General features: G+C 44.0%; 1 protein-coding gene across 7 annotated transcripts; it reads right to left on the bottom strand.

Moving 5' to 3' along the window:
• Positions 1-13,825: 13,825 nt before the first annotated feature.
• On the bottom strand, positions 13,826-110,119 carry pcdh19 (protocadherin 19). 7 transcript variants are annotated; one of them, XM_014199081.2, is made up of 5 exons: positions 106,703-110,119; positions 101,409-101,538; positions 59,690-59,745; positions 56,750-56,934; positions 13,826-14,505 (listed from the first exon to the last, which is right to left on the bottom strand). In XM_014199081.2, the coding sequence occupies exons 1-5, from the start codon at positions 108,847-108,849 to the stop codon at positions 13,916-13,918; spliced, it is 3,108 nt and encodes a 1,035-aa protein (XP_014054556.1). In that variant the 5' UTR covers positions 108,850-110,119; the 3' UTR covers positions 13,826-13,915. The 7 variants fall into 7 exon arrangements, with proteins under 7 accessions (XP_014054556.1, XP_045573945.1, XP_014054552.1 ...); XM_045717989.1 differs by having other exon boundaries at positions 101,409-101,520; positions 106,703-110,118; XM_014199077.2 differs by having other exon boundaries at positions 101,187-101,538; positions 106,703-110,116.
• Between the last annotated feature and the right edge of the window lie 34,060 nt (positions 110,120-144,179).

Here is a 144,179-nt window from a genome sequence, read left to right on the forward strand (position 1 = left end):
AATTGCTCCAAAGGATGAACCAGACAATTTTTTTTCTGAGGTCTTGGCTGATTTCTTTTGATTTTCCCATGATGTCAAGCAAAGAGGCACTGAGTTTGAAGGTAGGCCTTGAAATACATCCACAGGTACACCTCCAATTGACTCAAATTATGTCAATCAGAAGCTTCTAAAGCCATGACATCATTTTCTGGAATTTTCCAAGCTGTTTAATAAAGGCACAGTCAACTTCCGGCAGCAGGAAGAATTAAGTCCTCCACAATAGTATGGGGCTTGCCTATCCTAGCCACTCGGTAGCTCACCATATAAGACGCTTCTAGACCCTTCTTATTAATGGTATCTGTTGCTTTTATACATGTCTTACTACTCGAAAGTCGTCTTATTTCTCACTCCAAAAACTCCAGTGGCTTATTTTTTAAATTGGCATGTTTTGTTTCTAAATCTCTGCACAAGAGTGAAGGTTTCATTGAGTTGTGAGATAGTACTTTTGCACATATAACACACTGTGGCTGAGGAAAGGCACTACTCCCAATATAAGTGAACCCCCGGTTCTCATCATATTTGTGCCTCTTCGATGGTCCAACGTTCCTGTCTGTTGTTCGGTGCTTTCCCGGGTAAGGGGGCAGTAGCTCTTCGGCTGCATCAGATTCACAACTGTCAGTGTCCATGCTAGCTGGGCTAACAACAAATGTAGAATAACTGATGCTAGCATTGGATGTGCTCGTGGAAGCAGAACAACTTGTGTCGTCAACAGGTGCAGGTGTAGTACTGCTGATAGTAGCAGTACTACCACTAGAGCTGGTATGTGTCTCTATGGATGCGGGCCTTACTTTTTTTAACCATTTATCAATTTTCGAGCAAACAGTTTCGGCAGCAGCTACGTTTGGCTACATACGGACCGTTAGTGGAATTCCCGCGAGAGACTAACGGTTAATGTGATTGGATGTTAATTATTTGACTAGGCTACCTGTATTTGACATTGTGTTGTTATTTCGCTGAACACTAGATGGTTTAATTTTATTTTTGGCAGTAAAACGAGGCTACTCAGGTGAGAAAAAAACCCAAATGTATAGCCCAGTTGGAAAATATAAATGGACTGTTTGAATAATAATTAAATGTTTTTTTTGTTTTTTTAAATGTGAATCATATTTTTATTTGGAGTACCCCCGACGGCATTGCATACCCCAGTTTGGGAATACCTGCCCCAAACTGAATGCATTTGGCAATTAAGTCGAGAAGAAAGCACATTAGGGCTTGGATATTTATGGCCCAGGCACCAGACAGACCTCCCTAAAACAATTAATGGTGCCATTGTTGACTGGCCGCAGCTTCGGCCTTCAAGCCAGCTTGAATAGCTGATGCATTTCAATGGACTAAATGCCCCCATTGTCCAGAGTTTAAGACAAACATGAGGTCTACATCCATTCTTTCCTAACAAAAGTCTATATACTGTATTCATGATCCCTAATTCTGTAGGACCTCCAAATTATAGTTGTTATTTTTCCTCTGACTTCTCTGAAGGTGTTCGATGTGTCTGAACTGAGATCTGATGTTGCTTTAGTGGCAACTCAAGCCTTTGCTATTTGATGGTGCTGGACTCTGTAGGCAGACAGTTTGTTAGCTGACAAAATAATCCCCCTGTGAAAGTGTCGTGGGGCTCCCGAACTGGTCCCATGGTCCCAGAGGTTACAGTGAATAGGAATAGTGGGCCACAATGAGGCCTATCCCTCTGCAGGAGAAGCAGCTGCAGTGCCTTTTGAAAGAATGAGGTTGGTGTAGGAATGGAGATCGGTGGCTGTGATTGCAGGAGGAGGGGAAGAGGAGGAACAGGCAACAAACTGTTTTGTATTGGAGGAATGTTCGGTCGTTGATGGTGGTGGACCCCCTCTTCAATGGATGTCTGTGTCAGAAATATATCATTTTAATTGTTCTCTGATTCCCCCTCTCACCATTTCGGCAAATGCTAATTGAAACATTAATAAGACGTTAATAGGACGTGTGTTCCGGTAACCTTTTAAATAAATCTCTGCGCTGTAGTGGGGGAGATTTCACCCTGACTAATGGGAATCAGAAAGAATTAAATATGAGGAGAGTGCCATTTGGGGATGGCTTGAATTATAAATATGGGTAACGATTTGCAAATACAGCTAATAAACTCAGGGGACTCTGTTGATAGTGAAGGCCACAGTATTCACACAAGGCTGTGAGAATTACTGGATCGGAAGCTTTTGACGCTAGTTTTCATTTTATTTTGAAATGTTTTCATTTTATTTTGAAATGCCTTCTTGAACATGTGAACTTTCATGTACCTTAATTACAAACTTGTTTGGAATCTGGAAATATAAATAAAATGTAAAATGATGAGCCTAGTTTAGCCAAGGAGAAAGCACTGAGCAATACAGGGAGAAGACCGGATCCTTCCTGGCTAGCCATGATTGGCTGAGATAATGGTGTGGTTGGACATGCCAATAGATGAGTCCTGATTGGTCTGTCATGTCATAGGCATCTGTCTATAACGGAATGGAGCTTCCCTGGTCAGTATATAGATAATATTTTCTACCGCAGACATTTTGAAAGATACAGAATATTGTAGCTATGGACAACTGCAAAACTGTTGCTACAGCTCTCAAAAACATTGCTGCCCTGAATGTTGCTGTTGATATCGACAAAGCTCACTGGGAGAAAGTTTAAGTAGAGAGAGTACTTTCTGGAGGACAATTCCATGCTGACTCACATACGTTTACATGTGTGGGTGTGGCGAGGCTAAGACTTAAGAGTGTGTGAACGATGATGAATGGGAGTAAACAAAGACCTTGAAGACAGTAGCTGCTAGCGCCAGGTTAAATGAACACAAGGTTTTGAGTGTATACAGTATGTGTTTGCTACTGTATTGCAGTATTTAGCTGGTTTGTAATGGTAATGGTAATGATATAGGCCTCTTTGAAGTGCAGGTTTTGACCTTAAAGAGTAAAGCTGGCTAGCTCCAGGTTATATATATGGGAAGAACCCAGGGTTCTAAACTATAATAGAATGGCATGAGTCCTCCATGTGAATGGGGACAGAGCTAGCATGCTACTGCCTGGGAGGAAGATGAGGTAGCGTTAGCTGGAGGAGTCCAGATCCTCCTAATAGATTAATGGGACTGTTAGCGAGTAGGTTTTACAGCAACTTTCATGTTGGCTCGACCAGAGGGTAGAGAGGCAATGGCAAATTAATTAGCAAATACAGAAAGGACACCGCCTCTGTGTGGCAGCTACTGTGGGGTGTTCTTCTTCATCTTAAGTAGCTCTAGTTCTGCAATGTCTCCTAGTCAATTAGCATTTTCTTATTTGGAGCATAAATCCATTGTAACTCACTCAAGGCAGTAAACTGCACCTATGGGGGCAACCTGGACTCAAGGGTAGATATCATATAGTAATGTAAATCCAGGATACTCCAGTTAATATGATATGTTACGTTTCATATGGTATGGATTAATTTGTGGATGTCCATCATCCATTTCGTATGATATGTTGCGAATTACAATTCATATTATATGTGACGAATTGCAATTCTTACAATATGTTATGAATTTGCAAAACGTATGATATGTTGCAAATTCCAATTTGTTGTTGCTAACATTAGCTAGGTGACTAATGTTAGCTAGGCTAGGGGTTAGGAGTTAGGTTAAAGGGTTAATGTTAGTGTTAAGGGAAGGGTTAGCTAACATGCTAAGTAGTTGCAAAGTAGCTCAAATGTAGTAAGTAGTTGCAAAGTTGCTAATTCGCTAAAATAGTAGTCCATGATGAGAAACACAAATTGTTGTAGATTGATAACGTTTTTGTGGGTTACTTTTTCCACATCTGGGCAAGACGATTGGTCCAGTGTATCTTAAATTGTTGTTCCAGTTATGCTTCGACAAGAGATACTGAGGTTGGGTCACGATGGTGGTATGGTAGGCCATCTTGGGTCAAGAAGACTTATGCGTAACTTCTTCTCGACTTTTCTGACACAGGATGTTGTGGCTTACTGTAATTCCTCTGCCGTTTGCCAGCAGACGGATAAACTGAACCAAGCTGTACCGGTTGCACCTTTTCAGCCTATACCCGCTTTTGATTAACCTTGCAGCAGGGTTCTGGTGGACAGTGTTGGTCCTTTGCCCAAAGCCAAGAGTGGTAACCAGTTTATCTTAACCATCATGTGTGGTGCCACTTGTTTCCCTGAGGCCATTCCAGGAAAATCACAGCTCCCAGTATTGTTAAGGCCCAAATTGCATGTCAAAGGTCTTCTTACAAGTGCTACAACAGTTGGGTTTAACCCATTTCCCCTCTAGTGCCAACCACCCAGAGTTTCAAGGTGCTCTTGAGAGATTTCCTCAGACTTTGAAGTCTATGTTGAGAGCTTACTGCTTTGAGTTGACTAGGATGAAGGGGTCCCTCTTGTGCTGTTTGCTGTGCAGGAGGTTGTTCAGGAATCTCGTTTTAAGTACAAATTAACTTGTGTTTGGGCATCATGTCAGAGGTCCTTTGAGTTTGCTGAGAGAGAGGTTGTTGCAGGGCGACACCTTAAAAACCTCAACAAATCTGTTGGAGCACGTTAACGCTTTTCGATACAGATTGCACCGCATCTTTGACTTTGCCAGTGAGAATCTGGAGAGGGCGCAAACGAAAATGAAAGTTTGGTATAATCGGAAGGCGCGAACCCGGACTTTCAATGTGGGTGACCAAGTCCTGCCCATTCAGGGGTCACTGTTTCCAGCTCGCTTTTCAGGCCCTTACCCCATAGTGAAAAAAAATTGTAATCTGGATTACATCATCGCCACACAGGAGCTCAGGAGAAAACCCTGTCAACATGTTGAAACCATACTTCACCCGCTACGATCGGCCACGAAGTCAGTGGAAACCGGTAGTGATGTTCTGCCTGTGTCCACTGCTGTCACCGTTGACTATAGTCTTCCTCAAGAGTACGAGGAAAGCTCAATACACCCTGTGCTGGTTGTCATTTTGTCAATTTTATTAGGATCCCCATTAGCTAATACCGTAATGCTAGCTAATCTTCCTGGGATCCAACACCAATTAAGAAGACATTACCAACAACAAGCAGGGTATCCAGATGGATGGCCATAGCGATGAGGTCGTCCAAGGATAGGTTGTCGTCTCGGCACGTCAACTCTGTCTGGACCTCTTCGCGCAATCCTCCTCTGAATAGTGTGCAGAGTGCCGGCTCATTCCATCCACTGGATGCTGCCACTGCCGCGGTTTGGCCATCCTGCCGTATTTGGAGTAGGTGCTCAATCCCTTCTCTGCCCTCCGGTGGATGGTCGAAGTCCGCCCTGAACAGAGCCATGAACCCCTCCTAGGAACCCAGCTCTTCCTCTCGTCTCTCCCAGACAGTCGTGGCCCACTCCAACGCCCGTCCGGTCAGGAAATAAATAACCGTGGCAACCTTGGACCTCTCGGTGGTGGGGGCTCCCTCCTGATGAGCGAAATAGAGGGAGCACTGGAGTAGGAAGCCACGTCATTTCAATGGAGTCCCGTCATATTTGGCCAGGAGGGACAATCGGGCATCACTGACCAGGATGGACTGCTGAATGGGCTGGGGTACTGGCTCGCTGGGTCAACTTGTGGTAGAGAATCCTCTGATGTTTGTTGATGACTCCCCTTGAGTGATGTTGACTCATTGAAGAACTCGGAGGACTTTATTTATAGCAATTCCCAAATGAGCCAGCTGGTTCTGGTGTTGACGAAGTAGGTGTCCCTGTTTGTCGACCATCTGGGAAATGTCTTGATTAACCTTTGTGTGGTGTTCGGGTCTGTGGGACCCATTTTCAATGTTTACTAAAACAAAAATGATACAATTAATGATTTTTTTCTACGTGAGATTCAGTGGCCTAAGCTCATATTCAGTGAAGAACATGTAAAATAACACATTTTCATTGAGTCCACACTGTGTACCCCCCTACACATTTATATTACATATGTGGTGTTCGGTTCCACTGGACCAAAGGGTAATAAACGTGTGGAAAAGTGTGTGTGTAGGTGAAAACAAGTAACAATTAAAGTAAAAGGTTTGCTGTGCCTTCACTCTGTCTTCCTCCTCCCTGGGCCTGCTGTTTCAAAATAGCACCAAGAACCTGTCGGTCTCCCTGCCTGTCTCCCGCTTTTCTTGCACTCTTTACCCTTTGTAGTGTGTGAAACTACACAATGTCTTGCCGGAACCTGCAGAATGGTATTTCAAAATATTATTTAGACACGTAAAAAATCCAGTATTTTCCCACACTCTATCCCAGCCTGGTGCAAATTGGGGGAGGGACACAACAAATAAATAGCTTTGCATGTGTGGCTCTTTACCACAATCAATCAGTATGGCAAAAATAATCTCTGCTCAGAGGACCTTGGAAATAATTTTTGCAGAGAGAACCTAGTGTGGAAGGAGTGACTTCCGCTTTGGAAGATGAAGAATTTTCCGAATATGAGGATCATTGTGTATATTGTGTACATTGTGATAAATTGCAGGCCACACTACTTGCCTAGAGAGTTTTCAGCTATACTTTTAGTGGCTGTTTATTTACCACCACAGACAGATGCTGGCACTAAGACTGCACTCAGTCAGCTGTATAAGGAAATAAGCAAATAGGAAACCACTCACCCAGAGGCGGCACTCCTAGTGGCCGGAGACTTTAATGCAGGGAAACTTAAATCAGTTCTACCAAATTTCCATCAACATGTTAAATGTGCAAACAGAGGGAAAACAATTCTAGATCACCTGTACTCCACACACAGAGACATGCCCCAACCAGAAGCAATGGATTACTGGCAACATTCGCACTGAGCTAAAGGGTAGAGCTGCCGCTTTCAAGGTGTCGGACTCTAACCCGGAAGCTTACAAGAAATCCTGCTACGCCCTGCGACGAACCATCAAACAGGCAAAGCGTAAATACAGGGCTAAGATTGAATCGACCTACACCGGCTCCGACGCTCGTCTTATGTGGCAGGGCTTGCAAACTATTACAGACTACAAAGGGAAGCACAGCCGCGAGCTGCCCAGTGACACGAGCCTACCAGATGAGCTAAATCACTTCTATGCTCGCTTCAGGGCAAGCAACACTGAGGCAGGCATGAGAGCATCAGCTGTTCCGGACGACTGTGTGATCATGCTCTCCGTAGCCAACATGAGTAAGACCTTTAAACAGGTCAACATACACAATTCTGCGGGGCCAGACGGATTACCTGGACGTATGCTCCGGGCATGTGCTGACCAACATTTTCAACATGTCTCTGATTGAGTCTGTAATACCAACATGTTTCAAGCAAACCACCATAGTCCTTGTGCCCAAGAACACAAAGGCAACCTGCCTAAATGACTACAGACCCATAGCACTCACGTCCGTAGCCATGAAGTGCTTTGAAAGGTTGGTAATGGCTCACATCAACACCATTATCCCAGAAACCCTAGACCCACTCCAATTTGCATACCGCAGATCCACAGATGATGCAATCTCTATTGCACTCCACACTGCCCTTTCCCACCTGGACAAAAGGAACACTTATGTGAGAATGCTATTCATTGACTACAGTAACTACAGCTCAGCGTTCAACACAATAGTACTCTCAAAGCTCATCACTAAGCTAAGGATCCTGGGACTAAACACCTCCCCCTGCAACTGGATCCTGGACTTCCTGACAGGCTGCCCTCAGGTGGTGAGGGTAGATAGCAACACATCTGCCATGCTGACCCTCAACACTGGAGCTCCCCAGGGGTGCATGCTCAGTCCCCTCCTGTACTCCCTGTTCACCCACGACTGCATGGCCAGGCATGACTCCAACACTATCATTAAGTTTGCAGACGACACAACAGTGGTAGGCCTGATCACCGACAACGACGAGACAGCCTATAGGGAGGAGATCAGAGACCTGGCCGGGTGGTGCCAGAATAACAACCTATCCCTCAACGTAACCAAGTCTAAGGTTCTACAGCTGCAACATTGAGAGCATCCTGACTGGTTGCATCACTGCCTGGGACGGCAATTGCTCGGCCTCTGACCTCAAGGCACTACAGAGGGTTGTGCGTACGGCCCAGTACATCACTGGAGCTAAGCTGCCTGCCATCCAGGACCTCTACACCAGACGGTGTCAGAGGAAGGCCCTAAAAATTGTTAAAGACCCCAGCCACCCCAGTCATAGACTGTTCTCTCTACTACCGCATGTCAAGCGGTACCGGAGTGCCAAGTCTAGGACAAAAAGGCTTCTCAACAGTTTTTACCCCCAAGCCATAAGACTCCTGAACAGGTAATCAAATGGCTACCCGGACTATTTGCATTGTGTGCCCCCTCAAACCCCTCTTTTTACGCTGCTGCTACTCTCTGTTTATCATATATGCATAGTCACTTTAACTATACATTCATGTACATACTACCTCAATTGGGCCGACTAACCAGTGCTACCGCACATTGGCTAACCGGGCTATCTGCATTGTGTCCCACCCACCACCCGCCAACCCCTCTTTTACGTTACTGCAACTCTCTGTTCATCATATATGCATAGTCACTTTAACCATATCTACATGTACATACTACCTCAATCAGCCTGACTAACCGGTGTCTGTATGTAGCCTCGCTACTTTTATAGCCTCGCTACTGTATATAGCCTGTCTTTTTACTGTTGTTTTATTTCTTTACATACCTATTGTTCACCTAATGACTTTCTTGCACTATTGGTTAGAGTCTGTAAGTAAGCATTTCACTGTTGTATTCGGAGCACGTGACAAATAAACTTTGATTTGATTTGTCAATTCTGATTCTGACAGTGAGTTGTAAGAAGAGGATGAGCTTAACCCTCAGCCAGCCCAAGGACCACCCACGACCAGCCCGTCAGCAGCCTGCAGAAGGATAAATATGGATGTTAAAATGTTTTGCCATTGAACGGTCTTCTTGCCCAAGGAATGAGCCCCCCCGCATGGCTGCAATGTGAAAAAGATGCAACCAGGGCTGACGCGGATGGTGGTTACTCATGTGCAGGACATAACGTCATCTTTTGAACTGTTCATCCCAGACACCATCCAGAAAATCATTCTGGACTGCACTATTTGGAGGAAAGGTGTGTTTTTGGAGAGAGATGGAAGGAGATGGACCAAACTCATTTAAATGCATACTTTGGGGTTCTTATCCTTGCTGGGTTTTGGACCTACATGGGTTTTGGACCTAGATTCAATGGGGTATCCACAGAATCCCTGTGGGATGCAGAAACTGGCAGATAACCTTTCCGTAAAACAATGTCTCTGGAAAACTTCCACATTATTTCCAGGATTATCCGCTTCGATAACTGAGACACCAGACCAGCTTGGCAGCAGAGAGACAAGCTAGCTGCAATCAGGTCAGTGCAGAGAGACAAGCTAGCTGCAATCAGGTCAGGTCAGCCTTCCCTGTTTTACAACCCTGGGCCCAACGTTACTGTTGATGAGCAGCTTATGCCATTTAGAGGCAGCTGCCCCCTCAGGCAGTATATACCGTCTAAACCTGCAAAATATGGAATCATGATCTGGGCTGCCTGTGATGCTGCTTCATTATATGCTTAGAACTTGCAAGTGTATACACGGAAGCCAGATGGAGGAACCCCTGAGAAGAACCAAGGGATACGGGTTGTCCTGGACGTGACACAGGGACTCTGTAGCCACAACATCACATGCGATAACGCAGGGAGTCAGGAAGCAGGTGCAGTTAGTGAGTTTAATGACAAAGAACATGGAATGATATGGACTGATACAAAACAAGCGCAACGTCTGACATGGAAACACAAACAATACTACCTGATGACTGACAAAACCGAGTGCTAGATAAATGGTAAGTAAGTAAGTCCAGGTGTGACTGATGATAAGGCGCAGGTGTGCGATGGGTTGCCAGGACTGGTGGTTAGTAGACCAGTGACATCGAGCACCGGAGCAGAAAAGTGGGAGTAGACATAAGAGCACACTTGTCTCCGGAGGAAAAATGCAACACTGTTTTTACAATATCATGGTTTATTCTCGGATGTGCCAAGCCAGACAAATGTACTAAAGCATGACATTGACGATGGGGACTCGGCCCCGATCCTACAACATGCCTATCAGCTGAACCCTGAAAAGAGAGAGTAGCTCCGCACGAGAGGAAAGTTACTGTGGATTCCAAAAAACAAAAAGATTGTAAAAAATATATATATTTACAAAATAAGTGTGTGTTTTGTCTTATATTTAATTGTTGAAAGCCAGTAGACACCATGTTTTTATATTGGAGGTAACACATTTTTAAGTAGCAAAGCATTTTAATTGATCATGTTGTGAAATGGAAGTTGCTTCTGTTAGCGGTGAGCGAACTTGTTTTAACAAAAATATAGGATATATTTGATGTCTTAAAGTAGAAGGTGTTACAAGTTTTGGTTATTCCATTTGTGTTTCGAGGTTGCACGTGGGGCGTGCCATTTGGTGTCACCTCGGTAGTCAGTATGTGTTACACCTGTGCTGGTTTGTCATCTCGTTAGTGGAAAGTTGTTTCTCCTGTGCTGGCCCAGGTGATATTTAAGAGTGGCTGGCCCAGTGCTCCAGTTGTCTTGAGAGATGTGGAGGATAAACACCTTTAGTTGTCGTGCCATATTTGAGTTCTATAAAAACATTATTTTGTCAGATTTCCTTGATTTAATTTTGCGGCACCTTTTTGGTTTGATTCCTGTCTTTAAGTTTGGTGTAGGTTTTAATTGTGTTTGCCTCTTCTTGGGGAAATTGAGTGGACACTCATGGTGGGTGTATTTAGATCCCAGTTCTTGATGCTAGTCAATTTTCAGTGGACACCCCCATGAGTGTCTTTCAGAACCCCTCCTAAAACACCACCTGTTTCATTTTGGTTGTTTTCAGTGAATCTTTGTTAGTTCCCCTTTCTGTTTGAGAGACACATTTTGGTTTTCTTACTGGGGAACGTAACAATGTAAAAGGAGTGGCAACGCAAGGCTTCACAGGTATCAAAATCTGTTTCATGATATCGAAAGAAGAGCTAGGGAATGTTCAATGCCTCTAAAATGGTATGTATCACCCACTCCTGCAAATGAAAAGATCTCAGACATTAGAAATAGACACTTTGGCTGGAGCAGTCCCTAAAGACTTCCTTGCTTGGCCAGCTTGAGGTGTAGTTACCGTCCATCACCTGATACTGGAGGCCCTTCCTCATTTATTTGCTCAAATTAGTCAATCGGGAGATCTAAAAATGATGTCACAGAGCACTTATAATGAGAGAGCAGCATCAGCACCTGCCTGGAATCCTAATTGCGACTTGTGAGCGAGCCTGAACAGAAACTGTTCATTTCCATTTTATCATGATAGATTTAATAGTCATCACTCTATGCACCGTCATGCCATTTTCAAGGAAGCCTTTCAGATGATATTCAGATCACATTATAGATTTTAATGAATTATGGCAAGACAAAAGATAATTTAAAAATGGATAATTGCAATATGCTGGGTCGTGGTCATGCTCATTAATTTACAACAATGCACACACTCTCCTCTCTCTTTCTCTCTTTCTCTCTCATCGTTTCAACACACATTTATTTCATTATGAGGTATTTGATGGTCATATCGAGGAGTATGTTATCGAAGATGACTTCCTCTCTCATACACTCAGGAAAAACGAGGAAACAAAGTGGAGAACATTTAATAGTTTAATAATAAGCTGCTGTATACATTCAGTGATTATTTCCGATGTTCATGTTGCCAAAAGCCATGGGTGAGACAAGCAAAAACATTCAGCTACAAGATCTATTTCATTGTATGTAATTTTGTCCTTTTTTTCATTTACAATTTTCCATGTTGTACATAGTTTAACTGTAAAGCAACTGAAAACCGCATTGCTGATTTGCAAGATGGTTCTTCGAAGACCTTCATTTCCTTTAAACATACGATTCCACCAAATCTGTTTGGTCATGACTGAAAGGTTTGTCTTGCTGTTCTTAAATATATTTTCAGACTCAATTCAAAGGAGATGATACATGATGACACAGCAGTTGAGCAAAGCTAGTCTGTATACCTTCATCCTTAGTCTCTTACTTGAAGTGTTGACAGGGCCGATTCTCTGGTTCATATCACTAAGGCCAGTTCTGAGGTGAGGAACTAGCAGGGAACCTTAGTCCAAAAACAGACACAGAAATAGGTGGAATTATCTCACTAGCTTAAAAAACTAGCTTAACCATCTTCTTCTTACTTAAATATTAAGATTAAGCAATCTTTACGGTTTTGTTTGCTTCTTTTTTGGTTTATTTTTCTATCTCACTCTAAGCTCATTGAACTGACACACTACTATTGGTGCTGAAATTGCAATATTTTTTGTATTTTTACATTTTCTATTTGTCCACACAGAAACTTGATGGCACAAGAACTGACCAATAAGAAACTCTTTACAACAAGGTAGACTGCAAGTCAACAGTTGCCAGGGGTAACACAGTAAACAAAAACAAAAAACCAAGTTCATTTTGAAAAATAATCATAATCATTAAAAAAATGCCAAATAAACAAAAGCCAGTTAATTTCAAGTATAACTTACTGATAAAATAACTACACAGAATTAAATATTCTCATTATACATTTTTAAATTATTTATAAAATATATTTTGGCATATGTTTTTTTGTTTTTGTTTGTGTAACAACGCTACTGTAGCTTCAGTTGAACACCAATGTTTATTTTGAATTTTTTTACTCTTGAAACAAAACATTAAAGGGATTGTCACATAACAACAGGTTATTAAAAATGATAATAGTAAACCCTATACAGAGTTTCACATAGCAAGACGTGAGTGACGATCCCTTCTATCCTAGCCCCATAGTCAAAAGTCAGAAAAAGTACAAGACCAGAGCACAAAGTTCTAATTGTGCTCCACTGGCTACAATCAAGAATGGGCACAGGAGATTTCAAAAGCAATAAGTATTTTTTTATCTTCCTCATAGCTCAGTCGAAAGTCTGTCCCACTTCCCAGTGTTGGGAGTGCCTGGGCAGATAGCAAGAGTTCATTAAGCTCCATCAGTGATAAACCATAAATACTGTGCAGACCTCACAGTCTGGTGACACTGGGATGTCCTCCAGGTGGGGGTGGGGGGGTGGGGGGGGGGTGTATACAGAGAATACGGATTCTCTTATCAGACCGAGAAGAAAATGAGACTGGGAATGTGTTCTTCCCTTCTCTGTCTTCACTACTGAGCACTGTTCAAGATGCACATAGAGGCAATGGTTCACAGAAGAAGAATCATGTGCATGTCTGTCTGTCGCCGTCTGTTGCACTGTGGGGAGCTTTACAAAGGAAACGAGGAGTCCATTTGGCAGCCGAGACAAAACCAAAGAAGGCAATCTCAGTTAGTGATGCAAAAACAGTCAAAAGGCATAAAGTTCTGTACTTTTTTTATCCGCCACCGTAGGTGTCAGGTCCTCATAAATCTGAACAGGGGAGAGGCAGAATCCGGCCGAAGGGGCAAGTCACACAGTCAACAGCAACCTGCCTGTCCACTGGCTGCAGAAAACGAACGGAAAAGCAAACAAGAAAAGTACTGCGACTACAACAAAGCCACATCCACGGCCTTCACTTTTCTGGAGGAACACAACATGAAGCTCAGCATTTTCCAGTAATATTCCACATCTGGGCTTTGTCCTTGGTACTGTATACTACGCTCAAGTTGTGTCTTTCTCTCTCTTTCTTTCTTTCTCTCTTTCTTTCTTTCATCGGCTTGACTTTCTCCTGCGTACACACAGCTATGGCGGAGTATGTATGTATATATATATATATATATATATATATATATATATATATATATATATATATATATACATACACACACGTGTTTGTTTACACTGTGTGTGTGTGTGTGTGTGTGTGTGTGTGTGTCTGTAAGTGTGTGTGAGTGTATGTGTGTGAGTAGGCTCCCCTGAGGCCCGTTAGAGCACAATGTCCTTCAGGCGCTTGCTGCTGGGAGACTCCTTCTCAAGATGGCTGCCGTCGTGGAGGAGAGTGTTGATCTCCCGGACGGCCGGCTCGCTGTCCTTCCCCTCGGGCTGCCGCAGCATGCTGTGGTTGGCAATGCGCTCGGCGCCACGGCACCTGAGCGTGTTGTAGCCGGATGGCACCTTGGCCAGCGGGCTCTTCAGGTGCACAGGGGAGGTGATGGGACTGGCTGCTTCGCGCCCGTTGCCCGCCTCGCGCACAGCGCCGCCGTTAGCCTTGGGGCTGCACACCTGAGACTCCATCATTGTCCGCTTGTTGCCCTTTAGCTCGCCCCGCTCGGGGTCTTCTGGGCCATCCTTGCCGAAGGTGGCAAAAGTCCTTTTGATGGTGCCGGTGCCACAGTCCTCGTAGTGGGGCACATCCACGGTGGTGGCCTCAATAGACAGGGCGATGACGTTGTTACGTGGGTGGCCGTGCTCAGGCGACTTGCCGCGGGCCGGACCAGGCACACGGGGCATCCAGCAGCGGTCCGAATGGCCCAGGATACGACACTCTTCCTGGCAGTGGAAGCCTTCGCTGGGATCTGCAGAGAGAGGGAAGAAGGGGGAGGGTGAAATAATAGGGAATAGTTAGATTTGTCTGTTGAATTGGCCTATTTGCCAGGACATTAACTCATTTTGCTTTCATGGATTTCACCATGCATTCTTTCTGGTCCTTTTATTTTATTTAGCTACATGTCAGAGACTTTTAAAAAATGAAGCAAAGTTTGTTGGAACCCAAACAGCCCCAGTTATATTTTCTGTGGGTAATTTCTCTCTCATGTCTGGTGTTTCTGCCGTTTACACAAGATTACAAGACTTGCCGTTACTTCCAGACGAATAGAGATCTGCAAGTTTGAGGCACTTCTAATGCGTCAATTAAAGGACGTATTGTTAAATCAAAGTCCATTTCCAGCTCATGCATAATTGGGTTTTCTGTAGCAACACTTGATGAAAGCCAGGGTTTAAATATTACCACTAAGAGACACCAGCTGCGTTGCCATATCGCTGCCTAGTTCATCTAGCTCAGTCTGTCATCTGGCGCTGAGTTATAAATATCTAATGATGTTTTAATGCTGACAAAAAGTCTGTATTACTACATATCCTTTGTGTCGGAGGGAAGGGCTTTCAGGACGATGTTTGTATCATTAGAATAACAACGAAAAGAGCCAAGCACTCTTGTCTGGAACTGAAGAGCTGTCATCCTCTTCTCTGCCTTTGTTATCTAAGTAAGAACTGTATTTAGGATTTTTATCCATAGGCCAGTCGAGTGAGTACTTGATGCTGAGGCCTTTGAATCCATACATATTTGATTATTGGCCATCTGGACTGATAACCTAACAAGGGCACATTCAAGATGCCCTCGTGTTTACGAATATCATCAAAGAGTGTTAGCCTCTCACCAAATCACACCCACTCACAAAGCAGGCAAATAATGGCTTTATACAGACATATTGAACACATGTCAAGGGCAAGTGTTGTCATGAGAATCAAAGGATGTCGCATTTGTGAAAAAGACTGAACATAACATGAATAATATCTACAGTATACTGTAGCTACCATGTTACAAGCCAAATAGACAGTCATTTACCTTAACCATTCATCCTCCCGATTGGTCCTCGCCTCCTAGGGGCAAGGGGCCCTCCTCCCACAAGAGAGGCCCAAGGTGACAGGAAGGGATTGTGGGAAGGAATTGCCATCGACCCTCAGCACGCCACACGTTTAGATTTGGCACTCGCAGCTTGACAGATCACCTAATTAAAATCACTAATTATCTGTTTTCTTCCCCTCTTTTCTGCACTCTGAGGGGCACCTCTGCTTTGGGCGTGCCAATCTATATTTAAAGATTGCCTTCCAGGGACAAGGCTGCCGAAGCTGTCTCCCTCATAAACTGTGATCTGATGAGACTGACACGACTGAATGACTGGCTGGGTTAGTGGGCCATTTAAACCATGCTATGGCTGATCTCAGTATAGGATTATGGGGGTCGTTCATGGCCAGGGACACTAGAGCTCAAGAGGCCAAGCGGGTAGCCAGGACCATGGGTGACCAACGTCAATTCCATCATGAATGTTTCATGGGAGAGCTGTGCTAAAGGATTACCTTGAGCTTTGCTGTGTGTGTGTGTAGGTTTGTGTACCCTGACACATATTGACTGTGTCTGCGTACTCTGGCCACACCCTCCCTCACTCCCTTCCTCTCTTCACACGCACATCCATACCCGCTCCCGCCCACACACTCCGATGTGCACAGGGGAAAATTGTGAAATTAAAAAGGAATAGAAAATAAAGCTCGGGATCGACTGGTGGCTCAAGTGGCCAAAGTTTTGTCTGTAATTACCAGGGCCTGTGAACACACTCAAGTCCACATCTTGAAAGGGGCTTTTCATCACCAATAGTCAATGTTATCACCATGGCAACAAGGGGTTGAGCTTTACCATTATCCATACTGCTCGCGGCAGAGACTGGTTATAGAACACCTGGCATCAAGAGACTGGTTATAGAGCACCTGATATCAATAGATTGGTTATACGACACCTGGCATCAAGAGACTGGTTATCGAACACCTGGCATCAAGAGACTAGTTATAGAACACCTGGCATATTGCACAATCCCAATCTCCCCTTCAAAACTTCTGCTCTCTTATGAGACTCTTCCTTCTTTTCCAAGGGACTTGGATTGATAGATTTGAAACGTGTTTTCCTGCAGCCTGACTGAATGGTCTCAGGACACAAAGAAGACATATTCAAACACTACGCTTTCTACTGAGCCGTCCATGCAACAGCAGTGAATAAACCCCTTTTCTCACCCTCTTCCTTTAGGGGGATCTCCGGAGAGAGAGCGGTTCTGTTGTAACTCACATCGTTCTGAAAGCCTGAGCGCCATCAACAGAACATTCACATCCTGCCTCTGCTTAGAGGCTCACCACACAAGCAGATGTCGTTGTCAAAGGTCCCCTAGAAGACGACAGAACAACATTGAAAAGAAAGAAAAAGAAAGGAGAGCGACGGGCCATCGGTCGACCCCTGACAAAGCCCAATCTCTTAATGGGAAAAATCGAAAGAAGCTAAATCTAGCAATTAAAAGCTCTTTATAGCTCTGCCGAGGTCTGAAACACCACAAGCCAAGAGGAAGACCAAGAAGGAGGCACCCTCCTGCTGTGAATGCCTATTGAAAGTCATCAGGAAAATAAGCTTGCTAATCAGTTACGGGAAAAAGACTTAAAGTACAGTGCGGTTCTATATCAGTAGGAACATTTCCTAACTAGGATTTAATACCTATTAATTAGTGAGGGCACTCCATCGGGAGCCAGAAGCTCGCCTGTGTTTTTCAGTCATTCCAGATTTGAAATAGAAATTGAGTTAAATGGAGAGAAGGGGAAAATAACAAAATCACAAGGATCCAAGTCCCTCAGCACTGCTGACAAATCGGAAATGTTGTGCTTTTAATTCCGAATTGGGAGTTCCAAAAAGTATCAAAGGCTTTGGGGAGCACTTTAAATATGTATGTCCTTATGCACACGTCGCACGGTGTTGGTGATTAATAAATATTACCACTTCAAATTCAAAAGCCGTAATTTCCTGATAGATATCGTCTGTGTTTTACCTGGAATAACATCAGTTTACATCAGCATGAAGAAGAGAGCCCACCTGTTCCCCCTCACTCCAGCATCCTCGGCTGTATTCATGCACTAGTAGCCTCGCTCATTCAACCGCCTCACTTCCTGTCCCCATCCTCATTCACGGGAAGGAGTTACAACCTTAGGTCTCGACAGATAGGAAGTCAGCAGGTGGCTCTATGAGCCTTGCACAGCCATCCCTCAGTTTACCGTTGCTAGTGGGCTTTAACGATCCTCCCTAGTCGCACACCAGGAGGGGCTATTTGTTTGTGGCTAATGTAGCAAAAGTGAGAGAATCATCTGAATCGGTGAATGGCTAAGGATGAAATATCCTAACAATGAACACATAAGGGAAGTATTTTTATCACATGGAGAAAAGACTCTACCCCCTAAACTCGTCCTGTTTGGCAGGGTAATGTGGTCTCACTTGAAAAACAAACACTGTTTTCCCTCCAAAAAGTTCAACAAGAGATCCTCCAGGTTCAAAACAGTGATGTAATCCTACAACATGAGGGGGAGGAAGGCAGAGTAATGTCCTAACTAGAAAGCCAGTGGTGACTTGATGCAAACCCAGATTCTGGAGACTATGCACACTCTGTTTCTATTGGAGGGCTTAATTGCGGCCATAGGGCTGTGAGATCCTCTGTATGACACCATTCAGTCAGTTTGGGTTTGCTGAACGATGAGCCCTAAAAAGAATTTAGAGCAGTAAGAGTCTATAAAAAGTAGTATTAGAAAAAGGTGGATGAGGATATATGCTTCAAGATAATTGGATATACTAATAGTCTCCCTATGGGTAAGACCACTTTATTTAGCAATGATTAGAGCAATTTTTAATGATTACAATAACCCAATAATATCGTAGCAACACTTTATGCTGACCCAAAATAAAGGAAATCGTCAGACAATATCATGTCCAAATCATTCATCAGACGCTACTCTGGCAAACTCATAATTTGGGGATATTTTCAACTTTTAATTTATTTTGCCCTCAAAAAGCTTTACTTTCTACTGTCAGTCTGTGGTTGTTGTTTCACCCCCATGCCATCTTTGATATTGCTGTCTGTGTCCAATTTCTGAAACAATGCATTTGAAGATTATCTTTGCGAGAGGACAAAATAATAGTCTCTGAGAGAGCGAATGAGCAAACCGCCAAGGTTGCCATTTTATTTTGTCTCTTTCACTTCGCTGCATGAGTGGTGCTGGTTGTGGCTGACTGGTATGAAATGAGAATGAAATCAACAGAGCAGTTATCCACCCGCTGACCCCTTTAAGGACAAGGCTGGTGGCGGTCCAGCTCTCCTCCTCCATGTCTGTCTGTCTGTCTGTCTGTCTGTCTGTCTGTCTGTCTGTCTGTCTGTCTGTCTGTCTGTCTGTCTGTCTGTCTGTCTGTCTGTCTGTCTGTCTGTCTGTCTGTCTGTCTGTCTGTCTGTGTGACATTACTCCTCATGCACCACAAACCAAGCCCCTGCGTTCCTGCACTCGAAGTGCCAGTCCCTATCTGTGACAGTGGAATTGCTGTTTTCTAATTGCTCTCCATATTAATTTTCCATTCTACCAGCCACACACTAAATTATCAAGATTACATCTAAATTGTTGCCGCAGCCTCTCAATGCTCAACCGCTAAAGCAGAAGCTCCCTCAGCAGACAAATTAGAGAGAGGAATTTCAGAAACAGGGAACTAGTGGAATTGAGTGTCTGTGTGGTTGGTTGGTGCTGGAGCTGAATTTGAATTCTCAGGCAACCCTGGACTGTGCTGAAAACCTGGGTTGTGTTCATTAGGCACCAAACGGAAGAAAACGGTACTCCAATGAGCACAACCCTGATTAACTTGGTCGTGGCTTACCTAGACACAGTAGGTCAGGGCCTTTACAGGTTTGTCTGCTTTAGCTAGTGCTAGGGCTATTGCTATCTGGTCTGCTTTAGCTAGTCCTAGGGCTAACACTATCTGGGCTGCTTTAGCTAGTCCTAGGGCTATCGCTATCTGGTCTGCTTTAGCTAGTGCTAGGGCTATCGCTATCTGGTCTGCTTTAGCTAGTGCTAGGGCTAACTCTATTTTCCATCCTATCACTGGGCTTGAGCGGGGCCTGCCAGTGAGGCAGCCTCCCCCACTACTACCCACCAGGGAGTCCAAGCGCTGCTGTCAACCCAGCCAGCCAATTCAGTCGGCCGGTGCCATTAATCAGCCGCGAGCCCTGGCTCTTGCAGGAGCGCAAGATGGAGTGTGATGGTCTTGTTTTTACAAACAGTGGAGGGGCACCCTTACCGCGCCGCACAAGCCCATCATTCTCCCAGCATCGTCACAGAAGCCGAGGCCTATCCCTCCACTCATTCCTCTCCCTGCACTGCCTCCAACTCCCAACAGCATCTGGTTCACTCTACTCCGTCCTCCTCCTCCTCCCATCCATGAGTCTCTCCTCCCCATGCTCTGTTTTCCCTCCTTCCTCTCTCCTCCTTTCTCTCTCCTCCTTCCTCTCCTCATCTCTTGTTTTCTCTCTTGTCTCACATACAGCACATCGCTTTTATTAAATCTGCCCTTCTTCCCAAAAATCGCTCCTTTTTTGTTATCTGTATCTGACCCCTCCAGACTTCCTCTTCCTCTCAACCTCTTTTCCATCAGTCAGATTATTAATTATGGAGGAAATTAGAGTCGCTGGGAAGCCATGTTAAGACTGTCGTACGGATTGGGAACCATGAGAGCGGGGTTTCATGCAGCCCTAGCTGGTTCCATTTTGGAGCATTAGTACCAGTCAATTTATCAAGGAAGTGATTTGCTACCTAGTCTGCCGAGCAGACGGGTAAGTGTGTCTGACAGGCCAGTCTCTTCCGTGAAGGCCCCGGGTGCGGCTTGTCGGCGGCTAACGCAAGCTGACAGGTTAACTTATATCTCCGGTCAACACCAACAACCACCACCACGACCGTTGCCTATTTCTTTTACAAGTAGTGTTTTCATTAATTATTTTGAAAGCCAAATTCATGCCAAATTCCAGAAGAGCATTTTTCCTCCAACCATCCCCTGCCTCCTCTCCCCTCTTTCCTCCATTTTCCCCCTCCCTTTTCATTCTGCTGCTCCATCAACCCGCGGCGCGTGTGCATTCCATCACAGGTTCCCCCTGTTTTAAAGAATGAATCTCCAAACCGGTGTTGACAAACAATGCAGTGGCTTCTAAATTGGTACAAACAGCATCTGTTTAACAGCTGTGTAACTGCGGTGGGGAGAAGAGAAGAGAGAGGGAGAAAAAAAAGCAAAAGCATTTGCTGTTTTTATAAATCACTTTGTCATCACTGCCTACTGCACTGTTTTGTTTAAAGGCAGAAGCGGCGAGCCAATGGACTGCTTGATATAGTGGTAACGAGCACGAGCTCGTTGTCATGATGACATACGCGTGGTGGGCTGGTGGGACGGTTTTTCCACGCGCCCTGTCTGGCGACTAATTCGATTTTGCTGGGAGGCACATTTCCACACCCTATCATACAGTGTTTTATATATACCCCGGAGCCAGCAATGGCATTTTTTGTACAGGCTTCTGTGACCTCTAGTTGCCATTGATGGTTATATCTCCTACACTCTTAGAATTATTTTTTTCTAAAAGGGTTCTTCAGCTGTCCCCATAGGAGAACCCTTTGAAGAAACCTTTTGGTTCCAGGTAGAATCCTATTGGGTTCCATGTAGAACCCTTTCCACAGAGGGTTTTACATGGAACACAAAAGAGTTCAACCTGGAACCAAAAAGGGTTCTCCTATGGGGACAGCCAAAGAACCATTTTAGAACCCTTTTTTCTAAGAGTGTAGGAGACGTAACCATCAATGGCAACTAGAGGTCACAGAAGCCTGTACAAAAAAATGCTATCGCTGGCTCCGGGGGCTTAGCCTTTACTGGGAACGTGGAGATAGAGGGAGATAGAGGACACTCAGAGGGGCAGGTTTCAAAGTGATCATGACTGATCTGGTGTGATGTAGGCGACTTGGATCAGTACGTTGTAATAATTAATGCGATGGGTGGGTGGGGGGGGGGGGGGGCTGCCCGGGGTGCTGATTTCGACGACAGCCCATCTCGACTGGATCTTAAACAGGCGTACATGCAAGATGAGTTGAGCTGGGCTGAACCAGGACAAACCGGGCTAAGAGGGTAGTGGAGGACTCCACACACACACATAGCCAGGTCAGGCCAACCTATCAGAGCCTTAACTGCATAGCATCATGGGCGACCGGCTCATCAGATGCAGAAAAAGCCATTGTAGTGGTGCTCACCCACTAAAGTTGGCCTCCTAATGGCAGACCCTCAGATTAACCTGGCTCACTGCAGGCCCACAACAACAGTGGCACACACCCCCAGAACACAAATTTCCTCTCCATAATGGCATCGGCAGCGGAAGGAAGGACATCTTTAAATACACTGTATCAAATGGCGTATATCTGCTGTGTTTAAGCTTGACCGAGCTAGCGAGCTAATTTGCTTTGGCAAAAACCCTTGAGTCTGAGAGAGGGAGCGAGGGGGGACAAACGCAGACAGTAAATTACATCTGTGGTGGGGAGACAAGGAAGAGCTGGGCTTTTGGGGTTGAGGGATGGAGAGGGAAGAGTAGGGTGAGGCAGGAGGATGTTAACCGATTGGCAGTGTAGGCAGGATAAAATGATCTGTGAGAAAAGAACAGGAAAAGCTGAGGTCCTGAGGTTTTCTACTCATCTCCAGGGAAACAGTCTTAGCTAAGGAGACACTTATTGGACAGTTCTCAAATGAGTCTATTTGTGGAGTTTGTAGAACCAGAGTTGGAATATATTAGAATAGTATTTTCAGGAATGCTATTGTCACAAAGGACAACGTCGATGTGTAACATGCTGCACATGCTACTTAACACTACTATATTATTGAGATGATTTCAGTATTGCAATACACGTTCATGCCCTAGCACAATCTAACACATGACCAAATAATGTTGAGGGGAATGGATGTGCGATTGGGCATTGACAGACAACATATTCCAATATACCTCAGGTCAATGCACTTCACACATAGCAACTCCACTCTCACCCTAGTGCTACCATAAACCAACCCTTACATTTTGTATTTTATTGTGTGGTGTTTTATTCGCTCAGGAAACCCAACACAATAGCTCAGTACCCATCAGACCATGAACCCACCTGGACATCCGGCAGCCTGAGCTCAACAAATCAATGTGTCTTTCTCTAAACAGCTGGGCCCAGCACACCGAGGCATAGAATACACTAACATCTCCAGACTCCTTGGCTTCATCCCAAATGGCACCCTTTTCCATATAAAGTGCACTACTTTTGACCAGAGCTCTATGGCTCTGCTTATGGGCCCTGGTCAAACGTCGTGCACTAAATAGGGAGTAGGGCGCAATTTAGGATGCATCCCATCTCCGTCTCTTCCCAGCGAGACTCGGCACTGCTTGAACAGAGGCCCCTTACATAATTAATGTAATGTGCCATCTCATTCAGTCATGTTCACTCTGTGTCAGCCGGGACTATGTGTTTTATATTCCGTTTTATCTCTCAGCAGAAAGACACATGAGCATTCTCTCTCTCTCTCTCTCTCTCTCTCTCTCTCTCTCTCTCTCTCTCTCTCTCACACACACACACTCTTCCTGTATCTCTCTCTCTCTTTCTCCTGTTATTATTTCTTACATTGTCTCCATATCTTTCCACATCCCTTTTTTCCTGCTCACTTGAACAATCTATGGAAGTAGGACAACGTGGGGGGCTGCCGAGTGTGCTGGGCTGATTTGGCTGTGCATGCAGAAAACACTGCTAAGCAGGAATGGCCCCCTGGGGAGAGGCTAGTGGTCCAGTAGAGAGGCATGATAAGAGAGAGACATAGTCAGCCAGCTCTGCCTGGCGCGGGTCAACCTAACTTTCACAGCACCGGTTCAATGGACCAACCCCTAGCCAAGGTAAAGTCCTGGGGAATTTTTATGAGAGGAAAACAGAAGGAAAAAGAAACAATTACCATAGTCGCCGCGGCAACAGCAGTAGTCCCTGCCACCCCCCACACCTTAGTATTACATACAGACACATTGAGGCTAATGTTGCACAGGGGCTTGTTGAGATTTTCTCCAGCCACAAAAGGCCATTTTTGTTTGGTGTCTGCAGAACTGCTGTTTCTATCCAAGGGTCTCCATTATTCATAGCTGAGAAGGGCCTCGCTGTGATGGCACATAATAGCACTGAGCCAATGGCAACACCACTCAGTATTTTCTACCATTTCTCTAGTCACTGCCACTACAGCGGAGAGGGAGTCTACCATTTCTCTAGCCACTGCCACTACAGCGGAGAGGGAGTCTACCATTTCTCTAGCCACTGCCACTACAGCATAGAGGGGGTCTCTAACATTTCTCTAGTCACTACAGCGGAGAGGGGGTCTCTAACATTTCTCTAGTCACTACAGTGGAGAGGGGGTCTCTAACATTTCTCTAGTCACTGCAGCGGAGAGGGGGTCTCTAACATTTCTCTAGTCACTACAGTGGAGAGGGGGTCTCTAACATTTCTCTAGTCACTACAGTGGAGAGGGGGTCTCTACCATTTCTCTAGCCACTGCCACTACAGCGGAGAGGGGGTCTCTAACATTTCTCTAGTCACTACAGCGGAGAGGGAGTCTCTAACATTTCTCTAGCCACTACAGCGGAGAGGGGGTCTCTAACATTTCTCTAGTCACTACAGTGGAGAGGGGTCTCTACCATTTCTCTAGTCACTGCCACTACAGCATAGAGGGGATTCTACCATTTCTCTAGCCACTGCCACTACAGCGGAGAGTGAGTCTCTAACATTTCTCTAGTCACTACAGTGGAGAGGGGGTCTCTAACATTTCTCTAGCCACTACAGTGGAGAGGGGGTCTCTAACATTTCTCTAGTCACTACAGCGGAGAGGGGGTCTCTAACATTTCTCTAGTCACTACAATGGAGAGGGGTCTCTAACATTTCTCTAGCCACTACAGTGGAGAGGGGGTCTCTAACATTTCTCTAGTCACTACAGCGGAAAGGGGGTCTCTAACATTTCTCTAGTCACTACAGTGGAGAGGGGGTCTCTAACATTTCTCTAGCCACTAGAGCGGAGAGGAAGTCTCTAACAATTCTCTAGTCACTACAGCGGAGAGGGGGTCTCTAAAATGTCTCTAGCCACTACAGTGGAGAGGGGGTCTCTAACATTTCTCTAGCCACTACAGCGGAGAGGGGGTCTCTAACATTTCTCTAGTCACTACAGCGGAGAGGGGTCTCTAACATTTCTCTAGTCACTACAGCGGAGAGGGGGTCTCTAACATTTCTCTAGCCACTACAGCGGAGAGGAAGTCTCTACCATTTCTTTAGTCACTGCCACTACAGCGGAGAGGGAGTCTCTAACATTTCTCTAGTCACTACACTGGAGAGGGGGTCTCTAACATTTCTCTAGTCACTACAGTGGAGAGGGGGTCTCTAACATTTCTCTAGCCACTACAGCAGAGAGTGGGTCTCTAACATTTCTCTAGTCACTACAGCGGAGAGGGGGTCTCTAACATTTCTCTAGTCACTACAGCGGAGAGGGGGTCTCTAACATTTCTCTAGCCACTACAGCGGAGAGGAAGTCTCTAACATTTCTCTAGTCACTACAGCGGAGAGGGGGTCTCTAACATTTCTCTAGTCACAACAGAGGAGATGGGGTCTCTAACATTTCTGTAGCCACTACAGTGGAGAGGGAGTCTCTAACATTTCTCTAGCCACTACAGTGGAGAGGGGGTCTCTAAAATTTCTCTAGCCACTACAGTGGAGAGGGGGTCTCTAACATTTCTCTAGCCACTACAATGGAGAGGGGGTCTCTAACAGTTCTCTATCCACTACAGCGGAGAGGGGGTCTCTAACATTTCTCTAGCCACTACAGCGGAGAGGGGGTCTCTAACATGTCTCTAGCCACTACAGTGGAGAGGGGGTCTCTAACATTTCTCTAGCCACTACAGTGGAGAGGGGGTCTCAAACATTTCTCTAGCCACTACAGCGGAGAGGGGTCTCGAACATTTCGCTAGCCACTACAGTGGAGAGGGGGTCTCTAACATTTCTCTAGTCACTACAGTGGAGAGGGGGTCTCTAACATTTCTCTAGTCACTACAGTGGTGAGGGGGTCTCTAACATTTCTCTAGTCACTACAGTGGAGAGGGGGTCTCTAACATTTCTCTAGTCACTACAGTGGAGAGGGGGTCTCTAACATTTATCTAGCCACTAGAGTGGAGAGGGGGTCTCTAACATTTCTCTATCCACTACAGTGGAGAGGGGGTCTCTAACATTTCTCTAGTCACTGCCACTACAGCATAGAGGGAGTCTCTAACATTTCTCTAGTCACTACAGTGGAGAAGGGGTCTCTAACATTTCTCTAGTCACTACAGCGGAGAGGGGGTCTCTAACATTTCTCTATCCACTACAGTGGAGAGGGGGTCTCTAACATTTCTCTAGTCACTGCCACTACAGCATAGAGGGGGTCTCTAACATTTCTCTATCCACTACAGCGGAGAGGGGGTCTCTAACATTTCTCTAGTCACTACAGTGGAGAGGGGGTCTCTAACATTTCTCTAGTCACTACAGTGGCGAGGGGTCTCTAACATTTCTCTAGTCACTACAGTGGAGAGGGGGTCTCTAACATTTCTCTAGCCACTACAGTGGAGAGGGGGTCTCTAACATTTCTCTAGTCACTACAGTGGAGAGGGGGTCTCTAACATTTCTCTAGTCTCTACAGTGGAGAGGGGGTCTCTAACATTTCTCTAGTCACTACAGCGGAGAGGGGGTCTCTAACATTTCTCTAGCCACTACAGTGGAGAGGGGGTCTCTAACATTTCTCTAGTCACTACAGCGGAAAGGGGGTCTCTAACATTTCTCTAGTCACTACAGTGGAGAGGGGGTCTCTAACATTTCTCTAGCCACTAGAGCGGAGAGGAAGTCTCTAACATTTCTCTAGTCACTACAGCGGAGAGGGGGTCTCTAACATTTCTCTAGTCACTACAGCGGAGAAGGGGTCTCTAACATTTCTCTAGCCACTACAGCGGAGAGGAAGTCTCTACCATTTCTTTAGTCACTGCCACTACAGCGGAGAGGGAGTCTCTAACATTTCTCTAGTCACTACACTGGAGAGGGGGTCTCTAACATTTCTCTAGTCACTACAGTGGAGAGGGGGTCTCTAACATTTCTCTAGCCACTACAGCAGAGAGTGGGTCTCTAACATTTCTCTAGTCACTACAGCGGAGAGGGGGTCTCTAACATTTCTCTAGTCACTACAGCGGAGAGGGGGTCTCTAACATTTCTCTAGCCACTACAGCGGAGAGGAAGTCTCTAACATTTCTCTAGTCACTACAGCGGAGAGGGGGTCTCTAACATTTCTCTAGTCACAACAGTGGAGATGGGGTCTCTAACATTTCTGTAGCCACTACAGTGGAGAGGGAGTCTCTAACATTTCTCTAGCCACTACAGTGGAGAAGGGGTCTCTAAAATTTCTCTAGCCACTACAGCGGAGAGGGGGTCTCTAACATGTCTCTAGCCACTACAGTGGAGAGGGGGTCTCTAACATTTCTCTAGCCACTACAGTGGAGAGGGGGTCTCTAACATTTCTCTAGCCACTACAGCGGAGAGGGGTCTCTAACATTTCTCTAGCCACTACAGTGGAGAGGGGGTCTCTAACATTTCTCTAGTCACTACAGTGGAGAGGGGGTCTCTAACATTTCTCTAGTCACTACAGTGGTGAGGGGGTCTCTAACATTTCTCTAGTCACTACAGTGGAGAGGGGGTCTCTAACATTTATCTAGCCACTAGAGTGGAGAGGGGGTCTCTAACATTTCTCTAGCCACTACAGCAGAGAGGGGGTCTCTAACATTTCTCTATCCACTACAGCGGAGAGGGGGTCTCTAACATTTCTCTAGCCACTACAGTGGAGAGTGGGTCTCTAACATTTCTCTAGTCACTACAGTGGAGAGGGGGTCTCTAACATTTCTCTATCCACTACAGTGGAGAGGGGGTCTCTAACATTTCTCTAGTCACTGCCACTACAGCATAGAGGGAGTCTCTGACATTTCTCTAGTCACTACAGTGGAGAAGGGGTCTCTAACATTTCTCTAGTCACTACAGCGGAGAGGGGGTCTCTAACATTTCTCTATCCACTACAGTGGAGAGGGGGTCTCTACCATTTCTCTAGTCACTGCCACTACAGCATAGAGGGGGTCTCTAACATTTCTCTATCCACTACAGCGGAGAGGGGGTCTCTACCATTTCTCTAGTCACTACAGTGGAGAGGGGGTCTCTAACATTTCTCTAGTCACTACAGTGGCGAGGGGGTCTCTAACATTTCTCTAGTCACTACAGTGGAGAGGGGGTCTCTAACATTTCTCTAGCCACTACAGTGGAGAGGGGGTCTCTAACATTTCTCTAGTCACTACAGTGGAGAGGGGGTCTCTAACATTTCTCTAGTCTCTACAGTGGAGAGGGGGTCTCTAACATTTCTCTAGTCACTACAGCGGAGAGGGGGTCTCTAACATTTCTCTAGTCACTACAGTGGAGAGGGGGTCTCTAACATTTCTCTATCCACTACAGCGGAGAGGGGGTCTCTAACATTGCTCTAGTCACTACAGTGGAGAGGGGTCTCTAACATTTCTCTAGCCACTACAGCATAGAGGGGGTCTCTAACATTTCTCTAGTCATTTCAGTGGAGAGGGGGTCTCTAACATTTCTCTAGTCACTACAGTGGAGAGGGGGTCTCTAACATTTCTCTATCCACTACAGTGGAGAGGGGGTCTCTAACATTTCTCTAGTCACTGCCACTACAGCATAGAGGGAGTCTCTAACATTTCTCTAGTCACTACAGTGGAGAAGGGGTCTCTAACATTTCTCTAGTCACTACAGCGGAGAGGGGGTCTCTAACATTTCTCTATCCACTACAGTGGAGAGGGGGTCTCTAACATTTCTCTAGTCACTGCCACTACAGCATAGAGGGGGTCTCTAACATTTCTCTATCCACTACAGCGGAGAGGGGGTCTCTAACATTTTTCTAGTCACTACAGTGGAGAGGGGGTCTCTAACATTTCTCTAGTCACTACAGTGGCGAGGGGGTCTCTAACATTTCTCTAGTCACTACAGTGGAGAGGGGGTCTCTAACATTTCTCTAGTCACTACAGTGGAGAGGGGGTCTCTAACATTTCTCTAGTCTCTACAGTGGAGAGGGGGTCTCTAACATTTCTCTAGTCACTACAGCGGAGAGGGGGTCTCTAACATTTCTCTAGCCACTACAGTGGAGAGGGGGTCTCTAACATTTCTCTAGTCACTACAGCGGAAAGGGGGTCTCTAACATTTCTCTAGTCACTACAGTGGAGAGGGGGTCTCTAACATTTCTCTAGCCACTAGAGCGGAGAGGAAGTCTCTAACATTTCTCTAGTCACTACAGCGGAGAGGGGGTCTCTAAAATGTCTCTAGCCACTACAGTGGAGAGGGGGTCTCTAACATTTCTCTAGCCACTACAGCGGAGAAGGGGTCTCTAACATTTCTCTAGTCACTACAGCGGAGAGGGGGTCTCTAACATTTCTCTAGTCACTACAGCGGAGAGGGGGTCTCTAACATTTCTCTAGCCACTACAGCGGAGAGGAAGTCTCTACCATTTCTTTAGTCACTGCCACTACAGCGGAGAGGGAGTCTCTAACATTTCTCTAGTCACTACACTGGAGAGGGGGTCTCTAACATTTCTCTAGTCACTACAGTGGAGAGGGGGTCTCTAACATTTCTCTAGCCACTACAGCAGAGAGTGGGTCTCTAACATTTCTCTAGTCACTACAGCGGAGAGGGGGTCTCTAACATTTCTCTAGTCACTACAGCGGAGAGGGGGTCTCTAACATTTCTCTAGCCACTACAGCGGAGAGGAAGTCTCTAACATTTCTCTAGTCACTACAGCGGAGAGGGGGTCTCTAACATTTCTCTAGTCACAACAGTGGAGATGGGGTCTCTAACATTTCTGTAGCCACTACAGTGGAGAGGGAGTCTCTAACATTTCTCTAGCCACTACAGTGGAGAGGGGGTCTCTAAAATTTCTCTAGCCACTACAGTGGAGAGGGGGTCTCTAACATTTCTCTAGCCACTACAATGGAGAGGGGGTCTCTAACAGTTCTCTATCCACTACAGCGGAGAGGGGGTCTCTAACATTTCTCTAGCCACTACAGCGGAGAGGGGGTCTCTAACATGTCTCTAGCCACTACAGTGGAGAGGGGGTCTCTAACATTTCTCTAGCCACTACAGTGGAGAGGGGGTCTCTAACATTTCTCTAGCCACTACAGCGGAGAGGGGTCTCTAACATTTCTCTAGCCACTACAGTGGAGAGGGGGTCTCTAACATTTCTCTAGTCACTACAGTGGAGAGGGGGACTCTAACATTTCTCTAGTCACTACAGTGGTGAGGGGGTCTCTAACATTTCTCTAGTCACTACAGTGGAGAGGGGGTCTCTAACATTTCTCTAGTCACTACAGTGGAGAGGGGGTCTCTAACATTTATCTAGCCACTAGAGTGGAGAGGGGGTCTCTAACATTTCTCTAGCCACTACAGCGGAGAGGGGGTCTCTAACATTTCTCTATCCACTACAGCGGAGAGGGTGTCTCTAACATTTCTCTAGCCACTACAGTGGAGAGTGGGTCTCTAACATTTCTCTAGTCACTACAGTGGAGAGGGGGTCTCTAACATTTCTCTATCCACTACAGTGGAGAGGGGGTCTCTAACATTTCTCTAGTCACTGCCACTACAGCATAGAGGGAGTCTCTAACATTTCTCTAGTCACTACAGTGGAGAAGGGGTCTCTAACATTTCTCTAGTCACTACAGCGGAGAGGGGGTCTCTAACATTTCTCTATCCACTACAGTGGAGAGGGGGTCTCTAACATTTCTCTAGTCACTGCCACTACAGCATAGAGGGGGTCTCTAACATTTCTCTATCCACTACAGCGGAGAGGGGGTCTCTAACATTTCTCTAGTCACTACAGTGGAGAGGGGGTCTCTAACATTTCTCTAGTCACTACAGTGGCGAGGGGGTCTCTAACATTTCTCTAGTCACTACAGTGGAGAGGGGGTCTCTAACATTTCTCTAGCCACTACAGTGGAGAGGGGGTCTCTAACATTTCTCTAGTCACTACAGTGGAGAGGGGGTCTCTAACATTTCTCTAGTCTCTACAGTGGAGAGGGGGTCTCTAACATTTCTCTAGTCACTACAGCGGAGAGGGGGTCTCTAACATTTCTCTAGTCACTACAGTGGAGAGGGGGTCTCTAACATTTCTCTATCCACTACAGCGGAGAGGGGGTCTCTAACATTGCTCTAGTCACTACAGTGGAGAGGGGTCTCTAACATTTCTCTAGCCACTACAGCATAGAGTGGGTCTCTAACATTTCTCTAGTCATTTCAGTGGAGAGGGGGTCTCTAACATTTCTCTAGTCACTACAGTGGAGAGGGGGTCTCTAACATTTCTCTAGCCACTACAGCGGAGAGGGGGTCTCTAACATTTCTCTAGCCACTACAGTGGAGAGTGGGTCTCTAACATTTCTCTAGTCACTACAGTGGAGAGGGGGTCTGTAACATTTCTCTATCCACTACAGTGGAGAGGTGGTCTCTAACATTTCTCTAGTCACTGCCACTACAGCATAGAGGGAGTCTCTAACATTTCTCTAGTCACTACAGTGGAGAGGGGGTCTCTAACATTTCTCTAGTCACTACAGCGGAGATTGGGTCTCTAACATTTCTCTATCCACTACAGTGGAGAGGGGGTCTCTAACATTTCTCTAGTCACTGCCACTACAGCATAGAGGGGGTCTCTAACATTTCTCTATCCACTACAGCGGAGAGGGGGTCTCTAACATTTCTCTAGTCACTACAGTGGAGAGGGGGTCTCTAACATTTCTCTAGTCACTACAGTGGCGAGGGGGTCTCTAACATTTCTCTAGTCACTACAGTGGAGAGGGGGTCTCTAACATTTCTCTAGTCACTACAGTGGAGAGGGGGTCTCTAACATTTATCTAGCCACTAGAGTGGAGAGGGGGTCTCTAACATTTCTCTAGCCACTACAGCGGAGAGGGGGTCTCTAACATTTCTCTATCCACTACAGCGGAGAGGGGGTCTCTAACATTTCTCTAGCCACTACAGTGGAGAGTGGGTCTCTAACATTTCTCTAGTCACTACAGTGGAGAGGGGGTCTCTAACATTTATCTAGCCACTAGAGTGGAGAGGGGGTCTCTAACATTTCTCTAGCCACTACAGCGGAGAGGGGGTCTCTAACATTTCTCTATCCACTACAGCGGAGAGGGGGTCTCTAACATTTCTCTAGCCACTACAGTGGAGAGTGGGTCTCTAACATTTCTCTAGTCACTACAGTGGAGAGGGGGTCTCTAACATTTCTCTATCCACTACAGTGGAGAGGGGGTCTCTAACATTTCTCTAGTCACTGCCACTACAGCATAGAGGGAGTCTCTAACATTTCTCTAGTCACTACAGTGGAGAAGGGGTCTCTAACATTTCTCTAGTCACTACAGCGGAGAGGGGGTCTCTAACATTTCTCTATCCACTACAGTGGAGAGGGGGTCTCTAACATTTCTCTATCCACTACAGCGGAGAGGGGGTCTCTAACATTGCTCTAGTCACTACAGTGGAGAGGGGTCTCTAACATTTCTCTAGCCACTACAGCATAGAGTGGGTCTCTAACATTTCTCTAGTCATTTCAGTGGAGAGGGGGTCTCTAACATTTCTCTAGCCACTACAGCGGAGAGGGGGTCTCTAACATTTCTCTAGCCACTACAGTGGAGAGTGGGTCTCTAACATTTCTCTAGTCACTACAGTGGAGAGGGGGTCTGTAACATTTCTCTATCCACTACAGTGGAGAGGTGGTCTCTAACATTTCTCTAGTCACTGCCACTACAGCATAGAGGGAGTCTCTAACATTTCTCTAGTCACTACAGTGGAGAGGGGGTCTCTAACATTTCTCTAGTCACTACAGCGGAGATTGGGTCTCTAACATTTCTCTATCCACTACAGTGGAGAGGGGGTCTCTAACATTTCTCTAGTCACTGCCACTACAGCATAGAGGGGGTCTCTAACATTTCTCTATCCACTACAGCGGAGAGGGGGTCTCTAACATTTCTCTAGTCACTACAGTGGAGAGGGGGTCTCTAACATTTCTCTAGTCACTACAGTGGCGAGGGGGTCTCTAACATTTCTCTAGTCACTACAGTGGAGAGGGGGTCTCTAACATTTCTCTAGTCACTACAGTGGAGAGGGGGTCTCTAACATTTATCTAGCCACTAGAGTGGAGAGGGGGTCTCTAACATTTCTCTAGCCACTACAGCGGAGAGGGGGTCTCTAACATTTCTCTATCCACTACAGCGGAGAGGGGGTCTCTAACATTTCTCTAGCCACTACAGTGGAGAGTGGGTCTCTAACATTTCTCTAGTCACTACAGTGGAGAGGGGGTCTCTAACATTTATCTAGCCACTAGAGTGGAGAGGGGGTCTCTAACATTTCTCTAGCCACTACAGCGGAGAGGGGGTCTCTAACATTTCTCTATCCACTACAGCGGAGAGGGGGTCTCTAACATTTCTCTAGCCACTACAGTGGAGAGTGGGTCTCTAACATTTCTCTAGTAACTACAGTGGAGAGGGGGTCTCTAACATTTCTCTATCCACTACAGTGGAGAGGGGGTCTCTAACATTTCTCTAGTCACTGCCACTACAGCATAGAGGGAGTCTCTAACATTTCTCTAGTCACTACAGTGGAGAAGGGGTCTCTAACATTTCTCTAGTCACTACAGCGGAGAGGGGGTCTCTAACATTTCTCTATCCACTACAGTGGAGAGGGGGTCTCTAACATTTCTCTAGTCACTGCCACTACAGCATAGAGGGGGTCTCTAACATTTCTCTATCCACTACAGCGGAGAGGGGGTCTCTAACATTTCTCTAGTCACTACAGTGGAGAGGGGGTCTCTAACATTTCTCTAGTCACTACAGTGGCGAGGGGGTCTCTAACATTTCTCTAGTCACTACAGTGGAGAGGGGGTCTCTAACATTTCTCTAGCCACTACAGTGGAGAGGGGGTCTCTAACATTTCTCTAGTCACTACAGTGGAGAGGGGGTCTCTAACATTTCTCTAGTCTCTACAGTGGAGAGGGGGTCTCTAACATTTCTCTAGTCACTACAGCGGAGAGGGGGTCTCTAACATTTCTCTAGTCACTACAGTGGAGAGGGGGTCTCTAACATTTCTCTATCCACTACAGCGGAGAGGGGGTCTCTAACATTTCTCTAGTCACTACAGTGGAGAGGGGTCTCTAACATTTCTCTAGCCACTACAGCATAGAGTGGGTCTCTAACATTTCTCTAGTCATTTCAGTGGAGAGGGGGTCTCTAACATTTCTCTAGTCACTACAGTGGAGAGGGGGTCTCTAACATTTCTCTAGCCACTACAGCGGAGAGGGGGTCTCTAACATTTCTCTAGCCACTACAGTGGAGAGTGGGTCTCTAACATTTCTCTAGTCACTACAGTGGAGAGGGGGTCTGTAACATTTCTCTATCCACTACAGTGGAGAGGTGGTCTCTAACATTTCTCTAGTCACTGCCACTACAGCATAGAGGGAGTCTCTAACATTTCTCTAGTCACTACAGTGGAGAGGGGGTCTCTAACATTTCTCTAGTCACTACAGCGGAGATTGGGTCTCTAACATTTCTCTATCCACTACAGTGGAGAGGGGGTCTCTAACATTTCTCTAGTCACTGCCACTACAGCATAGAGGGGGTCTCTAACATTTCTCTATCCACTACAGCGGAGAGGGGGTCTCTAACATTTCTCTAGTCACTACAGTGGAGAGGGGGTCTCTAACATTTCCCTAGTCACTACAGTGGAGAGGGGGTCTCTAACATTTCTCTAGCCACTACAGTGGAGAGGGGGTCTCTAACATTTCTCTAGTCACTACAGTGGAGAGGGGGTCTCTAACATTTCTCTAGTCTCTACAGTGGAGAGGAGGTCTCTAACATTTCTCTAGTCACTACAGCGGAGAGGGGGTCTCTAACATTTCTCTAGTCACTACAGTGGAGAGGGGGTCTCTAACATTTCTCTATCCACTACAGCGGAGAGGGGGTCTCTAACATTTCTCTAGTCACTACAGTGGAGAGGGGTCTCTAACATTTCTCTAGCCACTACAGCATAGAGGGGGTCTCTAACATTTCTCTAGTCACTTCAGTGGAGAGGGGGTCTCTAACATTTCTCTAGTCACTACAGTGGAGAGGGGGTCTCTAACATTTCTCTAGCCACTGCCACTACAGCATAGAGGGGGTCTCTAACATTTCTCTAGTCACTACAGTGGAGAGGGGGTCTCTAACATTTCTCTAGTCACTACAGTGGAGAGGGGGTCTCTAACATTTCTCTAGTCACTACAGTGGAGAGGGGTTCTCTAACATTTCTCTAGTCACTACAGTGGAGAGGGTGGTTTCTAACATTTCTCTAGTCTCTACAGTGGAGAGGGGGTCTCTAACATTTCTCTAGTCACTACAGCGGAGAGGGGGGTCTCTAACATTTCTCTAGCCACTACAGCGGAGAGGGGGTCTCTAACATTTCTCTAGTCACTACAGCATAGAGGGGGTCTCTAACATTTCTCTAGTCACTGCAGTGGAGAGGGAGTCTCTAACATTTCTCTAGCCACTACAGCGGAGAGGGGGTCTCTAACATTTCTCTAGCCACTACAGCATAGAGGGGGTCTCTAACATTTCTCTAGTCACTGCAGCGGAGAGGGGGTCTCTAACATTTCTCTAGCCACTACAGTGGAGAGGGGGGTCTCTAACATTTCTCTAGTCACTACAGAGGAGAGGGGGTCTCTAACATTGCTCTAGTCACTACAGTGGAGAGGGGTCTCTAACATTTCTCTAGCCACTACAGCATAGAGGGGGTCTCTAACACTTCTCTAGTCACTACAGTGGAGAGGGGGTCTCTAACATTTCTCTAGCCACTACAGTGGAGAAGGGGTCTCTAACATTTCTCTAGTCACTACAGTGGAGAGGGGGTCTCTAACATTTCTCTAGCCACTACAGTGGAGAGGGGGTCTCTAACATTTCTCTATCCACTACAGTGGAGAGGGGGTCTCTAACATTTCTCTAGTCACTACAGCGGAGATTGGGTCTCTAACATTTCTCTATCCACTACAGTGGAGAGGGGGTCTCTAACATTTCTCTAGTCACTGCCACTACAGCATAGAGGGGGTCTCTAACATTTCTCTATCCACTACAGCGGAGAGGGGGTCTCTAACATTTCTCTAGTCACTACAGTGGAGAGGGGGTCTCTAACATTTCCCTAGTCACTACAGTGGAGAGGGGGTCTCTAACATTTCTCTAGCCACTACAGTGGAGAGGGGGTCTCTAACATTTCTCTAGTCACTACAGTGGAGAGGGGGTCTCTAACATTTCTCTAGTCTCTACAGTGGAGAGGAGGTCTCTAACATTTCTCTAGTCACTACAGCGGAGAGGGGGTCTCTAACATTTCTCTAGTCACTACAGTGGAGAGGGGGTCTCTAACATTTCTCTATCCACTACAGCGGAGAGGGGGTCTCTAACATTTCTCTAGTCACTACAGTGGAGAGGGGTCTCTAACATTTCTCTAGCCACTACAGCATAGAGGGGGTCTCTAACATTTCTCTAGTCACTTCAGTGGAGAGGGGGTCTCTAACATTTCTCTAGTCACTACAGTGGAGAGGGGGTCTCTAACATTTCTCTAGCCACTGCCACTACAGCATAGAGGGGGTCTCTAACATTTCTCTAGTCACTACAGTGGAGAGGGGGGTCTCTAACATTTCTCTAGTCACTACAGTGGAGAGGGGGTCTCTAACATTTCTCTAGTCACTACAGTGGAGAGGGGTTCTCTAACATTTCTCTAGTCACTACAGTGGAGAGGGTGGTTTCTAACATTTCTCTAGTCTCTACAGTGGAGAGGGGGTCTCTAACATTTCTCTAGTCACTACAGCGGAGAGGGGGTCTCTAACATTTCTCTAGCCACTACAGCGGAGAGGGGGTCTCTAACATTTCTCTAGTCACTACAGCATAGAGGGGGTCTCTAACATTTCTCTAGTCACTGCAGTGGAGAGGGAGTCTCTAACATTTCTCTAGCCACTACAGCGGAGAGGGGGTCTCTAACATTTCTCTAGCCACTACAGCATAGAGGGGGTCTCTAACATTTCTCTAGTCACTGCAGCGGAGAGGGGGTCTCTAACATTTCTCTAGCCACTACAGTGGAGAGGGGGTCTCTAACATTTCTCTAGTCACTACAGAGGAGAGGGGGTCTCTAACATTGCTCTAGTCACTACAGTGGAGAGGGGTCTCTAACATTTCTCTAGCCACTACAGCATAGAGGGGGTCTCTAACACTTCTCTAGTCACTACAGTGGAGAGGGGGTCTCTAACATTTCTCTAGCCACTACAGTGGAGAAGGGGTCTCTAACATTTCTCTAGTCACTACAGTGGAGAGGGGGTCTCTAACATTTCTCTAGCCACTACAGTGGAGAGGGGGTCTCTAACATTACTCTAGTCACTGCCACTACAGCATAGAGGGGGTCTCTAACATTTCTCTAGTCACTTCAGTGGAGAGGGGGTCTCTAACATTTCTCTAGTCACTACAGTGGAGAGGGGGTCTCTAACATTTCTCTAGCCACTGCCACTACAGCATAGAGGGGGTCTCTAACATTTCTCTAGTCACTACAGTGGAGAGGGGGTCTCTAACATTTCTCTAGTCACTACAGTGGAGAGGGGGTCTCTAACATTTCTCTAGTCACTACAGTGGAGAGGGGGTCTCTAACATTTCTCTAGTCACTACAGTGGAGAGGGTGGTTTCTAACATTTCTCTAGTCTCTACAGTGGAGAGGGGGTCTCTAACATTTCTCTAGTCACTACAGTGGAGAGGGGGTCTCTAACATTTCTCTAGCCACTACAGCGGAGAGGGGGTCTCTAACATTTCTCTAGTCACTACAGCATAGAGGGGGTCTCTAACATTTCTCTAGTCACTGCAGTGGAGAGGGAGTCTCTAACATTTCTCTAGCCACTACAGCGGAGAGGGGGTCTCTAACATTTCTCTAGCCACTACAGCATAGAGGGGGTCTCTAACATTTCTCTAGTCACTGCAGCGGAGAGGGGGTCTCTAACATTTCTCTAGCCACTACAGTGGAGAGGGGGTCTCTAACATTTCTCTAGTCACTACAGCGGAGAGGGGGTCTCTAACATTTCTCTAGTCACTACAGTGGAGAGGGGGTCTCTAACATTTCTCTAGTCACTACAGTGGAGAGGGGGTCTCTAACATTTCTCTAGCCACTACAGTGGAGAGGGGGTCTCTAACATTTCTCTAGTCACTACAGTGGAGAGGGGGTCTCTAACATTTCTCTAGCCACTACAGCGGAGAGGGGGTCTCTAACATTTCTCTAGCCACTTCAGTGGAGAGGGGGTTGTCAGCAGTACAGACAGACAGAGAGTGAGGGAAGAACATGTCTGCCTACTATAATCTGCCTACTGCCATAATCAGTTTAATATCAAATTATTGGTGTGCTTGTTAATAGGGTTGCACATTTTAGGGAATATTCAGAGGTGGAAACTTTCCATGGCAATTAACGGGAATATATGGGAATTAACCGAAATATTTGCAAATTATTATTAATACCATTTAAATGTAGATGTTTTTTGCATTGGATATATTTACCATATCATATGATTTTGATGTTAATGTTTTTTGCATTGGATATATTTACCATATATCATTTTGACCAGGTCTCTCTTGGAAAAGAGATGTTATATTAATGGAGAACAACCTGAATAAATAAAGGTCAAAAAATCAAATAATAATAATATGGAGATAGAAACATAAACATTTTACCTTATCATAAATAGACATTATTGCAAATGATTAAATCCTTCCAATAGAAATAAAAAAAAACAATTTAGTTATGAATTTAACTTTAATTAAATGAGTTGACTCTTCACATGGGATGATTTCACTGAACAACAAAAGAAAGGGAACATTGAATGATCCCCAATGATCCATTGCGTCTGTAAAATGATAGTCTAGAAACTAAAGCTTTGGTTTTCATCCTCTCAGGCTTCCATGTCTTCTCCCTGGACCTCCTCAATGTCCACCTCTTGAACATCAGACTCTGAGGCCTCATCTTCACTGTCACTTTCCAACCTTGTTGAGGATGGCTCGTTGTCAGGTTCAAAAAGCCTCAAATTTGCCCGGATGTCCACCAATTTTTCAACCCTTGTATTAGTCAGCCTGTTGCGTGCTTTGGAAATTTACCGGAAAGTTTCCGACCCTTTGCAACCCTACTTGTAAACATACTCATTGACATTAAATGCCATATCTGTGGCAAGGGAGCAAGAACTCAGCTTGGCACCGTGTCACCCCCTATGCCAGCTGGAATACCCCTTGTAGGGATGGACCACACACATAACAAGATTTGTAGCATGGGGGTTGGGGCTGGAGGTGGGGACGGGAGGGCCCAGACATGTCCTCAAGGACACCCATGTCATAAGGAACTCCTTGTATGGCGGGATATTAAATAAGACATTTACTGTGAGTGCCGAATGATATCAGTGTCTATGGTAACTAGACTTATACGGTTGTTTTTGATCTCTTTGTGATGCTAATGAGAGCCGACCTGGGAGAAGGTGTACTTCCCAAATCGCACTCTAATCCAGACATAGTGCACTACTTTTGACCAGAGCCCTATGGGTCAAAAGTAGTGCACTATATATTGAATAGGGTGCCACTTGGGACGCAGTCAAGGAAGTACAATATTCCCATTATAGTAATGTGTGTTATTAATATGGCCTGGTGAAAACTAAGGGGCTCGAGACCCCTAATGTATATATGGCGGCCCGTGTGTCTGGAGCAGTTCATTGTCTGGGGTTTGGCGGTTGCCGGTCGGTCTCTCTCTCTGCTGTTTATGTGCAGCCTGAGTTTTAATAGAGAATGCATGAGAACAAGCCAGCGCATCATTAAAAAAAAAACATTTTGAAGCTTTCCTGTCTGCCATTAAATTTAACAGCTAACCTCTCCCATTACTTTTTATCCTCCTTTTTAAAGGGGTGGAAGAGGAGGAAGGGCCGAAAAATGATAATTGGCTCACCAAGGAGAATGAAGTGATTGAATGGAATTCCTTCCTTTATGAGATAGAAAAAAATAACCCACATACCAAGGGAAAGCTATTCGATTGGCATACCCAGAATGCACTTGGGGTTGTTGTTTTCTTATTTTTCTCTTGGACCTCATGGAGGTTGCGTAAACTCAGAGTGGCTGGAGAGGAGGCATGTGCACATGATGGTCTGGGCAGTGTATGTGTGGTGGAAGTAGAGTCGTCAGCATCAGCAGGCTCCTAGCTTATCAGTAGTGGCCAGAGACCTTCTGGCATGGTTGGAGAGGTGAGGAAGGCTACAGGAGTTCACAGGCTGTTTACTGATCCCCTCCCTCCCTTTAATCTTTCATCAATAGCTGATCATCTGGACCCTGGCTGGTCAACAGGTCGGTTTTGGCTGCAGTCATTCTGTACCAAGGGGAAGTCCCTCCCTCAACATCAAATTTTACCCTGTTCAAAATGGCTGAATTTCATTTCAATACCGTGATCATCATAGGGGACAACCAAGGGGACTCAGACACTAATCAGTGAGGCCGAGACAGAGAAAAGAGGTTTGGTTTACTTCTCCTCAACCTGTGGCCCCTATGAAGGAAATCCACAAAAATACTTAATTATGTATGTTTTATAGGTGTTCTGGCACAGCTGGCGGGTTAGTGTTTCTGCTCAGATAAAAGGGGGTCTGCATTCCAAATGACTGAACGTTAAAGAATAAATCAATCGGCGCTCAATATACATGAAGCAGAGTGAGAGATATGGAAATGCCAGATGCCCAGGGCAGTAATCTTTTGTCACCACCTTAATTACCACAGACGAAAGAGGAAGTGGCGTCTTCGCCGTAACAAATTCCATATATGTAATGACGTCAAAGGGGGTGAAATACGAGGGGAGGAAAATTTAAACGCAGCATAAAAGGAAGGTGACAAAAACACTGAGAGACATCAACAACACTGAGACACATCAACAACACTGAGACACATCAACAACACTGAGAGACACAACAACACTGAGACACATCAACAACACTGAGACACATCAACAACACTGAGAGACACAACAACACTGAGACACATCAACAACACTGAGACACATCAACAACACTGAGAGACACAACAACACTGTGAGACACAACAACACTGAGACACATCAACAACACTGAGACACACATCAACAACACTGAGACACATCAACAACACTGAGACACATCAACAACACTGGGACACATCAACAACACTGGGGGACACACATCAACAACACTGACAGAACACAACAACACTGAGAGACACAACAACACTGAGACACAACACTGAGAGACACATCAACAACACTGAGAGAGACTCATCAACAACACTGAGACACATCAACAACACTGGGACACATCAACAACACTGGGGGACACACATTAACAACACTGACAGAACACAACAACACTGAGAGACACAACAACACTGAGACACACATCAACACTGAGACACACATCAACAACACTGAGAGAGACTCATCAACAACACTGAGACACACATCAACAACACTGAGAGACACAACAACACTGAGACACAACACTGAGAGACACATCAACAATACCCCTTCACTTTTTCCAAATTTTTACAGCATTATTCTAAAATGGATTCAACTTTTTTTCCCCTACACACAATAATGAGAAAGCAAAAACTGTTTTTACATTTTTTATTTTGCAAATGTATTAAAAATACAAAAATCTAATATCACATTTACACAAGTATTCAGACCCTTTACTCAGTACTTTGTTGAAGCACCTTTGGCAGCAATTACAGCCTCGAGTCTTCTTGGGTATGACGCTACAAGCTTGGCATTTGGGGAGTTCCTCCCATTCTTTTCTGCAGATCCTCTCAAGCTCTATCAGGTTGGATTGAGAGCGCTGCTGCACAGCTATTTTCAGGTCTGTCCAGACCTTAGATCGGATTCAAGTCCGGGCTCTGGCTGGGCCACTCAAGGACATTCAGACTTGTCCCGAATCTACTCCTGCGTTGTCTTCGCTGTGTGCTTAGGGTCATTGTCCTGTTGGAAGGTGAACCTTCACTCCAGTCTAAGGTCCTGAGCACTCTGGAGCAGGTTTTCATCAAGGATCTCTCTGTACTTTGCTCCGTTCATCTTTCCCTAGATCCTGATTAGTCTCCCAGTCACTGCCGCTAAAAAAATCGTGTTTCTCATCATCTGATAGTCCTTAATTTGCCTTTAGGCAAACTCCAATCGGCTATGCCTTTTACTGAGGAGTGGCTTTCATCTGGCCACTCTACCATGAATGCCTGATTGGTGGAGTGCTGCAGAGATGGTTGCCTTCTGGAAGGTTCTCCCATCTCCACAGAGGAACTCTGGAACTCTGTCAGAGTGATCATCGGGTTCTTGGTCACCTTCCTGACCAAGGCCCTTCTCCCCCGATTGCTCAGTTTGGCCAAGCGGCCAGCTCTAGGAAGAGTTTTGGTGCTTCCAAACTTCTTCCATTTAAGAATGATGGAGGCTACTGTGTTCTTGGGGACCTTCAATGATGAAAAATGTTTTGGTACACTTCCCCAGATCTGTGCCTCGACACAATCCTATCTCGGAGCTCTACAGACCATTCCTTCAACCTCATGGCTTGGTTTTTGCTCTGACATGCACTGTCAACTGTGGGACCTTATATAGACAGGTGTGTGTCTTTGAAAATTATGTCCAATAAATTGAATTTACCACAGGTGGTTTCCAATCAATTTGTAGAAACATCTCAAGGATGATCAATGGAAACAGGATGCACATGAGCTCAATTTCAAGTCTCATAGGAAAGGGTCTAAATACTCGTGTAAATACGTTTTTTAAAGTTTTTATTGTTAATACATTTGCAAACATTTCTAAAAACCTGTTTTCACTTTGTCATTATGAGGTATTGTGTGTTGATTGATGAGGACATTTCTTCCATTTTAGAATAAGGCTGTAATGTAACAAAATGTGGAAGAATTCAGAATGCACTTTAAATGAGGAGGAGAGAAGCCTTCTATCTGTCAGGAAGTGTGAAAGAGGGTTAAAAGCAGAGATGCACTCATTGTAGCAGTGGAGAGATGCGCCTCTCTCTCTCTCTCTCTCTCTGTCTCTCTCATTCTCTCTCTCTCTATTTCTCGCTCTCCTCACCTCCTCTCCCCAGCTGCAGTGATAAATGTCTCCTTGTATTCTGGACAGAAAACTGCAGGGTTACAATGTACTTGTCAGAAGACAGCTGATTTTCTCTCCCTTAAACAGAGTCCAGTATATGCTTAATCTTTCCCTTTGGTGGAGGCATGAGATAAAAGAAACACCTATTGCCAAGGACTGTAATGCCCAGAAAATCTCCCCCCATTCCTTGTGTGTGTGTGTGTGTGTGTGTGTGTGTGTGTGTGTGTGTGTGTGTGTGTGTGTGTGTGTGTGTGTGTGTGTGTGTGTGTGTGTGTGTGTGTGTGTGTGTGTGTGTGTGTGTGTGTGTGTGTGTGTGTGTGTGTGTGTGTGTGTGTGCATGCATCCATGCGTGCTTGCGTCTGGTTTGTGTATGCTTTTCTGTTTTACGATGAGTGTATGCGTGTGTAAGCATATTATGCGCTTGCCTGTAGCATGCATGTCTGTGAGTGGCATATTCATTCATTGTGCCTGCATGGCTGTTCATATACTTGTGCCTATACCCTACTGACATTCTGACTGTAGTACTGTAAAGTGTTCCTAAATAGGAGTCTGCAGTGTAGCTAATGGAGTTGATTAGAGCTGGCTCATTGCAAGGTAACTCCTAGAGGGAGCGCATACAGGCTCGTCTGATAGCCAAGGATCCCTGTAATACGAGGCCCAGCTTTGCTTTGGCAGCCCGCGCACACACACAAGCACATATACACACACGCACACACACAAAGCCTCTCCCAACGCTATCTGGCCTGCTCGGTTATTGCTACACACACAGCTCCCGCGAGTAGAGTGCCACATCGGCATCATCAATATACGTACAAAGCATGTTCCCTCAGGAAAAGTTTAAGATTAAGATTACATAGGGTGTCCAATCAAAAACTCATCTTTTGACCAATGGGTAAAATAATATGTAAATTGTGAAGATACTCCGCTATGAAAACCAATGGTCAAAACCTCATGTCTCTATCATAATCCGTTCAAAAGTTATTGGTGTTTCTACCCTTGTAAAATGGCCAGAATTATGGTGACTAAATCAATGGAGGCCAGAGAATAAAATGTGTCATAAATCAGGACCGTAGCATTGTGTCAGCTAGGCTGGATGCTGAGTGACAATTAAGGCTAACTGAGAGGCACACTGTTGAACTCAACATATTTTATTTTCAAGGTCTTTTACATTTTATTCAGTTTGTGTCATGTTAGTCTTTTTGCGACCCGCGGAAACAACTTTGCAGATGAACACCACAGCATGTGAAATCCTAAAGAAAGCTGGACCACTCTGTTAACAGAGCACTGTGATTTTATGGGATGAATTAGGTTGCGAAATCAGACTTTTTTAAAATAACGTTAATGATATATATGTTAGAGAAAGACCCCACTGAACGATTCAGAAAATGAAGAATCCTATTTTTCTTGGTAAACTGTATTTTATAACAAGTGAAATGTCATCACCAAAGTGCGTTTTCATTCACTCTGTACAGACACCGTAGATTACATGGTATTTCAATCAAGCCAATATATAATCATACCATTTCCAATGTGTTTTGATTAGTGATCCAGCACATAAGCAAAGCTTCCAGTAGTGGTTAAGACCTACATCTGAAATTTAATGAGCAGAGGGGGCCGGATCATCTCCACTGGGCTCGGCCCCTGGTTCCAGCCTATGGTCCCCTGGCCGTTATTTAGTATGTGATTAGGATACAGAGAGGGATGACTGAGAGATGGCTGGGGACCCCCTTGTGGCCCCCTAAATGTGGAGTATGAAATCATTTTTACATGACTAATTTTTGCTATCGTTCTTTTTTTACATCCGTTATTAGACAGTGGCAACGCGGAACACTAATTTAACCCACACATTTTCTAGAGGGACGGCTTTAGGCGGAACACAACAGTATCGTACCACATGCAAAACGATATGACAACAATAACGTCTAATGTAACTGGCCCCTCTAACAGTACAAATGGCCCCAGCTTGGCCCCCCCAGTTGAAATGGTCTAGAACCCCCACTGGGGTCACCCCGAGCCTCCCTACAGATCTCTGCCCACTGAGCCTTGTTACCGATGAGGGGTGTGTTGGAATGGAGATGGGGCTGTGCCAAACCCAAAGGAGGACTCTGGAGGTACTAGGAGGATGGGAGTAAGGGGGAGAGGGGGAGTGGGGACTACTTAGTGCTTCCACAAACTTCCACAGCCCATAAACACCAAATCAATCAGAACCACAATAGCCTGGCAGACTGGAGACGGCTAGCACGAGGCCCGGGCTGGGCTACTCATATTTCAGTCTGTTTTCTCTTTCCTCCACCCACAGTCCCCTCCTCTCTAGCTTTATCGCTCTGCCCCGCTCTCTCTCATTAACCTTTAAACACACACACACTCATTTGCTCGATCCAGCACAGATGCAGACACACAGATACACATGCATGCACATGGACACAATCTCCAGACACACAACCTCCAGACACAATCTCTCTCTACCTTTCTCTTTCACACACACTCGTGCATACGCAGACACACATAAACACACAGATTTGAAATTCAGGTGCTGTAATACTACTCTCTCCACTCCCTGTCAACTCCAGGCACATGACATGTCCTTAATCTCTCCCCCTCTGTTCAGTACCTGATCCCTGATCCCCCTGTATTGTTCTGCTGCCCAGCTCAGGCCTCCTCCATCGACTACTCGCTACGTGTTCGACAAACAATTGTGATTCCACTTGGTTTGTGAGGAGATTATTAACACACCTAGCCTAGCATGCCTAGTAACTACAGCGGGATCATGAATAAGCAATGGAAAGAAGTATCCAAGAGCCCTATTTTCTCTCTCTCTCTCTCTCTCTCTCTCTCTCTCTCTCTCTCTCTCTCTCTCTCTCTCTCTCTCTCTCTCTCTCTCTCTCTCTCTCTCTCTCTCTCTCTCTCTCTCTCTCTCTCTCTCTCTCTAATGAATACCAGGGATTGTGTGGAAAATGAGCTGTCAGGGAGGGAGATGCATCAGGCTCATTGGAGGAGCCCTAGGAAATAATGAAGCGCTCCTCCGTTTCTCCCTGATACCTTCAATATGCTCCTATCCATGTCAAGTGCATGTGAGTTAAGCAGTCGTCCCTCTCGAGCTGATTAAATACTTTGGGTGTATTGTGGAAGGCTGGGACGTTAAGGGAATGTTAGGCGAAGGTTCAGCGGACGTTGATACAACGTTAGAGCGACGTTGTCTTGTGAGTCACAGGATGGAGAGGAGGGAAGGCGGGAGATATATTTTGTGTGTGTGCGTGGTGCAAAGCGAGCAGCAGCCATGTTAGGGGTAGAGAGAGAGGAGAGGGCCTCAACACTGAGTCGAAGACACGCATTTCACCCTCTTCTCATGCTCTCACGGCACACCTCATATCTCACGCATTGAAAAGTACTGCGTTTATTTTTCTAGTTAGTCCACTGTATAGTCAGGGCGTTAACTTTTCAACTGTGCTCCAAATCCTTTTGAAATCAGAGGATCTGCGCCTGCAATTTAACATCACGAGCTGAACCTCTATCATTGTCCTGTCTTGCCACAGCACTGTGAACCGCAGAACACTTACTGGAAGCATATGATTGGTCTAATTCTGTAAGTATTCAAGGGGACTGGATACATGCTTTAAAGAAACACCCCTCAAGTTTAGAGTGGGGCTGAATGGAGAGAGAACTTTCTCCGCTGAGTGTATAAAACTGTAAAAAGAGCAGCATGGTAGCGCTGTTTTATGTACAATGTTGTCAACATAATTTGGTTGCTGTTACTCCCTATTGCAGAAGGCAGCCTTTTGACAGCATGTACTAAAGTCGATTTAATCCACACTTGCATGTGTACGTTATTATTCTAGAGCGGGGACAATAAATATAAACATTATTTGGTTAGGGTGTAGGGGCAGATTTCTGTAATCTTGTCTTCAGGAGATTTTATTACTTATTTACTTTACTTACTCCGATCATTGGAACAATTATCATTCTTAACAATGGGCAAAAATAAATGTAATTACTGTGCTTGTCAACAAGAACACTACTGTTATTCCCCACAATTATTATTTCACTTCTTCCCAATTTGTCCAGTGTAATTGCATATTTGAAATCTGATATGGCTAATTGTGTCTTTTAAAATGAATTATATGAGACTATGTATTATTGCAGCCATTCATGGACACTTTTGAATATGTCATACCAATAAGCATTGGATATAAAATGCTCCAGGAATCAAATATAATTTTAGACATTTTAGTATTGTGCACATGCTAGGCAGAGATGGTAGGGTGACTCACAACTCAAACACGTCATATTTTGTCTATGTAGAGTAAAATGATGGCAAGGATCTTTAACTAGTAGGCATAAACCACCGGAATATTGATATTCATTCGATTTTTCTTGAAGGTTGGGGGATTTTGAGGAGTTAGTTGTTATAACAAGAACATTTTCAAACACCCAGCACTTCAGGGGAGGCCAACCCTCTTGGAGAGCAAGCATGATTTTCTTCCAGCCTATTTTAAAGAGAAAATATTTGTGTCCTTAACTTGAAAGCAGTCTATGAACAAGGAGACTGTAATCTATGATTTGGTTATCCACTGCCATCAACCGTCAATATTACAATTGTACTTAAAATGTTATCTTCAAAAGATCTCTAAGTAACAAAGTTGGTGTATTTTGAGTGTTAATTTAATGTTCAAAGCATCCTGAATACACCTAACCTGTGGTTTTTATTACTTTTTTACCCTGGTCATACACCTAAGCCATGTCAAAATATGTAGAATTGCAGAAAAATAGCTTTAAAAAGTAAAATTTTCCATCTAGGAGATATGCCAGGGTGCAATGAAATTCACATAGGAGATCCACTCCAAGCTTTTTTCAAAAGATGGCATCCCTGGTAGAATGAGTTTTTATACTCATTTGGTTTGTCTAATATGCTGCCTACCAGTCTACTTGTTGTCAACATTTCATCTCAAGTCGTTCAAACAGTTCCATATTTGACTAGGCAATTCTACATCATTCTACACAGAAGACAACATGGACTGTTGCCGGGCAGAAACAACTAAAAGTCTTTGGAGTTTGATTCAATCAAATGTTAATATTTATTTTAGCAGCTGTCGAATCCTTTGACACACTCATGGGGGTATTTTGCCTGCCGAGAGAGAGAGAGAGAGAGAGAGAATCAGAGATAATTTTCTCTCTTCCCTTTTTATTTTCCCTCTTCAAGACTGCTTACTAGACTTTAAATTCCTCTCCCTCCCTCTCTCCCTCTCTCTCTCAGGTTGTCAGCACAAACCCTGCTCCTGTTGATGTCCTGATTCTGACACCTACAGTGGGGGAAAAAGTATTTGATCCCCTGCTGATTTTGTACGTTTGCCCACTTACAAAGAAATGATCAGTCTATAATTTTAATTGTAGGTTCATTTGAACAGTGAGAGACAGAATAACAACAAAAATATCCAGAAAAACGCATTTCAAAAATGTTATAAATGATTTGCATCCCACTCCTCTTTGCAGATCTTCTCCAAGTCATTAAGGTTTCGAGGCTGACGTTTGGCAACTCGAACCTTCAGCTCCCTCCACAGATTTTCTATGGGATTAAGGTCTGGAGACTGACTAGGCCACTCCAGGACCTTAATGTGCTTCTTCTTGAGCCACTCCTTTGTTGCCTTGGCCGTGTGTTTTGGTTCATTGTCATGCTGGAATACCCATCCACGACCCATTTTCAATGCCCTGGCTGAGGGAAGGAGGTTCTCACCCAAGATTTGATGGTACATGGCCCCGTCCATCGTCCCTTTGATGCGGTGAAGTTGTCCTGTCCCCTTAGCAGAAAAACACCCCCAAAGCATAATGTTTCCACCTCCATGTTTGACGGTGGAGATGGTGTTCTTGGGGTCATAGGCAGCATTCCTCCTCCTCCAAACACGGCAAGTTGAGTTGATGTCAAAGAGCTCCATTTTGGTCTCATCTGACCACAACACTTTCACCAGTTGTCCTCTGAGTCATTCAGATGTTCATTGGCAAACTTCAGACGGGCATGTATATGTATTCTTGAGCAGGGGGACCTTGCGGGCGCTGCAGGATTTCAGTCCTTCACGGCGTAGTGTGTTACCAATTGTTTTCTTGGTGACTATGGTCCCAGCTGCCTTGAGATCATTGACAAGATCCTCCCGTGTAGTTCTGGGCTGATTCCTCACCATTCTCATGATCATTGCAACTCCACGAGGTGAGATCTTGCATGGAGCCCCAGGCCGAGGGAGATTGACAGTTCTTTTGTGTTTCTTCCATTTGTGAATAATCACACCAAACGTTGTCACCTTCTCACCAAGCTGCTTGGCAATGGTCTTGTAGCCCATTCCAGCCTTGTGTAGGTCTACAATCTTGTCCCTGACATCCTTGGAGAGCTCTTTGGTCTTGGCCATGGTGGAGAGTTTGGAATCTGATTGATTGATTGCTTCTGTGGACAGGTGTCTTTTTTACAGGTAACAAGCTGCGGTTAGGAGCACTCCCTTTAAGAGTGTGCTCCTAATCCCAGCTTGTTACCTGCATAAAAGACACCTGGGAGCCAGAAATCTTTCTGATTAAGTGGAGGTCAAATACTTATTTCCCTCATTAAAATGCAAATCAATTTATAACATTTCTGACATGCGTTTTTCTGGATATTTTTGTTGTTATTCTGTTTCTCACTGTTCAAATAAACCTACCATTAAAATTATAGACTGATCCTTTCTTTGTCAGTGTGCAAACGTACAAAATCAGCAGGGGAACAAATACTTTTTCCCCCACTGTATCAGCATTTTCATTAGCAGATCAGAGGATTACAGACACAGACATAGTTCAGTAAAGTATCTTTGCATTGTGTATTTTTTATTTTTATACAAACCCCAGTTGTCCCACTTGTGCCTCAGTCCCTCAAGTCGATTAGTATCAAGTTATTTAGCTAGCTTGCTAATAGGATGATAGGGCCCTGTCTGAGGTGAAAGAGCGAGAGAGATGGAGAGACAAGGAGATGGGGGAAGGATGAGTGGGGCAAAGTAGAGAGGAATCTGTGCCCCATGGAGGGGCTTCATTCCTGGGCTTCTGTTTAGGGAGCACACCCATGGGGCATGGATGGGAATGATGAATGGGAAAGCCCCTCAGGGGTGAACGATATGGAATATGTGAGGAAAGAGAGAGACTAGTGTCCTGCGGCCGCTAATTTAGCTGACTTGTGCCCCTCTGGTGCTAAAGCCAGGACAAATAGCTTTTCTGACCCATACTTTGCCCCTTACAGTCATAATCCCAAAACAAAAGACCCCTGGCTAACTAAAACCCTCAAAATGGTCAACAGGAAAAATACATAAAAGGCAACAAAAAAAGACAGAGCATGTAAAAGTCAAGTTTCCACGCATTGATAACTTCCATGCTTAACTAGAGAATCAGAGAATCTCCAGTCCTTAAAAAAAAACATGGCTCATCCATGTCTGCAAGGGATTAAGTAAGCGCTTCGATAATCAAAGGATGCGCGGGGGGAGGGGGGGGAAGGGGGGGGTTTGCCTGTTCTCCTGTGAGACACTAATGGTCCTCCAGAGCAAAAGTTAGCATGTAGTACATTTTCGAAAGAAAATCCCCTTGACTTTCACTGTCAAAGCCCTCTCTACTGACTCAGACTATAGTACAGCTACTGCTGGATGCCAGACACACAACACATTATGGAGTATCACAAATCAAGACCAGGAGGATAAATAGAAATGCAGGAAATGGACAAACAAGCCGGTAATAGAGTGCAGAAAGGAAGCCTGTAACAGAGGAAGCCTGTGTATGGTGTGAGAGAAACCCAGAGCCTCACAGAGACATCTCTATATTGGGGGATTCCCGCACTGGGACTTATAAGACAAGGGGTAGGGGGTTGTGTGTGTGTGTGTGTGTGTGTGTGTGTGCGCGTCCCTCTTTGTACAGAGGTAACGGTACGTCCCACTGTGCAAACGCCACCTTTACATGGCACCTGTGAGAATAGTAAACATTTGCACTGTAAGCCTAGGGAACGCACAGGAAGGGATTTACTGCACTCCCCTTATCCTCTTTCATTATTTCCTGTGTGCGTTTTTCTTCCAAACACAAGAAAACATCACAAGAAAAACACAAAAGGCAAGCCTTTGGATGCAGAGCCTGTGTTTGTGTCCTTTGGGGCAATTGCAGTGTGTTTTGCTGTAGTATGAGAAAGGGAGGCAAACTGCAGATCTGAGGTATTTCCATCCAAACACATCTAAATGATGGGGTGTTTTACAAACCTGACTATTTGCTTTGCGCACACACATTTCCCTTCGGTAAACGGGGCTACTGCATGGTCAGTGTTTGTTTACTTACTGTCAATTAAATGGATGTGTCTGAGCGTACCGTGGTTTCACTTCACTCAGAACCATTGTGGCTCTCACATCTTATTCCCTATATAGTGCACTACTTTTGACCATTGCTTTGGCAATGTTAACATAGGTTTGGAGAGAGAGAGAGAGAGAGAGAGAGAGCTTTATTATGATAGGACCTTGTCTGAGGGGTAGAGGAAGATAATGTGGCTGTGTTGATTCTGTCGAGCTTAGCCCCGGCCCCGTCATACACTTTAACTGTGTAATTAGACCACTGAGATGGTAATGGTAGTACAATTCCATTTGGCTATGTCGTTACGTTAGTGCATGTGTAAGGGTCTTTCGGTCAATTCATTTAATAATTATGAACAGGCCCTCATTACTGACGAGCCCTTATGCAGCTTTACTGCCACAGTCTCCCTTTAAAGACATTGAGAAGACAGACATTGTCGCATCTCAAATGGCACCCTATTTCCTACATACTGCACTACTTTTGTCCAGGCCCACTATGGGCCCACCATAGGCCCACTATATAGGGGTTAGAGTGCCATTTGGGATGCAAGCTTAGAGGAGGAATTAAGCCATTTTGTTCAGTGCTTCTCACTTCTTCTTTTTCAAGTGAGGGAGAAAATGGCCAGTAGCAAGACCATATTATAACTAGATCTAGAGGAGAAGAAGAAGAGCCCAATAACAATAGAGACGAGGATCCAATTCCGAATAGATATTTTGTCCTTATCTATTCTGCTATGGTCAAAGCAAGTAGTGCCCGCCTGCCAGGCAGTGTGAAATAGCCTCCGTCATTCTGTTTACCAGTTTACTTACATTCTACATTCCAGGAGTGTGCATCCATCTCACTGAAACAGATACAATCACCACGAGCGTTAATGAAAAAAGAGCTGGATGCGAAAAAAGCTCTCTCCCTCTCTCTTTCTTTCTCTGCCTCTATCCCTCTCTCTCTATTTCTCTCTATCTATCCCTTTTAGTCTGTCGTTCTTTCTCCACATAATATTCTTCATGTACATATTTTTTAATTGTCTCCAATAATGAGTTCCCTAGACCTGTCAGTATTCAATAATGAGTTCCCTAGACCTGTCAGTATGTATCTTTTGGAGGCGCTGGCATTTTTGCGGAGAGGCTTGTGAAATAATGACGTCCAGCTAACCAATAGGTGTCGAACTCACTAATCATTGTTCATTACTGTTTGACACTGCAGAGGCAGCAGTCCAACTGCAGCTAGCCTCCCCATGCAGGTAACATGCAGATACACACACACACACACACACACACACACACACACACACACACACACACACACACACACACACACACACACACACACACACACACACACACACACACACACACACACACACACACACATACACACTTCAACACGTGCAGCCATGCCAACTCATTCACACGCAAGCACGCATGCACACACTCATACACACTCACACACACTCCCTGCCCTGGCACTGATGAGCCCCGCCCAACCAACCAGTACCATGCTGGACTTCAACACTAGCCACTAAGCCAGATCCACTTCAATCCACATGCCTTAAACAGCAGCATCCCCTACAGATGAAAACAGAAGTGGAAGAGACTAAACTAAACTTCCCTATTGCCCTCCTATCACAACATCATGCCACCTCTCTCCCCTACCCATAATGTTTTGGGGTAAAAGGCTGGCAAATTATCCCAGTAGAACAGCTGTACGTGAGGCCACGTGATCCTGAGCTAACAACTTCCTAATTGGCTCTGCAGCCCATTCCCCACTATTGAGAAGGTTCTCTGTGGGGAAAAGGAAGCAGGAAAAAAAACCTGACTCCCTCATAAATAACTTCCTTACACATTTTTTCATTCACTTATTGGGCTCTCTTTCTGGAGCGAGGCTGAGAGAAGTGATGAGGGAGCATGAAAAAGGAAGACTGAAAATGTGCAAGTGTAGCCAGAGATAGCGGTGGTTTGAGAAAATGGAGGGAAAATCAGGTAGACGGGGCGGTTGCTAAGTGCCTACATTTGGACAAAATCACACTTTGGCTAGAATTTCATTTCACCATACATGTCCTATATTCATGTTTTCCTCCATAGCAGAAGCCAATGACCAAGTATGTAGGCTAACTCTACAAATTGAAAGATAGACTGAAGTGAAGCATCCTGGGTAATATGCAGATGTAGTTTTCCCTATTGACCAATGGACTTGTTTGATTGTTTCAAGTTGCTAAGATGAAAGGCCTTGTCATCGAGACTGAACAAAGCATGGCAAATCTAGCTTCTTGTCTCCTCAGAAAATAAAATAATTGTTAACTAGAGTAGGAGGCAAGCCAGTCAAATGGCTGCTGTTCATTTAAGCAATAAGGCACGAGGGGGTGTGGTATATGGCCAATGTACCACGGCTAAGGGCTGTTCTTAAGTGCGACGCAACGTGGGGTGCCTGGATACAGCGCTTAGCCGTAGTATATTGGCCATATACCACAAACCCCAGAGGTGTCTTATTGCTATTATAAACTGGTTACCAACATAATTAGAGCAGTAAAAATAAATGTTTTGTCATACCTGTGGTATACGGTCTGATATACCATGACAGTCAACCAAGCAGCATTCAGGGCTTGAACCACCCAGTTTAAAATATCAGTTCACACACTGACGCCCCTGCTCTGTGCTCTCCCAAGTCTGAGCACCTGTGTTTCCTTAGAGCTGGGTAAACACCCCCAGGTGCATACAGTACTAGCGCACAGGTCTGTGCCAGTTTCTATCCACCTACTGCTCTCTTGCTCTCTCATTCTCCATCCTTTCGTGTTCTCTCTCTATCGCGGTCTATAGGCCTATCTTTCATTCACTCTCAATTAAATTAAATATAATTACATTTCTTCACAGGTCTGTGCCAGTTCCCACTACCTTTCTCTGACACACACACCCTCTCTTTCAATTCAATTTCAATTTAAGGGCTTTATTGGCATGGGGAACATATGTTTACATTGCCGAAGCAAGTGAAATAGATAATAAACAAAAGTAAAATAAACAATAAAAAATTAACAGTAAACATTACACTCACAAAAGTTTCAAAAGAGTAAAGAGATTTGAAATGTCATTATGTCTATATACAGTGGTGTAAGGAAGTGCAAATATAGGTTGTATTTACAATGGTGTTTGTTCTTTTCTGGTTGCCCTTTTCTTGTGGCAACAGGTTACACATCTTGCTGCTGTGATGGCACACTGTGGTATTTCACCCAATAGATATGGGAGTTTATCATAATTGGATTTGTTTTCGAATTCTTTGTGGGTCTGTGTAACCTGAGAGAAACATGTCTCTAATATGGTCATAGATTTGGCAGGACGTTAAGAAGTGCAGCTCAGATTACACCTCATTTTGTGGGCAGTGTGCACATAGCCTGTCTTCTCTTGAGAGCCAGGTCTGCATACGGCGGCCTTTCTCAATAGCAAGGCAGTATTCACTGAGTTTGTACATAGTCAAAGCTTTTCTTAAGTTTGGGCCAGTCACAGTGGTCAGGTATTCTGCCACTGTGTACTCACTGTTAAGGGCCGAATAGCATTCTAGTTTACTCTGGGTTTTTTTTGTAAATTCTTTCTAATTTGTCAAGTAATTATCTTTTTGTTTTCTCATGATTTGGTTGTGTCTAATTGTGTTGCTGTCCTGGGGCTCTGTGAGGTCTGTTTGTTTTTGTGAACAGAGCCCAAGGACCAACTTGCTTAGGGGGCTCTTCTCCAGGTTAATATATCTGTAGGTTATGACTTTGTTATGGACGTTTTGGGAATCACTTCCATTTAGGTAGTCTTTACTAGTTGATTCTAAGATTTGTATTCGATCATGTATATGTTGTTGCTGTTTGTTCTATGTTAAAGAGCCAAAAAGATTGGAGAAGTAGTTAATCCATACATCTCCATTTTGGATAGATAACTCTTCCTGTTGTTGTTTGTTTAGAGTTTTCCAATTTCCCAAGAAGTGGTTAGATTCTATGGATTCTTCAATTACATTGAGTTGATTTCGACGTGCCGTTCCTTCTTTTCCCGTAGTGTATTTCTGTATTGTTTTAGGAATTCACCATAGTGAAGGCGTAGGTTCAGGTTTTCTGGGTCTCTATGTTTTTGGTTAGATAGGTTTCTCAATTTCTTTCTTAGGTTTTTGCATTCTTCATCAAACCATTTTTCTCTCTTTTTTCCCCCCTCCATCTCCCTCCCTCTCACACTCAGTCCCTTTCTCGCTCTCCATCTCCCTCTCTCACATGCTCAGTCCCTGTCTCGCACTTCCTCTACCCCTCCACCTCCCTCTCTCTCACGCTCTGTCCCTTTCTCGCTCTCCCTCTACCCCTCCATCTCCCTCCCTCTAATCCTCAGTCCCTTTCTCGCTCTCCCTCTACCCCTCCACCTCCCTCCCTCTAATCCTCAGTCCCTTTCTCGCTCTCCCTCTACCCCTCCACCTCCCTCCCTCTAATCCTCAGTCCCTTTCTCGCTCTCCCTCTACCCCTCCATCTCCCTCCCTTTCATGCTCAGTCCCTTTCTCGCTCTCCCTCTACCCCTCGATCTCCCTTCCTCTCACACTCATTCCCTCTCACCCCCCCTTTCTCTATGACACTTCTTCACATAAGCTCCCCCTCTCCACTACACTAGAACCATGGAACCAGGAACCACTAACTGACTAGCAGTAGTGGAGAACGAACATGACCCCTTCCACTTCCCCTGCCAGGGATTCGGATGTGTCGTTAAACTGTGGAAGTCGGCAAAGAAACATCAACATTAATTCCTCCGCTAAACGATCCTGCTGAATAATGTATGAGAGAGGTTACAACAATATGTAGAGCCCCCACCCACCCACCTTCCACCTTTGTCAGCCTAATTGCTCTTGCTATCTGCCATTCAAGTGCCTCAGAAGTCTGCTGCCAACGAATACTGCCAGACAGACATGGCTAGGCCTACTATCAGGCAATAATGTTACCGGAGCCTTGTATCAAAGGCTGCCCTGGCTGGGAGGGATCCCTCTACATTAGCACCGGGACTTCAAAGGAAAGTACTGAGGTATTCACACAGATCTGAGGGCCCTTGTCTGAAAGTGGGCATAATGCTCTGCTGGGTGTAAACACACAGATGCACACTTAGAAATATAATTAATTCTACATTTCAATTTTAAACTTTGGTCATTTAATAGACACTCTTATCCAGAGGGACTTACAGTCAGTGCATTCAACTAAGGTAGATAAACAACCACATATGACAGTCAAAGCCAGCAAAAGGATTCTGGGAGAATGGCGTTGTGGTTGAAGTGTTCTGGTGGTTGTCAGACAACTTTGAACATGATCACACACACACACACACACACACACACACACACACACACACACACACACACACACACACACACACACACACACACACACACACACACACACACACACAGGTCTCTCAGGCTTAGGTAGGAGTGGGCATAATGTACCGCTTAAAGGTGCTCTGGGTGGCAGTGTAAACCGTAACACACAGTTACCAAGTAACTGATGGGAATTCTTATTCTAACACTAAGGGATGAATGATGAGTAACACACACAGCTTTCCACACCTTTTCTCCTACCTTGGTCAGGCAGCTGGCAGACGTTGGGGGGCACGGTCATATTGAGCACATCGTTGACTGCCGTGTCTATGTAGTGGCCTCTCTGGACGTCGTGCTCACTGTCCGTCTGGTCGCTCTCCTCGTGCCCGCTGTCCTTCAGACTATTGCCCTCCAGGTCCTTGAATGTCGATGTGCTACAGAGGGAAGGAGGGAGGGAGAGGAGGAGAGAATGTTGATTTCCTGTCACATCAACTTCAATCAGAAGCTCTCTCCTTTCTCCTTCAGCACCTCTCCCCCTCAATCTCTCTCTCTCTCTTTGTAGATCTATTTTTTTGCTCTTTCTTTCTTTGCTTTATTACATTTTTCTCAATCTTTTCCCTTTTTCACTCTTTCCTCCTTGACTGCTAAATGAACGTGTCTCTCTGCATCCTTCACTCTCACACAGCTCTCGAGGCACTGGAAACGTTGACACAAGGAGAGAGATGATAGGCATCTTCAGGAGGACTCCTCTTAACTCTGGCCTCAGCTGTATAAAGGACACGACTTCACAGCCTTCCACATTGTATTAGTGTAGGGAACAGAACCTTGCTACTCCTGCAGTAATCGGAAGGTGGTGATTGTGATGTTGGTGGTGGAGGCACAGATAAACTCTGTTGGGGCTTTTTGGGATTAAGAGGCCATTATTTTACTCGGCTGATAGCGGAGCAGAGAGGCTGCAGGCTGTTTCTAAAAGGGACAGCGTGGGTGCCGATGCACTGACTTCAAGGGCATCGCTAGTGTGAACCGTTGTGACTTTAAAGACCCACTCTGGACATTGACAGACGTTTTTATCATTTAAATTGACGAGATTATTATATACGCATTGATTCATTAAGAATATCACTTGTAAATGAGAGAAGAGAAGAAAAGAGAAGGAAAGAGAATGTAAGAGAAAGCCCTTCCCTCAGCTTTATAGCAAACCAAGTGTCATAGCTGCCGTTGTGTTGTTTTTCAAAAAAAAGGAGGGGGCCTTTAAAATGGGATGCAATCAATCACTCTCTACTGTTCAATCAAAGGGGTATAGAAAATGCTATGCGCACATACAGTATGTGCACAGATTGCATCTGTCTTGTTCGGGGCTTACAGCGAATAGAGGCAGGGGAGAAAGGCCATCAGCAGCTGTATAGCTCATGCATGAATTCCATTCATTTGATTGCCACCCCATTGGAACAAATTGTGCTATGCAAACAAGACTGGTATTGAGGGAGGGGGTGAATGTATACATGTACATCAACATGTAGCAGAGTGAGAGAGGAAAGAGAAGAGAAAGAAAGAGAAGGAAATAGAAGATAGGGAAAGAGAAGTAAATAGAAGAGAAGGGAAGAGAAGTAAATAGAAGAGAAGGAAAGAGAAGAGGAGGAAAGAGAAGAGAAGTAAATAGAAGAGAAGTAAAGAGAAGAGAAGAGAAGGAAATAGAAGAGAAGTAAATAGAAGAGAAGGAAAGAGAAGATAAGGAAAGAGAAGAGAAGGAAAGAGAAGAGAAGGAAAGAGAAGGAAAGAGAGGAGAGGGAAAGAGAAGAGAAGGAAATAGAAGAGAACAGAAGAGAAGGGAAGGAATGAGAAGGGAAGGAATGAGAAGGGAATGAATGAGAAGAGAAGGAAATAGAAGAGAAGGAAAGAGAAGAGAAGAGAAGACAAGAGAAGAGAAGACAAGAGAAGGAAATAGAAGAGAAGAGAAGGAAATAGAAGAGAAGAGTGGGAAATAGAAGAGAAGGAAAGAGAAGAGAAGGAAATAGAAGAGAGGGGAAAAAAGAGAAGGAAATGGAAGAGAAGGAAATAGAATGAAAGAGAAGGAAATAGATGAGAAGGATAGGGAAGAGAATGAAATAGAAGAGAAGGGAAGAGAAGGTAAGAGAAGAGAGAAGGAAAGAGAAGAGAAGGAAAGAAAAGAGAGAAGGAAAGAAAAGAGAAGTAAAGAAAAGAGAAAAGAAAAGAAAAGACAAAATAAATAGTAGCAGCAGCAGTTCCCATCTTTCCTGTGAGAAGCCTGCCTGGGAAAGGGAGAGAGAGAGGGAGTGCAGTGGTGGTAATGATGGCTCTACATCTCTGTGATGTTATCAGTGTTATGGCATCTGTCCCAGACCACAGGCCCACATGCTCCTAGGGGGGATAGCTTTGTAGTGTGCTGCAGAGGCCCCGCTCAGGCGCTTTGTTTACATAAACACAGGGAATCTCAAATGGGGATGGGCTCAAACAAAGGGAGGTTGGAATGTTTCCTAGCTGCAGGTAAAAAGGGGGAATTATAGTCCTGGCTGCAAACCCCCCCCGAATCGCTGCAGGCCGTTATTAGGGTTGTCTACACTACCCCCCTCAGAACCACTAACTCCCCTAATATCCTGCTTCAGGTGGACTCAGGAATGCACTATTACTAATACCTCACAAAGACAACACTTGTGCTCAGCTCAATGTTCTCAAAATGGCAGACAAATTAACTTCATTATTGGTACTTTCGTAACAGCATTGAGCTGATGTATTTTTATACACTGGGATCCAACTGCGCTGCGAACCTCTTGCAATATTGAAATCACTTTCCCGGCAAAAATGTTATTTGATTTCTTTTAATCTTATTTATCGTGATGTGTAAGTTGTTTTAAGAGCCGCGATTTAGCAGGAGTTTTTCATAATTGCTTAACGTGCAAGATGGATAATTGTTTTTTAATGGGAATGGGTAGAATTATTCATGATGTGAAAATAGAGAGTCATACAGGTGACCTAACAGAGCAGGGAGGGAACATTTTACAGTTGAATTCCAAATTGTATTCTTGATTCTGTCAATTTGTATCGAATACACAGAACAAACACTGATTTTCACAACATGCGCACTCATGCATTTGCAGCCAATACCATCAGACAATTATGGATCACAATGATTGATAGCGAAAAGAATGAAATTGTCTAATCGACAAGTACCTTTTGATAAGGTGTGCTCGGCTGTTTACGTAGCTGGAGTCGATATAGTTCTCCGTCTATAACAGAAGATTGGGTGAGGAGGGGGAAGAGGAGAAAGAGGGGGAAGAGGGGGGGGAGAAAAAACACAGAAGAGATGCATTTAATTACGTAGGGAACCAAATAATGTTACACCGGTAATTGCCTTTCAATATACATTTTATTTTACACAAAGGGCTGGTGAGCGAGCCTCTGCTTTCAAAGGCAGAAACCATTCTCTTTCAAAGCACACCCAGGGAGAGAGAAAGGCAGACTAGGAGCTGAGAGAGCTGAGGAAAGTGCTGCAGTGAGCAGGGCCTCTCCTCCCTCCCTCCCACCCTCCTTCCATCCTCTCCCTCCCTCCGTCAGACCACAGTCTTCAAAATGGGATCATTAGGGAGGACAGTGCATCACGCAGAGAGATAGAGCGAGAGAGAGGAGGAAGAGAAGTTTCCCTTTTTTCTCCTCTCTAGATCTCTCTCTTTCTCCTCAACCACTTTTGAGCAGATTGGAATCTATAAATATTAAATAAATAAAAGTGTGGAAAGAAGAAATTAAGAGCGTACCAGGGGGAATCTTAACTTTGAGCAATAGCAGATGAAAATCCAGCACGGAAGAATCTGCATATGATGGATCTCTGACCCACATAGTTCCAAGGCATCATGCGTTTAACTTTTTAACTTCACACATATTTATAGAAAGAGGTTGAGGGAGAGGGGAGCTCTGACAGCGGAGAGAGAGGACGTTGAGGCATCCCCTTGTGTCTGGTGAGAATCTACTCAGTAAAAGGAATCCAGCATTCAACATAAAAATAAAATCCCCCAACATGTATAGAAGACTGTTGTAGTGAGTTAGAGAGGAGAGTACTGACAGGGGAGAGAGGGGACATTGAACAGGTAGTCCTTTGTGCTTGGCCAACATCCACTCACATCCAGATAACATGTCAAGAGGGTATCAAAGGCACTCTCAAAGGACATCCCCAGGCGGCCCATAAAAAACTCCTTGATCTGACCCTTTCAACATACTTTGATAATATGCAGTTGTTTTCCTGTGGGAAGAGGGAGAAATTCCTCTCATGGACTCATTACATCCCAGATAAAGGGATAGAGAGACAGTCAATGGCTCCCATCCGGTGAGGAAGTGTTACTTCTCAAACATCCTGAAAAAAGAATCACCCCTAGATGAACGAGGTTAATGCAGGCGGTGGAGCGAACTCACTGATTATCAAATGAGGGACACTTCTTGCCGGCTCGGCCCTGCTGTTCAGGGGAGCGGGGAGCCGCGTGCAACGCTGAGGCAGCGAGGCAGCAACGCAGGGTGACCAAACAGATTTGGATTAAAAATGGCACTTGAGTTTTGCTTTCACCTTGTTAGACGGTGAAACCTAATCCCCGCCCTCTCCAGCTGAACCTGTGTAGGTTGAGGCAGGAACCACAATGCAGAAGAGAAAGAGAGGCTTTTGATGGTCTTTATTGAGACATCCTGACTGACTTAAAAACACCCCATAAAACATGCCCCCACCCTTCATTAAAAAGCAAAGAGAGTGAGAGAGAGGGGAGGGGGGTAGTGTTACCTGTGGGAAATAGCACCCTGTGACCCAAAATGTTTTTATTTAACTAGGCAAGTAAGTTAAGAACAAACTCTTATTTACAATGACGGCCTAGGAACAGTTATTCTGCCTTGTTCAGAGGTAGAACAACAGCTATTTACCTTGTCATCTCGGGGATTCGATCTAGCAACCTTTCGGTTACTGGCCCAACGCTCTAACCACTAGGCTACCTGCCACCCCGAAATAGCACCTTGTGATCCCGTTGTGGTCTTTGAAACAGTGGAACAGCTTGTTAATGCTAGGTAAATGCATGTGTCTGTGTTTGTTTTACTCTTTAGTAACACTGGAATTTTCTCCCTGAGCTTCAAATACAAACACAATGCAAGCATTATCATAAATATCATAAAGGTATCAGCGCTAGCATTGTTCTTAGAGGAACTCCCATGCTTTAACAAAGTACTGTACTTTAGTTCACAGAAGTGTAAAGTAAGTAAGTAGCCTTGTCTTGTGCGAGCTGGAACAGCTCATAGACCAGGAGCCTATCTCCTGTTTCTGTTGCGTGAGTCAGCTTGATGTACAAGTAAACCCTCTGGACAGGACACTAGTCGATCACAGGGCCTTACCCCCAATCTATCTCCCTGATGCTGAATGCCAAGCAGAGACACAACAGGTCCCATTTTTATAGTGTTTGGTATGACTCATTCATGGATTGAACTCGCAACCTTACAATCTCAGGGCAGAGGCCACTAATTGCAGACCGTAAATTAGGGGGGATTTTCCTATATAGGCATTTCTAGATATCACGTTACATCCATTGATGCTCACCATTTGTCTGAACCCAAAAGGGTTCTACCTGGAAACAAAAAGGGGTCAACCTGGAACCAAATAGGCTTATCCTACAGGGACAGCTGAAGAAGACTTTTGGAACCATTTTTTCTAAGAATGTACAACAGGTCTATTTCAACTATATTCTTATAGGGGCCAGATGTAAAAAAGTCTATTTGCAGGGGGGGGGGGGGGGGGGGGTTAATTAGAAAAGAAGTGGAGGGCACTCAACCAACGTGAGTAAAGGTGCAACCAAAACATTTGATAGGGCAAAATGCTCACTCACCATTTTTTAAAATTTTTATTATTATTATTAACTATTAAAAGCTTAGGTCATTTTAAAATGATCTGAAAACTAAGCATCTCAATAAATAACACAAATATAGTTAAAATCAGGTACTGAAAAATTCCAGTCTGAAGTTATGCTTTGAAATAATTTCCCTCAGTCATTAGGTGTTTTTTGTCACACTTCCTCTAACGAGTCCTTGTGTATCAGAGATGGAAACAGAAGGCACGTACGTGTTTCTGAGAGTCGTAGCTTTCAGGAATGGGGTCATAATGCTTAAACCATTCAAATTCTAGAGCCACATTCATGTGAAGAAAAAATGATCAACATGCCACATAGGCGCTAGAAACCTTGAGGAACCACACTATAGACATCCAAAATAGTGCTCCTCATTTTGGAACTGAAATTTGGATTTTGGCAGGGATTTTTTTGCAGACTTTTATTAATTTTCATAACTCAACCACCAGTCTAAATTAGTAAATGGGTCAGTTCTGGCCCATAGGCCGCCAGTTGAATAGCCCTGGTGTACTACAATGGTTAATTGTACACCAATGTAAGTCACAGTTGTTATGTGGGTTAAATGTCTTGTTTTTTCCACCGCCTCTGTCTAGTAGACTAGGCCTGCCAAAATACCTTCAATCACAGGCCAAATAAGGCCATTGTTTGTCGTCTCACCTCCACGCTGGCTAATTACCTCTGCAGCGAGATAATATTGTAATTAGCGAAGACGGCAGGGCAGGCGGCCTCCTGATTGAGATTTGAGAGATGACGATGCATCTGGACGCACTGAAGGTTAGCAGTTAGCTGCGGCGGGCCGCTTTTTCCCCTCCGTCTAATTAAACTTTAACTCATTGTTATCAAGGAGATAATTAGTAAAAAGCCATTTTAATTAACATTTTATTAGCTGCCCTTAATTCAGAGCGCACCATGGCGTGTTTGCTCAACAAGCAGTGGATAGAGAACAAAACTCCTTTGTTCCTGTCAGGCTTGACTCCATTAATATCAAACGTAATTGGGTGTCTGCAATTATTTTCGCTAGTCTTACCGGGGTTGGACGTGTACGCACTGTATGTAGATATATAAATATATATCGTATCATGTGTTTTTTTGGTGGAGTGCGCCACCTGTGCTCCACTTCGGTCCCAGTGAGCCCTCATTATAATGTCTTGATCTCCATCTAGCCCGGGCATTCAGTGAGAAGCTAATGTGGGAGTAACAAGGGGAAAACTTTATTAAAGACATACACATTTCCTGATAAATCTTACTCTGGATCGAGCCCTGTAATTGGTTTGGAATAGCAAGCATGGCATTGAATGTAGTCCAGAGAGGAGTGGTGGAGTGTAGTCCCGAGAGGGGTGGTGGAGGGTAGTCCCTAGAGTAGCGGTGGAGGATTGTCTTGAGAGGAGTGGTGGAAGGTAGTCCTGAGAGGAGTGGTGGAGGGAGGGATGATACTTAGGCTCTATGGTGGTTTAGTTATCTACACACTGGGCTACGTCATAAAGACTGCATTTCCCAAAATGCACTGCTCAGTGTTCACCACAAGTCATGTCATTGTAACCCCTTAAGAGTGGTATTCCATTTTTTTATTGTTATTATTTGTATGGGACAATATACAAATGTTTGTGAGAAAGATAATTGAAAAAATACAATTTTATTGAGTAAATATATTTATTGGTTTCTTTTCATTTTGATAAAAGATGAAAATGCAATGAATTTAAGGTTATTTGTTGACGTAAATATAGAAATGTCCTGATTTTAAGGTTGTCATTAGATTTGGGATGGGGTAAAATTAAAATAATAATGTGGTCCCCAGAAATTCTGGTGGAATAAATGTGGTCCCCAGAAATGAGTTATTCTAGGTCTTCTGCCCTCAAAATGATTTGATCTGTCATTCAACTGTACACTAGAACAGCTTACATGGACCCGTGCTCCCCCAAGGGACTCTATTCATCAGAAAAATCGGTGGCAATAAAGTGAGTGCATCCCCACTGGCATAGACGTCAGTTCAACCTCTATTTTTTATTTACATTTGGTTGAGTTGTCAACTAATATGAATTCAACATGAAATCAATAAAAGACTTATTGAGGTTAAAAGTTTGCTGAAAAAATTATGAAATTCCTCTTCTTTGATTCCTTTTTGCAAATGCAATCAGTTTCCCACATTGATTCAATATCACCACATGGAATTTTGTTGAAATGACGTGGAAAAAAACGTTGATTCTGTGGGTTTCCTCTATTATCACATAGGCAAACACAAAACAGAAAAGTGCACAACCTTGCCTAGTGCATTGATAAGGAGGCACTCTGGAGAGGGTCGTTCTGAGGCAGAATACGGACAGATACATTAGCAGGGTGGCTTCCTGTAAAGAAATGTACCATCCACCTCTATCTACTGTAGATGACCGGCTTTCAAAAGCCAGAGGAGGACATGTCAATATTTCTCGCTCTGAGGTTGAGTTTCAGGCCGATGGAGGATGAGGAGAGGCCCGCTTAACTACCGCGAGGCCACCGCAAATGGTACTTAATCAGGTTGGATAATGTGTTGTTGTGATCTGAGTGGCCCCAGTTTGACGACCGGAGTTACTCTATCCCCGTAATTATTGTTCTGTTTCGTCTGGAGAAGAGGAGGACAGTAGGTTTGCAGCGTTTTGGGGAGTTAAACAAAAGCGGGCCATTTTTCTGTTGCCGTGTGACTGATAGGTGGTGTCATAGTGAAAGGGGGATGGAGGGAGGGAATGAGGGAGATAGGTGACACTTTACCCCCAAGGAGTCTTCTCTATCTCCTAGCCCTCTAGCTCCAGCCCTAAGGCCTCCACATTTCCCCTCGATTCCTCCTGTGAAGGGGGCACTAGTGGGATCCTCCTCTGTGGCGCTCTTACTCCCGCAGCAGAGAGAGGAAAAGCAATCTCCCCGCTTAGTGGCTGCCGTGAGATTTGATTTGTCTTCCTTCCCAGTGTGACAATTGGTTCCGTAGTACGGATGCAAGTGTATTCATTGTATATGGGGGTGAAGGGGGCACACAGAAGAGAGAGAGAGAGAGAGAGAGAGAGAGAGAGAGAGAGAGTGTGTGTGTGTAGGAAAAGACGGGTTGGGAGCAGATACAAACACCAGGCCAGTTCAGAAGGTGTCAGGAAAATAGAAAAAATTATAACAGATGATAGAAATCTTGTCACACCACCGCCTCAGCAATTTATGTTTTTTTTATATTTTTTATCACTGTCAAGTCCCGATACATCAACCAATGCAATTAGCATTTACACAAGGGAGGGATGCAAAAAAATTGTGGACTAATTGAAGCGCCACACTTTCGCCGCAAATTATTCATTATTGTGCCGTGTCCTTGTTTTCGGCGCTGTAGATAAAATGGCCATTAGTTTGCCATTTAATTCCTTTCAGAAGAGCAAAACACTTAACTCAAATGACTAAAACCTTGCTGGGACTTGGTTGCAGTGAGGAGTTGAGTGAGTGGTGGTAAATAAAAACGTGCCATTGAGGTCTGGAAAGAGGAGCACTCCATGTCTGTCATGGATGCAGGCCTCTAATCCTGTCAAGTTGTTCTGCAGACACACTCGGCCGAGGCTGTATCACTTAAGTGAGTCACACAGCCTCTGGCTACACCATTCCTTCAACACTACATCTATAAATAAGAAAATAGTCCACAACATCATCAACGTAGAAAAAAACATGAACTTCCTCAATTAAAACGGATTGATGGCGTTCCATCAGGCTTATTTTCACGCCTGATTTGGTCCTTCACACTCTCGGTCTGCAGTCTCAGTGTTGACTCATCTTATAGCAGGGCTTACTCATAGGGTCCCTTGAGTCCCGGGAAGGACATTTTGTTTATATCCTCTTCCGCAGGAAGGGGACAGCTAGTAGGGATCAGTGAGAGAGAGGTGTGTGTGTGTGTGTCTGTGCGCGTGCATGTGCGTGTGCATGTGCGCGTGCGTGTGTGTGTGTGTGTGCGTGTGTGTGTGTGCGTGCGTGCGTGGTTATGGTTGTGCAGCCTCTCATCCTACACCCTGCTCTTGCACATTCTGATCGTGAAAAGAAATACTCACCCTTAAGCCTCTCACACTCTCTCTGTCACGCAAGTCTCTCTCTCTTCCCCTCTCCAAAAAACGCTGCTCTGACAAACTCTGATTTGCATGCCTGTTTTTCCGCCCCCGCCACCACTGCTACTGCTGACGCCACAACAGACCTGCTACTGTAGAACCCCTAACCAGCTCAGATTTGCTCTGTGTGGCACTACCCATGACAACACACCAGACCACCATAGCACCTGGTAGGAGTGGGAGTTATGCAGCGTTTACCAACAAGAGAGGGTGGAAACGCTCATCTAGACTGTATGGGTTGCTAATATCCCCCCCTTCACCACACACACACACAAACACACACAGACTTATAGAATTTCCTATTGATGCTGTACCATTTTCTAGGCTATAGATTTCCCTCTTCCGTCAGAGAAGCCCAGCCCCCTCAGGGAGGCTCAACCAGTAAACAGGGGGGAAAGAGCGCCTGAGGCACCACACCCATGGAACTAGTGGATGAGACTACACATTCTCTTTCTGAAGTCCGCCATATGATGAATACAAGGGTTAGAGTTGTTACCATTTAATGTCAACCAGCAAACTCAAATTACGGCCGATCTATGGTGACAAGAGGGCACGTCTGACGAATAACCTGCCACGTCCTCGACATCATTTCACTTCATCACCTGTCAATTCAGCCCCCAAACTCAAATTGCCACAATTGGGAATCAATCTTATTATGAAAGTGAGCGAGGAGGGAATGTAGTAATGGCTTTCTGAAAGCTGAGCTAAGAAATGGAGTTTACCACTTCTTTGTGTCAGCAGGCACTGTGGTATTGCTACTATGTTCACACAGAGAGACTGTGTCCCAAACGGTACTATATTCCCTATATAGTGCACTACTTTTGACCATGGCCCCTAGAGCTCAAGTCATAAGTAATTCACTATGTAGGGAATAGGGTGCCATTTGGGGCACACAAACAGAAAAGCATTGGCAGACTAATAGTGAATCAAACACAGGACTGACCTTGACCACATGTGTTGCGGTGTCGTCGGCATTGTTTTGACCCAACTATACAACCGGTCTACCGAGGGAGGAAACACAATGAAACAGATATGTCAACACAATACTCCTACTTCCTGGTTCAAGTCTTTCTCTATTTCAGATCTTTCTCTCTGCCTTCCTGTGTGAAACGGAACAAATATTTGCCCATTTTGTTTGAAAACAATCGCCAACTGTTCATCCTAATAAATTGAGGAAAAGGAAAGATGAAGAGGTGTGGATATTTTTTATTTTTTTCCTGCCTCGGCATCTCTGGTTACACACACACACACACACACACACACACACAGAGACAGACAGACAGACAGACAGACAGACAGACAGACAGACAGACAGACAGACAGACAGACAGACAGACAGACAGACAGACAGACAGACAGACAGACAGACAGACAGACAGACAGACAGACAGACAGAGATTTCCCTTGTGTTTTGATCCTGTAATAGTGTAAAAGCCTCAATAGCCAAGCACAGGCTATAACATCCCAGTCAGGCCTGTATAAGCTTGGTCTCCTTCGGCTCCATTTGTGTGCAAGTGAGTGGAGATGTGATTAATTATACATACATTAATAGCAAAAGTATGAATAATTCATGAGGTCGTCAAACGTCAAAGCTACTTTCCCTCCCTTTCAGCGTGATGAAAAGATTTTTAATAATAGACCCCCGTCCAGAAGTCTGTTGCTGCATTCCAGAGGACGGGGCCTGAGAGGGTTTGTTTTAGCCTGATCTTGTTGTTGTCTTACTAGAGAGAAGCATTGTTCTAGCCCACCGCACCCAGTCAGAGAGAGTCGGAGAGGAGTGGAATAGCACCTGTGTTGTGCTTTGTCCGTGTATCTGCCTTTGTGGTAAAATGCAAATGAGACGAAGACAATGTATCCACTGAGTAGCAGGTTACCTGTGTAACATCAAGTTCAGTAGAGTCACGCCATTGACATATAGAGAAGGGAGGATGGGGAACCGTGGTTACATTTGAGACTTGTGTGTGTCAAGTGTGTTAAGACAATAAGTGTGTGTGCGTGTTTGTATGCGCGTTTGGGTGTGTGTGTGTATGTTTGTGTGTCAGCGTGTGCCTTTTTTAAAGCTATCTATTATGCCCGTCTGTCTTGAGCAAAATCCTGAAGGAATGCATCGAGATTAAGATTTGGGGTTTTACATACTAAAAAGGGGAGGGAGAAAAAACTTGGCTATCACGTACTAGCTTTTTCAAAGGGATGAATCGGCTTACTTTTCTCTTAAGCCTGTGGAACCTAATCAAACTCAAATAGAGGGAACTTCCCCTGAGGCAGTCCCAGGGGATTTCCCTTCATTTGGAAGTCAGGACAGAAAAAATAAGGAAAAATCTAAATAAAATCACTCTCATCCCAAAACCTGTCATCTGAGACAGATGGACAGATACATCGGAATTCCCTGAACAGGCCCTGGAATTCCAGAAATACCTGGAATTAGATGAATGGTGGAAGTTGGAACGTTTAATCGGAATGTGTAATCCATGCAGATTTACCAAATTTCCTGTTCTTCCGGCGATAGGTATGAAACTGGTGTTGCTACCAGTCATTTTAGCTTTCCAAGTGAATTAACCTAGCGAGGATTTCGAAGGACTTCTTCTCAATTGTGGCCTCTATCTGTTCACCAATGTAACAGGGGAGAGGGGAGACTAATTTAATGTAATCATAATTCCCACCGCTTTTAGTGAATGTTCCTTCCCTTTCACTAAATCCAAATCTCAAATAGGAGCAACTCTGCAGCATCTCGCCCACATTCTTAGCGAATAATCCTACATACTAAGAGTGGCACTGGAAGTAGGCTGAACTTTAATGAGTAGGCTGTGCTGCTTTACACTCTAATACAAATATACAGTATAGTAGGATATATTGTAGGATACAGTATTACTGAGTACAGTATATAAATATGATTCACAGTACAGCTGTGTGCCGCAGGATGACGAACAAGCCAAACCTTGAATTATTGTACATAATTAAATTATTGAATAAACATTTTCCTATGACATAACGTTTGATGTCTCTGGGTTCTAGCGGGTGTACAGAAAGCTATCAATCCAGGACAGCGCACTTTGTTGTGACCACATGACACAACCTGATATGGTACCTCAGGGGGCTATGTTTTCGCCCAAAATATCTGATGTACCTCAGGGGGCTATATTTCCCCCCAACATATCTGATGTACCTCAGGGGACTATGTTTTCCCCCAACATATCTGATGTACCTCAGGGGACTATGTTTTCCCTCAACATATCTGATGTACCTCAGGGGGCTATGTTTTCCCCCAACATATCTGATGTACCTCAGGGGGCTATGTTTTCCCCCAACATATCTGATGTACCTCAAGGGGCTATGTTTTCCCTCAACATATCTGATGTACCTCAGGGGGCTATATTTCCCCCAACATATCTGATGTACCTCAAGGGGCTATGTTTTCCCTCAACATATCTGATGTACCTCAAGGGGCTATATTTTCCACCAAAATATCTAGCAGGCAGATGGCTGCCGTGTTGGGTTGTCGTTTCATATTCCATATTCTCTCTCTCTCTCTCTCTCTCTCTCTCTCTCTCTCTCTCTCTCTCTCTCTCTCTCTCTCTCTCTCGTCCCCGTCTTCAACAGAATGACAAGGCATCTTTCCAGACATTTTTGTTGGATGAAGATTTGCGGCAGCTCATTACAGACTGGGAGGCTCGGCGAGCGGATGCACTCTGAGATGGATTGAGTGGGTCGTGTTATTGACATGCTTTAATCTGACACTGGATAAGGAATGAGTCACACTGACTAAGGGACTAAGGGAGTAACAGTCTGCACACACACACACACACACACACACACACACACACACACACACACACACACACACACACACACACACACACACACACACACACACACACACACACACACACACACACACACACTCTCTGCCTCCAGACAAGGCAGAGAGAGCCGCTCTGGCAAATAGGGGAGGCAGCGGCCGATTGGGATACAGGTGGAACTTCATCAGTGCTCATTAATCCTGCTTGCCCTGAATACTCACTCAAACAAGTCATGTTTACACACTGGGCTTGGGATGGCCATTGTGGCCAAACGGGTGGTGGGGGTGGACGCTAGCCAGGGCGTGTGTGCAGGGGTTAAGAGGCTCATACACACATACATACACACACACACACACACACACACACAGACGTATAAACCTATACACACACATTCTCATTCACTCACTCACTCCCATCCCAATCCAACGAACACACACACACACACACACACACACACACACACACACACACACACACACACACACACACACACACACACACACACACACACACAGTACCTGTATACACTGGTTGTGCAGCACCACTACTGATGCACTTTCCTGTCACACAAATGAGAGCCTCTATCTAGCTATGTCCTCACATCACTGGGTGACTGGTGGATATGACAGGGTTAGTTGAACGATGGATATGATAGGTTTAGGTGACTGGTGGATATGATAGGGTTAGTTGAATGGTGGATATGATAGGGTTAGTTGAATGGTGGATATGGTAGGTTTAGATGAATGGAGGATATGATACAGTGCCTTGCAAAAGTATTCATCCCCCTTGCCGTTTTTCCTATTTTGTTGCATTACAACCTGTAATTTAAATTCATTTTTATTTGGATTTCATGTAATGGACATACACAAACATTTCCAAATTGGAAGCGAAATGAAAAAAATTACTTAAGTGAAAAATAAAAAGTGAAAAGCTGTGCGTGCATATGTATTCAACCCCTTTGCTATGAAGCCCCTAAATAAGATCTGGTGCAACCAATTACCTACATAATTAGTTAACTAAAGTCCACCTGTGTGCAAGTGTCACATGATCTGTCACATGATCTCATACACCTGTTCTGAAAGGCCCCAGAGTCTGCAACACCACTAAGCAAGGGGCATCACCAAGCCAGCGGCACCATGAATATCAAGGAGCTCTCCAAACAGGTCAGGGAAAAAGTTGGGGAGAAGTACAGATCAGGGTCGGGTTATAAAAAAATATCAGAAACTTTGAACATCCCACAGAGCACCATTAAATCCATTATTTAAAAAATTGAAAGAATATGGCACCACAACAAACCAGCCAAGAGAGGGCCGCCCACCAAAACTCATGGACCAGGCAAGGAGGGCATTAATCAGAGAGGCGACAAAGAGACCAAAGATAACCCTGAAGGAGCTGCAAAGCTCCACAGCGGAGATTGGAGTATCTGTCCATAGGACCACTTTAAGCCATACACTCCACAGAGCTGGGCTTTACAGAAGAGTGGCCAGAAAAAAGCCATTGCTTAAAAAAAAAAAATAAGCAAACTTGTTTGGTGTTTGCCAAAAGGCATGAGGGAGACTCCCCAAACATACTGCAGAAGGAACTCTGGTCAGATGAGACTAAAATTGAGCTTTTTGGCCATCAAGGAAAATGCTATGTCTGGCACAAACCCAACACCTCTCATCACCTCGAGAACACCATCCCCACAGTGAAGCATGGTGGTGGCAGCATCATGCTGTGGAGATGTTTTTCATCGGCAGGGACTGGGAAACTGGTCAGAATTGAAGGAATGATGGATGGTGCTAAATACAGGGAAATTCTTGAGGGAAACTTGTTTCAGTGTTCCAGAGATTTGAGACTGGGACAGAGGTTCACCTTCCAGCAGGACAATGACCCTAAGCATACTGCTAAAGGAACACTCGAGTGGTTTAAGGGGAAAGATTTAAATGTCTTGGAATGGCCTAGTCAAAGCCCAGACCTCAATACAATTGAGAATCTGTGGTATGACATAAAGATTGCTGTACACCAGCGGAACCCATCCAACTTGAAGAAGCTGGAGCAGTTTTTAATAGAGAAATTGGCAAAAATCCCAGTGGCTAGATTATAGAGAGATACGCTAAGAGACTTGCAGCTTCTGCAAAAGGTGTCTCTACAAAGTATTGACTTTGTGGGGGTGAATAGTTATGCACGCTCAAGTTAATTTTTTTTTGTCTTATTTCTTTTTTGTTTCACAATAAAAAATGATTTTGCATCTTCAAAGTGGTAGGCATGTTGTGTAAATCAAATGATACAACACCCCCCCCCCCAAAAAAAAAAAAAATATTTTAATTCCAGTTAAGGCAACAAAATAGGAAAAATGCCAAGGGGGTGAATACTTTCGCAAGCCACTGTAGGTTTAGGTGACTGGTGGATATGATAGGTTTAGGTGACTGGTGGATATGATAGGATTAGTTGAATGGTGGATATGATAGGATTAGTTGAATGGTGGATATGATAGGATTAGTTGAATGGTGGATATGATAGGTTTTCGGTGACTCGTGGATATGATAGGGTTAGTTGAATGGTGGATATGATAGGTTTAGGTGAACGGGGGATATGATAGGTTTAGGTGAATGGGGGATATGATAGGGTTAAGTGAATGGTGGATATGATAGGTTTAGGTGAATGGGGGATATGATAGGTTTAGGTGAATGGTGGATATGAAAAGGTTAGGTGGATGGTGGATATGATAGGGTTAGGTGAATGGTGGACATGATAGGGTTAGGTGAATGGTGGATATGATAGGGCAGCTTGCTAACTACTGAATCATAGAGAGGGGGGCATTTAATAGACAGATCTGCATTTACTATCTGTGGCATCTAACCACAACAGGGCTGTTCCAATCACGGCTCCCATCCAGTAATGGAAGGCCCTAGTTAGCTCTGAGCCCCCCTGGTGCCGGTGGTTACATGTGAGGCACATCTGACCCTCATTTTTCAGATTGGCCTTTCTAGGCAGCTGTCAGCTAGGGGTGGGATTGACGGGAGTCGCAATACCTCCTCTAGCACGTCACTCACACATCTGTACAGCCAAGTAACAGCTTGGTAAACAGGGGCCATGACAGGCTGCCACCAGGGGCCATGACAGGCTGCCACCAGGAGCCATGACTGGCTGCCACCAGGGGCCATGACAGGCTGCTACCAAGGCATCATAGTCATAACAACAGCATTCTATCTCTCACATCTCTACAGGGAATGTCATTCACACTGCCATGTTGTTCTAGTTCAACCACCTTATTTCAATAAGCAAATGTATTTCCCCAGGCTGCTACTAAATGTAGTGATAGGATAGAGCTTATCAAATGTATTTCCCCAGGCTGCTACTAAATGTAGTGATAGGATAGAGCTTATCAAATGTATTTCCCCAGGCTGCTACTAAATGTAGTGATAGGATAGAGCTTATCAAATGTATTTCCCCAGGCTGCTACTAAATGTAGTGATAGGATAGAGCTTATCAAATGTATTTCCCCAGGCTGCTACTAAATGTAGTGATAGGATAGAGCTTATCAAATGTATTTCACCAGGCTGCTACTAAATGTAGTGATAGGATAGAGCTTATCAAATGTATTTCCCCAGGCTGCTACTAAATGTAGTGATAGGATAGAGCTTATCAAATGTATTTCCCCAGGCTGCTACTAAATGTAGTGATAGGATAGAGCTTATCAAATGTATTTCCCCAGGCTGCTACTAAATGTAGTGATAGGATAGAGCTTATCAAATGTATTTCACCAGGCTGCTACTAAATGTAGTGATAGGATAGAGCTTATCAAATGTATTTCCCCAGGCTGCTACTAAATGTAGTGATAGGATAGAGCTTATCAAATGTATTTCCACCAGGCTGCTACTAAATGTAGTGATAGGATAGAGCTTATCAAATGTATTTCCCCAGGCTGCTACTAAATATAGTGATAGGATAGAGCTTATCAAATGTATTTCCCCAGGCTGCTACTAAATGTAGTGATAGGATAGAGCTTATCAAATGTATTTCCCCAGGCTGCTACTAAATGTAGTGATAGGATAGAGCTTATCAAATGTATTTCCCCAGGCTGCTACTAAATGTAGTGATAGGATAGAGCTTATCAAATGTATTTCCCCAGGCTGCTACTAAATGTAGTGATAGGATAGAGCTTATCAAATGTATTTCCCCAGGCTGCTACTAAATGTAGTGATAGGATAGAGCTTATCAAATGTATTTCCCCAGGCTGCTACTAAATGTAGTGATAGGATAGAGCTTATCAAATGTATTTCCCCAGGCTGCTACTAAATGTAGTGATAGGATAGAGCTTATCAAATGTATTTCACCAGGCTGCTACTAAATGTAGTGATAGGATAGAGCTTATCAAATGTATTTCCCCAGGCTGCTACTAAATGTAGTGATAGGATAGAGCTTATCAAATGTATTTCCCCAGGCTGCTACTAAATGTAGTGATAGGATAGAGCTTATCAAATGTATTTCCCCAGGCTGCTACTAAATGTAGTGATAGGATAGAGCTTATCAAATGTATTTCACCAGGCTGCTACTAAATGTAGTGATAGGATAGAGCTTATCAAATGTATTTCACCAGGCTGCTACTAAATGTAGTGATAGGATAGAGCTTATCAAATGTATTTCACCAGGCTGCTACTAAATGTAGTGATAGGATAGAGCTTATCAAATGTATTTCCCCAGGCTGCTACTAAATATAGTGATAGGATAGAGCTTATCAAATGTATTTCCCCAGGCTGCTACTAAATGTAGTGATAGGATAGAGCTTATCAAATGTATTTCACCAGGCTGCTACTAAATGTAGTGATAGGATAGAGCTTATCAAATGTATTTCCCCAGGCTGCTACTAAATGTAGTGGTGGGATAGAGCTTTATCAAATGTATTTCCCCAGGCTGCTACTAAATGTAGTGATAGGATAGAGCTTATCAAATGTATTTCACCAGGCTGCTACTAAATGTAGTGATAGGATAGAGCTTATCAAATGTATTTCACCAGGCTGCTACTAAATGTAGTGATAGGATAGAGCTTATCAAATGTATTTCCCCAGGCTGCTACTAATGTGTGGTGGGATAGAGCTTTATCAAATGTATTTCCCCAGGCTGCTACTAAATGTAGTGATAGGATAGAGCTTATCAAATGTATTTCACCAGGCTGCTACTAAATGTAGTGATAGGATAGAGCTTATCAAATGTATTTCCCCAGGCTGCTACTAAATGTAGTGGTGGGATAGAGCTTTATCAAATGTATTTACCCAGGCTGCTACTAAATGTAGTGATAGGATAGAGCTTTATCAAATGTATTTCCCCAGGCTGCTACTAAATGTAGTGGTGGGATAGAGCTTTATCAAATGTATTTACCCAGGCTGCTACTAAATGTAGTGATAGGATAGAGCTTTATAAAATGTATTTCCCCAGGCTGCTACTAAATGTAGTGGTGGGATAGAGCTTATCAAATGTATTTACCCAGGCTGCTACTAAATGTAGTGATAGGATAGAGCTTTATCAAATGTATTTCCCAAGGATGATTCTAAATGTATTGATAGGATAGAGCTTTATAAAATGTATTTCCCCAGGATGATTCTAAATGTAGTGATAGGATACAGCTTTATAAAATGTATTTCCCCAGGCTGCTTCTAAATGTAGTGGTGGGATAGAGCTTTATAAAATGTATTTCCCCAGGCTGCTACTAAATGTAGTGGTGGGATAGAGCTTTATAAAATGTATTTCCCCAGGATGATTCTAAATGTAGTGATAGGATAGAGCTTTACCTGACAACGGGGCTAGGGGAGTGCAAAGGTTTTAAATATACATATATGAGCATGCATACACTTGGAGAGAAACACACGTACACAACCAACCCCCCACCCACACTCACATCCCCACATACACACTCTCATTGGGGGCGGGGGGTCGAATAGCGGCCTGCAGTCATCTTCAGTCAGGGAGCGAACAGGGAATGGCTGAGCAGCTTGAGAGCGCGGCTAGGGCCGATAGGTGGCCAGATGCAGTGCGCTTGACCCACTCGCTCACGGGGGGATTCCAACCCGCTGATAAACACAGGGATTAGCATAGCCTACACGAACTTGATTTAATTTAATTTGTATTAGGCCCTGGCTTTGGGAGCAAACAGGTTTTTAAAGAGAGAGAGGGAAGCCAGGGTCACAGAAAACAACAACAGAAGGCCTGTCTCTCCGGCGCTCCCAGACCCCCTGTCTCAATACTGTGCTCCCGGACCCCCTGTCTCAATACTGTGCTCCCAGACCCCCTGTCTCAATACTGGGCTCCCAGACCCCCTGTCTCAATACTGTGCTCCCAGACCCCCTGTCTCAATACTGTGCTCCCAGACCCCCTGTCTCAATACTGTGTTCCCAGACCCCCTGTCTCAATACTGTGTTCCCAGACCCCCTGTCTCAATACTGTGCTCCCAGACCCCCTGTCTCAATACTGTGTTCCCAGACCCCCTGTCTCAATACTGTGTTCCCAGACCCCCTGTCTCAATACTGTGTTCCCAGACCCCCTGTCTCAATACTGTGCTCCCAGACCCCCTGTCTCAATACTGTGCTCCCAGACCCCCTGTCTCAATACTGTGTTCCCAGACCCCCTGTCTCAATACTGTGCTCCCAGACCCCCTGTCTCAATACTGTGTTCCCAGACCCCCTGTCTCAATACTGTGCTCCCAGACCCCCTGTCTCAATACTGTGTTCCCAGACCCCCTGTCTCAATACTGTGCTCCCAGACCCCCTGTCTCAATACTGTGTTCCCAGACCCCCTGTCTCAATACTGTGCTCCCAGACCCCCTGTCTCAATACTGTGTTCCCAGACCACCTGTCTCCATACTACAGTCCAGGACACCCTGTCTCCATAATACAGTCCCGGACCCCCTGTCTCCACACTGCAGTCCCGGACACCCTGTCTCCATAATACAGTCCCGGACCCCCTGTCTCCATACTACAGTCCCGGACCCCCTGTCTCCGTACTACCATATCGGACACCCTGTCTCCATAATACAGTCCCGGACACCCTGTCTCCATACTACAGTCCCGGACACCCTGTCTCCATACTACAGTATCGGACACCCTGTCTCCATACTACAGTATCGGACACCCTGTCTCCGTACTACAGTCCCTTACCCCGTCTCCATAATACAGTCCCGGACCCCCTGTCTCCATACTGCAGTCCCGGACCCCCTGTCTCCATACTGCAGTCCGGGACACCCTGTCTCCATACTACAGTATCGGACACCCTGTCTCCATACTACAGTATCGGACACCCTGTCTCCGTACTACAGTATCGGACACCCTGTCTCCGTACTACAGTATCGGACACCCTGTCTCCATACTGCAGTCCCGGACCCCCTGTCTCCATAATACAGTCCCGGACCCCCTGTCTCCGTACTACCATATCGGACACCCTGTCTCCATACCACAGTCCCGGACACCCTGTCTCCATACTACAACATTGGACACCCTGTCTCCATACTGCAGTCCCAGACCCCCTGTCTCCATAATACAGTCCCGGACCCCCTGTCTCCATACTGCAGTCCCGGACCCCTGTCTCCATAATACAGTCCCGGACCCCAGTCTCCATACTGCAGTCCCGGACCCCCTGTCTCCATACTACAGTCCCGGACACCCTGTCTCCATACTACAGTCCCGGACACCCTGTCTCCATACTACAGTATCGGACACCCTGTCTCCATACTACAGTATCGGACACCCTGTCTCCATACTACAGTATCGGACCCCCTGTCTCCGTACTACAGTATCGGACACCCTGTCTCCGTACTACAGTCCCGGACCCCCTGTCTCCATAATACAGTCCCGGACCCCCTGTCTCCATAATACAGTCCCGGACCCCCTGTCTTCGTACTACCATATCGGACACCCTGTCTCCGTACTACATTATCGGACACCCTGTCTCCGTACTGCAGTCCCGGACCCCCTGTCTCCATAATACAGTCCCGGACCCCCTGTCTTCGTACTACCATATCGGACACCCTGTCTCCGTACTACATTATCGGACACCCTGTCTCCGTACTACAGTCCCGGACCCCCTGTCTCCATAATACAGTCCCGGACCCCCTGTCTTCGTACTACCATATCGGACACCCTGTCTCCGTACTACATTATCGGACACCCTGTCTCCGTACTGCAGTCCCGGACCCCCTGTCTCCATAATACAGTCCCGGACCCCCTGTCTCCGTACTACCATATCGGACACCCTGTCTCCATAATACAGTCCCGGACCCCCTGTCTCCATACTGTAGTCCCGGACACCCTGTCTCCACACTACAGTGCCATACACCCTGTCTCCATACCACAGTCCCGGACACCCTGTCTCCATACTACAACATTGGACACCCTGTCTCCATACTGCAGTCCCAGACCCCATGTCTCCATAATACAGTCCCGGACCCCCTGTCTCCGTACTACCATATCGGACACCCTGTCTCCGTACTACAGTCCCGGACCCCCTGTCTCCATAATACAGTCCCGGACCCCCTGTCTTCGTACTACCATATCGGACACCCTGTCTCCATAATACAGTCCCGGACCCCCTGTCTCCATACTGTAGTCCCGGACACCCTGTCTCCACACTACAGTGCCATACACCCTGTCTCCATACCACAGTCCCGGACACCCTGTCTCCATACTACAACATTGGACACCCTGTCTCCATACTGCAGTCCCAGACCCCATGTCTCCATAATACAGTCCCGGACCCCCTGTCTCCGTACTACCATATCGGACACCCTGTCTCCGTACTACAGTCCCGGACCCCCTGTCTCCATAATACAGTCCCGGACCCCCTGTCTCCGTACTACCATATCGGACACCCTGTCTCCGTACTACATTATCGGACACCCTGTCTCCATACTACAGTCCTGGAGCTGCGTGGATCTGCTACATACTGCAGGGAGGCAGGAGTCACCAGGCCACGGTGTTCTAGCACACCTGATAGCATGTGTTTTACCTCCTCAACATAATGAAGTCAGTCGCCTGCCTTAATGCGACACCTCTCCACACCCTGACCTCTCCACACCTTGACCTCTCCACACCTTGACCTCTCCACACCTTGACCTGTCCACACCTTGACCTCTCCACACCTTGACCTCTCCACACCTTGACCTGTCCACACCTTGACCTCTCCACACCTTGAGCTCTCCACACCTTGACTCTCCACACCTTGACTTCCTTGAAATGAAGAGCTGAAATCCTTCTGTTCTGCCGCCGTAAACAAGTTGTCGTAATTGTTGTTGGCTTATCAGCAGGGCTGTGTGTGTAGGTGTGTGTGTGTGAGAAATATTGTGTGTGTGTATGTGTGGGTGTATAGTATGCTATGCTAGGCACACACACTGTCAGTGGTTATCTGCTGAGAACATATCTTGGGGGTTGATGTTTATCCATTCTGATGCAAGATTGGGTGAAGTTAGTCTTTGTCTCAACACAGCAGCCATGGCAGGATAATGACATTCATCTTCTCCTTATTCATAGCTTCCTGATTAACAGGCTATTTTATTCCTTGCAGGCTAATGTAGTTTGATATCCTATAAGGGATAGAGGAATCCTTTTATTTACCCCGTAGATATCTAATGTGCTTTACTTGTAATCTGGGGAATTAATTCAATGAAAATGGGTAGAAATCTGCACACGATTGAAGAACTTTACATACCTCTTTATACTCAACTGGCGAAGTCAACGGACGACAACATACACCGTAACACAGAAAGAGAGAGAGAGAAAGGAAACTGCAGAGCTGAGCTGCGGGCCTAGGAAAATAAAAAGTGAAAACTGAGCGGCCGGAGAATAATAACAGCGTGGGCTATTCCAGTGAATAAGTACACCTCCTAGCAACTGAACATTTACAATAGCACGCTGTGAAAAATATGGCAGTGCTGTGTAGCCATCAAGTCTGTTATAGCCCAAAGGCCGTGGTCATCTAAAACCTCCTTTATATCTTCTGGCTCAGGTGACAGGTTTCATGAGGCTCCCTGAGCAAACTAATGTACCATGCACTGGGGAAAGTTGTTTTATTACAGAGCAGATCTAAACAACATTAAAAGAAGAAAGAGAGGAAAACCTAAGGAGATCTAAAGATGATTTGGAGGCCTAGGCTAGACCTTCTGACAGAACAAGAAAACACTGTCAGAGTTCCTTCGTTGGAGATTATCAAACAGCACTCAGAGAAGCAATGCTTTTTTCTTTCTATTTATTTCTTCCTTAGAAAGTAGAATAATAGAGCCCCGCTTAGATTCATTGCAAGAGTAGCACGCCAGCCAAAAGAGTGCTCCGACTGCCCCCGTTCTGTTTATGTGGGAAGCTTTGAGAAATATCGCTTCCTGTACTAACTCGCTCGCCGTGAGATATGCAACAGATCTGACATCAGTGGGGCTCCTCTGACCCTACTGTGCATTGATGGTAATTTCTCAAATCTTTGAAAATTCCTCTTTCATACCATTGTTAAAACATCTATGGCGTTGTGGTGAGGTAGTACAGAAAAAAAGCGACAGAGATATGACTCTGTAATAAGGTAATTAGGAACGAGCATTACACAACGTTTTCACATTCTCCCTCTCTCTCCTCTGTCTCTCTCTATCTGTCTGTCTCTCTCTCTCTCTCTCTGTCTCTCTTTCTGTCTCTTTCTATCTCTGTCTGTCTGTCTCTCTCTCTCTCTCTCTCTGTCTCTCTCTCTGTCTCTCTCTCTGTCTCTCTCTCTCTCTGTCTCTCTCTCTCTTTCTGTCTCTCTCTCTCTGTCTCTCACTGTCTTTCTCTCCTCTGTCTCTCTCTCTTGATCTCTCTCGTTCTTTGGCAGTACATTTCCTCCTCATTTGGACTAATTCGGGACCTATTTCTAATAGCTAGGAGCATCATCCTTATTGTTGCTCTAACTACCCATGTTAATGATTGTAACTCTAATTACTACCGTATAACTGTATCACCCAAATTAACCTATTTCAGGGTTTAGATCACCCACATTGACAGCAGTCTGAGATTAAGTCCCAAATGGCATTCTATTCCCTTTATTGTGCACTAGTTTTGACCAGAATATGTAGGGAATAGGGTGCCATTTGGAACGTAGCCCATATGGGGCTGGTGAGGAATGGCAGGACTGTCCCTTCAATCCAATCTAATTAGCAGTGTGGTTTACAGGGACTCTGTGATGGCAATAATTAATGCTACTGTATAGTGAGGATGCACACTGCATGGGGAATGGGAAAGAGAGGGTGGTAGAGAGAATGAGGGGAGAGAAGAGTGGGGAGAAAGTGGGTGAGGAGAGGAGTGGGTATTGAAGATCTATATTATATGACCTAGCTTCCGTTTTACCTCTCAAAAATGGTCATTTGTTAACCAACCCCCCTCCCAAAAATCAATATTGAAAACCTATTATGACAGCAAATACTGTAGGGTTCCATCTAACAAGGTGAAAATGGATCTATGATTGAATTCTGAGGGTCATTACCAGGGAGCGGACTAGCTGTGAATTCACATCAACCGAAATTGATTCTCTCTACCTCTTACCTTTGGGGTGCAACCACGGCTCTAGGACCACACTGTGCTCTACGTTCAGTAGTTAAAGTCTGATGTTGTTTGTTTGTGTTTACCTTTTCTTATCGCCAATAATTAATACTGGGAAGAGAGGGAGAAACAAAGAGACAAAGAGAGAGAGAGAGAGAGAGAGAGAGAGAGAGAGAGAGGAAGCGAGACGGCTTGAGTCAGGTGCAGCCAGGTACTAGTAAACCAAGTCAGAAGGTGTCACCTCGTAAACAAGTATCCAGAAGTAACTAGATAAACTTTAAGCGAATGTGCTAACTTTAGAATGCTGCTTTGATCCGGTTTGACATTCAAGTATTTATGCATTCACATTTGGGCTTAAATCCTTATTTATCTTTTCGTAAAGGCTCGGGCAATCGTGTCAAATTGAGTTGCTAAGTGCGTGAGTTGTAAGTGATTATAAAGGCGTGAACCGTACAGCTTAAACAGAACAGCTGGACATGCCATTCTGCTGCTACATTTAGTCAGATTTTACTTACTGCCTTAATTCAGTGGTGTGTGTGTGTGTGTGTGTGTGTGTGTGTGTGTGTGTGTGTGTGTGTGTGTGTGTGTGTGTGTGTGTGTGTGTGTGCCTGCGTGTGTGTGCTTATGTTAAAATCCATATGCCTTTATAACTTCAGAGGATTAAAAAACTCTAAATTGTTGTTATCCCGATTATCATCTTAATGTCAGATGGCCTAATCACGACGACACAAATAACACACACATAAAACTAGCCCCATTCTATGACGTTGCCATCTTCCCACCATATTTGAAAAAGTTGCTATTAGAAGGGTGTGTCCCAAATGGCACCATATTCCCTGCACTACTTTTGACCAGAGCCCTATGGGCCCTAAATAGGGAATACAGTGTAATTTGGGAGGAAGCTGAAGTGTTGAGGGAGGCGGTGATAAGCAGCCCCTTATCCGTTTAAAGACGCCACCTGGTAATCCCGCTGAGGGGAAGCTGCAGCTTTAAGAGACTTAGTCTGGATTAGGCCTAGTCCTTCCAAATTAAACCAAAAGTAAGCTTTCTAGCCGTTGCTCATGAAAGCTGCTGCTTTGCCTTGTTTGGCGTTGGGCCACCAACCACCAACCAACCAGAACAAGGAGATCAGAAAAGGGTTAGGGCTATTATTAGAATATTAAGAATAATAGAATTATGTTGCTCTGTTGTCTGTTGCTGGCCCTGGGCACCCAGGTACTAGCAGGATCGGCCAAGCCTTGTCCCATCCCAACCCTACCCCTCCTCCTCCCTCCTCCTCCCTCCCCCCTCTCCCCAGCTGGCCTTCCAACAACCCATTGTCTCTTTTTCTCCTATTCTTTGCCACCCAGCTTAGCCTCTCAGCCAGCCAGACAAGTCTCTCATTCAGCCAGCCAGCCGTGGCGAGGCTTCTGCTGCCCTGACTATCCCCCAGTTGACTTTTGCTGCTTCCCAGGCAAAACAAGGCCAAATCTGGGGGGCTTAGTGGATGGAGGGGGGAAATAATCATTACTAAGGAGTACAAACAGATGAAAAGTCAGAGTGCCACTCCCCATTTCTAATTCTAACTTCCTCCCAGTACTGTATTTGGCCTGGCTTAGCTGTGGTACACACAAAGGAAAAGCAGACACACACACAAGCATACACACACAGGAGAGGCTATTGTTTATTGTAGAAGAAGAAGAAGCAGAAGAAGAAGGAGAAAAAAGAAGAAGAAGAACAACAACAAGGCATCTGAACACCACTGAAATGAGAATCTGAGTGATTTCTATACCCGAGGGAACTATGCTACAGGTGTAGGATCTTAATGTGTCCTCTTTCGTCAGATCAAAATAATCCTGCAGTAACAGGATTTGAACGTTAAGTCCATAATGTTGCTTGATCGGTGGTTAGGCTATTAACTGGCAACAAAAGTAGGCTACATGAAAAGTGCAATACTGTCAATATAACCATGTGTTAGTGAGGGTTTTCAGTGAAATTACGAAGTCCATCTGCATAAATCACGAAGCCCATCTGCATTTCCTGCGGTGCAGGAATTCTCAGCAACAAAAGAGTGATCAAATTAAGATCCCACACCTGTACATCGACCAGGGCTCTGCAGTAGGAAAACAGCTGAAAGTAATGATTTGTTACTTATCGGTTCCCCGCAATGTGCAAAACCATTACTCATGGAACTTGTAAAAAGCCTAGAGTGCACAATGTCTTGACTCATGTCATGACACACCCAAAATGAAATGGTTAGAGTGTGACATGGCTCAGATTAAGATGGTTGTGATTGAAAACCACATGCACCCAATTTTCCCGCAATTACATTGTAGCTGTGTGCGTGTGTGTGTGTGTGTGTGTGTGTGTGTGTGTGTGTGTGTGTGTGTGTGTGTGTGTGTGTGTGTGTGTGTGTGTGTGTGTGTGTGTGTGTGGATAATGATCCCTCAGCACTGGTGGGTGTGATCAGATCACCCAAGCACAACTCCATGGTGACCCTTCTACTATACTCCCCCAGAGGGAACATTAAATCCCAATCATTATTACAGCAAGCAAAATAAGTCACAATCTCCACTCCTTCCCCCGTAAGGCAGGTCTGGGAACAGCTGCCAAAGCAGAGGGGAGTAAGGGAGCTTAGGGCTCCTGCTGTAAGCACTGTACTCAGAACAGCCCAGAACAGCTCAGCACGTCAGAGCCCAGGAGCTTTCATTCATTAACTCGGCCACTTGTGCAGCGGGATGTCAAACGTTGGACGTGAGCAAAAACTCAAAGCTTTACTTCCTATTGTGTTTCCACAGACACTGGCTGCTGGACCTGTGAACATTGTTTTCTGACTGGTTAATGGTGCTATAGTTATAGTTGTTTTCTGACTGGTTAATGGTGCTATAGTTATAGTTGTTTTCTGACTGGATAATGGTGATATAGTTATAGTTGTTTTCTGACTGGATAATGGTGGTATATTTATAAATTCACAACCATAGTGTCACGTCCTGACCAGTATAGAGTATATTTGGTTATTGTAGTTTGGTCAGGACGTGGCAGAGGGTAGTTGATGTATGTTTATGGGTTTGTCACTGGTCTATGTCTGTGTTTCTATGTCGAGTTGATTGGGGTTGGACTCTCAATTGAAGGCAGGTGTGTTGAGTTGCCTTCGATTGGGAGTCCTATATAGTAGGGTGTGTTTGTCTTTGTGTTTCGTGGGTAGTTGTATTTCGCACTGCTAGGGAATGTATAGCCTGTGAAACTGTCACTAGTCGTTCTTTGTTTTCACGTGTTCACATTTATTTAATAAATTAAGATGATGAGCACGCAACCCGCTGCGTATTGGTCCACTTTCTCTGACAGTGACTTCAACATATCGTCAGAAGACGAGGATCGTGACACATAGCTATTATCACCATTACTTGTTTACTGCTTTCATGGTCAACCAAGAGTATATAGACCTATGTAATATATATACAGGAGGCAGACGTTCTTGTCTTTCCTCCGCCTCCAGGAAACGAGATTAAATAATACAATCCGAAACACCAAAGCTCTAAAGCGCAAATCCGTACACATATAACTTCAGCATTTCTCCTCCTAAACGTTGTAGTCATCTGCTCTGTGTTTGGCTTTTTAATGTAGCATTATATAGTACAATGTAGAATTATATAGTATAATTTAGTATTATATAGCATAACGTAGTATTATATAATAGAATGTAGTATTATATAGTATAATGTAGTATCTCAGACCCTCCCAGTCAATGGACTACTGCTATTCTCTCTAGTTTCTTTAGGGCCAGCAGAATAGAGGAATTCCTGATGGGGCCTTCCAGACAGAAAACGCTAGAGGCATTGTGATACATTGTGACACATTAGGGGTCCCACCATCTCTTTAGACAGGGGACAAAGGGAGGGAAGGGGACGAGAGAGAAAGGGGAAACAAAGGAGAGGGATGAGGATAGGGGTAGGGGCAAGGGGAAGATGAGAGAAATAAAGATGGAGACAGAGGCATTGGTGACATAGGGCGGAGAGAAGAGGAGGGGAGAAAAGAGAGGGATGAGGGTAGAAGGGGGAAGGGGAGGAGAGAAAAGAGAGGGTAGGGGCAGGGGAAGAAAAAGAGAAAGAGAGATGAGAACCAAAGACAGAGACAGAAAGAGGCAATGGTGACTTGAAATGCTTGGGGTAAAGAGATGCATGGGGGGGTTAGCTCTGAAAGGCCTTTGAGTCCTATGGCCGGTCATAGCCCATTAGGCCTGCGCGGGGAGAGAGTGCTACAGCTCATTACATGCTCTGACTCCTGTTTTGGGGATGAACAATGCACAATTACGCCGCCCTGCTGTTTCCACAGCCTACCACTGTCTGCCTCTGAGGCTACTGTTGCTGTGGCTATAGAATGCCAACAGGCTACTGTTGCTGTGTCTATAGCCTGCCAACAGGCTTCTATGTTCATTAAACTACTCCTATAGCTACTAGCTATGCTAATGCTACATTTATGATAATAAATGTCTATGAAGAACAAATGTAAATCAGTTTCTATGAAATGAGGGGAGGTATGGTGTACCATTAAGATAGATAATAATACACCAAGGTAATGTGCTGTTTGTTTTTTTATCATGTGGTTTTTATAATGCAATTGTGTTTTTCTGGGTCAGCTCGCTCTAATAGATATCAAAGTCAGACATTAAAGTAAGAAAACATGTGATGAGGAAATGAAGTGCCTAATTCATTTATCTTCAATTGACTTAGGGTCATTCAGGGTCAAAACCCAAAACAGGAATGTGCCGAAATGGAAATGGACATGGACAGCCAAACGCCATCTATCTTTTATTAGATTCAGATTCAATGACATTAATAGGCGACCAGTCATGCCTAAGGTGCATGACTATAATATAGTGACGCATATCTTCTATTTCCCTAGCACTGCCAAGGATAACAAGACAATGGGTCCATTTCACCCACCAGCAAATTGGTTCATCTCTCTATCCCTTTCCCCCCCCTCATTCTTTCCTTCCTGTACCATCCAACAATTACACATGCAGAAGTTGACATTTAATCGGATGGTGGAGAAATGCTAACTAACTAACATCCTCCCTACCTCCTCTTTGTTTTAAGGAGGCAAAGCAGGACACTTGGAAAGGTCATTCTCTCCTAGTTGTCTGAGTTGGATGCCTGGAAAAATAGTATTTTCCTTCACAATGAGCATTGTTGTGTTCTCACCACGGCCCTCCCCCATCACTCAATCACTCTAACTATCACACAGTATCACCACTTCAAGCTGAGGTCGTGAGAAACCTTGTCAGCCAGAGCGGTGGGAAGTCTGGTGGTGTAACTAGCAATTCAGCTGAGAGTGTGGGAGCCCAAAAGAAGAGCTAGCTATTCATACATTTTAATTAATACCTTTCCATTTGCATTTTGGACTGAATACATTTTTGTGCACTCGAATAATGGTGGTCATTATAAAGTCATAATTAATTACTTTTTCCACGATGGGAATGGTTAGGTTTTGTTGCTCCTCACACTTTGGAAGATAATTTACATAGATTTCCCCAAAGAGAACTCAAAGCCTGTAAGTCCCTTGTCAGTCTTATCGCTAACAGGGACAAACATATTGGAGGGGTGTCTACTTCCCCAAATCCGAAGGACCTAAATACCAAGGCTGCATTCCAAACAAAAACACCCATTCCTCAATGTTCCTCAGCCTGCACTATGAGTGACAGACTTAGCTATCCAGCACTTTTGCTGGCACAAAAACTCTGAGTCTAGGCCACTGTATAAAGATCAATAGCCTTTCCTCCTTAACCCACGGCAATAACAAGTTGTCTAGCTTGTGTTGAGGAATGTAGGCCGACCTTTCCCACCCCATTAATTGAACTGCGGGAGTTTAAAAAAAGCTAGGAGACAAATCTGTATTAATGAGAGATGAGGCTAGGAGAGACAAAAATATTTTTTTCCTTCGATGCCAAATGCTTCTTCCCTGAGACCAGTCATCTTTTATTGGGTATGCTTTTGCAACCTTCATTTGAATTGTTTTCCACCGAAGATGGTAGGAAATCTAACACATGAAATGTGTATGATATGAAAAGAAATTGTTATGTTTCTTGCGACCCTCAGTGCTGGTTTCCAAAAGCTTCTCTTAAAAATGAGATGGGAAGTAAAGCCAGCAGTAGACTGGATTTCTCTCACACCGACAGAGCGCCGTGGGAGATGCTTAAGACCCAAAATATATTCTACACTTAAAATCTTACCCAAGATTAAGATGAGATGAAGATACATCCTGCTGATAGGAACAGAAATATGTCTACAGTATTTAAGACATTATGAATTTGAGCGAAGCGGTCATTTTTTCTAACCATGTATCTCTAACTGCCAACATCACCAACACTGGATGCAGTAGGCCTACTTATCCTGACAAAACACGCTCCGAGATATAGTTGAAAAACATAGAATAGTAGATTTTAAAAATGCTGGAGGTATAGGCCTATCTACTAGAGTCCAGAGATTGCAGCGAATCGCAAACCGAATATGGCATATTTGTGTCACAGGCTTTAATTTGAAAAAGAAAAACAGTGACTGCAGGAAACTCATTTAAATGGGTAATTACGTCCGAGACTCGGCGTCGCTAGCAGGGCTTAACAAGGTGCGCAATGATGTTCCCCGACAATAAACATCATCCCTCTCTTTCCCTTTCCCCTCTCTCTCTCTCTCTGTCCATTTCACTCACTCCATTTATTTTTGGTGGTTTCGTTCTCACTTTCTTCCCTCATGTATGCCTCTACTACCTTCAGTCCAGGCCCAAACTCATACCTTCAGTCCAGGCCCAAAGTCATAGCTTCAGTCCAGGCCCAAAGTCATAGCTTCAGTCCAGGCCCATAGTCATAGCTTCAGTCCAGGCCCAAAGCAATACCTTCAGTCCAGGCCCAATGTCATACCTTCAGTCCTGGCCCAAAGCCATTATCTCCTTATTGCCTTTCTGGGATCTATGGAAGAGCTCGGCTAGTTTACGTGTTTAATGTATGACTTGCAATGCGCTGATGCCATTGTGAAACTCATTACGTTTGTGCACAAAATGTGTTTTGCCATCTGTAATGGATCACGGCTTGGCTCACAGTAAGTATAAGTCAAGTTATAATTGAGTAATATATGTAATATGGATTTATAATTGAGGTTGTTGTTTTTCATCTGCTAGTCATGAGTGCTGGATGATGTATTGAAAAAGTGAGAAAGTAATTCAATAGGTGAATTGCATCTTGGGATGGGTGGTAAAATGTATCATTATATTAGTGAGTTATGATTTTGTTTTAGACAGGGGTTTGGGTACAACAACATACTATTAATTTATTAACATCACATGGCAAGGACACTTGTGTAGCATGCCAGTTGTTAAATTAAGGGTATTCATGTGCTTTCCTTTCAACATTCTATTTTTAAAGTTAGACTCGGTTTTCAAAGCACAATTAGTGCTTACCTTTTCATACCGTCTACCATATAATATTTTTAATGTTCGGACCGCCATTGCTTCTAGGCGAAATGTGCACATGCAAAAAAAAATAAGCATTCTGGTGAATGACTACAGTATTTCCACATGTTCAGGTGCAATCCACCATTTGGAGCTGCAGACCTGGACTGGATGTTTCGTTTAGCACACAGAATTCCTTCTGAGCCAACATTAAGAAAGACATTTTCTTTCTCTCCTGCTGTACAGTTTCATATGGGTTATATTCTGAACAAATTATTTCTCTCCGGCTGTACAGTTTCATATGGGTTATATTCTGAACAAATTATTAATCTCCTGCTGTACAGTTTCATATGGGTTATATTCTGAACAAATGATGGGGCTTTCAGTTTAATAACGTTATCTGTACTTTACAATAGAATTACATTTCCCTCTCTCTCTCTCCTTTCCTCCTTCCTTTCCTCATTATTCCAGGCGTTACTCCCTGTCCAGTGTCCCTGGCCCCAATGCACAGATTGCTGCTCAGCCATCACACATGGTAGTAGGCAGGCTATAGTGACATACGTATGTCAGGCTCTGTCACTCATGTATGTTTTTACACCTCAGCTGATGCCTGTATGCACCGATCCTGACAAGAGGGCAGCGGCCTGGGGCTTGACTAGGCTGCCATTGGCTCTTATTGTGACATATTTACTGTACCTCCCCAACATATGAAGCAATGAATAGTGTTTAAGGGCCAAGGCTATATATACACTGAACTGGCATTGGCTTGTCAGTCACGATAACCTTTCCACACTATAGTGTTGACCTGAAGCGTACTGTGCTGTCTTGGATATTTTCTTTTCACATTGTCCTTTGCAGCAAGGTGCCAGGAACTATGGTGGGATGCATAACCAGGCCAGCCCAGTACAGCTCAGCTTGGCTAGACCGTAGTGTGAAAAGGGTCTATATCTATGAGCAAAAGCATCTCATAGGATAATGTTACTAGTGCATTGAGGCTCCAGTGCAACCCATTTCAGAGTTCATCACAGCATCATTTCAGTGAAAGGAAATGAAATGGCCCGACATGACCATTGGCTGACACATAGAAATGACTGCATGAATGTTGAAATATTTGCTTGGTTCTTTGACTAACTAACTGACTGTCAGACTGACTGATGCTTTATTTGTCTTGGCATAAAATTACACTCAAAGAGCAAGACATTCCCAAATCCTCGGCTCACTCACAAATCTAACCTTTCTTGCTATAATTCCCACGCTCATCTGCCAGTTACTCAATCAGGGGCTTCAGATAAGACGCTTCACTCTCTCGCATTGCTCTGAAGAGGAGACATTAAAGCACGCAAAGCTTTGCCCCTAAACTCCTTCAACAGATAAAACACACACACACACACTAACATTGCAACATTTCAAGTTCAAGTAGTCAAGGATCCGTCAGTTTCCAATCTGTAAAATCTTTGTTTCATTTTTCCACTAGATTAGTCTGTTTTCTCCTTCCCGCGCTTTGAGAAGTCTCTTATTGAACGTGTTTAAATGCCTCATCAGAGCTTTCTCCTGGAGCCTGACTGAATCTTCTTCTCAGCACAAAGCCCCTTGCCGAGACAGCATGCTGTGACCTTTACTTTATTGTGTACGGGATGCAGAGATGATTAATTCGATTAGGTTGATGAAATTCTGAGAAATACAAAAGCCCTAGTCGGGTGCCTCGATGGGAATCTTCGAAAATATCAAATTCTGTAATTCGCAACATATTAGCCCGTCATACTGTATGTGTTGTCACATGTATTGGTTAGTGGCTTAAAGAGGAAGGTGACCAGATTAGAAGAGACAGAAGTTTTTCTCAGAAAAAGGAAAGTGAGATGGAGGGAGGGAGGGGTTAGATAGTCAGATTACAATGGAAGATCAGAGACTAAACGTGGAGCAGCTTGAGTTTGTGTTGTGCCACTCAAACCAGACCCAACACTCTAGTAAGAGGCAAGGCAATGTGCTTGGAATTCCTCTATTGTTCTCTTCGGGAATGTAATTATATTTTATATGGCAAAGCTGCAGTCTTTGGCTGTGTCCCAAATGGCACCCTACCCTATTCCCTTTATAGTGCACTACTTCTGACTAGAACCCATAGGCCTCTGGTCAAAAGTAGTGTACTCCAGATATAGGATCCTAATTTGACCAGTTTCTCACAGCAGGAAAATAATCCTGTAGCGACAGGAAAAGTGAATTATTGTGTGCATTATAATTACTGGACATTTTGTAGGGGTTGATACATTTTTAGATTAAAAACGTAAAAAAAAAAAAAATGAGTACACTAAAAGTTAGCATTTGCTGGTGTGCAGCAAATTTCCTGCAACAACAGGGTGATCAAATTAAGATCCCACATATGTATATAGGGAATAGGGTGCCATTTAGGATACACCCTATATGTTTCAGGGACACAGGATGACAGCACATTAGAAGACAGGAAGAGGGGGGATAGAAGATGGAAGGTGATTGGCAGGCACAGCTGATGTGTACTATGTGTTGACAGCATGACATCTACTTTGCATTCTCAATATGACAAGTTTGAATGTGTTCTGTGCATATTGTCCTGATGTGAAAGAGATTGCGTGGGGGCAGGATGATGTGTAGGCATGTGGAATATGGAACCCAGTACCACTCCCTATCGCCTCTCTTGAAACAATATTAAAATGTAGACTATTTCTAGCTTTCTCACAAAACAGTTAGCGATTAGCATATTGCTGTAGCTAGCTACCTTGGTTTTGTTTACAGCATGGAGATCCTTGACTGTGAGAGGAACAAATTCAAGACACAGACACAGAAATGCCTTTTGTTGTGCCCAACAACAAAAAGCCAGAATTTGAACTGTACTGCATATGCTATACATTATGCATACAATAGCTACTTATGTGGTCCTCTAACAAGTAACAGAATGGAAGCATCTGGAAGCGGATTTACCTCAATTAGCACTCAATTAGCATCAATTTGTTCAATGTAGCTCTGAACTAATTGGACAAGATGGCGCCGACAGAGATGGTTGCCTCGCTTCGAGTCCGTTTTTATGTATTATTTCTTACATTGTTACCCCAGGACATCTTATGTCTTATTACATACAGCCAGGAAGAACAATTGGATATAAGAACGACATCAACTTACCAAAATTACGACCAGGAATACGACTTTCCCGAAGCGGATCCTCTGTTTGGACCACCACTCAGGACAATGGATCTAATCCCAGACGCCGCAGAAGGGGCAGCCTTAGCGGCCTCCTGGTCAGGCTCCGTAGACGTGCACATCGCCCACCGCTCCCGAGTATACTATTCGCCAATGTCCAGTCTCTTGACAACAAGTTAGACGAAATTTGAGCAAGAGTTGCCTTCCAGAGAGACATCAGAGATTGTAGCTCTCTCGGGATATGTTGTCCAAATTGGTTCAGCCATCGGGCTTCTCCATTCATCGCACCGACCGAGATAAACACCTCTCTGGGAAGAGGGAGGGCGGGGGTGTATGCTTCATGATTAACGACTCATGGTGTAATCATAACAACATACAGGAACTCAAGTCTTCTGCTCACATCTAGAATTCCTTACAATCAAATGCCGGCCATATTACCTACCAAGAAAATTCTCGTCAGTTATCGTCACAGCTATGTGCATTCCCCCTCAAGCAGACACCAAGACGGCCCTCAAGGAACTTTATTGGACTCTATGTAAACTGGAAACCATATATCCTGAGGCTGCATTTATTGTAGCTGGGGATTTTAACAAAGCAAATTTGAGAACAAGGCTACCTAAATTCTATCAGCATATTGATTGCACTACGAAGGGAGTAATACACTTGATCACTGCTACTCTAACTTCCGTGATGGATACAAAGCCCTCCCCTCCCTCCCTTCGGCAAATCCGACCACGATGCCTTCTTGCTCCTACCATCTTATAGGCAGAAACTCAAAAAGGATGCACCAGTGACTAGAACCATTCAATGCTGGTCTGAACAATGAGAATCCACGCTTCAAGATTGTTTTGATCACGCGGACTGGGATATGTTCTGGTCAGCCTCAGAGAACAACATCGATCTATACACTAACTTGGTGAGTGAGTTTATAAGGAAGTGCATTGGAGATGTTGTACCAACTGTGACTATTAAAACCTACCCTAACCAGAAACCGTGGATGGATGGCGGCATTCACGCAAAACTGAAAGCACGAACCACCGCATTTAACCATGAAAAAACGTCTGGGAATATGGCTGAATATAAACAGTGTAGTTATTCACTCCGAAAGGCAATCAAACAAGTGAAATGCCGGTACAGGGTCAAAGTGGAGTCGCAATTCAACGGCTCAGACACGAGACGTATGTGGCAGGGTCTACAGGAAATCACGGGCTATAAAAAGAAAACCAGGCCACGTCACGGACACCGACATCACGCTTCCAGACAAACTAAACATCTACTTTGCTCGCTTTGAGGAAAGTACAGTGCAACCGTCGCGGCCCAATAACAAGGAAGACATGGTGGTGAAGAAGGCGCAACAGCGCCCAGACAGCGTGCATTTCTACTCACCTGTCTTCTCTCTGTCTTTCTCACAAAGTCTGAGTCTGTGTAACTGCTACTGCTGGTCTTGCACGGAACCGTACAGACAGTATGCCATACGGTAGCTAGATGTTTGTGTAGAAAACAAAAAGCTGTGAGAAAGTCGAGCCAACGTCTGAACAACGTTCAACACGACACGAAGCCTTTGAGCAAGAGTTGTATTGCTCTTAAATCTTTTTAATGAATTTTAATCTTATTAACACTTTGTTCTAGCTAGCTATTTGTGTAGGTAGCTATCAAGTAAACACAACAGCGCCTCTTCAACCTCAGGAGGCTGAAGAAATTTGTCTTGTCACCCAAATCCCTGACAAACTCAATCGAGAGCATCCTGTCGGGCTGTATCACAGCCAAACTACCTGCCCTCCATGACACCTACAACACCCGTTGTCACAGGAAGGCCCAAAAAATCATCAAGGACAACAACCACCTGAGCCACTGTCTGTTCACACCGCTACTGTACCATCCAGAAGGCAAGGTCAGTACAGGTGCAGTACAGGTGCAGCAAAGCTGCGACCGAGAGATTGAAAATCAGCTTCTATCTCATGGCCATCAGACTGCTAAACAGCAATCACTAACTCAGAGAGGCTGCTGCCTACATTGAGACCCAATCACTGGTCACTTTAATAAATGGATCACTAGTCACTTTAAACAATGCCACTTTAATAATGTTTACATATCTTACATATCATATGTATATACAGTATTTTATACCATCTACTGCACCTTGCCTATGTCGCTCGGGCCATCGCTCATCCATGTATTTATATGTACATATTCTCATTCACCACTTTAGATTTGTGTGTATTAGGTAGTTGTTGGGGAATTGTTTGATTACTTGTTAGATATTATTGCACTGTCGGAACTAGAAGCACAAGCATTTCGCTACACTCGCAATAACATCTGCTAACCATGTGTATGTGACCTATAACATTTGATTTCATTTGACTAAATTTGATAAAAATGATAGAACTCAAGAATAATGGTCTTCTTACAGTTTCTCCACAGAAAGTCTAACACTAGAGTTAAAAGACTGCCTCCCTTTTTTCATTTTTTTATTACATTTTTTTTTATTTCACCTTTATTTAACCAGGTAGGCTAGTTGAGAACAAGTTCTCATTTGCAACTGCGACCTGGCCAAGATAAGCATAGCAATTTGACACATAAAACAACACAGAGTTACACATGGAATAAACAAAACATACAGTCAATAATACAGTAGAAAAAAAGAAAACAAAAAGTCTATATACAGTGAGTGCAAATGAGGAAAGATAAAGGAGTTAAGGCAATAAATAGGCCATGGTGGCGAAGTAATTACAATATAGCAATTAAACACTGGAATGGTAGATGTGCAGAAGATGAATGTGCAAGTAGAGATACTGGGGTGTAAAGGAGCAAGATAAATAAATAAATAAATACAGTAAGGGGATAAGGTAGATAGATGGGCTATGTACAGGTGCAGTGATCTGTGAGCTGCTCTGACAGCTGGTGCTTAAAGTTAGTGAGGGAGATATGAGTCTCCAGCTTCAGTGATTTTTGCAGTTTGTTCCAGTCATTGGCAGCAGAGAACTGGAAGGAAAGGAGACTAAAGGAGGAATTGGCTTTGGGGGTGACCAGTGAGATATACCTGCTGGAGCGCGTGCTACGAGTGGGTGCTGCTATGGTGACCAGTGAGCTGAGACAAGGCGGGGCTTTACCTAGCAGAGACTTGTAGATAACCTGTAGCCAGTGGGTTTGGCAACGAGTATGAAGCGAGGGCCAACCAAGGAGAGCGTACAGGTCCCAGTGGTGGGTAGTGTATGGGGCTTTGGTGACAAAACGGATGGCACTGTGATAGACTGCATCCAATTTGTTGAGTAGAGTGTTGGAGGCTATTTTATAGATGACATCGCCGAAGTCGAGGATTGGTAGGATGGTCAGTTTTACGAGGGTATGTTTGGCAGCATGAGTGAAGGATGCTTTGTTGCGATATAGGAAGCCGATTCTAGATTTTATTTTGGTCATTTCATTGAACACCATAATGAAACCCAATAACAATTTTATAAAATTCAATCTCTTTCCCGCATAAGGATAAGCATAAACTGAATCAATACCCAAGATAAGTTATTTTCTTTCTGCTGTATTCATTTTCTGGAAACACAGGTGGAGGAAAAATCAAGTCATAGTAATACACATTACCAATTCAAAAACACATTATAGCCAAAGGCCATTGCTTACTGTCTAATTGTCTCTCTCCACCAACTGATCTGATATAATTAAGCCATGGAAGAAGGCTCTATTCTCCAGTGACTTCTAGTCTTTTCATCTGCAACCACAACCACAGGCAGGTCAACCAAACATCTCTCAGCTGCTGCTGCTGCTTCTCAACAATGGACAGGGGTTCCTCTGGGATGTCTATTGGAGCTGCATGTGTCTCGGGAGAGGGAATACTGTACACACAATGCAATTGCAGGTAGAAAGCCTTTGGGGAAGCGTTGCCACTGTTTTCTTGGCCAACTACTGTATACTATGCATCAGTCTGCTGCTATGTGTAGTCTGCCTGTGTCTCCTTGCTGGAACAGCTGATGGCAGTTCATTTTATGCTACTCTTTCCACTGGTATTTATCTGGTGTTTTATTGTAAATTCTGGGGTAACAATGGGTGCAATTCATTACTGTTGGTGATTACCTGGTACCAATGGTGCCCAGTGGTTATTTTTTTGTGAATCCCTGAAAACAAACAAGTAATACTGTACATAGATGCTTCCTGCCTAACTACCATTTGACCATGTTCTTTCTCAGTAAATACCCGGTCAGTGAAGTACTACTAAAAAGCTCTCTCTATCTGAAGTAGAATACTACAACCACTGTAGCAGACCTGATACTTGTACTGGGTGTTGATGAGACCCATCTACACCAACAAGCCAAATCCAATAACAATAATGAATCTCCTAAAATCAAATCCTCATTATTATACATGAAGTCTTTTACTCTCCTCTTTTCTATTCTTCTTCTTTATTCTCCTCTTATTCAAATCCTAATAGTATAATTCCATGAGGCTCGGCCTAGGCTTCATACAGTAGGTTGGAAATTAAACCAGTAAAACAGTGGTTGACTCACAAATGATTATGACGGCGCCCTGGGGCCAAGGTGATGACAAATGTTTTTGGGGACAAAGCAAAAGCCTCACTAATCACAACAGTGCTCTAGTGTCCTAGCTAGACCTCGGGGAAATGTGGACTTGTGGAGTCAAGTGGGTTTCAAGCCCGGGCTTGCTCACCGTGACAGAGCTACAGATGTAGGATCTTAATTTTGTTACAGAGAATTTTCCTGCACCGCAGATGAGCTTTATGATTTACATACATTCAGTCAAAACCGGCACTAACACGCGTTGATATTATTGCACTTTATTATAGTCTCATTTTGGCCAGCTAATCGCCTATCTACCGATCAAGCAACATTATGAACTAAACATTCAAATCCTGTTGCTGCAGGATTCTTTTTCTGCTATAATACTAGTCAAGTTAAGATCCTACAGCTGTATTTTCATTAACTTTACAGATGCGCTGTTTGTTTACACTTTTCATAAATGGCTATGTAATTGCACTTGACAACAGTTTTTGTAATTTAACAGCAATGTGTGGTTACGGAGTTACTGTCTTTTCTAAATGTCAGAGTGGAGAAGAAATATTTGGAGATAGCTGCAGCCTGCTTGAGGGGGAGAATTCACACACGTACATGAACATTCTCTCTCTCTCTCTCTCTCTCTCTCTCTCTCTCGCTCTCTCTCTCGCTCTCTCTCTCTCTCCCTCCTTCCCTCTCTTCCATCGACTAGCTATCAGCACCTCCTCTCTCCATCAGTCCACAGGAAATATGCATGGGGCCGCAGTCAAAGGGATGTTTGTCAACGTCATGTGGAACGCGGAGCTGCGACGATGCTTGCATGTTAAGCAGCCCCTCTGCCTTAATCAAGCCAATCACAGGCGCTAGGAAAATGAGAAAATGCGGTAGGGCCCAGACACCTGGCATTAAGACACTCTCCCTCCTTCCCTCCATCCCTCTCCCTCCTTTCTTCTATTCAGCCATCCCCTAACTCAGCCCTATCAGACACCTCCAAGCTTTGCATATGAGATCATCAGATTCGATCTGCGGCCCTATTTGTTTCCCCCTCTCCCTCTCCCTCTCTCCTCTTTTCATGAACCGAAACAAAGAAAGGCCTCCCTAATCCCGCGGCTAAGGTGCTTTTTTATTGGATGCTTAAGCCGCCAAGACAGGCTACTACGCCTGGGTTTAACAACTGCTCAGGAATTCCTTTGTGCCGGCTGGACTATCCTTGTGTTTTGCTCATGGAGAGGGTTGTGACCTGAATGCTACCTGTGGGTAGATAAAGGCCTGGACACAGCATAGCGGCATGCACTCGTTCCCCTCTACTAACGCTTAACTTCACAGTTCCACGGGATGGCTCTACACCCTTTCTTTCTTTCTTTCTTTCTTTCTTTCTTTCTTTCTTTCTTTCTTTCTTTCTTTCTTTTTTTCTTTGTCTCTCTCTCCCCCTGCCCCCTCTCCCTCTCTTTCTTTCTTTCTTTCTTTCTTTCTTTCTTTCTTTCTTTCTTTCTTTCTTTCTTTCTTTCTTTCTTTCTTTCTTTCTTTCTTTCTTTGTCTCTCTCTCTCTCCGCCTGCCCCCTCTCCCTCTCTCTCTCCCTCTCCCCATCCCCCTCTCTCTCCATCTGTCCCAGACAGTCTGCAGTAAATCATTGTGGCTGTAAATGGGGCCTCTTTGACCCTCGCGAGACCCAATAAGTGTCCTTATTGGGTCTCGATCCTAACTGGATCCGCCAATCAATGAATCAATAATCGTTCTTATGTTTCTGGTTTTGTTTTTAGACTTTTCTTCTTCTTGCTGAATGTCAAACAGGATTTGGAGTCGTCAAATATGTGATGGGTGGGTTGGGGTTGCTTTACTTGGAGCTGAACAGGATTGTGAGAACCCCCTACCCAGCTGAGGGCCATAGCAGTAGGTCAAGCTAGAGAGATTGTCCAGGAATCCAGTAGACTACGTCATAGAGGCAAAAATCTATAGTCTTAAGATCAGCTGGTTGGTGGACACTTTTGTCAGCTTGAATAGCCCACTCGAGCGAGACATTTGCTTTCTTCTGCATCACTACGGCAATACAATCAACCCCTATTCATGGTGGGGTGACTATAGCTATATAATAGCAAGCTGCGCAGAGTGCAAAGCTGCAGCCTTGGCCTTCACTGCATGACGATTGGGCAGTTCGAACATCGAGCAATGATTATTCTTTCTGCTACCACCTAAAATAACATGTGGTGGTGGAGCTGATAACCTGGATCAATGCGTCTGGCACTCTGTAAAAAAAACAACAAGATACTTCAACTAAATATTATTAAGTAACTGTTTCCACAGCCTTTTTATTGTTTACTCAACTTTTCTGTCAAAGTGTTACCTGAACTTAATATTTTTTTGTTTGCCTAAACTTAGCACCAACATGAGAAAACATAGGCAAAAATTATGTGTTTGCTCCAATTGCTTCATATGTTCATTCAACTACTGTCACGTGTGCTCCCTCTCCGGCCTCTAGGTCACCAGGCTGCTCATTATGGCGCACACCTGTCACCATCGTTACGCGCACCTGCGCGTCATCACACTCACCTGGACTCCATCACCTCCTTGATTACCTGCCCTATATATGTCACTCCCTTTGGTTTCTTCCCCAGGCTTCATTGTTTCTGTTTCCTGTCTGTGTATTGTTCGTGTTTCTTGTTTTGTTCCTTTGTTTATTAAATTATGCACTCCCTGAACTTGCTTCCCGACTCCCAGCGCCCACGTTACAACTACAAATTATTATTTGGATATCTTACCTAAAAAAAGGCTGTGGAACTAGTTACAGTATTTTTAACATACAATGTTTTCAACTTGTTGAGCAAACACAGCATAATACATTTACTGAATTTTTTCGGAATGTTTTCTCAAGTTGGAACTAAGTTTGGTAACACTTGGATCGAAAAGTTAAGTAAACAAAAAGGCTATGGAACCAGTTACTTAATAATAATTAGTTGAAACAAATAAACCTCTGAAAGGCCTTGATCTATTTCTCTGAAATGTATCTGTCTGACCAGACTCCGTATAGAATATCTGTTATGTTTCTGGAACATATGAGCTTATGACTGGCCCAGAAGGTGTGGCTCAATCTGTTGACAGAACATCCACGGTAAATGTGACCATTCATTCACTTTAGACGTCTTCACAGATCTAAAAAGTTGGACCTGTTCCGAAAATAACCTGGGGCTTTCCCACCCCGAACCGATACATAAATGGTCTTCGTTAAATATAGAGTCCCGTTTCGAACAGACCTGAGGACAATTACACCTGTTCCGTACAGATCTGGTCAGATCCAGATCCGGTCCGATCCGAGCGATAGAAGCAGCAGAAAAGTCATTTTTTAAGCTACTTTATTAAACGTAGTAGAGAGAGGTGTCGCCGTAGCAGGCGGGGGAGGGGCCGTACTGTGAGAGAGTGACACAGGGAACAGGGAGGAGGGAGGGAGATACAAGAGACAGCAACCAACCAAATCGACTCGCTCTGTAGTAGACTAACAGCTGCCATAGCTAGGTTATTTATCATGCAATATGATTACGTAGTACCTGTCTTGACTGCATCAAACCGTGAGAACCTAGTTAAGATAACGTTAGCTAGTTAGGCTAATTCAGGCTGCTGTGGATGTGCTTCTCATCCTACAGTTACAAATAACAACAACTCCACCCAGAATATTAAGCAGCAGCCTACCTGTTGGCTCTTGGTTGTTGTAGCCTATCCTTGTCCTTTAACTTTTAATTCCGCCATTTTAATTCCATCTTCCACTGATTAGATATCTCCTAACTTTTGCCACCCATGGAGGATCTATGACTGTAGACTATTGCCGCTTTGGTGACTTATGATTGGCCAACAATAACAACAATCTACACACGCCATGCTCCACTCTCTTGAAAAGCAAGAGCATCAGCATACATTTTAAAATGTCTCTATCTCTCTACTGCAGAAGTCGCATTGGAATCTGTAACCCACAGTGACTATACTCCCTACAAAGACTATATTATAACCCACAGTGACTATACTCTCTACAAGACTATATTATGAACCACAGTGACTATACATCCTACAAAGACTATATTGTAACGCACAACAACTATACACCCATTGGATGCTGAAGCACTACGCAGTCATGACAATGAGTATTGAGACTGAGAGTCGACTGGGCCCGTCTTAACCATCAATTTCCCCTGTCCTGTACACCCACCCCCTGTCCCCCCTCTCCCCCAGGGCATTGGCACAGATTGGCACAACAGCAACACGCTGCAGGGACAGATCAGATCAGAGCGAACTAAGCGTGGTCTCACCTCTGGCAGCGGCATGCCGTTGATGATGAGGTCAGGCTGCTGGGGACCCTGCCCGCTGGCGAAGGGATGCTGCTGATAGCCACCGTGGTTGGGCGCGGCATTGCGTGAGTTCTGGTTCTCCACGTTGAGGAAGGTGCTCTCGGAGCGCCTGCAGCCCAGCGGCAGGCTCTGCTGGTGGTAGTCGAAGTAGTTGAGCGAGGAGGTGAGAGACGAGCAACTCACCACGTTCATCTTGTCCGTCTCCTCCACGTCGCGCGGCACGAGGCGGATGTCGTTCTTGCTCAGCTTCTTCTTGCTCGACTTCTTCTGGCTGCCATACGAGTACTCCGCCACCCTGCGCAAGTAGAAGAAACTGAACAGACTCAATAAAGCAGTGCTCTGTCGTACCCGCCCACAGGCACACGCCGTTCGGCCAGAGGCGGCCCGCTCAGCCATGCCAGAGTGCTGACCGAAGTGTGCCGTGGTGGTGGCAAGCACATTGGTAAGCATCCGGGGTAGCGAGACAGAGGAGCCACGCTCAAGTGACCCCCCCATCCACCCAAGCCTGACCGCCTTCCCCGGGCCACCAATGGAGCCGTCATCCCTCATTTGTTTTTATTTGCATGCTCGGCACAGTTGACATGTCACAAACAACAAGCACACACAACGCAAACATGCCAAACCACAAAAGCACACAAGGCAACAACAACAGACGATACTGAAGATCACCAACCAGAATCTGCATCATATTAAAGCCTCACTGCTAATTCACTTTTTTCTTTCATTATCAAGCGGGGCCCACTGGCGATATGGAGTGCAGGAGCACTGTAAATTCAAATTCATTTAGAGCCTAGTCTCTGTGGCTGTTCCCTAACTTGAGCAGAGCATTTTGATTCTAATCAGCCCAAATGAGAAAGCCGGAGATTCTTTATGGAAAGGATGCTGCTGATGCTCAGGTCCATTCTCCATCCAGGCTTGCAAATTCTTATGAGGGGAAGCTGTGTTTTAAGCAGCTTGTGCTCTGAACCCTTGAATCCCTCCTGACCCAGGCCTTTCCTCTGAGTTTTTAACGTGTCAAACATTTGCATGGACTCCCACTCTCCAAAAGTATATTTTTAGCCCTGGTTGGAAATAGTGTGTTATTTACTCTTGTTTCTAGCCTGCATCTAATAACACTTGAGGCCTTGGCTGCATATGCTGAAATGCCCTAGCAAGATTCCCGATCCTTAGTATTTACTGGATGGGTTTTCCTTTTCATGTATGATGAAGTCTGGGTCTGTCTGCTCTTCCATGCCTTCATTCTAGCAAAGAAAATGGTAATAGCAGACTTAGAATGTTTCTTTTTCAGGATATCTCGAAACTGTTATTTTTTTCTCTCTATCTCTCTCTCTCTCTCTCTCCATCTTTAGAGTCTGAGTAGGGGAGAGAAGAGACTGAGGGTAAAAAAAGAGTGCATTGTTCTGTCATTGTTCTCTCTAGTGCTTCTGGGCCCAAAATCAGAAAATGGACAGAAGAATCAAAGAGAATTAGCAATAAATTGCAGATAAGCTACTGCTCAGGTTTGAGGTGGTAGCTAACTACTCAGGAGCACTGCAAATCAATATTGATTAAAGTACCCAGCAGGAAAAGGATTTTTATGCCACAAAACAGGATTTTTAAAGAGGAAGGTTAGGTGGTTAGGTGGTGTTGGTCAGATATTATTTGATTTACCTTAGTTGTTTGTTTGAATGGTTGGTTGGTTTCTTGTGTTTTTTTCATTAGAGAAATAGTGCATTATGGGTCACATCCAAATGAGAAAGCATGTTGAGAAATGTACTAGGCTATATTTGTCAATATGACAATGACAGCCCTCAAATCATTTAAAATGCTCTAAAACCCCTATAAATTGTCTTAATAACATAACTTATGTTGAGAGTCTTTTGCATAGTTCTCTAAGAGCATTGGGTTTTCAGAAAACAGATGTTTTTATTCTTATGTCGTTAAATTAGTCTGTGGTCTGTTGTGTTGACAACAATGTCACTTTGAAACTATACTGAACAAAAATATAAATGCAACATGTAAAGTGTTGGTCCCATGTTTCATGAGCTGAAATAAAATATCAAAAAATGTCCATACGCACAAAAAGGTTATTTGTCCCAAATGTTGTGCACAAATTTGTTTACATCCATGTTAGTGAGGATTTCTCCTTTGCCAAGATAATCCATCCACCTGACAGATGTGGTATAAAAATAAGCTGATTAAACAGCATGATCATTGCACAGGTGCACCTTGTGCTGGGGACAATAAAAGGCCACTCTAAAAAGTGCAGTTTTATCACACAACACAATGCCAGACATGTCTCAAGTTTTGAGGGAGCGCGCAATTGGCATGCTGACTGCAGGAATGTCCACCAGAGCTATTGCCAGAGAATATAATGTTCATTTCTCTACCATAAGCCGCCTCCAACGTTGTTTTAGAGAATTTGGCAGTACATCCAACCGGCCTCACAACCGCAGATCACGTGTAACCACTGTAGCCCAGGACCTCCACATCCGGCTTCTTCACCTTCGGGGATTGTTTGAGACCAGCAACCCAGACAGCTGATGAAACGGAGGAGTATTTATGTCTGTAATAAAGCCCTTTTGTTGGGAAAAACTAATTCAGAAAAAACAAATTATCCCCAGTAGGTGGGCCTTTGCCCAATGCTGCGCCCATGCCCAGTCATGTGAAATCCAAAGATCCGGGCCTAATGAATTTATTTCAATTAACTGATTTCCTTATATAAAATCTAACTCAGTAAAATTGTTGCAATTGTTGCACGTTGCGTTTATATTTTTGTTCAGTAGAAGCTATGTATCTTAACAAGTGAGGCCTTCTAGGTGCTATACTACATACTTAGAATACTGAATGTAAAGATGCTCTCCTCCCTGGTGAAACCCTCATCAAATCTACATCTCTAAAGAATAAGGATTGGAGAAACCTGATGTGGATATCTCACCAACCATCACATGATATTGCAAATACACGACTGCTTTAGATTTCAAATCAATAGGTGATCAATATTAACCATTATCCATGAGTATGTGAAAAGTTTAATTTCAGAACGCAATATATACATTTTCAGAAATATTGGTACATAAATGTTTATTCTTTAAAGAACTTATGAAAGAGATTCTTTAATGAGATTCTTCAAAGAAATAGATTGGTGTGTTTGTTCACTATCTAATCATGGCATGGAGTTGTTGAATGAGAAACATATATTTGTTTGAAATCTATCACTTTAAACAAATAGTCATATTTTTTTGCAAAACACTATATATCCGCCTCACTCTCTGAGAAATAAGTGGTACTGCTAAGTTTTACACATCAAATGTAACAAATTGCATTTTTTTATATAAAGAACTGTACAAATGATACATTTGTGACAATATATGTAAATAATATATTTTGTAACAAAATAATCAATTCAGTAATATAAGATCTGTATGTAAAACATTTACATGTACATTTTTTGGGGGGAATTTAGCAGATGCTCTTATCCAGAGTGACTTACAGTTAGTGCATTAATCTTAATATAGCTACAGTAGTTGAGGCAAATATACAGGATGCAAACGTTCTATTCCAGCTAAACAATGGATATATAGCGTTTTGCACAAGTGTATTATTTTTACATTTTCATGCAGATCTAAAATCTATGATTTACAAATCTGAGATGAGTAATATTTTAAACAGATATGAAGGTACCCATAAGCAATCATTTCTGATGAAAAAACAAATGTGAAAAATTGGTGGATATAGCGTTTTGAAAATAAACTGTTCTGTGTGCCTGTGAAGGTCCACACTTTAAACAAGAGATTTGTCTGCACACCTTATGTAGTTCTTTAAGTGTATAAAGGAGAAGAAACTCAATGTTTAAAAAAACGAATAACTGCCAGACAATGGCATTCTTTGGCTACATGTATGTTTAATGGATCTCAACCCAACATTTTGGTCAATAGAGCTTCATCCACTGGGACTTACTGAGAGATGTATATTTGCTCTACTTTATGGAGGATTTATACAGGGTCAGCCAATTGCCACACGTATGAAATGACCTGACATAGCAGCACATCAACAAAAATGATGTTGAGTGTAAAATATGAAATATGATAATAGCTTCAAGTTAAATTGACAAATTCACAGTACCAGTCAAAAGTTTGGACACACCTACTCATTCCAGGGTTTTTCTTTATTTTGACTATTTTCTACATCGTAGAATATTAGTGAGGACATAAAAACTATGAAATAAACATATGGAATCATGTAGTAACCAAAAAGGTGTTAAACAAATCAAAATATATTTTATATTTGAGATTCTTCAAAGTAGCCACACTTTGCCTTGATGACAGCTTGTTTTTCAACAGGACAATGACCCAACACACCTTCAGGCTGTGTAAGGGCAATTTGACCAAGAAGGAGAGTGATGGAGTGCTGCATCAGATGACCTGGCCTCCACAATCACCCGACCTTAACCCAATTGAGATGGTTTGAGATGAGTTGGACCGCAGAGTGAAGGAAAAGCAGTCAACAAGTGTTCAGCATATGTGGGAACTCCTTCAAGACTGTTGGAAAAGCATTCCAGGTGAAACTGGTTGAGAGAATGCCAAGAGTGTGCAAAGCTGTCATCAAGGCAAAGAGTTTTGATGTCTTCACTATTATTTCTACAATGTAGAAAATAGTAAAAAATAAAGAAAAACACTTGAATGAGTAGGTGTGTCCAAACTTTTGACTGGTACTGTATATATTTTATATATTTTAAGTGGTAATACACAAGGAAAGTGAGAGCTGATGCTGTACAGATTGATGAAGAAAAAAATATTTGTATTATGATGGATCAAGATAATAATGTGCTTCCCTTCTGAGGCATAGTCATACACGGAGTAGAGGCCTAGATGGTTCAAAGCTGCATTACTTAGTAGTTTTAGTATAATAGTAGATCCCACTTGATTTGTATTACTTTTTTTTTTTATTCTGTATTATTATTAACACTATTATTACCATTATCATCACTACTATGTCATCATTCTTGCAGAATCGTAGTCCATGCTGTCTTCTTTAGAACATCCATTTAAACCTTTGGGAATAGAATTCACTAGAAATTCAATAGCCGTACAATTCAGCTAATTGTCCTCGCCTAGTCAAGATTATTAGTCCTAGTTAATTGTGCGTGTTGAAAAAAAGAAGTAAGGCAACGCCGCCTGGTCTAGGAGTCCATTGGCCATTTTTTCTTATCAGTTATGGGCACCTGCATTCCTTAGTGCCGCCTAACATCTGGGGCCCTCAACATGCACTAGAAATACAGCTAAGTGCACTCACGACTTGCCTGAACAACACACACAAGGAGGCACGCACGCAAGGACGCGCATATCGCCAGCACATACACACGCGCGCACCACTGAATGGGCAATAAAGGGCGTAAATGTAGGCCCATGAGAATAAGAAAATAGGTCATTGGCTATAACCATGACTGACTGAAACACCAAAGTAATGAGATGCGTATGAAGAGCTGTTTTCAGTACCTGCAGTTGTACGTTCGGATCTCCTTGTTATCCCTTTTGCACTTGACTGCCACAAAAATCATAGTGACAAACAGGATAGCTGCAATAGAGCCCAGGGCAATGATGAAAATCAATGACAGGTTTACTGGTCCAATAGATTCCTGGGCGTTCAGGTCCGGTGAGAGGTAGACAACAATGTATGCAGAGGCCGACAACGACGGTTTCCCGTGGTCGCGTGCCACCACTGTGATCTCATAGGTCGACTTGACCTGCTCCCCGAACATCTTGGTGGACCGCACCTCTCCATTCACCTGGTCTATCTCAAAGAAAGGCCTGTCTCCCTCCGAAATGGTATAGGTCAGCCTTCCATTCTCCCCTTCGTCATAGTCGTCGGCCTTGACTTGGGTCACCAGGTAACCCACTCCTGCGTTCCTTGGAATGGATACTTCCGCGGTGCCATTTACCAGGGGTGGAGTGGTCATAACAGGTGTATTGTCATTCACATCCAAAACGACAATGCGCACCGTCGCGTTACTGGATAAGGACGGATTCCCCTGGTCCCTGGCCAAAACTTTGAAGTCAAAAGTCCTAGTGTACTCATGGTCGAATGATCTCATGGAGTAAATACGTCCTGAAGGATTTATACTGACATATGTGTTTACGTCCATGTGTTTAATCTCACTGGGTACGATGGTGTATGAAACGGTGCCATTCATGCCCAAATCGGGATCTACAGCAGACACTGCCAGCAAACATGAGCCAGGCAGGTTATTTTCTAGGACCATCTCTTGGTAATGGGGTTTTAGGAAGTGGGGAGGGTTATCATTTTCATCTGTGACTTTCACTACAAACGACTTAGTGGCGCGTAAAGGGGGGGTGCCACTGTCCTCTGCTTGGATAGTTAGATTGTACGTGTCCCTCTGTTCTCTGTCTAGCCTGCCATCGACAAGGATGGTTGAGAAGCTCTCGTATTCCTGGAGCCTGAAAGGGACGTTGCCTTGTAGTCTACACTGCACCTTGCCATTCGCGCCCGCGTCCTTATCTGAGACCCTGACTAATGCAATAACGTATCCACGTGGCGCGTTCTCACTAACTTCAATCAGCTCTGTGTTCACCGACAATAAACTAATGACAGGTGGGTTGTCATTTGCATCCATCACATTGACCGTGACTTTACAATGAGCCGGAATAGAATTTGGACCTAAATCTTTGGCTTGGACATCAATCTCGTAAATATGGGTTGCTTCATAATCCAACGGGCCATTTACAGTGATAATACCGGTTCTAGGGTCGATTTTGAATACATCTCTAGTTTTCTCGGTGACGTAACTGTTAAACGAGTATACAACCTCACCATTAGTTCCCTCGTCAGGATCCGTTGCATTCAAGTCAATTACAAGTGTATTAATAGGAGAATTCTCCATCACGTTCACTGTATACACAGGCTGGTCAAAAACGGGATTATTATCATTCGAATCCATTACTTTAATATTGAGCTGGACTGCGCCAATCTTTGGGGGGTCTCCGCCGTCTTCTGCACTGATTTCGTATGAGTAGTGAGACTGGGTCTCCCTATCTAACGATTTTTGCACTACGAGTTCGGCAATCTTGGACCCGTCCCCCCTAGTCTTAATCTCCAACCCGAAGAGCTCATTCGGGGTGATCGAATATGATTGCACACCGAAAATCCCAGAGTCCGGATCGCTTGCCCCCTCTAGGGGAAACCTGGTTCCAGGGGAAGCATTCTCTGAGATTTCAATGTCAATGTGGTTTGTGGGGAACCTGGGCGCATTATCGTTCAAATCCACAATTTCAACTTTAATCACACAGATCTCCATGGAGTTTGACATCACCTCCAGAGAGACAGTGCACTTTGACGTCTGTCGGCAAGCCACATCCCGGTCTATTTTCTGATGTGTGAGGAGAAGTCCAGCCGGGCTGAGTTCCACCCATCGCGGCTCTGAATTCGAGATGACCCGCAAGTACGGCGCACGCGGTGCAATGGCAAATCCTTGAGTTTGTGCGTCCTTTGTCACGTTTCCAATGATATACCCAGCCTTCTGCTCCTCGTTTATCGAGTATTTCAAATTGATAACAGAATCAGCCCCAGTCCAGCATAAAAGGACTATCCAAAGAATTTGCATAAAATCCATTTCCTTGACGTACATTGTACCTGTTGATTTTTCCTTAGATTTAATTGGGACCTCGTATGATCACGCACACCTATGCATGTCAGAGATAACTGGCAAAATGTACCAGTTAGCTGATCTCGTCGAAAAGTTATCCTTGGAATAGGTTTCGATAACAGAAAAGGCTCCTATCTGATAAATATGTAACTTGATTATATCGATATGGTCTTAAGTCCATCTAGCTCATTGTACTCTTCTGAGATAAACCACATTCTCCAATCTGCTGCAACGCGTGAGATCTTGAGGATAGATATTAGAAAACATTCTGAATGGTCTCAGAACACTGATGGTCTCAGAACAACATGTACATCTGCGCTGTTTATATCAAGCTACAACTATAGGAACGTCTGACATAATAAACCGACCATTTCGATGCAGGCTGGAAAACAATGCAAATAATGAATTAAAAAATCAAAAGGGAGGAAAATTCTAATGAACTGGTTTACCCAAAAAATAATGTTCACTGAAGATTAAATGATTGGCTAAAAATAATCCAGTTCAATTCTTCCCAGCATCATGATTCCGATTCAACAACCATAAGGAGAATTTTAGACACATTGAATTTTACGCATACGTCCACAAATTCATATGAATGATTTGTTCAAGTTTTACTGACTTTTCCTCTTCAATGGGCAATTATATCACACCACATATCCGATGGAAACGTAAAAAAGGAATCCGCATTGAGAAAATCCGTGAATAGCCAAAGTCCAGTCATCGAATGTAGACCAATAATGCTGTTGACAGAAAGAATCTTACGGGCCTAATGCTGTCAGTGAAGACCACGGTTACCTTTTAATTTCCAGGCGAGCCGATAGAGGTTTCACTCTCTTTCTGTCAAAGTCTTTTATCTTTCTTTTACTAATTTCCTCCAATCTCACACATGAATACACCGAACACGTCCCGGGGAGATATGGTCAATATCAAATCCAGTGTAAAAATATAGAGGCAAAAAAAGGATGTTATGCCGTCACAATTAAAAGCAGTTCGTTTCAAGCATGCTGCAGAGCCAATTGCATGAAAAATATCCAGCACCAATCGTTGTCAATAGGATACTAGTTCACCCCAACACGCGCTCCGGCTCCGCTCGCATCAATGCTGCACACTGCCGAATGCACAGCTCAGCGCTGAGCGCTAATTCTCCGGACCAGGACCCGCAATCCCCTCAACCAATCAGAGGTTACACAGGAGGGTTGGATTTGCTGGTTGGTGGGGAAATATACAGCAATGAAAACTCGGCCAGCTACCTGCACACTTGTTCAGCTGTGGAATGGGTTAAGTAGTGTAAATACATGTATTTATTTATTACTCGATGTGTATCATGTAGTTAATGTAGTAGGACTAATTAACTACCCTACGTCTATATAGCCTAATGGTTAGAACTCTTGGTATGTTTACTCGTCATTCCACTGCAATCGGAGTGTTTACATGCTTTCTTTCTAAGTGTGATATACCGGTGGTATTCAGTGTTTGCCCCAAAGGCGACTGTGATCTGAGGACAGAGATTCCAATCCTTCAATGAATCGAAATAATACTTGATCCACACATGATTGCTGATGACATCCCGATGATTTGATATAGTATTTTTTTTACATAATGGACGTAGCCTATATCTTATTGTAGCCTATTTTGTTAAGGTGAGCCAAATTTGATTATGAAACGCTGATTATTTTTGCTGCTTCAGAATGCTGTACTGTAGATGCGTGAAATGTAACACCAAGCATTCTTGAGAAACAGGTAGGTATAGTTTGGCATGTAAAACGAGGACACGTGCGTTACCAATACAACGACGACAAGTGTTATGTTGCATATTATTTGTGTAACATCATGTCTTATTTCTGGACAATGAAACAAATGTGATTGTAGTCGCAGGCTGCAAAATCTCCCTCTCTCTCACACATACACTCAGTCACGTGCGCGCACACACACACACACACACACACACACACACACACGCAAACACACACGTTGCATTTCTTAGATGTGAAGAAAACGATATGGCCACTAAAATGTATAACAAAAAATATATATATGATTGCATTGATGCAGAAACATGTTGTAATTAAAATCATTTGAGAGAATTCTTTACGATAGGTCACTGCAGTCCTTTGGTCTGTTGAAATGAACACTTTTTGTGTCATGCGAGCTGATCCCTGATAAGGCCAGTACGGTAAATTACCTGTAGACTAGGCTACTTCGATCTGCTTTTGGGTGGATCAGCAATATAACTTCCCACGTCAATCAGTGGAAATGAAGGCAAGCCTACCTGAAAACTCATATCAACTTACATTCAGAAGTTCACGACACTGAGTGGCAATATTTAATTGTTGTATTAATGGTACAGAAAGCACACTGATTTTTACTAACATTTGTGTCATGTGTATAAAAATTGTCCAGGTCCTATTCCTAAAATTACTATTTTAAGGATGCGATAGACTGCATATGTTATCCGTCGTCAAAAAGGTTGGCTATTTGCTTGGATATGTAGTCTAATAATGTTTTTTTTTTTTTTGCAACGACTAGGCCTAGTATGTGTGTTGTAAGGCTTATTTATCATTTAGAATAGACCTCCTTATCCCTCGTGGGTTTCGCTGCCTTCTCACTCCCCAGCTCACTCCTCCCCATCTGGTAAACTTGGCTGCAGACAACCCAGACCATATCGAGGGTAACCCGGTTTAAAAGTCACAAGGGTGACACCTAGCGTCCTTTTGCTGCTTGGCTCGGTTATTGACATTGACCCAACAACATTTGTCACAAACATTCTGCCTTTTGTTAAATTGCATAACGAATACCTTTCTCATTGTGGCAGACCATCTTGCTCTGTGATATGCAGTTATTTTGCTTTTCAACGTTTTATTTCGTTTGGATGTAGTTTGCTTGATTTCCTGTTTGTATTACAGGTGATTATTGTTTTCTCATGATCAACATACAGTATTTGTCCTCAAGTTATGCTTTCACAGAAATGTTTTGTATTCTGCCTATCTTACCTGAGATGTAATGAAAAATAATAATAGCCATACATCAAACTATTATACCAAATAGCCATATTTCTGTAATACAACACCAGGGGCGCAACTTTGGTTTTAGAAGTGGGGGGGACATAATATTAATATTATATATTTTTTTTTATCCTGTCGGATAACACTCCAAACAGTCTACCCGACCGCTCGGAGGCGTCCGCACGGTCCTAAAGCACACCGTTGCCTCGTTTTGTATCACAATTTCAGAATGTTCGGGGGACATGTCCCCCTGTCCCGTCCCCGTACCCTCTGTCCCCAGTGAAAATTGCACCCCTGTACACCAAAGCCTCAAACAGCCCTCCACTTTCAGAGTGGGGGTACTGTTATATTCAAATTACTGGCTGTACACCCCAACATGGAAAAGGCCAAAACACTGATTCCTTGTGAAATATGCATCAGAGTATCTCACAGTCTTACGCCACATGAAATAAGAGGCTCTAGTAAGACAAGAATCCCTATAGAACTGTAACAGTATGTAGATATAGAATGGGCTTGGATGGATGGATGCATTATAAATGTTTTTCTGAGTTATTTTACTTCTAACTGTCAACTACAGGCTACACTACTCTGTCATTCTGCTTCTTTGAAAAGCAAAACAAGCAACATTTCTCTCTGTGTAGCCTGTAATAGGGTACATTGCGTGTGCTTTTACAAGACAATACACTGGGTGGATTGTGAGGCTAGATGCAGTATCCTCGTAATAAATTCTTAATGGACAGGGAATTAAAACAACCATAGGTGGCTGTGGGGCTTTTTACTCGAGGCTTCTTAGACGCCATATTTTAATCCCGTTGCAGAGTAAAGACCTGCACATTTGATTCTGTATTATGTTCCATTTGAAACTGTGCAAAGGTTGAAACAAAGTTGCTGTTTCATAGTAAAGGGGAATTAAGGTGAACAAATCAATAGTGCCAGTAGCCTAGCCACTAGCTATGTCTCTGTCTCCATGGAAGTGGCGATAGAGTAGACTACTGGACAAATTACACTCATTGGTTTGTCCTTTTGATTTTAATGATTTGAGTGCTTTGTGTTGAGTGGTTGTAAAGATAATTGTTTACATTTCTAAGCATGGTGTTGTTTTATCTGTATCATTTGGTCGAAGCCAGATATTGATCTCAGACACTAATATACTGTATCTCCTCTGTCATCTAAGAGGAGACGATGGTGATTGGCTAGGCTACTTCTCCCTTCATTATGATTGTGACTTTTTATTGTTTCAAAGTCTAATTAACCAGAATGTACTGCCAATTTAACTCTCATTAACAAAGTGGCCATGACAATGTGTTTCTCCTTAGACATTGGACCACATGTGGAGCACAGTCAGCACACCCCTACTGTGCATGGGGAAAGGTGTTACTTGTTTGCAATTAAAGGAACCTTAAGCATTACCCAGATGGTGTTGGGTTCTGTTTACCTATGAGTCATGACCCACACCTATATGTAATTAATTTCTACTATAAACATTGGGTGAAGGACACAGAGAGAAGTGAGACAAGGGTGGTATTAATGTTCGGTGAGGGCAGTGGTGTAAAATACTTAAGTAAAAGTACTTTAAAGTACTACTTAAGTAGTTTTTTGGGTATCTGTACTTTAATATTTATATTTTTGACTATTTTTACTTTTACTTCACTACATTCCTAAAGAAAATGATGTACTTTTTACTCCATACATTTTTCTTAACACCCAAAAGTACTCATTACATTTTGATTGCTTAGCAGGACAGGAAAATGGTCCAATTCACGCACTAATCAAGAGAATATCCCTGGTAATCCCTATTGCCTCTGATCTGGCGGACTAACGGACTCACATAACAGAAATTCTTTGTTTGTAAATTATGGCTAAGTGTTGGACTGTGCCCCTGGCTATCTGAAATTAAAAATATTTGCTTAATATAAGGAATTTGAAATGATTTATACTTTTACTTTTAATTTTGGTACTTAAGGAGCAAAAGTAAATGTAATTGCTAAAATATACTTAAGTGTATTTAAAACTTTACTCAAGTAATATTTTATTGGGTGACTCACTTTTACGTGAGTCATTTTCTATTAAGGTATCTTTACTTTTACTCAAGTATGACAATTGGGTACTTTTTCCAACACTGGGTGAGGGACACCAAGCAAGGATGAACTCCCTGTGCCCTTCACCATCAACAAGCTTCCATCCAGACAATGGCTTATTGTCAAGCTCATAATAAAGAAAACACCATCAAATTGACAAAAGACAACATTCCAGTTATATTCACATATGGATAAAAAAATACATGTTGTTGTCTAACTGGAGTCTATGGCAAAACAACATCCCTGTTATGTTGACATACAGTATATGGAGTCCAAGTGGAATCCACCTAGCCGTGCTTTAAGGACTGTGGCTAACTAACAACATGCTTGGTTATATTGGCATAAGAAAAACTTATACCAGTGCTTCTAGGACTGTGCCCTCGGATAGAGAGAGTTGAAGAGATATTAATGGACATATCATCACCATGTCCATGGCATGGAGGGCATAACATATTTGAGAGACAGGGCTCATAGACAGATTAAGCCTGTCCCTTCCTCTTCCTTCAGCCTCTGGCAAGGGCGGTGAGGGGGAATCAATTTCTTGCGATGTCGTGTGGATGAATACCAATAATAAGGTTGTCCTCCACCACAGCCAAAACAAGCACCGCCATCTTGCCCATTCCGAATCAATGCACCACTGTCTGTCTCTGTCTTCCGCTAGCTACCTGTAGCTATGTGTCTGAGTGTGGGCCAAGTTTCAGTGGGCAGAGAGGCATGGACAGGCGTGTTGGACTGCGATGGGTGAGGATAGTGCCAATGCAGTGATAGAGGGACTCAGCAACTACTCTTGAGCCGAGCAGCAGGGACAGAAAGTCAGACTACAGAAGTACAGTTCTAAAAGGGTTCTTCGGCTGCCCCCATAGGATATCCCTTTTTGGTTAAAGGTAGCACATCAACATTGCTGTAGTGGAGGGAGCCTTTGACAATTTTTAGGGCCTTCCTCTGACACCGCCTGGTAAAGAGTTCCTGGATGGCAGGGAGCTCGGTCCTAGTGATGTACTGGGTGGTACGCACTACCCTCTGTAGCGCCATAACAAGCGGTGATGAAGCCAGTCAAGATGCTCTCAATGGTGCAGCTATATAACCTTTTGAGGATCTGAGGGCCAATGCCAAATCGTTTTAGCCTCCTGAGGGGGAAGAGTTGGGTTGTTGTGCCCTCTTCAGGATTGTGTTGGTGTGTGTGGATTATGTTAATTCCTTAGTGATGTGGACACCGAGGAAATTGAAGCTCTCGACCCGCTAATCATGTCATAGATTGTTCTCTCTGCTACCGCATGGCAAGCGGTACCGATTCACCAAGTCTAGAACCAGGACCCTGAACAGCTTCTACACCCAAGCCATATGTCTGCTAAATAGTTAACCAAATAGCTACCCGGACTTTCTGCATTGACTCTTTTCACACTAACTCTTTTGACTCATCACATATGCTGCTTCTACTGTTTATTACCTATCCTGTTGACTAGTCACTTTATTCCTACCTATATGTAGAATTCTACATCAATTTCCTCATACCTCTGCACATCAACTCTGTACTGGTACCCCATGTAGTGTATATAGCCAAGTAATCATTACTCATTTTGTATTTATTCCTCGTGTTACTATTTTTCTCTCTGCATTGTTGGGAAATAAGCATTTCACTGTTAGTCTAACACTAGTTTTTCCCCAACATGTGACCAGTAACACTTGATTTGAACCCTTTTGGGTTCCATGTAGAACCCTCTGTAGAACCCAAAAAGGGTTCTACCTAGAATCAAAAAGGGTTCTTCAAAGGGTTCTCCTATGGGGACAGCCAAAGAACTCTTTTAGGTGCTAGATCACACTTTTTTTTCTAAGAGTGTGTGTGCCATGCAGACATTCCTTGCTGGAGAAAAAATTGAGAATCAATAATTCTCTGTGTACTTTGAACTGTGGCGGTTCAAGTCTTCCAGGCTAAAAAAGTCTTAAATATGCTCAAAAGCAGACTTGGAGTGTGAAACTCCCCTTCACCCTAACTAGCCTAGCTTTTGTTACCGTCTGCGCGTCATCATGCTCCTCCGCAATGCTTTACTTCACACAGGGTTAGAAAGAAGTGGCGGTCTGTGCTGTTTAACAGGTTTAGGCTAATACTTCTCTGTGTCACGGAGGCTCTCCGCACTGCTAAAGCTAACTCTCTCTCCTCTGCTCTCATCCTTCTAGACCTATCTGCTGCCTTTAATACCGTGAACCATCAGATCCTCCTCTCCACCCTCTCCGAGCTGGGCATCTCCGGCGCCGCCCACGCTTGGATTGCGTCCTACCTGACAGGTCGCTCCTACCAGGTGGCGTGGCGAGAATCTGTCTCCGCACCACGTGCTCTCACCACTGGTGTCCCCCAGGGCTCTGTTCTTGGCCCACTCCTAATCTCGCTATACACCAAGTCACTTGGCTCTGTCATATCCTCACATGGTCTCTCATATCATTGCTATGCAGATGACACACAATTAATCTTCTCCTTTCCCCCTTCTGACAACCAGGTGGCGAATCGCATCTCTGCATGTCTGGCAGACATATCAGTGTGGATGACGGATCACCACCTCAAGCTGAACCTCGGCAAGACGGAGCTGCTCTTCCTCCAGGGGAAGGACTGCCCGTTCCATGATCTCGCCATCACGGTTGACAACTCCCTTGTGTCCTCCTCCCAGAGTGCTAAGAGCCTTGGCGTGACCCTAGACAACACCCTGTCGTTCTCCACCAACATCAAGGCGGTGACCCGATCCTGTAGGTTCATGCTCTACAACATTCGCAGAGTACGACCCTGCCTCACACAGGAAGCGGCGCAGGTCCTAATCCAGGCACTTGTCATCTCCCGTCTGGATTATTGCAACTCACTGTTGGCTGGGCTCCCTGCCTGTGCCATTAAACCCCTACAACTCATCCAGAACGCCGCAGCCCGTCTGGTGTTCAACCTTCCCAAGTTCTCTCACGTCACCCCGCTCCTCCGCTCTCTCCACTGGCTTCCAGTCGAAGCTCGCATCCGCTACAAGACCATGGTGCTTGCCTACGGAGCTGTGAGGGGAACGGCACCTCCGTACCTTCAGGCTCTGATCAGGCCCTACACCCAAACAAGGGCACTCCGTTCATCCACCTCTGGCCTGCTCGCCTCCCTACCTCTGAGGAAGCACAGTTCCCGCTCAGCCCAGTCAAAACTGTTCGCTGCTCTGGCACCCCAATGGTGGAACAAGCTCCCTCACGACGCCAGGACAGCGGAGTCAATCACCACCTTCCGGAGACACCTGAAACCCCACCTCTTCAAGGAATACCTGGGATAGGATAAAGTAATCCTTCTAACCCCCCCCTTAAAAGATGTAGATGCACTATTGTAAAGTGGTTGTTCCACTGGATATTATAAGGTGAATGCACCAATTTGTAAGTCGCTCTGGATAAGAGCGTCTGCTAAATGACTTAAATGTAAATGTTAAATGTACATGATACTCAACGTAGGTGCACAGGTCGAGAGAAATTTGATTAATCAAGGTGACAGACATTGACACATTTAATACCGCCTTGCACAATCTTGCCTACATCTAGCTGATCTAGGATGTAATCATTAATCCAACAGTTGAAAATGAGAGTTTCTATTGGACAAATTCAGTTATGTTTATCCCTGTTTCGTTCTGTTTGCTTCCGTTTAAGAAACGTTTTTTTTAACAGAATTGGTGGTATGAATACACCCCTGATCACATGTAAACACAGTTCACTTTCATAGTAGCCGCATACAAACAGAATGATCCCTTTGATCGTTGGATAATTCCTTCTCGCATCTACACACATCTTCCTTCTTGTTACATTCACTTGTGGACTTCAGTGCACAACACATCAGCTGTTTGTGACCAGGCAAAAAACATTTCCAAGCCAAACCTTCATATCATAACCGCTAACCGCTACACAGCCTACATCATTGTCACCATATTAGCTAACATCAAGTCAACATAACTACTAGAACTAACATGTTAGTAAACCCGCAACAATCATGCAGTACAGTGTACAGTTAGCAAGCAGTTTAGCGGTTACACCAGTTGGCTTCGGTGGCAATAAATTAATAAAACCAAAAGCTTACCTTGACTTGACTTGAAAGAGTCCAGTGTTGGATAGCCATAGTCAGCTAGGTAACATAGCATCCCTCTCTGTTTGAGCCGGGTGTTTGAGTAGGCTAAACTAGCTAGCTGCATTCGCTAGCTAAGTAAGTGAAAGTGAAAAAAAATACTAAACAGAGCTAGTTCTCACTCTCTCTATTGTTTCTTCATTTTTTTAGAAGTTAATTTGTTCAAAACTGTTCAACTATTGTCTTTCTCTCTCTTTGAGTCAACTACTCACCACATTTTATGCATTGCAGTGCTAGCTAGCTGTAGCGTATATGTTCAGTAATAGATTAATTCTCTGATCCTTTGTTTGGGTTGACATTCAGTTCATTCTGCAAGAGCTCTGATAGGTTGGAGGACGTCCACCGGAAGTTGTGTAAATTACTGTGTAAGTCTATGGAAGGGGGTGAGAACCACGAGCCTCCTAGGTTTTGTATTGACATCAATGTACCCAGAGGAGGATGGAAACCAGCTGTTCTTCCGGCTACACCATGGTGCTACCCTACAGAGTGCTGTTGAGGCTACTGTAGACCAACATTGCAAAACAGCGTGTTTTAATAAATTATTTGGTGATGTGAATATATTTAGTATAGTTTAATTTAAAAAGGATGTATATATATATTTTCGAAATTCACTGAGGAGGATGGTCCTCCACTTCCTCCTCTGAGGACCCTCCACTGTTAATGGCGTTTCGTGGTCAATCCGATGTCTGCATTGGCGTGCAGCATTTACCGTGATACGGCATCTGCAGAAGTCAGGGCATCCACACTTCTTGCGCTTGGTAGAGCAGCGCAGAGCTGTTGTGAAGGAAGTTGTCAAGGAAGTGAGTTTGTGTTTATACAGGACCCCCCCGCCCCCACCTACCACCAACCAATCATGTCATTGCGGAGCTACGGTATACGGAGCCCTCCTCATTGTAACAACATTTGAGAGGTGCACAGCGATGCGTTATGGAGCTCAATTTGGCTTCTGTGTGTCTCCAGAGGCGCCGCAATTCTGTCACCCCATCCATACGGCGCCTCCGACCACATTTTCACATTAAGCATAAATTGGCTCTTAGAAAGAGCTGATAACAGTGCAGAGAGCAACAAACAAATATCAGCAATGGTGGTACACTATAAATGTACAAAGAAAAAAGTCTGAGCTGCCTCAAACACTGTAACAGCCTTTGTCATCTCTGATTAGCCGCTCTCCCCTCCCCCAACTTCACCTGATAGCAATTTCAAAGCATCTCCGTGCAGTCCAGTCTCTGTGTTTTCTGACAGAGAGCCATCTCATCTCCCCACTTCAGTCTACCGAGGCGGCAGAACCCATCTCTGACAGAGAGCCATCTCATCTCCCCACTTCAGACTACCGAGGCAGCAGAACCCATCTCTGACTTTCTCTCACTCTACGCACAACAGCCAATGCTCCTTGCTCCCTTTGATGGTCATTTCTGTTCCATGAAAAGGAATGGAGCTACAATGGATTAAAACCTCATTCATATGCATCACTCCATATTGCGAGATCAAGAAAAACCTTGCAGTCTGTCTGTCAAAGGTAGAGCACGTTTGTAAGTATGATAGTGATGAGAGCTCACGGTGTGTTCCGATCTGTTAATATCACCCTTCTCTCACTTCTCTCTGTGTCCCTCACCTAACATTAATACCACTTCTCTCTGTGTGGCGCTCTGATTAGGAATGAAGTGGATGCATTTGTGTTTGATGGCAGGTGATTATTACATTCAGAGTAGTGTTTGTGGGGAAGCCGTTTCTGGTCTGTGCACCGTATTTCCTAGTATCCAGTTGTGTGTTACCAGAGGCCAGATATGAGGCTTTTCCCCATGGCTGGTGTTGATACATACTGTGGCCCTCTCTGCCCGACATGACCACGACAACCAGCAGCCAGTTGGCACGGCAACCAGCAGCCAGCACATTTGCATTTCGGTTTCCACTCAGATTGATTTGGATGTTTCTCTTGTCAAATATGTCATGGATTTCTGGAACCGTGCTCTCGCAGGTTTAATGATCCAAATGTTATCCCCTCTATCTCCTATGTTTTGGCACTGGATAAGAGTTACGTGCAGATGGTATTGTATTGGAATGGTTGTGTGGCTCTAAATGGGGAATGAGATGCAAGTGAATAAAGGAATATTGTTTGAAGTGTGCAGGAGGGTTGGTAGGGTTCCTGGTCATCAAACGCTGCCAAACGCTGATCTAATATGCGGTTTGTGGATTTTCAAGCAATTCATAATTAGTCACCCAATAACCCATTTGCTTCTGAAATGAAACATGTTTAAGAGAAATATGCTATATTTGTGCATGATTAATCTGAATATTTATGCCATTAGATGGCAATTAACATGCACTATGTAGTCCTCCCTATGGGAATGGCCAAATGTTCTCCTACAACTGCTAAACTTAGAAGATGTCAGACTAATTAACAGCTATTATATCTACCCCCCCTCCCCAAATTGTTGAATTAGCTCTTTCTTCCTGTCAATGTGCAATTATCTGGCCTTGAAAGTTTACCAAATGAATATATTGGATGTCATAACTTATTCATCTGACAAAAAATAGGTTATTATGAAGTACGTGTTCTTTGCATATTGATACATTTTCCACACTAATAATGAGAACGAGCACTCAAATAAAATAACAATGTATCGACGTATCCCTTTTTCCTCTATGCGGTTCAGCTAGGCTTGAGAAGGGCCCTAGTTTAGGTATAGGCAATAACGCCATGAATCAGGACCCAAGTCTGAATGAGTTTGCCCTATTGATGTCTGCTAGACCTGAACCCTGTTTGAACCCTGACATTTTACATTCCTCCCACCGGTTCACTAGCATTTAGCACAATAGGCCCAATCACACACACAATGCAGTTCGGGAGATTTTCATTTTGATCTGGTTACCACAATGTGCAAAATCAGTAGCCTTTGTTGTGAAGCCCCGGGGCACCTGACAAGAAAGCCACACAAACACAACGTCCTGAATGCACAAGGACCTGGTTCTATAGTCCTAGTGTACCTGGTGTACACTCAATTAGCTTTGTACTTAGTGTGTTTATTCAGTGTCACCCTCCCTGATTAATTGGGGAACATGGATGATGGTAACACCTAAAACTGAATCAGGCCTTGGTGGGGCATGTCTCCCTGTCTGATAGCATCTCCACGACCCACCACAGGAGCGCTTATCTCCGCTTCCCCTCTGGGGTGTTTACAGCTGTTTTCTAGTCAAGACAAATTAGCGCTCTGCTACCGATTGTGTTCCCCTTAGATGTTGTGGGTGCAGAAAGGCAGATGTTGGTAGCATAGAGATACATTTCATTCTATTTAAATCTATGGCTGGTTGATACTGTATAGTCTCTCTATGTAACTGTACTGATGCATGTCGAACTCTGAGCTGAGGCTTAAGGCCATAGACAGCAACAGAAGGATAAAGAGGTCATTGACATCAGCCTACTACAGTACAAGAGCACAAAGTATACTGACTACTGTCTCCATCCAGCAGCATGTGTAAGTGTGTTTGTGAGTTGATATGTATTTACGGAGGCGGGGACTTAAGTCGGAGAAACATATTGCCATGTTTATTTTCCTCCCCAAATCTGTCTATCTAAAATCTAGTTTATGAGCAGCTGCTCTGGCTGATTTAGATCCCCAGTAATATTCTAAATCCCTCCCTAGTCTCAGTTGGCTATTGAGTGGCTTATCAGGAGGACAAGAGGTTATAGTGACAGGGGATAACCCTCTCTCTCTCTCTCTCTCTCTCTCTCTCTCTCTCTCTCTCTCTCTCTCTCTCTCTCAATGACACTGGGGATTGTTAGTGTTTAATTGAGAGTGGAAATCAGGGAAAACCTGGATACACCTAATCTTCTTTTGTTGATATATTCTTGCCTCATAATACCTCTGATGAATGATGACATGTCATTAGAATGTGACAATTTCCCCTTTCCACTGTCCACAGCACTGTGGTTATCACCCGTGGGAGGGGAGGGGTGTTACCCATATGTTGCCACTGTTGATAAACGCAGTAGCACAGAGGCCCTCGTGTTTATTGCTTTCCGTAATGTGCCACCAGGCTTGACGGTAATGGGGACTTTGCCCTATGATTGTGCCAGCTTTAAATGTTACACTTCATCACCTTCGCCGTCGGACTCCAGCAGGGCTGGAATGTACACTGCTGGCAGGCTCCATAAGGCAGGTGTAATCAGAACCCCTGTTTATTTATATAGCCCCTTATCAACCAACAACTCATCTTCACTTCTCTGCTAAGAGCTTATTGGTCCCTAAGCAATGTAGACCTCCCACAATTTGGCAATCATGGGCGGTTCAATGTCAACCTCCCACAATGTGGCAATCATGGATGGTTCACTGAGTATTGGTTATGGGAAAGGTGTGTGTGGGTGATGGTGTTGTGTATGTGCGTGCGTGTGTATAAGCATGCACGTGTGTGTCCAAACATTTGTGTATGTGGGTGTGTGTGTGTGTGAGTGGGCGTGTGTGTGAGCCTCACTGCACATGTCATGTTATTTTATTCCCATAAAACCTGACAAACAACCCCAGAGACTAATCTGGTTTAGCATTCAGTGGCGGTGGTGGGACTTGTTTGCGCTGCTATGATTGGTGCAGGCCTACTAACTTGGACTGGTAACAGCAGAGTCACAGCATTAGCCCCAGTGGAGTCACGCTGCCTGGGGACGTTAATGGTGCTTCTATCTGGCCAAAGATATCAATAAAGGCAGAAGCACTGCAGTCTTTTGGGATGGCTGGACAGTTCAATTTTCTCTTCCCTGAAGGAGGGTTATTAATTGTCACTATGTCGTATGTGGTCTGCCTGCATAGATGCCGTCTGCGTTTCCCCTCACATTCTGAATTCCGAGCGTGTAACCCAGAATGCAATTAATCTTCCGCCATTGGATCAAGAGACACACATCTGCTAGCCTGGCGCCCGGCACTGGAATTAAGGCGAGTGAGTAGAGAAGAAAGAAATTAGTATGGAAATTAGCCCCCTTTAATGCCGCTGGCGATTAAAGGTGGTTTAGGGAACAAGCCGAGAAGGTGTCAGTTTCCCTTTGCAGATATCTGAGGTGTAGAAAACGGCGATTGCTTTCCTTGGGAGACTCATTTCCTCTCCTTTGCAGTGTTGGGGGGATTAAGGAAATAGCATATGAAAGGCAAAGCATACTGTTTAGTGTACCCTAATTGCACATGCAGTATATTAAAAAAGTTTGGGGTGGCCAGATTATACTGTATTTTACATCATTTTTTTTTAGATAACTAGGGGTTCAGCATAGCCTGGAGGTAGGTGCGCCAGGGCCCCAAATGAGTTAGTCGGCCCTGTTCCGATGCATTGCGTCTCATCCGCTCAACCGTGCTTTGTATAGACAGCCGATCTGTCTATTCATGCCCCTCCAGACTCATTTCAGTATGAGGGGAGGTGGGGGTTGGGGAGGCGGAAATGTGATTGGCCACCCTTGGCGCTCCCCCATTCTCATTGGGTCAGAGCGATGTCAATCTGGGGAAAAATAGATGTGTTTGTTCTGGTTATCCCGTTGGCTGTAATAATGTTCGGGCTGCTCCATTGACTTTAACGAGATGATAACGCCCAGGCACGCCTGGCAGGCTAAAACGAACACGCCAAAACCGTCGTTGTCATTAGAAGAAAAACTTTTCGAATGACAGAGTGCATGCTGACATAATACGGTTGGGAGACAAACTCGGGAGTCGGGATCAACATTTGAGCCTTACAGAAGAAGAGCCATGTATCTCCATTTTTAATTATTTTAACAGCTGATGTAGTTGCATTTGTGTAAACAATCTAAATGATTTGTAGTTAGAATGTTATATCACCTGAAAGGACACAACCTTTACTATCTACATCTATGTCTCTACTTCTATGTCTCTACTTCTGTCTCTAAACAACTCTTGATGTTAGTCAGAAGATAATCACATTTGAAAACATCACTAATCTGAAAAATTACAAGGCACATACAGAGTATATGGTTAATCATCTGTAGGGTTAATTTATTAACGGCACAAGTGTAATAATAATAATAATTTGGTGGGTGCTAATTTTTGTCCAATTTCATTGAATTGGAAATGTGTTTTTTTGCATATCCCAACCCAATGTGTTTTTTTTGCAAATCCTCTCTGAGAGTGGGGTCATTGCCAGGATCTACCATTCTCAATGACAACCCTGAAGCAATTAGCGCCATTCTCAAGGGCACATCGACAGAGTTTATACCTTGTCAGCTCGGGGATTCGAACTAGGAACCTTTCAGTTACTGGCCCAATACTCTAACCGCTTGGCTTCCTGCCACCAGTGTCAGTCCATGTCCATGGAATGTCCACACTCAATTACTATACTTAAAAGAAAAATGTGGACTGGGCATAAGGTAGGCGAACTCCAACTATAAAAACTCAGTCTTTATCTTTCGTGTCTTCTTAATACTATACCACTCCATATACCCTTCCAGATACCCCTCCATATACCCCTCCAGAGGCATAATAAGTAATGTGAAATTGTGTAGAAATGCGTTTTAAAATGTCATAAAAAAATATCCGGGTGAGGACCTCGGATATTTGCTTGACCTAATTGCTGTTTGCTTCTGTTTCCATAGGGATGTACATGGTGTAACAGATAGACTGACTGTATCTGGTGTGTTAAAGAGACAAACATCCCTTTCTCAGCATGCATGGTTCAACAATAGGTCAGAATGTCACAAAGTCAACCCTGCTCTCCTAGATTGTTGTATCATCTTATCCCTAGCTTTCTCTCCCAGTCGCATGTTCGTTTGTTCGTTCACGGTGTGATGCTCTGCATTCTTGAGGCATTTGTTAAACTGCTAAACTCACTAATACCCACCTCCCTGGTTTTGGGCCCTGTGGTAATTGCTGCCTCCATTCCTCATGGCTTCATTATCTAGCCTTGCCAGGTAGTGGGCAGCAGGGCTGCGTATTGTGCCAGGAGGAAAGCTATCCCTGGGGCTATGAGAATTCCTTGCCCCCATGTGTCAGCTAATGTTTGCTAAGCCCTGAGGGACCGGAGACGCCGGGGAAAGAGCACAGTATTTCACAATCCATCGGCCCTGTGCTTGGAGGCAGGAAAGAAGAATTCTCCTTGTGTCAACAGTTGTTTCATTCATGGGTAATTTCCCCTCACCGCTAGCCATAGAGCCTACTATAGCTTGGATTCACACTGGGATTTCACCAGCATTCTCGATTCCCCCATTAGTGTGTCTTAACCATGCATTTGCAATTCCAGTCATTTATATGAGAGCTATACAAGTCAGATTGTTTATACAGCCACAGTCAGCGTTTCTTTAAGCAAAAGGCAGCAATCTTTGACTCACTGTTTTTGTTTTGCAGTTATTTGTCTTTGGCACAGTTCCAACATATCCAGGTTAGGCTGGCTGTCTGCTGGGAGGTAAGCAAGTGCACGTAGCTAGAAGAGCTCGGCTGTAGATCCTGCAAATACTCATTTGCTTTTCTCCTCTCCTCGGCCATAGCACTGATATCTTCCCTTCACATAAGACTGGGCTCAGGAGCAAGGCCCATCTTAAGCTGGATTTAAAGGGGGACTTTCTTTATGGGAAGGGTTGGCTGGATTCACTATGCTGTGATGATTTGAAAGGACCGTGTATTCCTGATGTGTAAGCCCAGCGGGTGTATTCATTCATTGGTGTAATGTCTATTTGTATTCTTCTCACAGAGGACATGGAAATGTACAGTAACATTTTTCATTCGGAAACAGGTGCAGAGATGTTGTACAGTAGCCCACATGATGTCATGTGAGAGAAATAATTAGTGTGATATATTGTTGAAGGAGCAGAAAGGAGTACACTTGACTATTGTAATCCTGGCTTAATGTACATGATGCAGTACACAGTAGAGAAACCAAGGTATTTTCCGTTTTACCATGGTCTTTGAGAATCGCCATGGGGACGAAAGCATTGATTAGACACCCTATGTCACTTTATTTCTCATTAACTATTGTAAAAAAAAAAGATGTTCTTCCATAAAATTTGGAGGGGATGTTCAGGGGAAAGGCGATATGTGTAAATTGAATGTAGGCCCCAGCGAGGGCATCGTGAATTGTGCGTGGGAATGGGTGTGGGTTATGAGAAACATATTGCAACTGTGTGTGTGTGTGTGTGTGTGTGTGTGTGTGTGTGTGTGTGTGTGTGTGTGTGTGTGTGTGTGTGTGTGTGTGTGTGTGTGTGTGTGTGTGATTGTTTGTGCTTAGGCCTACTGTACATTCAGGTATGATAGTGTGTGTGAATGATTGCGAGCATATGTCTGTCTGTCTGTATATGGCCTGTGTAATGCAGATGTTCTGAATGCAGGCATCCCCCATGTAAAATATAGTAAACACGTAGCACACCATGTATTCAGTGGGATGGTTTAGCCTAGCATGGTGAAATAAGCAAGGCAAGCCAAGAGGGAATGACTTTATCATGAACCACCTCCACCGCAGAGCACGTTGGAGAACCACATAATCTATGTACACAATTGAAGAACGATTAATTTCTAACTGCCACCTCACTGGTGGGAAGGAAATTATTTCTGTCAACAGCGTTGTAAACAAGGAGAGCGTGGAAGCAGAATCTACCCGCAAATCACAGGATATACAATTGTTTTTCTATTTTAGATATTAAAACCTCTACAGGATTGGTGGGTCCCCTACGGGACGGTTGAGCTAACGTAGGCTAATGAGATTAGCATGAGGTTGTAAGTTACAAGAACATTCCCCAGGACATAGACATATCTGATATTGGCAGAAAGCTTAAATTCTTGTTAATCTAACTGCACTGTCCAATTTGCAGTAGCTATTACAGTGAAATAATACTATGCTATTGTTTGAGGAGAGTGCACAGGTATGAACTTGAAAAATTATTAATAAACCAATTAGGCACATTTGTGCAGTCTTGATACAAAAGTTTGAACAGAAATGCAATGGTTCATTGGATCCGTCTAAAACTTTGCACAAACACTGCTGCCATCTAGTGTCCAAAATCTAAATTGCGCCTTGGCTGGAATAATACATTATGACCTTTCTCTTGCATTTTAAAGATGATGGTACAACAAACTGCAAAAAAACGCATGGTTTTTTTCTTTGTATTATCTTTTACCAGATCTAATGTGTTATATTCACCTACATTCATTTCACATTTCCACAAACTTCAACGTGTTTCCTTTCAAATGGTATCAAGAATATGCATATCCTTGCTTCAGGTCCTGAGCCACAGGCAGTTAGATTTGGGTATGTCATTTTAGGTGAAAATTGAAAAAAAGGGGCAGATCCTTAAGAGGTTTTTAACTGTAATAACAGTGGAGAGGGAGGGAGTAACATATTTCAGTTGGGTTTTGTTTTTCAATATTCATAAGAAATTATCAACTGCTGAGCCCTTGCCAACGTTGATGCTTGTAACCATCTCCGCCGAATCAACCCAACTACTCAGTCAGTCCCTCAGTGTTAGATAAGAAGGTAATATGATATACTCAAAGCCGGGCCATTAATCAGATATTTCACCTCGGCAGATAGGAAAGATATAAAAACGTATTAGGATTCTGCACTAAGAGGATTAGTGGATGGAAATGGATGTGTGCTGGCATTTTTAATCCACTCACGCTTAACCATTTTCAAGCTGCCCATTCTTCCACCATGCAAAATAATGATTCTTTGTCTTTCTCCTTTGATGCCGACTTGTGGTACCAGATTCAGGCCAGCTCTCCCTCCCTCCCCCCCTTCCCTGCCTCCCTCCCTTCTCTCGCAGGGAAGAAAAGCCGATAATGGAGCTATCAAGCTCGGTGTTTGATTAAGGGCCACTGTCTGGTGACAACACAGCTGCAGCACTGGTTAGGGGGCTCCGGCACCGCTGCTTTAGTCTGGCTCGCACACTGGCATTAGGATTTAAGTAAGGGACTCATTGTGTATGTGTGTGTGTGGGGGGGACGGGGACGGGGACTCTCTGCATGTGTTTCTGTGTCTGTGTGTGCATGTCTGTGTGCTGTACCAGTCAAAAGTTTGGACACACCTACTCATTAAAGGGTTTTTCTTTATTTGTTACTATTTTCTACATTGTAGAATAATAGTGAATACTTCAAAATTATTACATAGCACATATCGAATCATGTAGTAACCAAAAAAGTGTTAAACAAATCAAAATATGTTTTATATTTGAAATTCTTCAAAGTAGCCACCCTTTGCCTTGATGACAGCTTTGCACACTCTTGGCATTCTCTCAACCAGCTTCACCTGGAATGCTTTTCCAACAGTCTTGAAGGAGATCCCACATAAGTTGAGCACTTGTTGGCTCGAATGATCTCTGCATGTGTGGTTCCCACCGTGAAGCATGGAGGAGGTGTGATGGTGAAAAGGTGCTTTGCTGGTGACACTGTCAGTGATTTATTCAAAATTCAAGACACACTTAACCAGCATGGCTACCACAGCATTCTGCAGCGATACACCATCCCATCTGGTTTGCGCTTAGTGGGACTATCATTTATTTTTCAACAAGACAATGACCCAACACACCTCCAGGCTGTGTAAGGGCTATTTGACCAAGAAGGACAAATAGGTCTATCTTCGGTATACCATTCCTACCTTGTCACAACACAACTGATTGGCTCAAGCGCTTTAAGAAGGAAAGAAATTCCACAAATTAACTTTTTACAAGGCACACCTGTTAATTGAAATGCATTCCAGGTGACTACCTCTTGAAGCTGGTTGAAAGAATGACAAGACTGTCCAAAGCTGTATGTCTGTGTCTGTGTGTGCATGCTGTAGGCTATGTCTGTCCTATGTCTGTCCTCCAATGTCTGTCCTATGTCTGTCCTATGTCTACCCTATGTCTGTCCTATGTCTGTCCTATGTCTGTCCTCCAATGTCTGTCCTATGTCTGTCCTATGTCTGTCCTATGTCTACCCATGTCTGTCCTATGTCTGTCCTATGTCTGTCCTCCAATGTCTGTCCTATGTCTGTCCAATGTCTACCCTATGTCTGTCCTATGTCTACCCTATGTCTGTCCTATGTCTGTCCTATGTCTACCCTATGTCTGCCCTATGTCTGTCCTATGTCTGTCCTATATGTTCCAGCGACTGTAGAAGGCTGTGACACTGTAGTAGCAGCCAGGTAGTGTAGCCGTGTTGCCACTAGCCACAGAGGCTACAGCTATCATCTGGCGTTGGGGTCATCACTCGTTGATCTGACCTCTGTGACCTTATAGTGAAAACACGGGAGGTTCAGGCGACCCAACAGAAGGTCACCGCCAGCCGTCAATAAGGAGCCACGCATGTGGCGGTTGTCACGGCAATAACAGGTGTCAATCTTCATTACCTGCGATCCGACACCTCTCCAGATTCCAAATGATTGACCAATTAAGAAGAAAAATGAAGGCGAGGGCGCTCTTTGAATTTGACATCCTAATTAATTACGCACTCTCCCATTTCATGTCACCTTGGAACTAACTCTCTTCTGTGTTTTGTATCACATAATTAGTCCAGAAAGCCTCCACAGAAAAGATAAGAAACTTGATCTTGCACACAGTTTGGCTCCAAGATAATAGCTAGTGTAAAGAGTAAGTCCCCATTCAATCAATTTAAGTTCACTCAGAATATTGACTTTACTCTGTGTTGTAAGGACAGGGTGTTTCACATAATTATCAATGTGCGCTAGAGGATTCGTACAATCAATTACAGGTTGATTGGGAATGATTCACTGTGAGCGCGAAAACGGAGAGAAAATATGAAAATATGATTTCAACTCCACTGGGAAATTGTGCCAATATGAGTGGCTGTTTTGCTGAAAGAGATACAAACAAGGTGTGTGTGTGTGTGTGTGTGTGTGTGTGTGTGAGCGTGCAGGTCCCTGCATCTGTGAATGCACACATTCTATTTATTATCTTTAATCCGTAAGTCAGTGTACGGCTGTGACTGATTTGTTATGAATCAAATATCCATAGAATGACTATCCAGATGACTTCATGAACATTTCTCTAAGCTGACAATGAAAGGAGAATCCTTAGAATTTCTATGTACAGAAATGAGTGGAAGACACCAAGCGTCTACGACTGTTTGAGTTTTGAATAATTGTCAGTAAAACTCTCTGTTCAGTGAATTGAGCTTAAACTACGTTAATTCTCAGGCTTCCATCCCTCACTCCACTGTATTCAACTGCTTAGCAAATTGTCAGACAAACCTACAAAGAGAATTATGGGCCCTAAGGCCTCGGTAGTGGGGGAACTGCACCACTGGCAGTTTTTCTCCGGGCGGAGCTGCGGGGTCTAGACGACGCTCTATTTAAGTGTGATGACAGCCTGAGGGGAATATGCACCCTATTCCTTTTATAGTGCACTACTTTTGACCAGGGCCCATATGAATCTGGTGAAAAGTGGGGCACTATACAGGGAATAGGGAGCTATTTGGGACTCATCCATAGTCTACATGCATTAGAAAGCCAGAAGCTCAAACAACAACTGAGGGCTCCAACAGCAAAATACATAATACACCTGACAGGGCAACGGTCAAAAAACAGGACGCAACTGTTTGCCTTCAGTGACATGATGTGCTATCCTTAGACCTATCCTTGGCATTAAGGCACTGTAAAGTAGTCATTGCTTATGACTATTTTCTATCTATTTATGATCTGTTCATAACACTATTACGCAGCACATTGGGCCAGTTGAAGGTAGGGCCTAGTTTGTGTTGATGTGTTCCCATTTCTATGACCTTTTCATATCCCATTTCTGTTACCTTTTCATATCCCATATACAGGTAACTGCCCCATTTCTGTTACCTTTTCATATCCCATATACAGGTAACTGCCCCATTTCTGTTACCTTTTCATATCCCGTATACAGGTAACTGCCCCATTTCTGTTACCTTTTCATATCCCGTATACAGGTAACTGCCCCATTTCTGTTACCTTTTCATATCCCGTATACAGGTAACTGCCCCATTTCTGTTACCTTTTCATATCCCGTATACAGGTAACTGCCCCATTTCTGTTACCTTTTCATATCCCGTATACAGGTAACTGCCCCATTTCTGTTACCTGTTCATATCCCGTATACAGGTAACTGCCCCATTTCTGTTACCTTTTCATATCCCGTATACAGGTAACTGCCCCATTTCTGTTACCTTTTCATATCCCGTATACAGGTAACTGCACCATTTCTGTTACCTTTTCATATCCCGTATACAGGTAACTGCACCATTTCTGTTACCTTTTCATATCCCGTATACAGGTAACTGCCCCATTTCTGTTACCTTTTCATATCCCGTATACAGGTAACTGCCCCATTTCTGTTACCTTTTCATATCCCGTATACAGGTAACTGCCCCATTTCTGTTACCTTTTCATAACCTATATACAGATAACTGCCCCATTTCTGTTACCTTTTCATATCCTATATACAGGTAACTGCCCCATTTCTATTATCTTTTCATATCCTATATACAGGTAACTGCCCCATTTCTATTACCTTCTCATATACAGGTAACTGCCCAATTTCTGTTACCTTTTCATATCTTATATACAAACCCTGAGACAGGGTTTTCCACCACCATCAACAAAACACCAAATGATGGAATTTCTCATGTAAGAATGGTGTTGCATCCCTCCAGTAGACTTCCAGACACTTGTACAATCTATACCAAGGTGCATTGAAGTTGTTCTGGCTTGTGGTGGCCCAATGCCCTATTAAGACAGTTTATGTTGGTGTTTCATTTATTTTGGCAGTTACCTGTAGATTATCAATGAAAGTATTTGTTCTTGAACAAATAATCCTACCCAGTTATAGACTAATGATGAACTTTAATCAAATAAACTCATCGCCCAGCATATGTTCTTCTTAACGCCTTACGCCTGAGTATCAAAACATGTGCAGACAGATGTATACGTGCAGTGCCACAGACTCTGAAGATTAGCAGGTCGGCATTTCTGTGACTGCTTGCAAATATGTTTACATGTATTCAGCTCCGGGGGATCACAACGGTGATGGATAGACCTCGACGGTGGCGACGTCGCTGCAGAGAGGCGTTCAGGAAAAGCCTATTTGCTTTGAAGTGGATATTAATACACAGAGAGAAATTCCTGCAGGGATCAAACCGAGACGCTGGAGAGAGATACTGGAAAACGGGAGTAGCAGTGCTGCTGCATCTTGGGAGTCTCATTTTTTTGGTGTTGGTTTAAGATGATGGTTTGATACATGCGCCGTTTCCATGTAATTTAAACTAAGCACTATATATCATCCAGAGAGTCTGGTCACAAATTTGAATTAGCTCGCTGGCATTGGCGTTCATATACATAACATGATAAACATCCCTCTCTTACTCTCACCCCACAGTATTCTCACTCCCAGTTACAATATGTGTGCTGCACAGTAGGCTACTGTAGATCAACTGGTCTATGCCGTATGGCAATGGTATCAGTGCTGGGTAGGGTAGTTTAGCAGCCCAATGGAGGACAAAGTCAATCCAGACACACACATACTTTTCATGTGAGTTGCAGCTGGCTAAATAAGTGAACATTATACTTCCCCTTATTTCAATACAGAGCGAGAAAGGAGAGAGAGAGAGAGAGAGAGAGAGAGAGAGAGTGTGCATACATGGACGTGTGTAATAGAGGGAGAGAGATAAACAACTGAAAGAGGGTTACTCTTTGCATAGGAGATGAAACCGTTAGAAAAGATTCAAAGTGCAGTGGGGACTGGGTACTGTAGCATACCTGACTACTGAGCTGACATTATTCTAACATTCTAATCTACTTTGGTTTGTCATGGGAGACACACACACACACACACACACACACACACACACACACAAGGTGCGAGAGGCGTCCTGAGGGAGGGGGAACACGGGGCTATTTCAATGGAAATGTATCTATCTCCTTTATTATTGGCTGGTTGTCTGGTTCAGTGGAATTTGTGATTTGTAGTTTTTCCTCCATTTTCCCCACGCCGTACAGCTTTTGCATCAATATCCACATTCATTACAAAGTGATAGTTATTAACAGAGCAACTAGCTCTGAAACAGAAGTGGGGAGATTTCAGCGAACACTCCTCACAATGTTCTATTAGAATAATGAGGTTAGACTGATTACTGGCTCTGGACCCGGTTTCCCAAAAGCATCTTATGGCGAAGTTCATTGTTAGAACCTTCGTAGGAGCACCATTGTTGTTAACGTTGCACTTGAAAGCACTGGAAATCTAACACCTGCTTCAGACCACTAAAACGGTGCGTCGTTAGGCTCCCGAGGGGCGCAGCAGTCTAAGGCACTGCATCTCAGTGCAAGAGGCGTTGCTACTGTCCCTGGTTTGATGCCCGGCTGTATCACATCCGGCCGTTAACTGTGAGTCCATTAGGGTGGCGCACAATTGGCCCAGCATCGTCCGGGTTTGGCCTGGGTAGGCCGTCATTGTAAATAAGAATTTATTCTTATCTAACTTGCCTAGTTAAGTAAATGTAGATGCTTTTTGATGTAATTTTTTGGCTGATCCGTTGTCAGTATTGTGAAATATTTCTAATGTTAGATCCTATCACATGCTCCAACAACGCACTTATCGACCGTTCTCTCTGCGTGGTGTTTTGGGAAACGGATGTTACATCTTCGGCCGTTGTAGCAAAGACGCATCGTTAAAACACTCGTAAGCCTAAGTTCCATCGCTATCAGGAAACTGGGCCCTGTACATTTCTCGCCAGAGTGAAAAGTAATGTTGCACTCTTGTCTTCGATGCCAATGGAGTAAATTAAATCACAGACAATTTCTGTGGAACGGAAATGTCAGTAAGCTATTTAGAAACAGGTAACATGTTGTGATAAAAACAAGTCCATATTGAATTTATATTTTGCACATAGTCTCAAAAGGCATCATCATGTTTTGCACATACAAGCCTCATAGTCCCAAATGCATCTTGCTTAATTTAGATTTTCTATGCCTGTCACTGGGTTCACAGCAAACTCTTTACTGAGTAGCACTGAGGTGAGGCTGATAACGATTCCATGGTCACAAGGTGGTTGTTGCTCTGGTGTGGTAGGAGGGGTTTAACTGGTAACTGCCCCTGTCTGAGTAAGAGTGAGATGGGCCGCCCTCCTTCCTCATCAATGTCAGAGCTGCTGTTTATGCCTATAGAGACAGCAGCGAGCCGCCACCCAGCCCTGCTACGCCTGCAGAATCTCCCTCGGTTTGATCAGCTTTCGGAGTCGGCTTAATCTTGTCAGCTACTGACAATGAGGCCTGATCTCCTCTGTTCTTCTCCGGCAACTGGAATCGGCCTACAGCTCAGTCTATTCAAACAGCTCCAGATTCCTCTACGGAATCCATAATCATTTCTATTAAGAATATTTCTGAATGTATTGAACATTCTCGAGTAACGGCACTGATCTGCATTCATCCTAAACATAAGCCGGCCCAAGTGAATACAAAACGGCCCTACTGAATCCCCCCCCCCAATTTTCCTCAATTTTAACTGCCTAAGATATGCATAAAGGATAAAATAAGATAGACACCGAGAGAGAGAAGTCATTCCTCCTTTGAAAGAGACTGGAGACAAATGTCTTACTGGAGGTTTCTGGGAACGTCAGAGCTGAGAAGGAGACAGAAGCAGCCAGGATCCTAGCATTACTACAAGGCCACTTAAATCCTCCACAGAGGGCACTAATGGAGTGATGTGTAATTGAGTATTCCTTTTGCTATGCTGGCAGGGTAATACAAAAAATGCTCTATATCCCATGTAGGGGACTGAGAGTGGGTGTTCGGCCTCTCAAAGTGTCTAGTTCAACCAGATAGAAAACAAACTGTAAATGATTGTCAAGTAATTCATTCTCTGCTTCATGTGATCAGCATTATTTGAATTAACCTTGATGCCAAGGGCAGATTATTTGAGCTATTTTGTGACATGTTTGTTCTATAATGGCATCAACAGCATGACAATGGGATTGATTGTATTGACTGGTTGGTTGTTCAGCAACAAAACCGACGCGTGCGCAACTATGGGGAACACAGACGGGTTGGAATAGATTGTTGAAATGGAAACTATATTTAGCCTCCAAATGTTTATTGAAAACATAAATAGATTTGCACAATAAGCACTTGTTGTCTCCAAAATACATCGTTACAGTTGTTGGATAGCTACCTCGCAAATGTTTGCCATATTAACATAGACATGACATCAGTCAAAACACCTCAAAACAAGACATCCCACTGGGCACACACTGGTTGAATCACCGTTGTTTCCACTTCATTTCAATGAAATGACGTTGAACCAACATGGAATAGATGTTGAATTGATGTCTGTGCCCAGTGGGATGGTATCAATAACAAGATACAATGAGCTAAAATGAGCCACCTACGATTCCCCACATGGTAGCTTCTTGTCACTGTAGCTATCTGACTGTTCAGAATCATAACAATGCACAGCTTCCGGCCACATCAATGCGTGCACATCATTTTCATTATCTTGTCAGCCAACGTGTCTATAGGAGAGAAATTTTGGTAATAAACCGTTTCTGTAGAGTTTGTTTGAGCTTGAGCTTGAGCTTGTAACCTATCAATTCTTTTGGGACTATTCCATTGGTTCCATTTTACCAAGAAAACTAAATCACATGCAGCTCAAGTATTTTAAAGTATTTGACCCAACTCTGACTGCTCAGCTATAGTCTGTGACTGAACCCCTATCAAATTGGCCCCTTTCTCTCAGATCCTGAATATGGCAAGGTTTTATACTCTGTATGAATGAGTTGTATGGCATGGTCATGTCTTTCAATATGCTGGTGTGATTGTCAACTCACCTTTTGAAATTGTCATTCTATTCTATAGCAAATATCTTAGGTGCCAAATAGCAATTTGCACCATTTGTGATACAGAGAGTTTAGGGTGTCATGTCTTGACATTTCCACTGTAAAAAAAATGTTTCTATTCAGTGTGAGTCTATCTGACCTGAGTGAGAGCATCCTCCACTTCTAGTGTGTTTTCTGAGATGGTCCTGATGATGCTTGATCTGTAGGTGAAGTGTTGTAGTACAGTCTCCAAGTTCCATTCTCCATCATATACCTAGTCTGGCTATGACAGAAAACTGGCTACGATAGGTGTCTACCTCTCTGAATCATAAAACTCAGCACTCAAACCTATATAATTATTTGGGTAAAGTGTTCTGTAACTCCTATTAAATATTATAGAGGAGAATTGTTTTATGTGTATATAAATCTCAAAGCTCATATTTCACATGAGACCTATGCATTAGCTAACATTTGCTTTGCGTTACACACTGGAGAATTTACAGCATAAATTTACGATTTCTTTCAAATTATTTTAGTGGAGTGGTGAAACTTCATTCGGAGATGCAAGGATCACAGCTTTAACTGAGTCATGAATGGACTTTTGCCAACTGTGCGTAAATCAAGCAAGGAATTCCGAAACAATGGAAACGATTTTGATTATCTACTGTGGGGTAGAAATTGGTGTTGTCTGTGTTGTCTGAAAGAGCTATCAAGAGCTATCGGTACTGAAATAGCTATCAAGAGCTATCGGTACTGAAATAGCTATCAAATTAGGCGATATGAAGCATAATAGTGATCAGGAGGGACCCATTGCAACTTTGAAATATAATCCATGAAAGCAGTTGGTAAAAAATTGTGGTGAAGGAAGGCATAAGATGGGGTGTTCATAATACAACAAAGTATAAGTCCTGAATCTACCATTCAGTCAATTCTGTTTGAGAAGTTCTGCTCAGCTACACTGATAGGCAGCAGCTGCTACACGACCAGATCTATTTGTACCATACCTGGTAAACTGTGTAGAAGGGATGGAGAGGAGGTGAAAGGGGGAGGGAATGGGTACTGGACACAGGAGCTAACTTGAGCCCAGGGGTGTGTCAACAGAAGGCCTTTATCTATCCCTAGTCCCTGCTTTTTTTCTGAGGCAGGCTGTTGAGAGAGGCAATGAGTAGTGGTTGAACACAGGGCCAGAGGCCCAGGACTGCACGGAGTGTGCGCGGTGAAGAAATTGGCTGTGAGTTGAAAGAGAATGGTGAGAGTTGGGAGTTGGAGTTGAGACCTCCTCTCTCCCTATCTCTTGCTGTGTCTCTCTCTCCACTCTCTATAATGATGACTTTAGTTCCCATGCAGGAGCACTACTGGCCTCAAGCCCCTTTGTATCACTAGGTATCAGAACGTATCTCACGCACACTCCTCCTCGCCCGCTTTTCATCTCCCACCCCAATAGCAACTCATGTGCTGTTTATCCTTAACTATGCAGTACAAGTGGAATAATTTAGGGATGTCCCGGTTTAACACCCGGTGCCTGGAATTTTCTGTCACATTTTCACTCCTGATTATCTTGAATAAAGGAGGGCAAAGTCTTTGACAGTGCGCTGTTTTTAAAAACACTTAAAGGGACGTATCTGCGCAGGAAGATACATTTCACAACATGCGTAGAGTAAATGAGAGTCTCAACACTGAATTATGAACATCAAGACTGAACACAGCCATATGTCTGTATTGTCAGCTACCACATAGTTTCTCCACTTTTGTCATACACTACCATTCAAAAGTTTGGGGTCACTTAGAAATGTCCTTGTTTTTGAAAGAAAAGCAAATTTTTTGTCCGTTAAAATAACATCAAATTGATCAGAAATACAGTGTAAACATTGTTAATGTTGTAAATGACTATTGTTTTTAATGGAATATCTACATGAGTACAGAGGCCCATTATCAGCAACCATCACTCCTGTGTTCCAATGGCACGTTGTGTTAGCTAATCCAAGTTTCGAATTTTAAAAGGCTAATTGATCATTAGAAAACAATTTTGTAATTATGTTAGCACAGGTGAAAACTGTCATCCTGATTAAAGAAGCAATAAAACTGGCCTTCTTTAGACTAGTTGAGTATCTAGAGCATCAGCATTTGTGGGTTCAATTAGGCTCAAAATGTCTAGAAACAAAGAACTTTCTTCTGAAACTCATCAGTCTGTTCTTGTTCTGAGAAACTAAGGCTATTCCATGTGAGAAATTGCCAAGAAACTGAAGATTTCGTACAACGCTGTGTACTACTCCCTTCACAGAATGTCACGTCCTGACCAGCAGATGGAGCTAGTGTTTTAGTTTTGGGGTCAGGACGTGGCATGTTTGTGTTGGTTAAATGTTGGGTGGATGATTGGGACTTCCAATTGAAGGCAGGTGTGTATAGTTGCCTTTGATTGGAAGTCCTATATAGGTGTGTGTGTTTGTCTTTGGGGTTGTGGGGAATTGTTCTGTGCTTAGCCGTGTGCCTAGTCAGACTGTTATTGTCGTGTTATTGTTTTCCTGTGGATGCCTTACTGGAGTCTATTAAAGTATGAGTATTCACAGTCTCGCTGCGCCTTGGTCCTCTTCTCTCCAGTACGACATTTTCAAGGATGAGTACAACTTATTTTATGACACAGAACAACGCAAACTGACTCTAACCAGAATAGAAAGAGGAGTGGGAGGCCCCGGTGCACAACTGAGCAAGAGGACAAGTACGTTAGAGTGTCTAGTTTGAGAAACAGGCGCCTCATAAGTCCTCAACTGGCAGCTTCCTTAAATAGCACCTGCAAAACACCAGTCTCAACGTCAACAGTGAAGAGGCGACTCCGGGATGCTGGCCTTCCAGGTAGAGTTGCAAAGAAAAAGCCATATTTCAGACTGGCCAATAAAAAGAAAAGATTAAGATGGGCAAAAGAACACAGACACTGGACAGAGGAACTCTGCCTAGAAGGCCAGCATCCTGGTGTCACATCTTCACTGTTGATGTTGAGACTGGTGTTTTGCAGTAATATCTAACAAGTAATCTAACAATTTCCCAACAACTACCTAATACACACAAATCTAAAGGGGTGAATGAGAATATGTACATACAGTTGAAGTCATAAGTTTACATAGCCAAATACATTTAAACTCAGTTTTTCACAATTCCTGACATTTAATCCAAGTAAAAATTCCCTTAGGTCAGTTAGGATCACCACTTTATTTTAAGAATGTGAAATGTCAGAATAATAGTAGAGTGAACAATTTATTTAAACTTTTATTTATTTCCTCACATTCCCAGTGGGTCAGAAGTTTACACACACTCAATTAGTATTTGGTAGCATTGCCTTTAAATTGTTTAACTTGGGTCAGACATTTCAGGTAGCCTTCCACAAGTTTCACACAATAAGTTGTGTGAATTTTGGCCAATTCCTCCTGACAGAGCTGGTGTAACTGAGTCAGGTTTGTAGGCCTCCTTGCTCGCACACGCTTTTTCAGTTCTGCCCACAAATTGTCTATAGGGTTGAGGTCAGGGCTTTGTGATGGCCACTCCAATATCTTGACTTTGATGTTCTTAAGCCATTTTGTCAAAACATTGGAAGTATGCTTGCGGTCATTGTTCATTTGGAAGACCCATTTGCGACCAAGCTTTAACTTCCTGACTGATGTGTTGAGATGTTGCTTCAATATAGCCACATAATAAAATGTAACGATGGTCATTATGACCAAACAGTTCTATTTTTCTTTCATCAGACCAGAGGACATTTCTCCAAAAAGTACGATCTTTGTCCCCATGTGCAGTTGCAAACCGTAGTCTGGCTTTTTTTATGGCGGTTTTGGAGCAGTGGCTTCTTCCTTGCTGAGTGGCCTTTCAGGTTATGTAGATATAGGACTCATTTTACTATGGATATAGATACTTTTGTACCTGTTTCTTCCCGCATCTTCCTTTGCTGTTGTTCTGAGATTGATTTGCACTTTTCGCATCAAAGTACGTTCATCATAAGGAGACAGAACACGTCTCCTTTCTGAGCGGTAAGACGGCTGCGTAGTCCCATGACGTTTATACTTGCGTGCTATTGTTTGTACAGATGAATGTGGTACCTTCAGGTGTTTGGAAATTGCTCTCAAGAGTGATCCAGGCTTGTGGAGGTCTACAATTTTTTTCTGAGGTCTTGGCTGATTTCTTTTGATTTTCCCATGATGTCAAGCAAAGAGGCACTGAGTTTGAAGGTATGCCTTGAAATACATCTACAGGTACACCTCCAATTGACTGAAATTGATTTGTATTTATTTTTTAATTTTTATTTCACCTTTATTTAACCAGGTAGTCTAGTTGAGAACAAGTTCTCATTTACAACTGCGACCTGGCCAAGATAAAGCAAAGCAGTGTGACACAAACAACAACACAGAGTTACACATGGAATAAACAAGTTTACAGTCAATAACACAATAGAAAAAAGAAAGTATATATACAGTGTGTGCAAATGGCGTGAGGTAAGTTAATAAATAGGCCATAGTAGCAAGTAATTACAATTTAGCAAATTAACACTGGAGTGATAGATGTGCAGATGATGATGTGCAAGTAGAAATACTGGTGTGCAAAAAAGCAGAAAAGTAAATAAAAACAATATGGGGATGAGGTAGGTAGATTGGATGGGCTATTTACAGATGGGCTATGTACAGCTGCAGGGATCAGTTAGCTGCTCGGTAAGCTGATGTTTAAAGTTAGTGAGGGAAATATAAGTCTCTAGCTTCAGTGATTTTTGCAAGGAGTGTTGTATGGCATTGAAGCTCGTTTGGAGGTTTGGTAATACAGTGTCCAAAGAAGGGCCAGATGTATACAGAATGGTGTCGTCTGCGTAGAGGTGGATCAGGGAATCACCTACAGCAAGAGCGCCATCGTTGATATATACAGAGAAAAGAGTCAGTCCCAGAAATGAACCCTGTGGCACCCCCATAGATTCTGCCAGAGGTCCAGACAACAGGCCCTCCGATTTGGCACACTGAACACTGTCTGAGAAGTAGTTGGTGAACCAGGCGAGGCAGTCATTTGAGAAACCAAGGCTGTTGAGTCTGCCGATAATTGACAGAGTCGAAAGCCTTGGCCAGGTCGATGAAGACGGCTGCACAGTACAATCTTTAATCGATGGCGTTTATGATATCGTTTAGTATCTTGAGCGTGGCTGGGGTGCACCCGTGACCAGCTCGGAAACCAGATTGCATAGTGAGAAGGTACGGTGGGATTCGAAATGGTCAGTGATCTGTTTATTATCTTGGCTTTTGAAGACTTTAGAAAGGCAGGGCAGGATGGATATAGGTCTATAACAGTTTGGGTCTAGAGTGTCACCCCCTTTGAAGTGGGGGATGACCGCGGCAGCTTTCCAATCTTTAGGGATCTCAGACGATACGAAAGAGAGGTTGAACAGACTGGTAATAGGGGTTGCAACAATGGCGGCGGATAATTTTAGAAAGAGAGGTTCCAGATTGTATAGTACAGCTGATTTGTACGGGTCCAGTTTTTGCAGCTCTTTCAGAACATCTGCTATCTGGATTTGGGTGAAGGAGAAGCTGGGGAGGCTTGTGCAGGTAGCTGTGGGGGGTGGGGAGCTATTGGCCGGGGTTTGGGGTAGCCAGGAGGAAAGCATGGCCAGCCGTAGAGAAATGCTTATTGAAATTCTCGATTATCGTGCATTTATCGGTGGTGACAGTGTTTCCTAGCCTCAGTGCAGTGGGCAGCTGGGAGCAGGTGCTCTTGTTCTCCGTGGACTTGAGTGTCCCAAACTTTTGGGAGTTAGAGCTACAGGATGCAAATTTCTGTTTGAAAAAGCTAGCCTTTGCTTTCCTGACTGACTGCGTGTATTGGTTCCTAACTTCAATAAACAGTTGCATATCGCGGGGACTATTCGATGCTATTGCAGTCCGCCACAGGATGTCTATGTGCTGGTCGAGGGCAGTCAGGTCTGGAGTGAACCAAGGGCTATATCTGTTCTTCGTTCTACATTTTTTGAACGGGGCATGCTTATTTAAGAAGGTGAGGAAAGCCTTTTTAAAGAATTACCAGGCATCCTCGACTGACGGGATGAGGTCTATATTCTTCCAGGATACCAGGGCCAGGTCGATTAGAAAGGCCTGCTCGCAGAAGTGTTTAAGGGAGCGTTTGACAGTGATGAGGGGTGGTCGTTTGAACGCGGACCCATAGCGGATGCAGGCAATGAGGCAGTGATCGCAGCAGAGGTGTATTTGGAGTGCAAGTTGGTCAGGATAATATCTATGGGGGTGCCCATGTTAACGGATTTAGGGTTGTACCTGGTGGGTACCTTGATAATTTGTGTAAGACTGAGGGCATCTATCTTAGATTGCAGGACAACCACTTTACAATAGTACATCTATATATTTTTTTGGGGGGTGGGGGGGTTAGAAGGATTACTTTATCCTATCCCAGGTATTCCTTAAAGAGGTGGGGTTTCCGGTGTCTACGGAAGGTGGTGATTGACTCCGCTGTCCTGGCGTCGTGAGGGAGCTTGTTCCACTATTGGGGTGCCAGAGCAGCGAACAGTTTTGACTGGGCTGAGCGGGAACTATGCTTCCGCTAAGGTAGGGGGGCCAGCAGGCCAGAGGTGGATGAACACAGTGCCCTTGTTTGGGTGTAGGGCCTGATCAGAGCCTGAAGGTACGGAGGTGCCGTTCCCCTCACAGCTCCGTAGGCAAGCACCATGGTCTTGTAGCAGACGCGAGCTTCAACTGGAAGCCAGTGGAGTGTGCGGAGGAGCGGGGTGACGTGAGAGAACTTGGGAAGGTTGAACACAGACGGGCTGCGGCGTTCTGGATGAGTTGTAGGGGTTTAATGGCACAGGCAGGGAGCCCCACCAACAGCGAGTTGCAGTAATCCAAACGAGAGATGACAAGTGCCTGGATTAGGACCAGTGTTTATTAGTACTCACTGTTTATTATCTATGCATAGTCACTTTACAAATTACCTCGGCTAACCTGTACCCACACACATTGACTCGGTACCAGTACCCCCTGTAACGTTATTGTTATGTCATTTTCTTGTGTTACTTTTTGATTCTATTTTTTTTTTACTTTAGTTTATGTTTTCCATTTCTTGAGCTGCATTGTAGGTTAAGGGCTTGTAAATAGGCTTGTAAGTAAGCATTTCATGGTAAGTTCTACACCTGTTGTATTCGGCACATGTGACAAATACAATTTGATTTGATTTTAATTAACTAATTTCCAGGTGAACGTATTGTAATAATAGCAAAGCAAAGAGCTATCCGTTTCAGTTATGAACATAGGTTTAAATAGTCTCTTGCTCTATCTGTGCAAGGTTGGCTACATCACAAGACATTAATCTGCCTAGCGCAGGGATGAGACCGCATCATTTCACCTGTTAACACCAAAGCCTCTTGGAAATGATGCAGAATAAATGTGCATGCCTTTTCTTTCTGCCTCTGATGAGTCACGTGCACAATTGTAAACAACATTAACACATCAAGGCGCTTGGCTGACCCATGTTTTATTGGACGTATGGTCCTAACTTCATGCATAAGGGCTAAAACACTTGGTGGAGGGGATGAGAGGTGCTCAAAATGGACAACTGTTTATGTTGTCCAAGTGGCTTGAATCAGAGTTTGCACAAAGTGTCGCCCATTTGGCCTACCTATTATTTGATTTTATGATTCGGGTGCATATGAAAACACTAAAACTAGAAATAAGCTATTCAATGGTCAGTGATCATCGCCATCTGAAGAGTAAATAATGAACTAAATAGTATTACATTTAGGTTGCAATATGTTATCGGTCAAGTGGGACTGACGAGGGAACGAATAAAAAATCAAAGGGATTGGATAAAAAAAAAAAGAGGGAACAGATTAGCCTGGATGTTTTTTTTTTCACCACCATGACCCCTAAGGGGCTCCGTAGTTTCGCCCACCAAAGCAAGGAGTTTTTGTATGTAGGTCAATGAGAGAGTGTCGAATTTGGTTAACAAAAAAAATGAATGGCTTATTTGCTACCTGAGGTTAATTTGATTGAATAGAAGTTTCATAATGTTTAAGTTATTACGCATGTACTGATTTAAGTACGACACGTAACATGACAAAAACACTTTATATCGGAGTTGTCTCGAGATGGCTATACATATTCATGGCATGAGGCTAGTAGCATAGCAGGGCGCAGAGATAAGTATCTTGTCAGTATATCCATAATCTTTGGTATAAATGAGCCTTTAGCTGTGGATAGCGCCCTTAATCTTTTCTTATAGAGATATTGCAAGGCGACGCAACAACCAATGGTTGCGTGCCACGTCATCGACTGTATCATTGACTGACAAATGATATGGTTATGATGTGGTTAGCTGATACTTAAAATATCTATCTAGAAAGATCTGTCAA

Source organism: Salmo salar, chromosome ssa05 (genome assembly GCF_905237065.1).
Source record: "Salmo salar chromosome ssa05, Ssal_v3.1, whole genome shotgun sequence".
Lineage (NCBI taxonomy): Eukaryota > Metazoa > Chordata > Actinopteri > Salmoniformes > Salmonidae > Salmo > Salmo salar.

Bases quoted from the DNA above. Each gene is read 5' to 3' on its own strand.
- pcdh19 (XM_014199077.2), bottom strand. From the start codon at position 108,849: ATGTACGTCAAGGAAATGGATTTTATGCAAATTCTTTGGATAGTCCTT. The intron at 101,539-106,702 runs GTACTGAAAACA...GAGTCTGTTCAG, and splicing joins ATCCGAACGTACAACTGCAG to TTTCTTCTACTTGCGCAGGG. The intron at 14,506-56,749 runs GTGTGGAAAGCT...CTCTCTCTGCAG, and splicing joins TGACCAAGGTAGGAGAAAAG to ATCCCAGCGAAGGCTTCCAC.